At 43.4% G+C, this 141,147-nt stretch overlaps 6 protein-coding genes, 2 long non-coding RNA genes, 2 other non-coding genes and 1 pseudogene across 23 annotated transcripts in view; 9 read left to right on the top strand and 2 right to left on the bottom strand.

Moving 5' to 3' along the window:
* Nucleotides 1–4,786, top strand: part of LOC124967130 (zinc finger protein 805-like) — an 8,100-nt gene extending 3,314 nt beyond the window's left edge. The window contains exons 3-4 of the mRNA XM_047529178.1: nucleotides 165–260; nucleotides 2,415–4,786. Coding sequence (XP_047385134.1) covers nucleotides 165–260; nucleotides 2,415–4,042 — 1,724 coding nt within the window. The 3' untranslated portion in view covers nucleotides 4,043–4,786. The remainder of the gene's footprint in view (nucleotides 1–164; nucleotides 261–2,414) is intronic.
* Nucleotides 4,787–13,870: 9,084 nt separating this feature from the next.
* On the top strand, nucleotides 13,871–19,406 carry LOC124967133 (uncharacterized). Its single transcript, XR_007105463.1, has 3 exons — nucleotides 13,871–14,115; nucleotides 16,330–16,455; nucleotides 19,147–19,406. It is a non-coding gene; the product is annotated as an uncharacterized LOC124967133 (long non-coding RNA).
* A 2,346-nt stretch (nucleotides 19,407–21,752) lies between these two features.
* On the top strand, nucleotides 21,753–23,456 carry LOC124966255 (zinc finger protein 543-like; annotated as a pseudogene).
* Nucleotides 23,457–36,200: 12,744 nt separating this feature from the next.
* On the top strand, nucleotides 36,201–47,376 carry Znf304 (zinc finger protein 304). 3 transcript variants are annotated; one of them, XM_047529180.1, is made up of 3 exons: nucleotides 36,201–36,456; nucleotides 38,321–38,447; nucleotides 43,554–47,376. In XM_047529180.1, the coding sequence occupies exons 1-3, from the start codon at nucleotides 36,442–36,444 to the stop codon at nucleotides 45,260–45,262; spliced, it is 1,851 nt and encodes a 616-aa protein (XP_047385136.1). In that variant the 5' UTR covers nucleotides 36,201–36,441; the 3' UTR covers nucleotides 45,263–47,376. The 3 variants fall into 3 exon arrangements, with proteins under 3 accessions (XP_047385136.1, XP_047385138.1, XP_047385137.1); XM_047529181.1 differs by lacking the exon at nucleotides 36,201–36,456 and adding an exon at nucleotides 42,334–42,445 and having other exon boundaries at nucleotides 37,473–38,447; nucleotides 43,554–47,375; XM_047529182.1 differs by lacking the exon at nucleotides 38,321–38,447 and having other exon boundaries at nucleotides 43,554–47,373.
* A 3,945-nt stretch (nucleotides 47,377–51,321) lies between these two features.
* Nucleotides 51,322–62,774, top strand: LOC124966683 (zinc finger protein 548-like). Of its 5 annotated transcripts, XM_047528237.1 has the most exons (5): nucleotides 51,322–51,582; nucleotides 54,391–54,426; nucleotides 55,805–55,942; nucleotides 56,406–56,532; nucleotides 57,877–62,774. In XM_047528237.1, the coding sequence occupies exons 4-5, from the start codon at nucleotides 56,499–56,501 to the stop codon at nucleotides 59,331–59,333; spliced, it is 1,491 nt and encodes a 496-aa protein (XP_047384193.1). In that variant the 5' UTR covers nucleotides 51,322–51,582; nucleotides 54,391–54,426; nucleotides 55,805–55,942; nucleotides 56,406–56,498; the 3' UTR covers nucleotides 59,334–62,774. The 5 variants fall into 5 exon arrangements, with proteins under 5 accessions (XP_047384193.1, XP_047384190.1, XP_047384191.1 ...); XM_047528234.1 differs by lacking the exon at nucleotides 55,805–55,942; XM_047528232.1 differs by lacking the exons at nucleotides 51,322–51,582; nucleotides 55,805–55,942 and adding an exon at nucleotides 51,601–51,866.
* A 1,203-nt stretch (nucleotides 62,775–63,977) lies between these two features.
* Nucleotides 63,978–75,763, top strand: LOC124966688 (uncharacterized). 3 transcript variants are annotated; one of them, XR_007105392.1, is made up of 5 exons: nucleotides 63,978–64,424; nucleotides 64,857–64,993; nucleotides 65,617–65,719; nucleotides 73,902–74,018; nucleotides 74,996–75,763. It is a non-coding gene; the product is annotated as an uncharacterized LOC124966688 (long non-coding RNA). The 3 variants fall into 3 exon arrangements; XR_007105393.1 differs by having other exon boundaries at nucleotides 73,905–74,018; XR_007105391.1 differs by lacking the exons at nucleotides 73,902–74,018; nucleotides 74,996–75,763 and adding an exon at nucleotides 68,411–70,451 and having other exon boundaries at nucleotides 63,987–64,424.
* Nucleotides 75,042–75,146, top strand: LOC124967666 (U6 spliceosomal RNA). Its single transcript, XR_007105587.1, has one exon. It is a non-coding gene; the product is annotated as a U6 spliceosomal RNA (small nuclear RNA).
* Nucleotides 75,764–76,702: 939 nt separating the features above from the next.
* Nucleotides 76,703–85,402, top strand: LOC124966256 (zinc finger protein 28 homolog). Its single transcript, XM_047527288.1, has 5 exons — nucleotides 76,703–76,852; nucleotides 77,143–77,589; nucleotides 82,105–82,143; nucleotides 83,954–84,080; nucleotides 84,208–85,402. Exons 1-5 carry the CDS (start codon nucleotides 76,703–76,705, stop codon nucleotides 84,273–84,275), a joined length of 831 nt encoding a protein of 276 aa, XP_047383244.1. The 3' UTR covers nucleotides 84,276–85,402.
* A 4,755-nt stretch (nucleotides 85,403–90,157) lies between these two features.
* Nucleotides 90,158–90,229, bottom strand: Trnaa-ggc (transfer RNA alanine (anticodon GGC)). Its single transcript has one exon. It is a non-coding gene; the product is annotated as a tRNA-Ala (tRNA).
* A 27,976-nt stretch (nucleotides 90,230–118,205) lies between these two features.
* Nucleotides 118,206–124,965, bottom strand: Znf772 (zinc finger protein 772). 2 transcript variants are annotated; one of them, XM_047528245.1, is made up of 4 exons: nucleotides 124,793–124,965; nucleotides 124,000–124,084; nucleotides 123,436–123,543; nucleotides 118,206–122,805 (listed from the first exon to the last, which is right to left on the bottom strand). In XM_047528245.1, the coding sequence occupies exons 1-4, from the start codon at nucleotides 124,823–124,825 to the stop codon at nucleotides 121,658–121,660; spliced, it is 1,374 nt and encodes a 457-aa protein (XP_047384201.1). In that variant the 5' UTR covers nucleotides 124,826–124,965; the 3' UTR covers nucleotides 118,206–121,657. The 2 variants fall into 2 exon arrangements, with proteins under 2 accessions (XP_047384201.1, XP_047384200.1); XM_047528244.1 differs by having other exon boundaries at nucleotides 118,208–122,805; nucleotides 124,000–124,126.
* A 4,370-nt stretch (nucleotides 124,966–129,335) lies between these two features.
* Nucleotides 129,336–136,799, top strand: LOC124966684 (zinc finger protein 773-like). 5 transcript variants are annotated; one of them, XM_047528240.1, is made up of 5 exons: nucleotides 129,336–129,485; nucleotides 133,005–133,043; nucleotides 133,779–133,905; nucleotides 134,389–134,526; nucleotides 135,115–136,799. In XM_047528240.1, the coding sequence occupies exons 1-5, from the start codon at nucleotides 129,453–129,455 to the stop codon at nucleotides 136,263–136,265; spliced, it is 1,488 nt and encodes a 495-aa protein (XP_047384196.1). In that variant the 5' UTR covers nucleotides 129,336–129,452; the 3' UTR covers nucleotides 136,266–136,799. The 5 variants fall into 5 exon arrangements, with proteins under 5 accessions (XP_047384196.1, XP_047384194.1, XP_047384195.1 ...); XM_047528238.1 differs by having other exon boundaries at nucleotides 129,344–129,655; XM_047528239.1 differs by having other exon boundaries at nucleotides 129,344–129,655; nucleotides 134,389–134,487.
* Nucleotides 136,800–141,147: the final 4,348 nt, after the last annotated feature.

A 141,147-nucleotide genomic window follows, 5' to 3' on the forward strand; every position in this document is an offset into this window, starting at 1 on the left:
GATGGCCAGCCTTGGTTCCAGGTCCCGAGTCAGCTGTTTGTTCTGCTGGGAGAGGCTTCATCCCAAGGACTGGCCCCCATCCTCTAGGCCTGGAGGAGCCAGAGGGTGTTTACTGCTTTTCACAAAATCTGTGTCCTCTGTTCCTTTTTTTTGTCCCCGAACAGGGTATCCTATTCCAAACCCTGAGCTGATCTTCCAGCTGGAGCACGGACAGCAGCTATGGACGGTGATGATAGACCTCTCCCAGAGCACCTGTCCAGGTAGGAGCCATGACCTTGGCCAGTGGGAGCCCTGCAGGCTTGAGACAGGGAAGACGCTGACCCTGGAATCTCTTGGGGAGCATCCTACTGTGACCTCTGGATTTTGGAGCCATGGTGCCCTTTGACCTGTACTCCTCTGGTCAGCCAAACCCATCATCTTGTTCCAGGTCCTGGGAAAGAGTGAGGATGGTGAGCTAAGACCTGTCCCAGGGCTCCACGAAACTGGGGTTGGCCATCACCAGCTCTGAGGCCCTAGTGAGGTTGAAGGCTCCCTTGCTTTTTAAAAGGGTGGCTGAGTCAGTACCAGCTGTCGCACCTGTCTCTCAAGACCAGCAGCTCTGCGTGTGTTAGTTGTGATTCTCACTGTCCCCAGGCCTGTGAGGGGCATGGGGAGCTCCTCCAGGTTCCTTGTTATCTGATGGTCTTCCCACCATTCTCCAGGTAGGGCCATCACCCCCACTTCCAGAGACCCCAGTCTCCTCGCATCCCACCCAAGGGAACTAGGCATTTGACCACGCTCTTGGGTCCCTGTGCTGGGAGAAGTGGCTAAGCTGTGTGTCCAAGGAGAACAGATGGCGTGTTGAGCATCCCAGTCCACACCCCTGAGGTAGTCATGCTCCTTTCAGACTAAGAACACATGTTAAAAGAGGCATGAAGTGTGGGTCAGAAGGTTGTCCAAACACGAAACTTCCATGTCCTCAGGGAGTTAACCATCTGGTTTGTACATGTGACAGTATGTCGATGGAATGTTGCTGACCTGGGAAGGTCATTGGCATATTGATAGACAGTTCTGTTGGTTTTCATTATATACACACTGTTCATTAAGTTATTACCCATGTAACTTGGTCTTTCACTCTGTCCCCTTTCAAGAGCTATAGTACTCAGGATTGATCCCAGGGGTACTTTACCTCTGAGCAACATCCCCAGATCTTTTTACATTTTATTTTGAGATTAGTCTTGCTAAGTTGCTTTGGGTCTCACTAAGTTGCTGAGGCTGACCTCCAACTTGGAATCTTCCTGCCTTGGCTCCCTGGCTGCTGGGATTATGGTGTGGGCCACTGCACCAGGCTTTCGTTGGTATGTTGTCGCTTAATACCCTCATGCTCTTCTTACTCATTTTGCCAGATCTTAGCCTAACTCATTTTTTTAGAATACACTATTTAGGGGCTCATAATGAGATACCTTTTTGTAAATATTAAATATGGAATTGAGATGATATCTCCCCCTGAAGACCCTCTGTCCCCTCACCCAACCTCTCCATTTGGAATGACTTTCAAGGAGTCAATAATCAAGCAGTGCCTGAATGTGAAGCTGTGCCCTATATCCCAGCTACTCAGAATGGTGATTTAAGAGGATCACAAATTCAAGGCTAATCTCGGCAACATAGCCAGACCCCATCTCAAAATGAAAAATAAAAAGGACTGGGGATGTAGCTCAGTGGTACAGGGTCCCCAGGTTCAATCTCCAGTACCACCAAAAAGACAAATACATAGATAAATTAAAAAACTGATAAAGAAGGAAAAAAATTAATTGCAAACCTGGGGTTTAACCTTTACAAAGGCCCAGATTAGATGTTGTTGCTCCAGCCCTGAACTGATCACATGTTTTGTCTTTCTTGCATGGACCAGTCTTCTCCTGAGTTATCCTTTCAAGATAAACTGTCTAGGCATCCATAGTGATCCTGGGAGCCCACCATGTGTGAGACAGGAATTCGAGAAATACCTCATGTTCGAGGCTTCACATTGATCAAACGCCAGACATGACTTCCGCTGTGATCTCTCATCACACTTCCTGTCTTCCATGTGGGCCTCGTTCATTGCGCTTTCCTGGTGACCTTGGAGCAACATGGGATGGTGTCACGTAGGGATACTCACCCCAGACAGGGTCAGTGTTGCTCTGTCCAGCCTCGTGCAGGCTGCAGTTGTGGAGGTTACTCCATTGCAGACCCTCGCATGCTGACCTGGCCTCTCCCCTGGTCTCCCTTTCAAGGTGTTTGGGGTCCAAGGGCCACCAGGAAAGATGTTGCACTCCTCAGGTTCAGAGGTAACAAAGTGGACAGAGAGGCTGTTTTCAGTTCCATGTTTTCATTGATGTGATGATCTTGTTCTTCTGTGATTACTAACAGGCCCTGTTGTGTGTTGAATTTTCTTCCAGGTGACAGTGGAAAACCTAAAGCCACCAAACCTACTACTTGTGAGCCAGCCTTGTCTGAGGGTGCCCCGCTCCAGGGACTGTTAACAAAAGGGGCCGCAGGGTGCTCCCAGCTGGTGGAAGCCAGGGATCAGGACAGGCCATGCGCAGTGCAGGAGGGACTCTTGAGACCAGGCATAGAACTGCAGGAGAAGCTTCCTAGGACAGTTACCCCTGGACATGGTGGTCTAGGGGCAGCTGAGGACCCAGGTTCAAGGATTGTACAGGATCCTGTCTGTCCAGGAGATGCTGTACATGGCTGTGACCCCCAGGTCACAGGTAAAGATCCTACAAGTCAGGAGAATGAAAACATCTTCAAATGCAACGAATGTGGGAAAGTATTTAACAAGAAACGCCTTCTTGCCCGACATGAGAGGATTCACTCTGGAGTGAAGCCCTATGAGTGCACGGAGTGTGGGAAGACCTTCAGCAAGAGCACATACCTCCTTCAACATCACATGGTCCACACTGGGGAGAAGCCCTATAAATGTATGGAGTGTGGTAAAGCCTTCAACCGCAAATCACACCTTACCCAGCACCAGCGCATCCACAGTGGGGAAAAGCCTTATAAGTGTGGTGAATGTGGAAAGGCCTTCACCCACCGCTCCACTTTTGTCTTGCATAACAGGAGCCACACTGGAGAAAAACCTTTTGTGTGCAAAGAATGTGGCAAAGCCTTCCGCGATAGGCCGGGTTTCATTCGACACTACATCATCCATAGTGGGGAGAATCCCTATGAGTGTTTTGAGTGTGGCAAGGTCTTCAAGCACAGGTCGTATCTCATGTGGCACCAGCAGACTCACACTGGGGAGAAGCCCTACGAGTGCAGTGAGTGTGGGAAGGCCTTTTGTGAGAGTGCGGCCCTGATCCACCACTACGTCATCCACACTGGGGAGAAGCCCTTCGAGTGCCTTGAGTGCGGGAAGGCCTTCAACCACAGGTCCTACCTCAAGAGGCACCAGCGCATCCACACCGGAGAGAAGCCTTATGTGTGCGGTGAATGTGGGAAGGCCTTCACCCACTGCTCCACTTATATCTTGCATAAAAGGGCCCACACTGGAGAAAAGCCCTTCGAGTGCAAAGAATGTGGGAAAGCCTTTAGTAACAGGGCAGACCTTATTCGCCACTTTAGCATCCACACTGGAGAGAAGCCCTATGAGTGCATGGAGTGTGGGAAGGCCTTCAATCGCAGGTCAGGCCTCACAAGGCACCAGCGGATTCACAGTGGGGAGAAGCCCTATGAGTGCATCGAGTGTGGGAAGACCTTCTGCTGGAGCACAAACCTCATCCGACACTCCATCATCCACACTGGAGAGAAGCCCTATGAGTGCAGTGAGTGTGGAAAGGCCTTCAGCCGCAGCTCCTCCCTCACTCACCATCAAAGGATGCACACTGGGAGGAACCCCGTCAGCGTGGCAGAGGAGGGGCCCCCTTTCACAAGTGCTCACACCTCTGTTGACATTCAGGAGCTTCTATTGGGGGATGACTTTTTGAATGTAACAGCTGAGGAAAACCTTTTAGAAGAGGAAGCATCCTACATGGCATCTGATCATTCATACCAAAGAGAAACCCCACAAGTGTCTTCACTATAAGAGAACCTTATTTGTTATATGAAGCCTCGTTAGAAATTGGCCCAGCTTACATTATTCTCCATCTGAGAATTCATCCAGGAGAAAGACACAGAAGTTGTTTTGCACTTAGAACTACTTTCAGCATCTCATTTACAGTGCAATGTTATCTCAGGAATGTTCATAAAAAGGAGGTGACATAAAGTCAAACACAGGCACTGCAGCTTTCACACACCCTCTCAGTCTACAGGACTTGTTCATGGACTTCTTAGTTTATTTGGGTGGAGAGGGTTCTGGTTTAGGAGGCAAAGGACCTTGACTATTTGTCTTGTATATGCATTTAGTGCTGTCCAGTGTCGAGAGTTAGAAAGTTGAGGGCAAGTCTAGAAACTTTCTTGTTCTACAACATTGTCTCTGTTCTGTGGAGCATACATTTTTTAAGATAAATAGGGTGTGAGTATGAAATACTTTTATATTTAAGGGAATGAGGAAACATGTTTTTGTGTTTGTATGTGTAGTGCTGGGAATTGAACCCAGGTCCTGGAGCATGCTAAGCATGCAGTATACCACTGAGTACACCCAGCCCCAGGCTATACAAATGAATGGACACTTTCTTATCGCACCACATAAGACTGGCAAACTCTCTTTAATGTGGTTCCAAACACCATTCAGAATTTTTTAAAAATTTATTTATTTAATTAATTTTTTATTTGTTCTAATTAGTTATACATGATAGTGCATTTATGCATTTTGATAAATCATACAGAAATGGAGTATAATTTCTCATTTTTCTGATTGTACATGTTTTAGGATCACATCAGTCATGCAATCATATATGTACATGAGGTAGTAATGTCTGTTTTACTCTACTATCCTTCCTGTCCCCATACCCTTCGCTTCCCTTCACTCTACTTAATCTAAAGTAATTCTCTTCTTCCCTAGCACACCCACCACCCTTTATTGTGAATTAGCATCCACATATCAGAGAAAACATTCAGCCTTTGTTTTTTTTGGGTAAGCCAAGACAAACCGAAAAACCAAAGGCTGAATGTTTTCTCAGAATTTTTTTTCTTGATCCACTCTTAGGTTTACTTGATTGGTGAAGCTGTGTAGTAAGTCTTAAAATTGGGTAAAATGATTCCTTTTCTTTTATTAAGTTGATTTAGTACTCCTATTTTTTGACTTTCCATATACACTTTAGGATTAGTTTTCTGATGTTGTAATATCAGATTCTTTATGAAAATGGAGTTAAATCTAGATCAGTTTCTTGAGAATTGTATCTTTATCGTGTTGAGTCATCCAGTTCATGAACATGGTTTTGTGAACATGGTATATCATTTAAGTATTCCTTGACTTATTCCTTTACTCTTTTATAATTTACAGCATATAGCTCCTATAATATTTTTCATAAGATATATACCCTTTTTTAGCAGTTATAAATAACATTGATATTTAAACTTTTAATTTCCACATGATGTTTGGCAGTATGCAAAATGTAGTTATTTTTTGGATATTGTCTTACTATCCTTCAAGTTTGCTGAAGTATATCTAGCCGTTTTTATATTTGTGAGAGAATCCTTTGAATTTTAAACAAAGAAATGTCCTCTGCAAATAGAATCTTTTATTTCTTCCTTCTCGTCTGTATACCTTTTCTTTCCCTTCTTTGTTTTATTGCACTTGCTAGGATTTTCCGTATGATGTTGAATAGGATTAGTGAGAACTCATCCATACTTGCTTTCTGATAGTAGGGAAGAAATGTTCAGTTTATCATAAATAATGATGTTGGATATAAGATTTTTTTTTAGCCAAATGTAGAAAATTTTCTTCTGAATTTGCTAAGATTCTTTTTTTTTTTTTTTACTTAATTACAGATTGTTGGAATTTGTCAAATGTTTTTTCTCAGTCATTTGATATGATCATGATATGTTGCTCCTATATTCTCTTGATACAATATGTCATATTTATTTGGGCTTTGAATATTTACACAGACTCGCGTCCTTGGAATAATCTCCACTTGGTCATGGCATATAATTTTGTCTTACATTACTCCATTTGTTAGGGTTTTGTTGAGGAAGTTTTCCCTGGTTTCATTAATGATAAGGAAGCTGTAGTTGTCTTCACTGCTTTTGGATTGTCTTGTCTGGTGTCAGGGTGGTGCTCGTCTCCCAACCTGAATGGGGAGCCATTCTTCCCTTTTCAGGTATTTGGAAGGTAATTTGTACAATTGGTGAAATTCTTGTAATGCTTGGTGAAGCACTTGGCCCTGGAGGTTTTTTTAAAAGATGCTTATTGTGCTCACTTTGGCAGCACATATACTAAAAGATGCTTAATTATATATTTATTTTATTTTATATGTATAGAACTATTAAGAGTATTTCAAATTGGATAAATTATGATTCTTTTCAAGGAATTGTTTCATTTCATGCAAATTGTTTAATTTGTTTGAACTATTTCCTATTATCCGTTGATTGCAGCAGAATGTGTAATTACCTGCCCTGTTTTACTTCTGATATTGGAAATAATCCATTTTCTCCACCTCTTTTTTGTTACAGTACTGTGGATGGAACCCCAGGGTGCTCTTCTGTGCTCCATCCCCAGCCTTTTTTTGCTCTGAGGCAGGGTCTTCCCTAAGTTGCCCAGGCTGGTCTTGAACTTGTGATCCTCCTGCCTCAGCCTCTGTAGTAACTGGGAGTAATCTATTATAGCCATTCTCTTTTGGCCTTTGTAATCTTTTTAGGCTCTATCAGTTTTCTTGGTTATTTAAAATTTATCAGAACTTTGTATCAATGATTACTATGTGTTCTTAATTTGACCCATTTCTTTGATCTGTATTATATCTTCTACCTGACTTACTTATATTTGGCTCTTACTAATTTCTTGAGGTGGGTGTTTATTGATTTGAAGCCTTTTCTAATGTAAGCATGAAGTTCTTTGAATCACCGCACTGTTAGCTTCATCTTACTAGTTTTAATGTTTTAATTGTATTTCAACCAATTCTGAAATTGTTGGTTTGAGGCTTCCTTTCTAATGTATGAATTTCTTAGATTTTTGACTTTTTCCTTTTGTCTCCTTGTTGTTGATTTCTAATTTGTTCCACATTTTTCCCTGTTTAAATTTGTTAAGTCTTTCATGACCTGGTTTTGTATGGTTGCTTGCAAAGAAATGTGTGTTCTGCTGCCATTGGGTGGAATTTCTGTAAAGATCCATATGAACTATATGAATGGAATTATCTGTTCCTCCTTTTAAGTTCTATCAATTTTTCTTTCACATACTCACAGCTCTATGTTTGGTATGTACACACATGTAGGTGCTAAAACTTCTTGGTGTATTGACCTTTTGATAATTGTTTTTTTGGGCGATGCATACCAGGGAGTGAACTCAGGGGCACTCAACCACTGAGCCTCATTCCCAGCCCATTTTTATATTTTATTTAGAGACAGGGTCTCACCGAGTTGCTTAGTTCCTTGCCATTGCTGAGACTGGCTTTGACTCAATCCTCCTGTGTCAGCCTCCTGAGCCCCTGGGATTACAGGCATGCACTACCACTCCCGGCTTTTATCATTTGTTAATATCCTGTTTTTGCCCCTGTAAGTACTCTTAGCTCTGTAGTATACTTTATCTGATATTCATATAGCCACTCTTTTTTTTTTTTTTTTTTTTTTGGGGGGCTAGTACTCATATACTTTATATATATATTTTATTTTATTTCAGACCTTTATCATCATATTTGAAATATGTTTCTCATGAATAGCATATACACTGGTTCTTCTTTTATATTCTTTTAATATATTTGTCTTTTAATTGGTATATTTAGGCCATTTAAAGTAACTGTTGATATGCTGGCATTCTCAACTGCATTTTATGATTTGGATTTAGTTTGTTCCTGCTAATTGTTCTCTCATTTTTGTTGTTTTCTTCCCATGGGTTACTTCACCATTTTTTAGAATTCCATTTGATGTATCTGTAGTGTTGTATATCTCTGTATATTATTTATAGTGTTACTGTAGTTAGTACAATTTACATATATAACTTACCATAGGTTAATAACAGCTTAGCACCTTGATGTGTAGAACCTTATTTCCATTAGGTTCCTTTACCAACTACAGTAATCATCTTAGATAATTCCTCTTCATACACTGAGCACCACTTTGTAAGATTTAATTTTTGTTTCAAAAGTATTTTACAAAACTGTCAACAGAAGTCATAGGACATCTTTTACCTCGTGTAGCCATTCCACTGTTTATTCTCTTCTTGAATTTGCACACCTGTTAACATCTTTCTGGTGGGTGAACTTCCTCTAGCCTTCCTTTTAGGAAAGTCATCTGGACATATGCTCATTGTTTCTTTCATCTGAAGATGTCCTTGTGTTCTCTTCGTCTCCAGAGAATATTTCTGTGGGATATAGGATTCAGAGTTGGCAGTCCTTTTTTTTTTTTTTTTTTGAGGGGGCGGGTTCTGGGGATTGAACTCAGGGGCACTCTACCACTGAGGCACATTCCCGGCCCTATTTTGTATTTTATTTAGATACAGGGTCTCATGGAGTTGCCTAGTGTCTCGCTTTTGCTAAGGCTGGATTTGGACTCAAGATCCTCTTGCCTCAGCCTCCCGAGCTGCTGGAATTACAGGCATGCGTCACTACACCCAGTTTAGGGTTGGCAGTTCTTTTCTTTTAATACTAATAATGTCCATTTCTTCTGCACACCATGGTGTCTGCTGAGAAGCCTGCTATTTGATCCACTGTTCTTAGTTTATAATGTGTGGTTCCTATCAAGCTGTTACATTCAAAATGTTTTTTTTAGTAACCTTCAAAGAAAATGTTCAGTTGTTTATGGTGTAACATGGAAGTTTTTAAGTTTATTTTGTTTGGTGTTTATTTGGCTTTCTCATCTATAGGTTTATGTTCTTTATCAAATTTGGGAGGTTTTTAGCCATAATTTCTCCAAATGTCTTTTTTATCCCCACTCTTTCTTTCTGGAACTCCATAACATTAATGATGCATCTTATGTCACTTCCCAGGGGTCTCCCAGTTCTCATTTCACCCCCTTCATCTATTTTCTCTTTTCTTCATATTGATTAATTTCTACTGAACTTTCTTTGAACTCACCGATTCTTTCCTTTGAAATATTTAATCTGCTACTGAGCTTTCCCAGTGGGTTTTCCATTTTTATTTTTTTATATTTTTCAATGATTTAAATTCCATTGATTGCCTTTAATATCTTACATTTTTTTGCAAAGTTTTTAATGCTAAAGAAGGACTCTTCAGAATACACATAAAACTGTGTATCCCAAAGTCATGGTCTTCTGGTATATTTCATGGTCTTCTCTTGATATTTGAATAGAATCCTAAATTCTGTTGGAGGAATGGAAGTTCTATAATGTTTTGTATTGAACTTAACAAATATTTCTGTGAGTTGATCTTGTAATTGAGAGTGCTCTGCAGAGTACTCCAGTCGTGTTCTCCAGGGTAGGTTTGTATATAAAATTCTCTAGCTCTAATCCTTATGTCTTCTAAGCAAAGTGAACTCTTCTGTACGAGGCTCACTCTTGCCCTTTGTTTGACACATACCTCCACTTGACCTGTTCATCCTTTCAGACTCCCCTTGTTTAACTCTTTAACTTCTCATTTGCCATCTCTTTCCCTATAATTTGCAGCTGGGTTCAAGTCTTAAGTCTGGTTCATTGCCTCTTTATACCCTGCTTACCCACCCGGCTCGTCCCATCCTTTCCCTTTCTCTCACAGACATACTCTGTGTAACTGTTCCCCTTCCCACAACTCACATTCCTTTCACTCCTCTGACACTACAGAATTACTTCCATCAGTGTGAATTCTCACAGAGGTCCTTTTAGACCCCTCAGCTCCCCTTTTGGACCTATATACTGCTAACCACCTCTCTGAATTGCTGTTGTCTTCCATTGCAGGGACTATGTCTTCTATCCAATAAGCAGTTTTACTTCTCAGGATCCATCATGACCTTTTTTTTTTTTTTTTTTTTTTTTTTTTTTTTCTTACTTTTCTTGTTCCCCACAAATGAGTGAATTCCCCCTCAAGGCATTTTACTGTCAGTGGTCTATAGAACTTCCCAAAATCATGTTTCCCAGTTGAACATTTCTCATATCTTTTACCCACAGGTCATCTGGCATCTTTACTGTATTCATGCACAGTGATCCCAGTATGCATGCATCAACCATGTGGCTACAGATAAGCAACATAAAAACCAAGCAAACATGGTATTGCTGTGTATTAGAGATTGTTTAGGATGTTTTACATGTATCAACTATTTTAACCTTTATAACATCATTATCTCTTAGTTACTTCACCCATTTTATAGAAAGATGAGGGAATATGCCAAAGGTCACACATTTCTGAAACTTGAACTTAGGGTCTGGAGTTCATACGGTTAATTCCAGAATCCATCTTTAACTTGATTGGCTGTCATAGGATGGATCTTTGTTCTGCTGGTCATCATTCATTTTTAATAGAATGGATGAAACAGGCTCATTTATCTGAAACTTTTTTTTTTTTTTTTTTTTTTGCACAGTGCTGGGTATTGGGGTTTGAACCCAGGGCCTTGTGCTTGCAAGGCAAGCATTCTACAAATTGAGTTATCTTCCCAGCCCTATTCTTAATTATTTAAGAATACAATCTTGGCTGTCCCTTCAAGCAAGTGAGATTAACCATACTCTTAAATGACTGTGTAGTTGTTGTAACTGTAGAAAATATAGAGAATGCCCGAGTATGAGAAAAGCAGGGAGACAGGGAAATAGGAGCAGAAAAGGGCCAAGGCATGCATTTGTCTTTAGGTATTGTGCTTGATGTGCCTGAAAAGCACCTCTGAATCCCCCTAGTTTTGCCCTGTTGCCTACCCCATGTACACTGCAGCCCTCTCTCCCCTTCCTTTTATCATATTGAGCCTCTGCCCCATTCTGTGCATTCTACCTTTTGTTCCCTAGTCGACACTTAACTATATGTTAAGTGATCAGCCACATAGAGCAGGGTGCTTTTATTATCATTTTTGAGTCCTCCAGTGTTCCCCATAAAGCTGTATATAGGGTGAGCACCATATACAACATGATGACCTCAAAGAGAATCTACATGGACTTTTATGGACAGATGTGCAATATTTTAGAAGTGTAATGAGTGATTATGTTGGAGTCCTGAAGACAACCTCCAGGTTTGATGATTTTTCTAGGAAATCTCTAACTCAGATGTTGTCATATTCAATGGTTATGATCTAACAGAGCCAAAGGATATAAAACACTAAAGGGAAGAGACTCATATCATAGACTGAGAAAGCCAGGCACTATATCCTTGAGCCTGTCTCAGTGAAGTCACATGGGATGTGTTTAATTTAAGCTTCATCTGGAACTTAATGACCACATATGTCTCTTAGGGACTCTTGATGCTCATTGCAGAGTTTGCACTGTACATGCTTTCCCGGACATACTACGATTCTAGACCTCCAAAAGGATAGCAGGTGTTCCTAGACCTCCAAAAGGATAGCAGGTGTTCCACATAAGCCATGTTGTTGATGTGAACAATTAGGGCACTTGGAGCTGGCCACTCTTTTCTGGGAATAATGTGCAATCTAAAAATATTTTTTTAGAAATAAAGTCCCAAACTCCAGTCAAGTGTGAAACATGGAAAGTCAAAGAATAAGCTACTGTGTTGTATCTCCCAGTGGCATAAAAGGGACTCAACTGCTAAATTCAAATTTCTTTGTCATTAAGCAAATGCTATTTTCTATAAAATAGTTGTAGCTTTCAGATGACGCCTTCTACCTGTAAACCATTTTTTAAAAATCAGTGGCAATTCTTAAACTAGGATTTAATTTAGTGAAGCTAGCATAGCTGTCTTTATAGGCTGCACTGTGGGGCAACTTGGGAGACTGAGGCAGGAGGATTGCAAGTTCAAAGCCAGCCTCAGCAACTTAGCTAGGCCCTGACTCAAAATTAAAAAGCTGGGAATGGGATACAGTGGTTAAGCACCCCTGGGTTCAATCACTGGTCAAATGAAAAAAAGAGGTAGTCTGGTAAGACCCCTTTTCTCTGCCTAATATCTACACATAGATAGGTCTTCAAGTGGTCTGACTTGCAAATATTCTGTATGTAGCCTTCCTTTCTGTAAAGATGTAATGCCCAGATAAATGCTGTGTGTTTCTATAGCAGATATCAGTAATATCTCATCTAACCCGTATTCCTGCTATTGAATGTTATAACCTCTGAGTACAGCAAAGAATATGGAGTTCATAAATACTTCCTGCATCATTAATTTGAGATTAAAGAACATCTTGTTGCAGACTTGGTCATTTATGGATCTGCGAGTCTCTTTTGGAGGGAGTGGGAGCAGTTGGTTCCATCTAAGAGAGCCTTCTACAGAGACGAGGCAGGAAAGAGAAATGAGGTCTCTTACTGTATGTACAGCTTACTTTTCATGCACACTGGGCCACACATGGCCTTTCCTCTGTAGTGATTAGCAATGTTTCCTCTGCAGTGCTCAATGATATGCTTCAGTTTTGAGGCTCAAAGACAATATTTGCTCACAATTTTTTTTTTTTATTTTGGTCATAAGCAGTAATCTGTTTATGTTAGGCATTTCACAACAAATGGTCTTTGCTAAATTGTTACAGTTTATTTTGCCTCCTTTGGAGTAATGTCAAGAGCACGGACCTGGCAGTCAGACTATACTTTTTTCCCTTGCACTTACCTACTCGCTAACTTTATGGAAATTCTTACTATTCTGCCTGTTTATCAAAGTCTGGCAAATGAAGCCACCAACTCCCTGCCATTACTATCCCAGGGCCAGATGACAAGGAAGTAGGATGGTCTTTACCGACTAGCCAACCCTACACCTTAGCTGCCTATTCCTTGCTGGAAAAGCACAGCAAAGGCTCTTGCCCTTGCTTCCCCTCACTTGTGACCAATTCTGGTGCTTTTCCACCTGGCTCCACGGGTTGTGGTGTGCGCCATTCCTCTTGGGGGACCTCAACAAAGGACCAAGGCGTGTCTTGGCAATTGTACCGACGTCATTTGGCTCACCACTCCTGAGTAATGTCTAGCAAAGCAAATAAGCTTTTTCCGTGCAACTGCATCAAACAAGACAAGATCAAGAACTATGGATGGAAGCGGGTCCATACCCAGGAGGAGCTGTCCAAGTAGGAACCCGACACCCAGGCTCAGGATTCCAGGGGTCTGGGTTGTGGGCCTTTAGGGAGTCGGCTTTAGCGTGACTGTTGCTGCTTGAAACTTCTGCGGAGGGTCCAACGCGCCTTCGGATGCACTCCCGGCTCTGCGGGTTGGAGGAAGCGCCTCTGCGTGCGCGGTCTCCCGGTCCTGTGCGCCACCGGGTGCACGGAAGCCCCGGGATCCTCAGGGCCCCGCGGCGCCCGCCTCTCGTGCCCGCACTCGCGCGCTCGGCGCGCTCTCCGGCAGCGACCGCCCGCTCCGCGGTTACGCCCCGGCTCTGACTCCGCCGTGGGGTCATCTGAACACCGCCCACCCCTTTCGTCGGCTTGACCGTCCCCTTCTCTCCCTCCGCAGACGCCCGGCATCGTCTCTGCCGCCGCACGGGGGCCGCACGGGGCCTCCCGAGACTCGGCCCGGCTGGGCGGATAACCAACGGTCTGGACCCCGGCTCAAGTCCACGGTTTTTCTTTGTTTTTCGTTTTTAAGCAGCGCCAGAGGCGGACCAGCACCCGAGGGGTTGGGGGGGGGGGTGGAAAGGCGCGCTACCCAGGAGGCCCTGCGGCGGGCTACCCAGGAGGCCCTGCGGCGGGCTACCCAGGAGGCCCTGCGGCGCGCTACCCAGGAGGCCCTGCGGCGGGCTACCCAGGAGGCCCTGCGGCGCGCTCTGGGCCATTGAGGGCCCGGGACAGGCCGCTTCCGGCGGCAGCGCTGCGACATCTCCCGGCGCCCGGCCCACAGAGACCGTGGCGCGGGTCCCCCGCTTTTGGGGCCCGGCACGCTGAGTCCCGCCGGGTGTCCAGGGAGCCCGCCCGCTGAGCTCGGGGAGACTGAGGCTCGGGGTGCGGCGGGCAGGCGGGCAGGTCGGCAGGTCGTCCCTGCCTAGGGCGGCGGCGGCGCTGCGGGACCCCGTGCAGGTGAGCGGCGGTGGCTCTGGCCTTGCCGCTCTTCTGCCGGCGGGGAGGTTCGGAAGCCGAGGAGGCCCCCGGTGTCCCTTTGCTGTTGCCTTTGACTGACGACGAGCGGCCGTGGCTTGTCCTCCAGCACCGCGGGCCTCTGACAGTGCTTGAGGGTGAATGAGGCTTCCTTCCGAGGGCTCCTGCCACGCCTTCAACCTCTCACTGAGGCCACAGGTCCTACCAACCCGCCCTGGACACCACCCCGACCCGGTCTCCTTCCGTTTTCGGTGCTCTTGATACTCGCAAACCCTCCGCCTGCCCCACCCCACTTGTCCTTGCGTGTGTCTTGCCTGGGACACTGCCCCTGTCTTTGCAGGGCTTCTTTCTAATATTCTGTGGTCTCTGCTCAAACTTAACTTGTTTGGAGAGACCTTTTCTTAAGGTCAGGCTAAAGTGACCTTTCCAGGTCCTTTCGCTTTCTGGAATTTTTGTGTAGGGATTTTGGTAAAATTAAAGAAGCTTGCTGGGTTAGTTTGTCCAGAATGTTGTGGGAGCAAAGAGGAAATAAGTAGTTGTAGAAGAGCCATAGTACCAGACCTGAATTGATTCTTAGCTGAGGACTGATAGAAATTATGTAAAGCTTCATTTAATTATCAGCATCTTAAAGCTAGGTTCTTTCATCATCACTGTTTTATATAAGAGGAACTTGAGGTTTACAGAGGTTGTTATCTGCCCCAGAGAATGAGAGTTTTTATCATATTGTAAACCAGCAGCTACTAACAGTGCCTGTGTTTGTACCTTGTTCTCTACCCAGAGGGACTAGGAGGCTGGGGTAGACATCTAAAATAAATTTTGCCGGGGGGAAGCATGCTTCCTTCTCAAATGTAATACTGAGCGCAGTGGGGACATGGCATTTCAGGCAGGTGGAACTGTATGGGGACACAAGAAAGCTGTATTGGTTTAAAAGGACTCCACAGAGGACCTGTGTGGTTCCCTGCCCCCACCTGATGACACATTCCAGGAGAGAGGGCTGGCGTGACCTTTTGATGGCCTTTCCATCCCGCATATCAAGGCCAAACATCATGTCTAGTTAAGGGCCTATGTTCTCCACCACCACCTGCTATGTCTTCTTTGACTAATGTACACTATTCCTTTAGTGTCCTGGCCTCAGCAATGAGTGCTGGCAAAATTCATGGAGGAAAAGGAAGTGATGACTCCTTATCTATTCTCCCTGGACATCTTTGAAAACCAGAAGGAATATAGGAGGTCAAGGGAGCTGGTCCCAGGCCCTGCCACTTCCCAGGCAAGAGCCACAATGGAAGATGATTCATCTTTGAGGTGGTTGGTGGTGATTCCTCTTCTCTGCTCTTCTACCTATGTCTGTGGAACTATTTTCAGAGGTGGCGGAAATGAACGTGACAGTGAAATTTATCTGGAGTTCTTTACATCCTTATCAACCCAGGATTAACTTTACTAACAGATGAGTGTGATGGTTGCATGATTAGACTGTAGACTAGAGGAACCTGGGTCCAGATTCTGCCTCTGCATGTAAACTTGGGGTGAGCTCATAGGGCTTTCTGGACCTCAGGTCTTTGGGTTTGAAGTGGAGATGATGATGATGTTGACCTCATGGGCTGTGGCCTGTTATGTGTTTCTTTCAAAATATTTTTAATTTGTATGACTTTTCACAGTGATGTAGAAAATACTGTTGTATTTATCTGGGAATAGAGGCTCAGACAGATGAAATAAGGCCTCCACAGTTACACAAGGAGCAAGTGATGATTTCCAGAGCTTGTTTTTAACTGTAAGAATCTGGCTTCTGAGCGGGGGACTTCAGTTACTTTATCATATAAAGTTCCCAATACAAAGCAGGCCACAGTGGGGACCAGTAAGACTCGGGTGCTGTTTCTCTTCTGACATGGTTTTTTAACTTATTTTCTCCATTCCTCTGATAATCCTGAGCACTAACTTTCTGTGCCTCACGGTGTATAAAGCATTGTCCTATCCCTGTCTCGAGCCCCAGTGTCTTTCTGCCTAGGAGACTTCTCTCTTCTTTGCTGCTGTAATGTGTCCAAGGCAATGTTACCTCTTTGAGCCCAGTATAGAATGGACCTTCTGGAGGCATTTGCTGATTGGGACTTTGGGTTTCCACTATTTTTGGAGTGCTCACGTGACAGGTACTAATCCTATCCAACAGGCCAACAGCAAATACTACTTCCTTTGACTTTCCAGGTGTCTGTGACGTTTAAGGATGTGACTGAGACCTTCACTCAGGAGGAGTGGAGGCAGCTAGACCTTACCCAGAGGACCTTATACTGGATGTGATGCTGGAGACCTGCAGGCTTCTGGTTTCTCTGGGTAAGGCCTCTCCCCTCTCTCATATGGGCCACCAGAAGCTTCCCTCCTCTGTCCTCTGACTCAAGGCCTGACTGGTCAAGAGGTCTCAGAAGCTGCCCTCCCTGCTCTCCACAATTTCAGCCTTTTTTTTTTTTTTTTTTTTTTTTTCTTGTTCCCACTTTATTTTGATCTCCTTCAAGTGTTGGGGGAAAAAACAGTCTGCCTCTGGTTGCAGTCAAAGGAGAGGGATGTGATGGAAGGAAACAGGGGTGTTTTGCAGAACCCAAAGGCAGCATTTCCAGCCAGGACCCATGGGGACTGTTATAGCACCTGGGAGGAAGCATGGCTGTGCTCTGGCTTCTGGGTCTTCTCTTTCCCTGTCTTTGCACAGTGGCTTTTTTTCTGTCACATGGATTGTCTCTGAGACCCACACGTTCCTTGCCTATCTTTCTATATGTTTATTGTTTATTATTATTGTTGTTTTTCTGTTCACATTTCTTTTTAAAATTCTTCTAGCATACCCATCCTTGGAAAGTATGGAAAACAAGGCCATTATAGTGAGTCCCTCCTATATTTTAATTCATTCACTTTAAGAGATAAACCTTTACTGTGAGATGCCATTCTTTGCATTATTTGATAGTAAAAGTGATTTCTGCTGTGTGATATTGATAATAGTAGATGATATTTCTGCAGATGTCTGTGTGTACCCAAATCACCATGTGGAATTCCCTCCCAATTTTTTATTTTTTTAGTAGTTCATGAAATATGGAAGTCTGGAGTCACCAACACTGCTCTTCACTGTCCCCTGTTCCTAAAGAATGAATTTTCCTAATGATGGCTGCTTCTCACCTCCACAGCTCACTTGGTATAAGGCTGTTGACTCCACATAGATGTGCTTGCTGGCCCATTAGTGTAGCACTGGGAGACCAGGATCAGGGTCCAGAGTCTAGGCCTAGCCATGCTGCTCTTGAGCTTTGTATTTCTGGGAAAGTTACCAAACACCTCTCCGTGCCTCAGTTATCTCATGGGTAGAATGGGCCAGTGTAGCATTGCACAAGCTCTCATGAATGTACGTGGCTCACAATAGTGCATGGTGAAACCAGCCTTGTGTTATCAGTTGTGACCCCTGCTGCTTTCACTGCCATTGCTGACATCATCAGCATCGTCATTCTTGTGATGATCCTCTTTACTGGCAAAGTCGGCGTTCTCAGGAATGAGGTTTGATGACTTTGTTGTCAGATTGCCCAGATGCTTGAGGCAACTTAGGTTTCCATCTTGGCCCAGCCAGACCTCCTTTCCCTGACTCTGGCAGTCACTATCTGCCTGAATCTTAGTTTCTTTATCTGTGCACGGTGCTGATCACAGTGTACACTTCAGGTGCATGCTGTGAGAAAGTCCCAGGATAAATTTTTTATGCAAGGCCCATAGGAAAGCAATATATTATTTTGCTTACCACCTAAAAAAGACTGAATCAATGAGGACATATACATTCTTTGTGAATGAAAAGACATAATACTTAAAATGTTACTTTTTTTCTTAATGCTTGTATTTTTAATTCAAAATTTACAAAATACAGTGGATTTAAATTGCTAGGCATAGTCCTCAGGGGTATATATGACTCTACCATGTAAATATCAGTTTTTTACTTACTATTAGGAGTGAAGACCTCAGACTCTTAAGTTTAAGGGTTAACTGGGAGTGGCAAGATATAGGTGCAACAGCATTTTGGTAGAAAGATTGGAAGGCTGTGAGGTGATGGGGAGTGTGATTGGAGAGCTCAAGGAAGGGCTGCTTGATCAGAGTCCAGTCTTAGTGATGACTGATGAGTTCTGAGCTGTAGGTCAGGATCTTCCTGGTGAGCATTTCTGTGGGTCTGTGCACCTCCAGAGTCCTGTGTCTTTAACCCCAGCCAATTTACAGATAAGTATTTAGCTGAAAGTGACAGAGCAGCACCTCAGTCCTTTAAGAAATGTATTATCTTACCTTGTAAGGCTCCTGGGTTAATAATATGGCTGACCTGATTATTTGGGGTTTTGTTGGTTGGTTTTTGCTTTTTTTTTTTTTTTTTTTTTTTTTTGTCCTTTTGCTCCCTCTGCTTGGTCCAGGGCACGTACCCTCACAGAAGTTTCAGGGTGCCACAGGCAACAGGAGTGGAAGACCCTGTCATTTAGCCCTTCTTGGAATATCAGCTTCCTCCTTCCTCAGTCCCTGATGTAGGTTAGCTGCCCACCTCAAACCACAGAGCATCAGGGAACGCTATGTGCCAAAGGGATATCAAGGCACTTGTATCTCTTTGCAGACCATGGTCAACCAGGAGTATTTAAGTCTGATGCCCAGGCTTACCCACAGAGATTTTGTTCCAGTTGATTTGAGGGGCAACTAGACATTCCTAGGTCTTACTAGTTCAAATAAGTCAAATACATGTGACTTTGAGTGGTTAGAAAATACCTCTAGGAAAACACATCTGACTGGACTGAGCTTCTGTAGGGTGGAGACCAGAATCGAGTCTGTCTGCACCTGTTTCTCCTGTCTGTGGTATTGGGTCCCAGCAGTGCTACCTTGCCTTTTGTTTCCAGAAGGCAGTTCAGCATCTTGCTCACTTTGATGGGAGCAACTTCATTTTACATTTTCACCCCTGTCCTGAAACTACAGGCTAGGCTGAGATTTTCTTCTCACTGGGGTCCCTGTGTCCTCCTTTGTTCTTGTGCACAGGCTGCCCTCTGTCCATATCAGAACTGATCTGCCAGATAGAGCACAGCCAGGAGTTACAGAAGGTGAAGAGGGAACTTTCCCAAGGCTCCTGTCCACATGGGTGCCAACAGGTGGAAGGCTGGGGTTGTGGCAGCTGGCGGACTTGGAGGTGACACTGCCTCTGAACTTCGAGGGAATCAGATTTGTGTGTGTGATTCGTCGTTTACCGGTGACGAGTTCTGCTTCCTCTAATGTTGAAGTTTGAACACTAGAGAAGCACACCAAGGCAAGCATATTAAGCATGTTTTACTTAAGGGTAATAATACAGACTTCTCCCGGGAGGGAGAAGGAGACATGACTGATGTTCTAAAGTCCCCAGAAATGAGCGCACCCTACATCTTTTATCGGTTAAGGTCTCTTTTGTTCTCCAGTTCTCTTCCCCCTTTATCTCTCCTTCCTGCCTAGTGACTAGGCCTGGTTTTGCATAAAGTGAGAAGCCATGGGCAGGGGGAGGGCCAAGGTGATTCAGGCAGGTAAGGGCCAGGGGGCATTAATTAGCAGCTCCATGCTTGCAGTCCTTGATAAAGGCAGGTAAATTTGGTAATCAGTGGGCTCCAGGGATCTTTGACATTCTATTCTCCCAGGGGCAGTCTCCAACTTCGAGGCAGATGACTTTCATGGCCTTTATGTCCTCGGTTTGACCCAATCCCCTATTTCTACACTAAATACCTGTCCCCATTCTGGCTTCGTTGTGTATGTATGTTTGTGTGGCCTCTCTGGGAATTTGGGCCTTTTAACCTGTGGTTTCCTCTGCCCCCTAGCCTCAGCCACTCTGCCACACAGCTCCTGGGGACTCAGCAGACACAGTCTGTAAGTCATTTGCTTGGCTCCAACTGCTTGGACTCAACAAGTAGCTTTGACAGACAGCCTTGTGAACTGGGGTTGTTGCAAGACCTCATTGTATCTTTGTGATTTCAGCTGTGCTAGATCTAGCTGCACTAGCAAGTGTACTCAGATCTCCCTGGTTCAGAATATAAAAACTATTTTTTCACCCCAGGGATTCTGTACTGCAGTTATTCATGGACCCAGGTACCTTCTGTTCACATCACAAGGAGTCAGTGTGTCCCTGGCATGCTCCATTTGGCAGAGGGGAGATGAGGAAGAGAAGATATCACACCCTCTTCCATGCACATGACTTTCCTCATATTTCACTGACAAGACATCTGGACACACTTGTGTGCATGGGACTGTGTCAGAAGGAAAGAACATGTGGTGTGCTGAGCATCTCAGGGCACCACCCTCGCTCCTAGGCAGTGATGGGAATGATGGTTTGTATGTCGTTGTGTTGAGGATGCGATCGATCCTGTGTGGAACACAGTGTGTCTGACTGCTGCAGTGAGTGGCAGTAAGAGTAAGCTATTAGCACTGCTTGCACGCTGCTAGTGCACATGAATATTGATTTTGTACACACAAGCACATGCATGCATACACATATATACTTTGGTAATATGGACTGAACCCAGGGGTATTTACCACTGAGCTGAGCCACACCCCCAGCCCTTTTTATTTTCTGAGGCAAGGTCTTGCCAAATTTCCCAGGCTGGCTTTGAACTTGCAATCCTCCTGCTTCAGCCTCCTGAATTGTGCATAGTGATAATATATGATGTTTCCTTCTGAACTTGAGGAAATGTCCTCTGCATTCCATCTTTCCCTGCCTCCACCCTCCCACCCTCCAAATATCACACTAGAAGGTTCCCTGCTCTTCTCATTCTTCCTGTTTGGTAGAGACTGAGGTGACATTTGGCATTTCTGCCCTACATCTGGACTGCTGAAGGCGCTGGGGCTGTTTTGTGGTGATTGGCTTCCCCACTGGGTCATGGCCACTTGCCCAGGCCCTTTGGCTGTGTCACCATTGCCCCTTCCCTCACACCCATCTTTGTTTGGTTATTTGTGGTGCAGGGGATGGAACCCAGGCTGCACACTTGCTAGGCATGCACTCTTCCACTGAGCCAAAGCCACAGTGTTCCCCCTGTCAACATGGATCAAGGGCCCCTGTTCTAGCCACTTCTGAGTTTTCCTTTAAAAGTTTCAAGACTCCTGTTCTGGGCTGTGTTGAACATTATTTCTTTGTAAATGAATGTTGTAGAAATGAAGATGTTGGTTGAAACAGTATTGACTTTCTTCATTACCAAAGCATTTCTTTTCTTTCTTTTTTCTTTTTTTTGGCAGCGCTGGGGATTGAATCCAGGGCTTTGTGCGACTGAGCTATATCCGCAGCTCCTGAGGCATTTCAAACTAGTATAATGTGACAAAGTAACAGGCGAGATTTTCTCATTTTCTAGCAAAAAATGGTGTGATGTTTTATGGAAAGTAAAAAAGTTTCAAGGATCCAGGGAACACAAAGAGACCTTGCAAATGTGGATTCCAGGGGTCTCCATACCAGGCACAGAGCCACCATTCCCATCTCCTTGTTCTTACTGAGTTGTTGATTTCTTTAATGTCACCATCACTAACAAGCCCTTTTGATCATTGTATTTCCTGCAGGTAGCAACACAAAACCTAAAACCACAGAGCCCATCCCTGCTTGCCTGGCCTGGCTGGAGTGAACCTTGCACAAGGAACAACTGATGCAGAGGGCCTTGGAGAACTACCAGTTGGGGCAGCTCAGGGGTCAGGTTAGGACATCTGAAATGCAGACAGGACTTCAGAGACCAGCGATAGAGAAGCTTCCTGAGCACATGATCTCTGGGCATGGTGGTGTAGGAATGGCTGATTTGTGTTCAAGAACTCTCCATGTCTCTCTAGATGATGCTGTGTATGTGACTCAGGTGAACCAGGTGCAGGTCCCTTGTTGCATACAGGGGAAAATCCCTACAAATGCAAGGAATGTGGGAAAGTGTTTAACAAGAATTTTCTCCTCATTCAACATGAGTGAATCCACTCTGGAGTGAAGCCCTATGAGTGCACAGAGTGTGGGAAGACCTTCAGCAAGACCGCTCATCTCCTCCAGCACCAGATGATCCACATGGGGGAGAGGCCCTATGAGTTCTTGGAGTGTGGGAAGGCCTTCAACCACAAGTCTCACCAAATATGGCACCAGCACATCCAGAGTGGGGAAAAGCCTTATAAGTGTGGTGAATGTGGAAAGATCTTCACCCACCGCTCCACTTTTGTCTTGCATAACAGGAGCCACACTGGAAAAACCTTTTGTGTGCAAAGACTGGCAAAGCCTTCTGCAATAGGCCAGGTTTCATTTGACCCTACATCATCCACACTGGGAGAAACCCTATGTGTGCACGGAATGTGGAAAGGCCTTCAGCCAAGTTGTACCTCAAGTGGCACCAGCAGACACACTGGAGTGCGACCCTTTGAGTGCAGTGAGTGTGGGAAGACCTGTGAAAGTGCTGACCTCATTCAGCACCACGTCGTCCACACTGGGGAAAAGCCCTACATGTGCACGGAGTGTGGGAAGGCCTTCAGCTGCAGGTCTCACCTCAAACAGCACCAGCGCATCCACAGTCGGGAGAAGCCTTACATGTGTAGTGATCATGGGAAGGCCTTCACCCACTACTCCACTTTCATCTTTCATAAAAGGGCCCACCCTGGAGAAAAACCCTATGGATGCAAAGAATGTGGGAAAACCTCTCATTCACCACTTCAGCGTCCACACTGGAGAGAAGCTGTATGAGTGCATAGAGTGTGGGAAGGCCTTTAACAGATGGTCACACCTTACAAGCCACCAGCAGATTCACAGTGGGAAGAAGCCCTATGAATGTATGGAGTGTGGGAAATCTTTATGTTGGAGTGCAGACCTCATCCAACACTCCATCATTCACACTGAGAGAAGCCCTATGAGTGCAGTGAGTGTGGAAAGGCCTTCAGCCACAGCTCATCTCTCACACAGCACCAAAGGATGCACACTGGGAGTAACCCTGTCAGCTTGGCAGAGGAGGGGCCGCCTATCAAGTGGGAAAGCTTAGTCAACATCTTAGGACTCATGTTAAGAAGACTTTTAAATGTAATCACTGAAGAAAATCAGTGGTCAAAGGCAACTTCTAACCCAGCCTCTGGCCATTCGTGCCAAGAGAAACTCTTTTAGTGCCATCTCTATGAAAAAAAAAAATTATAAATCATCATTTGCATCTGAAGAGTCGTGTTTAATATGGACCCAGCCTAGAGACTTCTACATCTGGGAATTCTTCCATGAGAGAGGAAGCTCTCATGTGCTCTTAGAAAAACCTTCAGCCACATCTTTCTTCTTTGTTTAAGTTAAAATGTTATCTCAGGTATATTCATCTTTTTTTTTTTTTTTTTGCGGTACTGGGGATCGAACTCAGGGCCTTGTGATTGCGAGGCAAGCACTCTACCAGCTGAGCTATCTCCCCAGGCCAAAATTATATCCATGCTTTTTTGTGTGTGGGTGTAGTGCTGGGGATTGAACCCAGGGCCTTCTGCATGCAAGGCAAGCACTCTACCAACTGAGCCATATGCCCAGCACTTCAGGTATATTTTTTAAAGGAGGAGGGTAGGGCTCAGGGTGTAACTCAGCTCTACATGTGCAAGGTCCTGTTGTTCAGTCCTCAGAGACAAAAACACAACCAGGAAGAGATAAAAGAGGAGGAAATGCAGGAACATCTTTGTTCACACTTTGACAAGCAGTTTGTCATTCTTTTATGATTATACTTGGGAAAAGGGGAGTTTTGTTTCAGAAATGAAAGAGCCCTATTCTGTGTGCACACTCACTGCTGTCCAGTGTCAGGACAATTAGACTGTGAGGGTGGAAGACCTGGAAAGCTGCCTTCATCCGCTAACATTGCCTCTGAGGAGCAGGAGCAGTCTGCTGGGAGACCAGAGGTGGTGTGGTGAAGGGCTCCTCTTTAAGGAGATGAGGCTGCACACACAACTGCACACCTTCACTGCACAAAGTTGATTCTTTTTAAACAACTATTTTCTTGTGCCTTCACTTACCCACTGTGATACTTTCCTGGTCCCAGTCTCTGTAGTCTCTATTTTTCTGTGGGAGGAGAAGATAGTGTTCCTAACACAGTAAACTCAGTTAGGTCCCAGTTAGGTCTTCCTCAGATTTAGTTTTCTCACTTCTCTCCCTTCCTTAGGCTTCTCCACGTACCCCTCAGCAATTTTCTAGAGGTCAAATTAACACCAAAACAAAAATGCAAAGCTAAACTAGGTTAAAGGAGCAGGATAAACTCTGAAGAAAAATAACACACAAAGTAGGAATCTCATTTTCAATGTTATAAAAGATTGAAGATTCACTGTGAAGTGTCTGTAATGTCAACAGATGAGTCTGCAGTTATGTGTGAGTTGCCTTTTTCATCAGGAGCTTAGTCCCTATTGGCTGCCTCCTCTCAGAGCCTAGTATTTTAGCTACTTGTAGTAGTATTACCTTACATTAAAAAGCATGTTGTACAGAAAGATAAAAATAATAGTGTGTTTACTTTGAACTCCCTGCCAAGCCTTTGAGGTGACCACATGTAACTTCACATTCACATTGTAGGGGGTATCATTTTGTGTTGTGTTAATCTGTGTCTTTATTGTGATGGTAGTTCTTTTGTCACTTTTACGTCTTATTTCAGAACTCGTCACCAAGTTGTAAGTCCTGCATACACTTCCTTTTCTTTTCCCTTCTCTTCCCTTTTTCCTTCCTTCCTTCCTTCCTCCCTCCATCCCGCCCACCCTCCCTTCCTCCTTCCCTCTCTCCCTCCTTCCTTCCCTCCTTTCTTCTCTCCCTCCCTCCTTCACTCCCCTTCCCTCCTTCCTTCCCCTCCCTCCCTCTTCCCATCCTCCCTTCCTCCCTTCCTTCCTCTCTCTCCCCCTCACTCCTTCTCTTCATTTCTTCCCTCCTTCCTTCCTCTCTCCCCCTCCCTCCTTCCCTCCCTTCCTTTCTTCCCCCCTTCCTCCCTCCTTCCCTCCCTCCCTTCCAGTGTCACTTTCCCACTGAGCTCCCTTTTTATTTTTTGAGACAGGGTCTCACTAAGTTACTTGGGGTCTCCTTAAGCTGTGAAGTTGGCTTTGTACTTGGAATCCTCCTGCCTCAGCTTCTGGAGTTGCTGGGATTATAGGCATGTGCTCCAGCACCTGGCTGTCATATTTTGTTTTAACATTTTTACTCTTTACCTTTTATGTTTGAATCTCTGGTCCATACTGTTGATTTTATACTAAGGTTTAGGTTGAGTTTTTGCTGCTGTTGCCTATGACTCTTCAGTGTTCCAGCACCATTTTTTCCCCTAAATACTATGCTACCTATATTGAATTGCTTTTGTGTCTTAGTCAAATAACATTTGGGTTTCTTCATGTTGGTCTCTTTCTGGGTTCTCTAGTTTATCAATCTAGTTCTCTGTTATTGGCAGAGGCTAAAACTTGCCACTATACTATCTTCTTTTACTATGTTGAGTCTTCTGGTTCCTGAATGTGATGTCTCTGTTTATGTAGATCTTCATTTATTTCATGTTTTGTAATTTTTGGCTTGTAAGTAATGGACATATTTTGTTATAGACTTTTTGCAGATTATTTTATTGGACCATTTTATGTGATATTGAAGATTTTATTTATTTGGTTTTGGGGTGCTGGAGATTGAATTCAAGGGCACTTTACCACTAAGCTATACCCTCAATCCATTTATTTTGACACAAGGTCTCACTAAGTTGCTGAGGCTGACCTTGAAGATACTCTTGCCTCAACTTTCTGGGTCACAGGGATTACAGGTGTGTGCCACTGTGTCCCATTGTGTGTCATTGTTTTGGTCTTTCTTTGTTGTCCCGACTGGCCTCAAACTCCTGAGATCAAGCAGTCCTTCCTCAACCTACAGTCTCTGCAGGTACTGACCACTCTAGACTTGAAATTGAGGTTGCACATGATCTTGGCTGTTAGAGGGAAATATAATTAATTTTTACATATTGACCTTGTAAGTTTTGACTTTGGTGATCTCACTTATTAAGTCTAACTGTATATTTTGATAGATTTCTCAGGATTTTATTAATAAAGTATAATGTTATTAACAAATAAATAACCAATTTCCTGATCTATATCCCTTCATTTCCTTTTCCTCTCTTCTTTACTACCTATATCTACTGTATGGTGTTGAATAAAATGGTAAAAAATAATATTTTTATATTTGGGGAAAACAATGTTGACCATTAAACAAACAGCTGTAGTTTTGTTTTCTTTTTGGTGTGTGTGTGTAGTGAGATGTGTACCTAGAGGTGTTTTACCACCTAGCTTTATACCCAACCTTTTTTTTTTTTTTTTTTCTTGAGACAGGGTCTACCAAGTTGCTTAAGGCCTTGTTGTGTTGCTGAGGCTGACCTTGAACTTGTGAGACTCCTGCCTTAGGAGTTGCTAGGATTACAGGCATATGCAACTGCACCCAGCTCATAGGTTTTTATTACATGTTCTTTATCGAATGTGGATAGTTTCTAACTTGCTTAGAGTTTATTATGCATATTATAATTATATGATTTTTCCTCCTGTAACCTGTTGATAATGATGAATTGCTTTGATTGAGTTTTCAATGTTGAACCTGCTCTGCATCCCTGCAATAAATGGCAGGTTTGGGGGAGAGAGAGAGAGAGAGAGAGAGAGAGAGAGAGAGCGAGCACGTGCATACATGTGCACCCACACATGCACGTGCATATGCACTAATTTCACATGCATGTGTGCAACCATTTGTTAGTATTTTGTTGAAAATTTTTGTATCTAAAGTCATGTGTATTGTTTTGCCAAACTAGCAGGAGGTGCACCAGAATGTGACAGGATTTCCCACAAGAGTTTCCCCCCAGCAAGTCCTGAGATTTGGCTGGTTAGGATTCCCAAGAATGAAGCAGAAAGCAGTAGGGTGATCGGTCCAAAGGATTTGTTAGGTGTACTTACAGTCAGAGAGGGCAGCACTTGTGGGCATACCCTTTAGATTTGAATGCTTTCATAAGCCTAAATATTTGTATGCAAAAGGTTTATAACAATAACACAAAAACTGGAAATAATTCAAATGACAGTTAACTGTAATATGCTTAATTGTGAGTCATTGAATGAGAACTGGTGCCTAAAACTGCTTTAATGCAACAAGATGAATTAATTTTACAGGAAAAAAGGAATTGAAACCTGTGTAGACCCCAACCTGTCTGTGGTTTGGGAATGCTATCTGACTCATATAACAAAATGGCAGTTTTGTCTTGTGAAAATGGTCATCATGTTCTCTGAAAAATCCTCCAACATGTTGGCTTTGGTATTTGCCAGTAAAAGTAGGGCTGGGTTGGAGGCTTCGTAGGTCTAGGGGTTCTGTTGAGGTCTGGAGTAATGACAGTGATTGTGACCCAAAAAATCCAGAGCAAGGCATCCAGAGCCTGGAATCATGGCAGGCATAGAACTGGGTTCCTTAGCAAAAAGGTAGAGTCCTAAAAAATCTGTAGTGATGTGTCAGACACAAAGTATATACAGTGAAACTTTCAATAAGGTCATCACTAAGTGGACCTCATACGCTGATAAAGTACAGAATGTTGATCATGTATGCAGTATGAACCGAGGGAAAGCAAGTGTGTGTCTGGAAAGCTATTGGGAATGTTCATTCTTTTGCATTGCCTGAGATTACATGGGAAATATGTAGGGAGTCATCAATCTGTATACTGAATATGTGTCCACTAATCTCATTGATAAACATGTATGAAAAGAAAAATAATTCTTGAACTCACACCTCTCCATTAAAAAGTGGAAAAAGATTTGCATGTCCCATATGAGCTCACTGGATTGGAAATTCCATCCAACAGTGAAAAGAATAGTGTCCTCCATAATTTACTTGTTTTCTTACTTATTCTTAGTTTGGTAACTTAAATGTGCACAAGTTATAGTAGCTACAGTGTTTGGTCTGCTTTGAAATTCTCATGAATAGTGCGATAGAGATGCTTTTTTTCTATTTCCAGGAAAAAGTACTGTATTATTTTCAGAAATATTTAAATGAATGTATACCTTTCTAATTATCAGGGTTCATTTACAGTAGGTACATGAAATGGTATTCCTTTAGACTTCCTTAATGGCACCTTATGAAAATGATGCAGATGATGTCATTTAGGGTTTATCCTATGCAGCCCTTCAAATTGAATCCCGTAATTTTAGAACAACAAAAATATATGTTGAGTAATAGAACTTGAGCACTTTCAGGGACCAGGGAGACCCCCTTCCGTGAAATGATACAGAAATGAAAGTGCAGAGAGGTCAGGTGACAAGTCCAGGAGCAGATCAAATATAAGGGTGGACCTCCCACTGCTCCTAATTTGTAAGAATACTACTTACAAAAGACCTATCAAATCGGCATTAGGGAAAGTATTATGTTGCAAAGAGAACATACCTCAACTCTCTTTGCTTCTTTTCTATATGGGTTATTTAATATTTTGTGGCTTAATTTTGAAACACACCTTAAAAAGCTTTTGGGGATTGTCTATTATTGATCTTGACCCAATACTGCAAAAGAAAACAAAACAAATTTCAGTACTTATTCCCATATTCATGTAATAGCCAATATATTTTTTCTTAAATGCCTCTTATTTTGTCCTTCATTTCAGTTCTGTTTCTTGCTACTGTCTTTTAAAATATGTTATTTATATATTCTTATTTTTCTTTTAGTTTGAAATATATTCACTAGTCTGTAAGCCAAAATTTATAATGCAAGGCTTTAACACATCAGAGCTCAGATTACTAATAACTTTGCCTTGCTCTTGGGCAATATAGAGGATTTTATTGAGAACTGGTATTGACACAGTAATTCTACTGAAGGAGTTACTGTTCCTGTTTTGTACAGATAATGAGGATTCTTGATCCTTAGATACACGCCTCTCTTGAATTCTCATTCCTTCTATCATTGCAAACCTTTCAACTGGGATCACCTCCCTTGGATTTCAACACAGACTTTAGGGTTAGTTCATTAAGTTTTTCATTTTTGATATCATATAGTCTTACTTCAAGCTTTTTCTTGAAAAAATACTAGAAATGTGTGCAGAAATACAGGTTGGCACTTATTTCATTGGCAACTTCATGATGCCCTTCTATGTCTCTGATCTAGTATATGTTGGATGTCAGTGGAGGTAATTTGTGGTGTTGTGCTGTTTAATAACCAAAGCCAGCTGCGTGCACAAGTAATAGTAGCTACAGTGTTTGGTCTGCTTCAAAATTCACATGAATAGTGCGATAGAGATGCTTTTTTTCTATGTCCAGGAAAAAGTATTTCTATTTCCAGGAATGAAAAAGTGTTTCATTCCTGTAATCCCAGCTACCCAAGAGTCTGAGGCAGGAGGACTGCAACTTTGAGGCCAGACAAAGCAATGTAGTGAGGCCTGTCTCAAAAAAATAATAAAAAAGGATAGGGGTGTAGCTCAATGATAGTGTACCCCTTGGTTCAAACCTCAGTACTGGAAGAAACAACAATAACAAAAATCAATTAGTATACATGTGTGCCTTTATGTAAAACTTCACTCAATATCTATGTGTAGTTCCCAAGTCAGGGAATTATTTTATTTAATATTTGCCAATAATCCTTGTAAAGAGGCATACCTACAGACTTCCTCAGAATATGTGTGGAAATATGTTAATGCTAATGAGAACAATAATAGTTTTTACTTATTGAGCAGTGTGTGAAGAGTATTTTTATGTAAATTCCATGAATATTTTAGTTCTATTTCTTATATCTAGTAATGAGAGTGTTTGTTAAGACTGAGTGCTGAATTCCAACCCAAAATTTTCTTTTCCTTTTCCCTTACTCCCTTCCTTTCTTCCTTCTTTCCTTCCTCCCAGCCTTTCTTCCTCCATCCTCCTCTTTCTTTTTCATGAAGATTGAACCCAGGGGTACTCTACCACAGAGCTACATTCCCAACCACCCCCTAAAATTTTTTTTTTGAGATAATATCTTGCTAACTTATTCAAGTTGGCCTTGAACTTGGGATCATCCTCCTTCAACTTCTTGAGAAGGTGCAAGTACAGGTGTGTGTCATGATTCCTTGTGGGGAGTCATCCATATTTAGCAGAATCAGGCTTGGCTGAGCCATGGGATACAGAGGACTAACTCCCAGGAATTGGCAGCCATGAGAGATTGTTTCAGACTGCTCAGGAGTAAGTGGCCTTGTATAGAAGGGGCTCACCTTCTGATATGCTAATTTCTTAAGCAAATGACTTCCCTAATTCCACCCCATCCTGTTCCTCACAGAGGAAGCCTCTCCTGGTCTGGGTCCCTCTGCCTATGTGACTATAAATAAAGGTGAAGGTGAGGTCCTCCATCTTGTTGGAGGCCAGATCTGATATGGCCCACTCTGTCACACCCCCTTCCTTTTGAAAAGAGTATTGGCTTTTGTGTATATTGAATAGACAATTTTATTAGTATTTAATTGACTGCTAGCACCATTTTCCTCTGACAAAAACTCTTCCCCTCATCCACACAAGACATGGAAGACTCCCCACATTTCCCATTTCACTCTGTGTCCCCTCCGGATGCCACAGGAGAAAAGGTGCCTCAGAAAGGTCTGAGGAGTTCCAGGAGAGAAGGAGAAACTTGACTAAGTACCAGTGTGACGGGTTGACATATTTGGCTCCATGGAAATGTTATAGACCAGGCTATATAGGCAGTGACCAAACAGACTTCACTTTACCTCAAGACTCCATGTCATGTAGGAAGTGCTTCTGTTGGAACACCCCACCTCTGAACCCATCAACAGTTGCTTAGCATGACATGTTTGGCAATGCAAAATGGCAAGTCTTGTATAATGAAAAATTGTTCCCTTTTTGATTCCTATTTTTCTTAGACAATGTACCATGTCAACAGTGGTTCTCTAGATTTTAGTAACCATTCTTTAACTTGTACCCAACTAAGGTCATTTTGATGTACTTCCCTTTTTGCCTATGATCTCATGATGTTAGTTTGTAATGTTGAATCATAGCAATAGACTTATGAATGGTGTACTGACTTATGGTATTAAAAAAACTCTGCAACCCTATGGTTAGTGCTGTTCTCCCAATAGCCATTTTTGGCATTGTGTGAGACAGTCAGCTGACTAATAAAGACTCTCAGATTGGAGTTCTCAGTGGTGATCAGTCTGTTTTTAAAATTGCGTCCCCCAACACCAGTGGGACCCTTGGCTTATATGATAGAAAAGAATTTCAGCACTCACCACTCAGAGACATGGACATTTATTTAGGAAAGTAGATTTATTCAAGGAAGAGTTCAGGCCATCTCAAGTACAGTTTTACAGTTTCTGGCTTTTTTAAAGGAAACTTGGTGAGGTGTGGGTATGCAGGAATGATATCTGATTATCTTAAGATTATCCTTAGGCTGGTATTGTCTTCATTATCTGATCAGTAGATAGCACTGGAGAGTTCTCTAAATTATAGGTTTCTCAATATAGCATCTCTCTCTTATTATTTATTTGGGAGTTAGTACAGTACACAGGTAGATTTACAGATTTCCCAGAAATATGATAGTAACAGACCTGGGAAAGAGACTAGCTTAAGGAGTGACAGGCCTGGAAAAGCACATAGAATGTAAATATTTTTTCCTTGACCTTAATTTATTTCCCCTTTCTACCTATTTCCTATTCCTTCTATCCTACTCCACAATAGGTAGAAGCTGGACTGTGAAACTTTCCCTTGCTTTTCCTATTGACCAAGAATAAAGCATCCTTCACTGATCAATCAGTGCTTCATCTTGTTATTGGTTCTACAATTTCAAACAGAAAGAAGAACGAGGTTTCGTGAAAAAAATTAGTGACACATCTACTGGGGGTCTTGGAACCTATTTCCACTGTATAAGGGGAGACTTTTGTACTTATTATCAAATGCATTCCTGTTATCATTATTATTCCTAATTATCACTAATTGACCCAAAACATTATGGTACAGTTCAGCAGATGCCCATCATGCATGAGGAAAGCTGCAGTCCTCAATGTTCTTTAGTTATGTGTGATGGTACCCACCTTTGGTGTTCTGTCCAGTGGAACCAGCGCAGAGAAAGGAGACACTACTACTCTTTTGTTTGACGAGATTTATTGCGTCCTCCCTGTTTCTCTGTCTCCTGCCTTCTGCTTATTATCTTCTTCCTTCTTCTCTCTCCCTCTCTCCTCCCCCAGACTCCTAGCTATCAGCCAATTATAGCAAAGTTTTCTCTCACACAGGAGAGCATGCATGGGAATGCCAGCATAACACTACATAAATCACGAGCTGTCCACATGCAGCATGATATTAGATAGCCAATCCTTGAGCCTGGCGTTAACATGTCATAAGTCTCCAAGGAACTAGTAACAGCAAACAGCCTTTTGGGGTACTTCCTCATTTTTGCAGCCAGCGCCCTTTGGCTCACTGCCAGGTGCCATCTTGTCCAAGACGGCCCTCAACATTTGGCAAATTAAACAAAGGCTGTGGATTTATTGGTGGAATATAGAAGTACTCATTGAAACAAGGGAAATGTCGATGAACTGGGTGGCAAGGAAGACAGAATTCCAGGTCAGTCCTGGACCTCAGTGTGGTGGGAACTAGAGCAGTGGAAATTAATTGTATTTTGTGGGTTGAAGTGAGGAAGAATGCCATATTTGCACAAAAGCACAAAAGCTGTGACATTTAAGTTGAGAACAAAGGACAAAAAAGCTGCTAACTGAAGATACTAGAGGAGTCTGTAGCAAATTTCCCTTGGGAGTAAATTTCAGAGAAAAAAAGGGATCTGGTTGGAGAATGAAGGAGGAAGCATAAAATGCAGGAGATGAGAGGCCAAGGAAAAGTCATGGAGGCCATGGCAAACTTTCTGACTGTTACAGAAAAGAAAGGTGAATTTAAATAAAGGACTGGCATGACTGGGTTTACTTGTTCAGATCTTCCTGACCAAAGACAGGAAAACTACTTGCAGTGGTTGCAACGGTGGGGGCAAGAAGACTAAGACAGCTGAACTGGTGAAAGGGACAGGGTAGGAGCTGGAACTCACAGTCCCATCCCCAGAGTTTCTGAGTTAGTAGGTCCCAATGGGTTAAAAAAAACCTGCATTTCTATCCAGTTTCCAAGTCTTGGGAGAGCTGTCTGGGTACTCCAATTTCCTTCTCTCTTTTAGTTTGTGTATTTTGAGAAGGATGTGTCACTAAATTGTCCAGAGGTGTCCTCCAATTCTTGAACTCAAGTGATTCTCCCGGCTCAGCCTCCCAAGGAGGCTAAAGGCCCTCCCCACTTTGCCCCGTACAGGAACCATGACTTTGTAAACAACAAATTAAAGAAATGTTTACTAGTGCTACTCCCAAGAGCAAAATGTTATTTTTTCATAATCTCTGTCCTCACTTCTCCGATATGTGAAGTAGCTTGCCCAGGGCAACACAGGTAGGAAGGCCAGGGAACGTGTCTTCTGTGCCGCTCCATGGCTACGGAAATTTAAACACTTCTTTTAGGAAGCAAAACTCTACCCCTGTAGTTGGAGCCCGGAAATTTTATTTCCTCATGAAATTTGTCACAGCAGTGCCACCTGGCCGTTGCTAAGGGGAACGCAACAGACGCATGCCTGTGGACGCCTAAAGCCCAGGAACTACTTTACTTCGAAACCCATTCCATTGTGCTTCCTCAAGCACCAAGCAAAGGGAGACAAGGGAAAGGGGCGTTTCCTGCAGGGACAGGGCTTACGGCTCCGCAGAGGGAGACTACACTGTTTCTTCACGTTGACTGGAGTGTGTTGCAGGGACTGCTTTCCTGAACAGAGCAAATGTAGTGGGTATGGAGTCGGGGAGCCCGCCTCAGTGTCGTTTGGAAGACTTCATCTCACTTAACTGCTCCGTCGTTGAGAGGGAGGTTCCGATTGTGGGACGCAAGACGTCAACCTTCTTGTTTGTCTGGACACGCATTCATAAGGGCTTGTACTTAGGGTTCCACACCTCCTTCGCTCCAGCTTCCAAAGGCAGCGCCCTGGGCCTTGTGAGTATTTTGCACCGTCCAAAGTTATGTGCGATTGAGTTAGATCCTTGACGGCAAGAACTCTGTGTAAGTTTCTTGCCAGCTGTTTCCATAGGTAGGTGAAAAAAAGACAACTGGCTAATTTACATAAGTAGGAAACAGCATCCAAGATGGAAATTGATCTTTTTGTAACTTATTTTTGGAAGCAGTATAATTTTTGCTATACATCTCATGGTTTCAGGGTCCACAGTTACACACATATTGCAAGTTTTAAATTCGGCATTATTTGAGCAGTGTGATGAAATCTTGAGCCATCCACCTGGCAAGTTAGAAGCCAGTCCCTGGAGTATCAACTGTAAAAGTGTGTGGCCCACACCCTTTTCTCCGCATGGAGAAGCTGGAAGGTAAGGGCTCCCTCCCATTTGCTAGTGATGCACCCCATCTGGTTTTTATGAGCATGGTTTTTAAGAGCATGTCTCAGATTTTCCATTTTAGATTTCCTTTATAGATAGTTGCCTGCTGTTTAGGTGTCTCTCGAGTCCTTATAGATTTCTTCTAGAGGGAATTTGATTCATATTTATTCAGTGTGATCTGAAGCTTTCTAATCAAGTCATATTGTTGATGTCTTTTCATTTAAGAATACTTGATGTTTGATTTTTAAAACTGAGCCCAAAACAGCTTTTATTCATGTCATTTTAAAATATCTATCACTCTCACATTTCTTGCTTCCGATATACTTCTTCCTTTATTATTTTCTCTAAAGCCTGATAGTGATCATGTAGCTATGCCATCTTCCCAGGTGTCTCCTAACAATTTCTTCTGATGAGTTTTTTTGTTTTTTAATTTTCCTTTTGTTTTTAAATCTCTTGAGGTCTTCTTCAAATCCTCAACATTTTTCCATGGCTATATTTTGGCTAAAACAAACACAGTAAAAGACATATTCAAATTCATTTATAATAAACTTTGAAAAACACACATGGAGAAGGTATTTTATTGTTTAGTTTTTTGAGATTGTTTTGTGTTGCTGTAAAGAAAATTGGTACCAGAGACATCAAGATGTGCAAAGGTATGGATGTGTGAGCCACCTTGGAACTTTTAAGAAACTTAAAGATCACTGTAGGGAGTTTAGGGTCTCAGTACTGTATTGGTCCAGCTGAGGGAATGGTTAGAAAGGCTTCACAGAGGAGGTGACTACTGAGTTGGGACAAGCTAAGAACACATAAATCCCAGTGGACTTGTTCCAGGAATGCCAAGTGGCTGGCACATCTTGAGGGGAAGTCAGACACCCCTGAGGTCAGTGGTGACTGGACCATGGTAGAGGAAAAGACCTAGGTCTGGTGTGCATGCATTAATATAGCCAATAGTAGGCATTCTGTGGATGTCACTAATATAACATTCTTTAGCCCCGCACTGAAGATGTGTCCATGTTACTGACAAGGTGAAAGTAGGCCAGGCCTGGTGGTGCACCCCGAAAGCCCACCTACTTGGGTGCCTGTGTGAGGCAGTAGGGTTGCACGTTCAAGGCAAGCCTCAGGATCTTAGTGAGAGACGGGTTAGAACGTGAGTTAAAATTAGAGTTAAAGGAAAATTCCGGTTCTGTAACATGAGGTTGGTCCCCAATCCCAAGGGAACATATAGATTGGGTCCCAGAAGTTGCATTTTTATGTCTGTAGCATGCATATGTGTGAAACATGGGACTCCAATTTGTGAATCAAAGAATTAGAAGGGCATTTAGTGTTGGTGCCTAGAGTCCCCACGAGGAAGGTGTATTCGTTTATAACAATGGAAGTCCAGTCTCCAAAAGCTGAGAGTTGGTCCTGCTAGAAGCAGTTGAGATTGTAGACTGCATCACCTGCTGGAGCCTTCTGAGGCCTGACACGTCCCATGTGGCGACGGAAACCCGAGTACGCCCCTGTAAAGGGAGCGCGACTGAGACACGGTTTCCTCCGTCTTCCTCCCCTACCTACCCTCGAGCCGTGATCCTGACGTTTGGGTGAATCCGAAGGTGCCCCGGGTCCCGCAGGCCTCAGGGTCGAACTGCATTACCCAGAAGTCTGCGCGGGGAGCACGCGACCGCGAAGGGCCAACACCCGCTGGGGGAGGGCGTTTCCTGCCGCCGCGGCGTGTGGGCGGGACTTCCGGCGTCGCTCTGTGACGCACCCGCGGGGCGTGTCGGTGCGCTGGGGCTGAGCGGGCTGGCGTCGCGGGCCGGGTCTCCTCGCAGCTCCGCGGCGGGGCGCGGCGGTGGGTGAGCGGGCTCGCCGTCGCCGTGCGAGGACCGGGACCCTGTCTCCATCTGTCCCGGGCAGGCTGAGGCGCGGCGGTTCCGCGGAGGCTGGGGCTTGGCGGGATCCGCCGCCTTCGCCCGCGTGTCGCCACCCGGTCCCGCCGGCGGCGGTGTCCGCGCGGATGGACGCGGCTCAGGTGAATAGAGCGCCGCGCGGGCCCTCGCTGACCCGGACGCCGGGGCTGGAGAGCGCCGGACGCTTCGGCCTCGTCTCCCGTGCCTCGAGCGTAGCATGGAACGGGCAGTGGGATGAGAGACAGGCGGTTTCCAGGCACGGGGGCCAGCGTGTGCAGATGCTGGGTCAGGAGGGCAAGGCTCGGGCCAGCAGCGAGAGCAGGGTCTCAGGGTCTGGCCGGGAGTGACAGCTCGCTTCTGAGGTGGCGGGGCCCTAGCGGGTCTGTAGACGCGGAGGCCGGTCTCAGCAGGATCCCTCTGGCTGCAGAGTGGAGAGTTGGGGGGCCTGGGCAGGAAGCGCAGGTCGGAGCGCATTGCAGTGTGTAGGTGAGTGTCGATGGCGGGGGGACCAGTGTGGTGGCGGTCGTGAGATGCCCGCGTGTTCTGCATGTTTTTCAAATACACTCGGTAGGTGTTCTGAGGGGCCCTCGATATCCTAGGACCCATCGGCCATCCTGCGTACACTGTAGTCTAAGGGCCCCGATGGGTGTCATTACTAGCTCAAGATCCTGACTCCAGACCGCGTATTCTAAGGAGAAGGTCACTCTCCTGGTAGTCAGTGGGAAGACGAATGGAAAGGCGAATGGGACCTAGCCAGTGGCATGTGCAAACGCTTGGACAGAAGATTGGATTGGGAGTGCTGGAGGAACCACAGCTCTAGTGTACCTATTGGGAGCAGAGCCTGGGCAGGGGTAAGACAAGAATATTAGATCGCAAACCGGGCTTCTCTTCTGAGTGTGCGGAAAGCCAGGGGAGATTTGGAGCAGAGGAGAGAGATGATGTGACTCAAATTTTCACAGGCTCCTGCCTTTCAGGTTGAGAACTGACTGTGGGCACGAGGGAGGAGTCTACTGGAATATTATTGATAGCATCTGACTGAGAGTTGTGGATGAAAGAAGTTGGCGAATTTCTTGTTTTTTTTTTTTTTTTTTTTTTTTTAAGTAGTGTGACAGGTCTTTTTTGATGTGAAGGGTGAAGGAGAGAAAGTTAATTGTGAATGACTCCAAGGTTTCTTTTGTTGTGCTTTATTTGGTAGAGTGTTGAATGTGGTGTCAGCTATGATAGAGAAGTTCTTGGAGTGTTTTTTGTGTTTATATTAGATATTTGGCCATGTCCATTTAAGGAGTCCTAGAGACTCCCTAGTGGAGTTAGCAAACTGGATATCCAGGTTTTTGGTTCTGGGGAGGGTTTCTGTTGAAGAAATTCCAAAGACAATAACCAATATGTGAAGCTGTGGGAATATCTTTAAGTCATGGTAGCAAGTCATAGTAAACAAGTAAGAAAGATGAAACTGAGGATGAAGGATGGAGAGCTGTGTCTGTTTAGCTGCCCAGGTGGCAGTGGTGCATGTTTTTGTTGACTTGGGAGGAATGCCATGGAGATGGTATGGGCCAGGAGTTGTGGTGCTTGGGTGTCCCAGAGTCAGCCAGGTTGGTTGAGGCTGATGTGCATGTTGGAAGGAATGTGGATTAACAGCCTTACAGCTCTCGTATTGGTGGCTCCTGGCAGAAGGCTGAGTGGAGTTTAGGTCGTATCTGGCAACCATGGTATGGACAAAACAATATTGGTCGTCAGTTGAGTGGGGCACTCCATGCCAGGCTCATAGTTTAGGCAGCATCTTCACACTTGCCTGGTTAAGGCCAGGTCTGGACACAATGATGAAAAAGATATGAGGAGGAGCAGGCACTAGGGGCGCCAAGGCCTGGTGTCTCCTGAATTGGGAGACTGGCCAGGAGAGGGACCAAGTGCTGCCTATTATGTGAGTGGATAAACTGGGGGACTGGGGAGAGATGTTGCCTGAGGGCTCAACTGTCCCCATCATGCTAGGGCTGTGTGACCTTCGAGGATGTGTTTGTATACTTCTCCTGGGAGGAGTGGGAACTCCTTGAAGAGGCTCAGAAATTCCTGTATCGTGATGTGATGTTGGAAAACTTTGCACTGGTGGCCACACTTGGTAAGTCCCTGTTTTAGTTATCTATTGCTACATGGCAAATCACTCTAAATTTTAAAGACTTACCACAACGAGAACTATTATCTCTTAGTTTCAGTGCCTTAGATATCTTGGTCACTGCACATGTGGGTGTTTTTGGCTCAGAGTCTCTTAATGAGGTTTCAGTGAAGTCAGCCAGACTGAGGTGTCCTCTGAAGGCCTGCTTGGGAAGAGTCTACTTACACTCTCCCTTTTTTTTGGAGGGATGGGTACTGAGGATTGAACATAGGGCCTTATGCATGCAAGGAAGGCACTGTACCATTGAACTAAACCCCTAGCCCAACTTTGTCCCTTCTTGAACTGAGAGCATGAGTTCCTTGCTCAAGCCCTCTCAGTGTACCTCATATCATGGAGGTTGACTTCTGTTTGAGCAAGTGAGCAAGAGATAGTGCCTAGGATGGAAACCCAGTATTGTAACTTCATCTTAAAAGTGACATTCTATTTCCTTCCCCATATTCTCTTTTATAAATAAGTTAGTCAGTGCACCTTATAATAAAGGGAAGAGACTTACATGCGGGTCAGAGTACCAGTAAGTAGGAATCACTTTGGCCATCTTTGAGGATTCCATCCATAGACAGTTATACTTATCTCGGTGTCCTTGAATTCTTTGCCAGGTGTAGCTTTTGTGCACTGTCACATCAGTGAGTCTTCCACACACCCCTACCACATTTTTTATTTTATCTTATTTTATTTTTATTTTTATTATTTTATTTTATTTTTTATTTTTGCATTAGCAGTGATCAAACCCAAGGCCTTTTGCCTGTACTAGGGAAGTGTTCTTCCAGTGAGCTATACTTGTAGCCCACCCTCCTTTCTTGAGTTACCAGAGTGGATGCTATGGATTTCCTCAACAGTCCTCACACCACTTTACACAGCCTTGAAGAGAGGTTTGGGGTTTCAGGGTGTTTTAGTCTTCAAAGGATTTGACACACCTTGAACACTCACTGTCCTATTGCCACTCACTGTCCCTGTTTGCCCTCCACTCTCTACCTGTGTTTCACAGGTTCTGTTTCATCCTCTAGCTATCATTTTCTGAGGCATGGATATGTGTAGGGATTTAGCTTCACCTAGCTGCAGCCACCTTGAGTCTTAACCATATTGACTGCCACTGCTGTATTTGTGCACATAGTTTCCTTTTCCTCACACTATAAATGAACAAAACCATTAGAGTGGTATGTGGCTTTATGACCTGACCCGGCATTGTCAGCACCAGGAATTTGACTCTTGTCTTTTTAGCTGGAGATAAATCAGTATACATTTATCTTAAATGAAGTCATTTCTGTCCTGATCTCTTTATAAGCCCTCTTCCTCTATTTAAGTTGCAGATATCTCTTGCTACTGTCCTTGGCTACACTGCTGTAATTAAGTCCCCCATAAATTGAACTTTGTCCATTTCTGGATTCATTTACCTTTTCTTTTTTCTTTTCTTTTTCTCTTGGTTTCACAGCACTTTGCAGATTGTTCTCATATGCTGGGATTGGATTTTCCCAGAGCTGTTTGCATGCCAGCCTGGAGACCAAGAAAATGGGGAAGAGGAAAGAAGCTCTTGGGGGGAAATCTCATATTGGCCATGTATCCATATGTGGGAGGGGTGACCCATTGTTAGATGTTTATGGGCCACTGTTTGTACACAGGAATGACCCAGAAATGCTGCTGGGTGTGGCACAGTTATTTGTTGAATGCTATTTACCCTGCTGTAGTAGGGGAAGATTGTATTTCTGCTGTAGCACATTGGCCATTGCTGTGGGCTTTTCAGTTGACCACTGATGTCCAGCTGACTGTGAAAGGAAGAGCAAAGAAATTGCAAGATCTACAGCTTGAAAGAGATACACATCTACCTCTTTTTTAGCCTATTACTTGACTGAGAAAGTGGAAGACCAGATTACCAATCTAAAAACCCCAGCCTGATGATTTCTGCAGCTTGGGGCAGATTACTGAGAGGAAAATCATGTGTGAGCTGTTGTCTCAGGACCAGAGTGGGATGCAAGAAATTGGAATCCCTGAGAGGAAGGGAGTGGGGAAGGATCTGAGGGATAGGGAATATGGACCCCCTTGCTGCCTGTGAGTCCTGCTTTTCTGCTCAACTGTTAATGCAATGAAATGTAGAGGATAGCATATTCAGTTGCAAGAGGGGGCTCCTCCAGTTCAAGGAACTATGGCTGTTTGGGAATAGGCTGACAGAATTGCCAGATATTGCAAAAACTCTTTTAAACAACTGCCCTATGAGTGTCTCACTGCCTGGGTGATGAGATTCTGGGATATGGGAGGAGATGATATTTCTCTGGTGAGACTGAAACTGAGAAAGGAAGCAATATTGTCACTCATTGGTCCCTTTGGCAGCACCTGCATAATGCCTGCCAAATCCACAGAGTAATTCCCACATAGGTGATATTATCTTGGGCACGAGAAGAGGCATGGCCCAATGAGACAGACTTTTTAGGACAGATATTCTGTGGAAAAACAAAGGAAGCCAAGGGTATTCTGCAGAAATTGGGCGTGCAACAAGCAACTTATGCCTGTGTTTCAAGGAGCCAGTAAAGCCATATTTTATAGCTGGAATGAAAAGCAAACTGTTACAAAATTGTTCTTCAGAATGGCATAGCCTTGTTTTCTCCCTGCTTAGCTGGATTGTTGACAAGATGTGTATTATGCAGGCAAGGCTGTTTTTGACCTGGGAGAGAGAGAATGTAGTCAGGACAGGGTGTACCTTGTCACAAAATCTGATAAGAAAAAGGGACAAAGAAAAGGGCAGGGTAAAGTTTTAGGGAGCCTATTAAAATAACTAGAAAAAAAGTGGAACAACTACATGCTCCTCTGTGCATGAGGGGATGAGCTGTCAATTCCAACAAGATTTAGGGTCCCAAACCTTCTGAAGTTCCCAGGTATGGGTCTGGTGGTCTGGGTAATATTTGTTTGATTCTAGGCACAGTGTGAGATAAAGTGCATACCTTCCCAATCCTTTTATGGTAAAGGATGTACAAGCTTCTGTGGGGCTTCTGGGTTTTTGGTGGGCTTTCTCTTTTTCTCTGGCTCAAGCCTATTCCCACTGCATTGATTGGTTAAGAAAGGAACTATGAGGAGCTAGAATATTCCCCAACAGGGAGCATTTGAAAAAGCAGAGGCTTTGATAACCCCAGGTGCAGGTGCTGGGCACCTTCTACTAGCTGTGCCAATGCAGTTAGACATCACCTATACAGCATATGGCATGAATTCTCTAGAAAAAAATATCAAGGATGAAAGCTAGTTACCTGTAAAATAGCCTTACCATCCAAAATGGTCACTCCAGTACCCACATTTCAAAGTGCAAGCAGAGGCAGCCTCATACCTGAAAACAGGGGAGCCCAAGTGTCTGGGCTTACCATTGACACCTTACCATTTTCTTAGGAATCACTCATGGACCCCATCTTGTTGATCAGCGTATGTGCTGTGTTCCAAAACAATAGCCCTCATGCTGCTGCTGATGCCGTGTTGTGTGACAGTTGATGCACGAGTGTCTTTTTGGATGGTGTAGATTTACCTTTACAAGTTTCATCTAAGCACTTTTTTTGGTCCATAGTTTCAGTATTTTGTTTTTTTCCTCTTTACCTTGGAAACAGTGCTATTATCAAGTCTGAATTAATGTCTTCTCTGAGCCTGTCTCTTCTGTAGGTGATGTATGAGGTGACATGTTACCTTCTGTATGTGACATACATTACAGAAGAGAGAAGCATGTGAGATTATATAATTCAGTTCTGATGGGTTAAAAGGGATTCAGCTCAACTTGACTGAATCTTGAATTCAGTCATCTTGAATCATAACTGTCATGATCACCTGAGTAACCATAATCTGATTTTCCCGTGTGGTTTTCTAGCATGCTATAAACAAAACCATTAGAGTGGTATGTGGAGCTCTCTGACTGGAACCTGATGCTGTTACAGCAGGAATGTGGCTGATGTTCTTGATATTAGCTTCAGATAAACCAGGTACATTCTGGGTGGATGGAGTCACTTCTACCTAACAAGTATATTAGCTGTCTGTCTCTGACCCATAGCCCAGAGATTCACTGGTCTGGACTGACACCTTTGACCATGCTTCTGTCACCAATAAATTGCACTCCCCGCAATTCTGATCTGCTTCCCACTTCAGAATCATAGCACCTGTGGCCAGTTCTCCTGCACTGGGACTAGTTTTTTCCTGGAATTCTGTTCCCATAATAAGAGGTACTAAGTGGTCACAGAACTGTTCTGGCAAATTCACCTTGTGTTTCAGGGTTGGTTTATCTCATATTTTGTTTAGTTTCCTATAGGGTGGGCTGACCTGAGCTAGTCACTTTCTCTTTGTTTCCTGAAAACTTTCCTCTTCCAGATCCCATGTAATGCCCAGTTGCATAGGGACAGAAAGCCCTGGGTGTCTGGTTGGGCCAACACTGCTTCAGTTATAGTAAGAGAGAATTGGTGAAGACCTGGCTCCCCCTAAAAGGGAGCTGGGGAAGAGTCATATTAGGGTTAGACTCAGATCCACCTTGAATTATGTTCTGGTCCCTGTTGAGCCTGTTTTGTTGCCAAGTTTCATTCCTACTCTTCTTTATCCTTGGCACTTTGTCCACATGCCATTTCTTTTCTGTTAACCGTCTTTTGACTATTTCTTCTCCTTTGTGGTCTCCATGTGTCACTCACTCTCCTTTGCTCCCTCTGAAATGTTCTATGACACTGGTCTGTCTTAACATGTCTTAAGTTGTGCACATTAAATAGTCCTTGAGAACCATTAGTATTGGAGTCAGATTTTCCTTGTCCCAGACACACCTGTCTATGCAGAGCTTATTTGACACTAGCATCCAGGGCCCTGCTGAAACCTTTTGCAGAGGCGTGAATTAGGTGCCTTCCACTGACTCCCTATCTTATATGCCATTATTAGGTCTTTGCCTATCATTAAGGCTCCTCTAGTCTGTGACCTGTGAAGTCAAGTGACCCTTCCTCACCCTGATCCTGGCTCCCTGGTTCCTCCTATAAGCCAGTTGACTGTTTCTTCTAATGACACTACTGCTTTCTACCCAAGTCAACATTGTCTTCACCAGCATTTCTTTATTTTCAGGTTGTTGGTGTGATGCAGATAATGAGAAGGCACTTTCTGAGCAGAGAACTTCAGCAGAAAGACAATTGGAGATAAGACCTCCTGAGTCAGGTCTCTTCATCCAGAATGCCTATCCATGTGAGATGTGTGGCCCACTCTTGAAAGACATTTTACACCTGGATGAACACCAGGGATCATGCCCTGTGGAGAAACTGCATACGTATGGGCCACATGGGAGAGGATTCTTCTTTAGTGCCAAAGTTTACCAGCACAAGAAGCCACAGTCTAGAGAGAATCCCTTCAGAGGGGATGATGGAGGGACCTCGTTTATGAAGACCTTGACAGTCTGCACATCAGGGACATCATTTTCATGCAGGGATGAAGAGATAAACTTGCCAGACAGCTTTGACTTCTTCCAGCACCAGCCCAAGCACAGTGGATTGTGTCCCTACAAAAGGCCTGAGTGCGTAAAGCCTCTGTCACAGAGCTCCAGTCTCAGGAAACACCAAGGAGACCATGATGGACAGATGGTTTACAGTTGGGGAGATAATCAAAAAACCTTCCTGAACACCTTCACTTTTTTTAACAAACAGATAACTCATACTGAGGTGAGATCTTTGAGATGCGTACCATGTGCAAATGTATTCAAGGAGAAATCAGTTCTTTTTAATCACAGAAAAATTCACAGCGGAGAAATATCTCATGTGTGTAAGGAGTGTGGAAAGACCTTTATTCACTTGTCTCACCTAAAAATGCACCAGAAATTTCACACCGGAAAGCAACATTACACATGCAGTGAATGTGGGAAAACCTTTAGCCGTAAAGACACACTTGTTCAGCATCAGAGAGTCCACACTGGAGAAAGACCTTTTAAGTGCAGTGAATGTGGGAAAGCCTTCAGTCGTAAGGACACACTTGTTCAGCACCAGAGATTTCATACTGGAGAAAGACCTTATGAGTGTAGTGAATGTGGAAAATTCTTTAGTCAAAGCTCTCACCTTATTGAGCACTGGAGAATTCATACTGGGGCAAGGCCATATGAGTGTACTGAATGTGGGAAATTCTTTAGTCATAAATCCAGCCTCATTAAACATCAGAGAGTCCACACAGGAGCAAGGTCTTATGTGTGTAGCAAATGTGGGAAAGCCTTCAGCTGCAAAGATACACTTATTCAGCACCAGATAATTCACACTGGAGCAAGGCCTTATGAGTGTAGTCAATGTGGGAAGGCCTTCAGCCGTAAAGACACACTTGTGAAGCATCAGAAAATCCACACTGGTGAAAGACCTTATGAGTGTGGAGAATGTGGGAAATTCTTTAGACATAGCTCCAATCTCATTGTACACCAGAGGGTGCACACTGGAGCAAAGCCTTATGAGTGCAGTGAATGTGGGAAATGCTTTAGCCACAATTCCAGCCTCATTCTACACCAAAGAGTTCATACTGGAGCAAGGCCTTATGTGTGTAGTGAATGTGGGAAGGCCTACATTAGTAGCTCTCACCTTGTTCAACACAAGAAAGTTCACACTGGAGCAAGACCTTATGAGTGCAGTGAATGTGGGAAATTTTTTAGCCGCAACTCTAGCCTTATTCTCCACCAGAGAGTTCACACTGGAGAAAAGCCTTATGTCTGCAATGAATGTGGGAAAGCCTATAGCAGAAGCTCCCATCTTGTAAGGCACCAGAAAGTTCATATTGGGGAAAGGCCTTGTGTTCAACAGTTTTGGTGACTGTTTAGCTGCATTTCTTAAATTTGTTTAGTGGCAAAAATGTCACACTAGAAAAAGATCTTATGAATACAGAAAATTTGCTATTTCCTTTTTCAAGTAATCGTGCTCACATCAGAGAAAATCTCTGTACTTTTTGTGAGAGAACCATCAGCCTACAAGTAAACCTTGTACATTCTTACAGCTACTTTGGGGAGATTTCCAGTAAGACAGATATGTGTGATGTTTTCCTGAGGTGTATTGGAGCTTCTGAACTATTCATGACTCCAGGTTAACATCACTGCCAGCACCTGTGGCAGAAGCCATCTTATTACTACCAAGCATGTGGGCCAATCCCACCATTTTGTCGAAGGAAGGCAGTCTCTTCTTGTTCTCCTATTTGAGTGTTCTAGGCCATTGAGGGTCCTCATTTCTCCCCTCGTTAAGATCTGAACTAGGGTCTGCTGAGGATTTTGAGACAAATTTTCCCTTGATCAACAATGTTGGCTGTGAACATAATAGCCGTGACTTATTTTTCCTAGTGCTAAGTCACAAAATGTTGCAACTACCTGTTCCATTCTGCTGTTTATACAATTATAAAGGCACTTTATGTCATTATTTATGTTGCTATGTTTACTTTGTAGAGTGAATTGTGAAAAAAAAGTATTGGTTTCTGCCAACATAAAGGGAGAAACACTTTTTGTGGGTACAACCTATATTTGCCTCAGAGGGGACCACAGGAGTGCAGACAACCGTTCTAGGTCTAGTTTACTTAATGTGCCCTGTTGACATTCGCCTGCTAGGAAAGACGGAAAAGTTCTATGTGCCTGGTTCTTGCTCTGAATACAAGGATTTCTTGTGATCCCAGTGTTCATTCTGAGGAAGGCATAATTTATGAACATGTCACATGCTCGTAACAGTAACCTGAGTAGGGTTCCCTGAATGTCACATCCCCCAGCACTGTTGGGGGATTGCCATCTCCTGGACCTGTGCAGGGGCCAGTATCTGATATCCAGCAAATCATAGGCAAGTGCCCTTGACTGTTAAGACCTACAGGGCAAGCCAGGAATAATAATTGGTACGTAAAACACTGAAATGTTGGGAGTGGGTGTGACTGGCAATCTAAAGATTTGTACATTCTGACAGGTTGCCCACAAATACCCAAGAGTATGGCTGTGTGGAATGAGGATTATGGAAATTCTGAGTCTTTAGATACTGATATTTCCTGTGTCCAGGTCTACCATAAGAGTAAATAAAGGTTTGTGTATTTCTGTACACCACCCCTCCAGTTATTGACTTTATAGCCATCACTGCACAGATGGGGATCACAGAACTGATAGTAGGGATAGGGTTTCTCTGATCCCACCAGCACTCTAAGTGACCGACATGGGCACCAACATTTTTCTCAGTTTTTTGCTAACATTGAGTCAGGCATTATTCTCCTAAATTGGGAAATGAGTATGAACAGCCAAAATAATTAGCAGATTCTACTTTCCATGAAGAATGGTTGCTAGAGGTTTCTATGAGGGAATGTATTGTTCTTAATGACTTTACTAAGGTATGATTAACAAGCAATACACTGCAAAAATGTAAAGTATAAAATGTGTGCTGTTACAGCATGCATCAACTGAAACAATCATGATCCAGTTACCAAATGTATCTGACACACAAATACTTTTTGTCTCTGTAATCCTATTACTTTTTCTTAATTCTTCCATATTTAAAACAGCAAGCATTTTGTAGGATTTCATAAATGGTAATTTATTTTGAGAGTGGGGGCTTGGTTTTTTTCACTAACTATAACTATTTTGAGATTAATCCATCTTGTTGCATGCATCAGTAATTTGTATTGCTAAGTAGCATTACAGTACATGCCACATTTTCAAAATCCATTGTGTTGTTAATGAATGTTTGGGTTGTTTCCAGTTTGGAGCTGTTACAAATAAAGCTGCTATGTAGATTTGTGTTCAAGTTATGAGATAATACTCCATTGTATGGGTGGGCCAGTTTATCCATTCAGCTTTTGAAAGAAATATTTGTTGCTTTCAAGATTTGACAATTATGAATAAATCTGCTACAAAATTGCATATATAATTTATGTGTGAATGTAAGTTTTCAACTCATTTAGGTATATGCCAAGGAGCACAATTTGTTGGATTACATATTAAGAGCACATTTAGTTTGTAAACTGCCAACTTGAATTTTAGCCATTCAGATAGGTGTGCAGTGCTATTGCTTAGTTTGTAATCTCCTAATGACAAGTCAAGGACATATTTTCATATTCTTTTTTAATCGTGTCTTTGGTGAAGATGTTTTTAGTCAAGTCCGACTTACCCAGTTTTTTCATGGATTTTTATTTCTGTTTGCATTAGTCAGCTTTGTGTCATTATAACAAAATGCCTGACATGGTACTATGAAATATAGAGAGGTCTGGAGGTTCAAGCTTAAGATTGGACATTCCTGTTGATAGTCTCTGGCAAGGGTGGAAACTCATGTCAGGAGTGCATGTTAGAGTAAATACATCTGGAGCCAAGAAAAGGGCTGGGGAAAGAATGGCCTTACACTGTTAAGTTCCCAAGTCCAGTATTGTAAGGAAAGAACTGAACAAAGGAAAAATGGAGGAATGTAGGAGAGGTGACTCAACAGTAACAGGTTTATTTGGGACAAACCTGCAGCAGGGGGTCCCTGTGTAGCTTGGAGCTTATCTTTCATTTATAGCTTAGGAGAGTTAAGGGATGGGAAAAATTTTTCAGTGTGGCCATTGCTATGGAATTGTTAGGGAAGGGATCTTACGTTTGTTACCGTCATTCTTTTTGGTTATCACTGTTCCATTTTGAACGGTATTTCTCAAGATTTCAGTACCAGATAACAATTCTCATTGTAGGATATTGTCTGGGGTTTAGTCTGGGTCAGGGTGGCCCTGGGGTGACAGTTGTTCTAGGATGGATATATTCCAAAATGGTATTGCCTAAGTTGAGTTTTCCCTAATAGGTATCAGTTTAAGGCTAATGACTAAATTGAGACTTCTATATTAATTCAAAAAGGGGAATTTTAAAAGGTAATGGAATGCTTAAGGAAATGTACTTTTTACAATGTCACCTGTAACAAAGTTGTTAGTTGGTATTCTATTCACTTACCTGAGCGAAATCATAGAAATAAAATGGAAGGATCACAGATATGGTCAACACTTAAATGTTTTAATATATTTGGGGGGCATTGTTGAATTTGCTGAAATCTTCAGCAGAAAATACAAAGTCCTATATTCTGCCTGTCCATTATTGCCCTAACCCACAATTTTTCTTTTTTTAGTACCTGGTGTTAGTGTTTCAAGTTGGCATCTTTCAAATTGAAAGATCTGAAAGATCACTAATCAGAATATACAACATACAAAGTTTCTATTACTTACAGATAGATAATAAAATAGAGGGGAACCTTCAGCAATCACACATATGGAGTCAGGGAGCCCAGGAAAGGAGTTGGTGTGTGTACAAAGAGAGGGAGACAAGAGAATAAAGTAATGGGGACTATGATTTTTGTGTAAAGTACAAGGAATAATTAGGTGAGGGATATCCTCATTGGACAGGAAGGGAATATGCACGTTGGGATTTTGGAGTTTCTCCACTTGCACTGGTAGGTGGGGTCTGCATAAGCTGCACACTTCTGCAGCTGAGAAAGCCTGTTGTCATGTTACAGCTAATCAAGGCAGGGAATGCCTGCCAGCATCCGTTCTGAGGGTCACATCTGGCAAAGCCCAATTCTTCACTGCCATTGAGTGGGGTGTTGTAGTTCTTAATGGCAGGCTGTGATCTTCTGTGTTGCAGTAGACTCCAGAAACTCGCTGCCAATTTCTTCTTTCTAGGTTCTTGCAAATTTGAAGAATGAAATCCACAGATAAGGAAGAATAAATGTAAAATAATAGGATTTATCCATGTGAGAAGAAAAGAGAAAGAATTCTTGCAGAATGAGAGAGGACCCGATAGGGGTTGCCACATATGCTGGTCTAGAGGTTTATTAACTTGGGTCAATGGCTATTGGTCCTAATTTATACTAGTCAGGGTTTGAAAAAGGACTTGTTAGTCCTCCAATCTCCATTCAGCTATACCCAACTCCATTATCCTGCTGCTCATCAGGAAGTCAGAGTTTGAGGTTGGTGGTACATGCTGTGTGGAGCAGGTGTACGCACTGGCCCCAGGCTGGCCCACAGTGGTGTGACAGGCTGGTGCACCCCAGCTTGTTTGGGCCTTGGCTCACATGCCTCAGGCCTGTGCCAGCATGGCAGGCCTCACAGGAAGGCACAGCCCATGCTTGCCACCTGCCCTCCACCTGACCCTAGCCAGTGCTAGACTGCTTTACCATTTCTTCTCCAACAATGGCTGTGGCAGCTCTGTGACCAGGAAGCCAGGTCAGTTGGGGGGTTGTAATATAAGTTTTGTGCACACAAAAAAGCAACATGCAAGAAAGAGTAAAAAATGCTAGTTTTGCCCTGTGATTAATGGTTATCAAGTAGACAAACGCTGAATCTAAGAAAACACAAAACAGCTCTAAATACAGAGCAGTGGAAACCCTATTCCGTGTGTCCCATCTACTATTGTGCCTGAGACATTATATGCTACATTTGATAAAGCAGTAAGTACTCATCACTGCGCTGTTTCCCTATTAAATTTTTTTTACCCTTGTGACAAGTCTACTACTTCCACCAGGCAGTTAAACAAAGTTCTCAAGAATGAAAAAAGAGCCAGGCATGGTGGTGCATGCCTATAATCCCAGTGACCTTGGAGGCTGAAGCATTGCAAGTTCAAGGCCAGCCTCAGCAACCTAGCAAGACCCTGATTCAAAAGAACTGGGGATATAGCTAGGTGGTAAAGTGGCCCTGAGTCCAATTCCCAGTATGGGGGTGGGGAGAAGGAAGAGGAGGACAAGAAAAGAACAAGAATCACATTAAAACATGAGTGTGGCAAATGGTTCAGTGCAGTAACAGGCTCAGCTTAATTCACTGACTTCTTGGACTTAGTTCTCTCTCAAACTTTACTGAGCTGGTCTTTTTTTTTCACATGCCCTAGGTATGATTCTCTAGAACTGGTTTTCAATAACTACACAATCATAAAAAATGGCTCTGGATAACTTCCATTTCACAAGTGATTTCCAGATTTCAACTCTGTGCAGCTAGTGTTGCAATCACAAATGAAATAATAAATCACTTTTCAGCGAGATGAAATCATGGAATCTCACACCTTTTCTTGGGGATAAAATTCATGCTTTGCACATACACTTCTACAAAAACGGCACACATTGTTTTGGCAGGAAATAGCATGTGATCAGTTGCTCTCACTTTCATTTTGAGATTATTAAAGTAACTGGAAAATATTTTAGATATGAAATAATTAAGCATTATTTGAATAAAATTGTTGTTCTCTATGTAGGAAAACAATTACTGATTGAACAGCCAGGTAAGATGTTTTCTCTTGGAATCAAACGCACTTTCACCCTTTCAATTCACATCAGTACATCCTATCATCCCTCCTCCACATTCCCGCCGGGAGTCTGTCTTTCTTCTCCTGGACCAAACATTGAAGATCATTGTTACTGTTATTGCTTTTATATTGGTGTTGAGGACTGAACCCACAGGCCCACACTTGCTAAGTACATGCATCACAACTGAGCTATATATGCACTCTTTCCCCTTGAGGACTATGAAATAACTCCAAAACTTCTCTCTATATGTATTTGAAAAGCAACAAGGCCGACAAAAACTTTAGGGGACGTGGAGCCCTTTATGGCATAGTGTATCCCTTTAGATAAGTAGTCATTTAATATCTTGTGCTTCACAGAATCTGAAATAATGGGTGTCTCCAAGAGAAGTGGCTATGCCGCCTTTAAAAGAAAGCTTCCTATTTCTGGAGCACTAAAATTCCATTCGCCAGCGTCCCACCGGCCGCCGGGCCTTTACAAACAAGGAGTGACCAAACCAGAGAAGTCGGGCAGCTCTGTGAAAACTCCATCACCCACAAGTCCTCTGGGCGGCCGCCAATCAAAGCTTAGGCAGGGTCGCTGATGTGCGCGCGCACCTCCGGGCGGGACTTCCGGGCGGGACTTCCGGCGTCCTCCCGCGGCAGCCATTTGGCTGCTCCGTGGCTTCTCCCTCCGCTCGGGCCTATGGAGTACTTCGTTGTCACCTCGGGGACAGCGGGAAAGCGCTAGAAGCGGTCTGGTGCCCCGCACCCGGCGTCGGGGACGAGGCGGGGCTGATCCCGGCTGGCGACGGCGCTGTCTTGTGCTACCCTAGGCCCGCGTCGCGCCCGCTCCCGGCTCGGTGGGCGGAGGCCGCGCCCATGAGCCCGACTCAGGTGGGTGGCCGGCCGGCCGGACCGCCTCCGAGGCCGCAGCCGGGAGGGAGGGAGGTGCTGCGCCCTCGGCGGCGCGCCGGCGCCCAGAGCCGGCGCCTCTGTGCGGCCTGGCTTCGGCCCCCGGCCCAGCCGGCGTCCGTGCCCGCGGGGCAGGGCGAGGTGGAGGCGCCGGGGGGCGCCCGAGGCGGAACCAGGGGAGGGAGTCCGGGCGGGGCTTACGGAGAAGCAAGATGGGCCGTTGGGCCGAGGCCGCGAGGTCACTGAAGCGGGCCAGGAGTGTCGGGGTAGGTGCCGGACGGGAGTGGAGGCAGCGGGGGACAGGGTGGGGACACTTCGGACAGATCCGAAGGAGAGTGGAGGCAGCGTGGGGACAGGGTGGTGACACTTCGGACAGATCTGAAGGAGAGTGGAGGCAGCGGGGGACAGCGTGGTGACACTTCGGACAGATCCGAAGGAGAGTGGAGGCAGCGGGGGACAGGGTGGTGACACTTCAGACAGATCCGAAGGAGAGTGGAGGCAGCGTGGGGACAGGGTGGTGACACTTCGGACAGATCCCAAGGAGAGTGGAGGCAGCGGGGGACAGGGTGGTGACACTTCGGACAGATCCGAAGGAGAGTGGAGGCAGCGTGGGGACAGGGTGGTGACACTTCGGACAGATCCGAAGGAGAGTGGAGGCAGCGTGGGGACAGGGTGGTGACACTTCGGACAGATCCGAAGGAGAGTGGAGGCAGCGTGGGGACAGGGTGGTGACACTTCGGACCGATCCGAAGGAGAGTGGAGGCAGCGTGGGGACAGGGTGGTGACACTTCGGACATATCCGAAGGAGAGTGGAGGCAGCGGGGGACAGGGTGGTGACACTTCGGACAGATCCGAAGGAGAGTGGAGGCAGCGTGGGGACAGGGTGGTGACACTTCGGACAGATCCGAAGGAGAGTGGAGGCAGCGGGGGACAGGGTGGGGACACTTCAGACAGATCCGAAGGAGAGTGGAGGCAGCGTGGGGACAGGGTGGGGACACTTCAGACAGATCCGAAGGAGCCTGGAGGGTTTCCTGCCGCATCAGATACCCGTGAGGATAGGCGGTGAGCACTGTCCCAGGAGTGTCCCAACGCCTGAAGTAATGGTGCTGGGGCGTCAGCAGGTGGCCGGGCTTCAGGGAGGAGACGGTGGGCTGCTGGCCTTCGTTCTTCCCACGTGTCTCCTGATGGCGTCAGCACCCAGGTGGTGGGCCCAAAGGCCCGGAGTGAGGAGGAGGGCGGGGCGGGGACCAGGGTGACCAGAGTGACCAGAGAGCCCAGTTGGGTAGGGAAGTCTTAAGGTTTTAAGACTGTGGGGCTCTGTGGGGATGACTGGGACACGAAGCAGACCGCGTCCCTGATCCTTCAGAAAGAGTGAACCTGGCTTAGGAGGAATTCTGGACGATGTTTGGGAAAAAGGGAGATCTGGCGGGGCATGTGGTGCACTCCTATGATCCCAGCAACCAGCGGGGCTGGGGCAGGAGGAATCAATTTTGAGGTCAGCCTTGGCAACTTGGTGAGACCCTGTCTCAAAATATAAAATAAAGAGGAGCTGGAACAGACAGTATTACCCTATGTATTACATGTATGATTACATGAATGGTGTCAGTCTACATTGTGTACAACTTTAGAAATGAAACGTTGTACCCCTTTTGTGTACAATGAATCAAAATGCAGTCTGTAAAAATTTTTTAAAAATTAAATTAAAAAAATTTTTAATAAAAGAGGGGCTGGGGATGTAGCTCGGTGGTTAAGTACCCCGGGTTGGGTTCAATTCCTAGTACTGGAGGGTTAAAAAAAAAAAAAAAAAAAAGCCTAAGTAGGGTCTGTTGGCTTGTTCAGATTCTCCACCTGCAGGCTTGGCTGACCTTTAAGGTCACTGTAGAGCAACAGAAAACTGGTCTAGGCTGGTATAACAGACCCCGAGCATGGCGCTACTGCTTTCCCTCTTCCACATTTTAAGGCAAGAGGGATCATTTGCTGTTGAACTCAATAGACCCCAACAAATTCCCTTCCCTGTTATGTAGCAGTCCTGGTTACAGAAAGGACAAGTACCTTGACCAGCCTGTTCAGCCTCTCCCTACAGCTCATTAACCTAAGACTGTACAAAATACTTTTTGATTTAAATACTAATTAACCAGTATCCTTCTAAATTTGTACATGTAGATAGGCAATTAGAAATAAAATCATTTAACTGGGCACCAAACAGCATGCCTGTAATACCAGTGGCTTGGGAGGCTAAGGCAGGAGAACCACAAGTTCAAAGCCAGCCTAAGCAACTTAAGACCATGTCTCAAAAAAAAAAAAGTGAAGTTATTCAGTAAGTTCAGTTTCTGAAAACAGTTCATGATTAGTTTGACATTCATTTATCTCTAAATATTTGCTTATTCTGGAAATTTTTATACCAAATTCTCTATCAAAAAAAAAGTTGAAAGTTTACGCCCAATTTCAAAGTCCTACTACTTCAATTGTACTGAAAACTTATAAAACCATTAATCCTATGGATAGCAAAATCATATATGTAGTATGTGCTTCAAATGTTTGATACCTATTTGAGCCCTGTGAGTAGGGAGCTTCTTATATTCTAGTTAGAGATGAAGAAGCCTCAGGAGGTTTAGTTCCTTCCCAGAGTCACAGATCTGCTAAGTTTCTCTGAGCACTGAGGTCTGAGAAAATGAGTTAATAAAATCAGCTTGAGGTCAGTTTGCTCCAAGGCCAGGCAGAGAGACAGTGGTCTAACTCAGCCTGTAGGATTCTACTATGTCATTTCTCTTGACTTCCCTCTTCCCTCAGGGTCCCCTGGCAATGGCAGAAACGAACCATGCACAGGTGAGTATAGAGGGTTTCCTGAGACTATATTCCTGCCCTTCTCCCCTCTTTACATGTATGAAGATTTTGTGGTTCCACTAGGCCCAATGTCCTATATCTGGTCCTGGAGTAGTTCCTGTTTTTCACGGTTGATGGGGTAAGGTGTAAGGCACAAGAAGGAGGATATAAGGGCTTGGAGGTGAGACAGCTGGTATTTTCAGGGAACTTCACATCTCTGTTGTGTGTGGCAGGAGTGGGGTGCGGTGAGAGGATGTCGAAAGGCACAGACACCAGGCCTGGAATGACAGCCTAGGGTCATGGTCCGCTCATCTGAGGTGGGCGAGATCTAGGAAGATTTGAAGCAGAAGAGGGCAGTGTTATGACTCAGACTTAAGGGCTCCCTCTGGCTTCAGTGTGTGTTTTATCCTGGAGCTGCCCATAGTTCACAATGCAGAAAGTGGTATGTTGTGGTGACTACTGGTGGAGTTCATGTTGGAGACATCCACAGCATGGTGTCTGGTGTGTGCTGGGCATGAAGCTGTGGGTCAGAATTAGGAGGGGACATTTGTAGGTTCTTGTGGTAATGCTATTTAGGGACAAGGAATGAAGTCAGGGGGACAGAACTGCAACTCAGTGGGGCGCTCAGATGGCAGTGGTGGGAGTTACAAAGCACAGAGAGTGAGAGGATGTGTGTGAGATAGTGGGGTGGAGGAATGAAAGACTGAGGAGAGAACATGATATGGGGAAGGGGATCAGTTAACCTTGCTAAGCCTTGATTGGGGTGTGGTGAGGGTGGGGTTGAAGGTTTGAAGGTCAGTGCAGCTGGGTTTTGAGTGAAGGTTTGGTGGAGAGCAGATAGTTATGACTGCTTATGGGACAAGAAATGCAGTGCAGAAGCTGGAGATGGCCAGCAGTGTGTGAGGTTCCTGCCTGGGCTCGGGTGGCTGAGTGAGGTTGAAAGGGCTAGGTGGGGAGACCTTCACAGGGCTCGGATCTACCCCTGGTGCTGAGTCTGGTGTTCTGTACAAGGACTGGGACTGAACTGACCTTGGATGTATTTGCTATGTGCCACCTTGTTTCTATGTGCAGAGTAATGGAAATACCTGTGGTGTGGGCTGGGAGGGGTCTGTGAAACTGTACTAGTGGAGGAGCCAAAGCTGTGATCAAATGCAGTTCAAAGAGCGGTGTGTAGGTTGGAGCGATGTGTAAGTCTAGGTCGTGGGACTGGGCACATGAGGGAGAAAGGCAAGTCTGAGTTTGGATGTCTGGGAAGCAAGATCTGGGGGACCCAGGGAAACTGGCTGTCTTGCGGGGATAGAGTTCTGTACACCAGACCCACAGCCTAGATGGTGCTTATTTACTCCTTCCCCCACCTGTTTTTTCTGTGTGTTAATCACAGGTGTCTCTTCCACTTTGGGAAGTGTGGAGGAGATTGAGCAGTGAGTGATTGTAGGGAAGACCTGGAAACCTGGACAGAAGTGTAGCAGTGATTGTACCCATGGGGCTTTACTTTATGGATATGAATGAGTGATGAGAGGTATATGCAATGACATTCAAAGAAGGAATTTTTTCTTACATTTTCCCAAGAAGGGCACATACTACATGTTGCAGGACCATGTAGAAAAGAACTGATTGGGTCAGAAGGCATAGGTCAGAATGAAAGGGGAAGTTTAGGCTATAGCCTTTATTGGGGTTCCCAAGGGAAAGACAAGCAGGGCAGGATGACCAGCTTAAATTTGGCTGTGTAAATAATTCCAACATTCCTGGGGCACAAGGGTTTGGCCCTGGTTTGACTTAGGATAAGGATACTACAGGCTTAATCTCTGAGAGTTAGATGAGGAGGTCACTCAGAATATGAACTTAGCATGGCATGGGAGATGTAAACAAACGTATTAGTTTAGCCCTGTAATTAATGGGTGCCACTTAGATCAATGTAAAGTCTAAGACAACACAGTTTGAAAAGAAGGCACTCATCTACTGAACTTTCGCCACTGTGGCAGGGTCGTGTGGTCTTTGAGGATGTGGCCATATATTTCTCCCAGGAGGAGTGGAGGCACCTTGATGAGGCTCAGAGATTCCTGTACTGTGAGGTGATGCTGGAGAATTTGACACTTTTGTCCTCACTAGGTAAGGCTCTCACATCTACACAGTATCTTTGGTTGGGCTCTTTCCCTGTTACCCAAGGGCACCTCTGTTTTCCTGTAGCATGATCATGAGTGCTGCTTCCTTCCCTGATTTCCACACAGATATGTTGTAGGAGCCAGGCCTGAGCTCTGCCCATTGAAGAGTTTCTACCCATGCAGCCCCATCCCATAGTGTTCTGAGGGCTTGCAAGAAAAGACTCAAGACAGAAATGTCAAGTTTGTCTAAGAGATTCCACTGACCTTGTCTATTCTTGGCCAGGTTATGCATGGTACCTTCTGTGCCATACATTTGGACAGAATGACCTGACCAAGAACAGGAGTTTCTGGCACCGTAATGACCACTAATGTGGGGGCCATTGAGTTGATTCTGCAGGACTTTTCTCTGACATTATTCTGGTTATGGAATGTGGTATGTCATGGGGTGGATCTCTGGGTCCAGTTTTCCTCTTCCCCCTGGGACCAACCTTTTTCAAGTCCCATGCACTTTGTCACATTGAGTGATAGGGAGAGTCCTGGTACTGAGAGAGTGGATATTACTTCAGCAATTGTGATAGAGACTTAAAGGGGTTTGGCCCTGTTGACTGGGAGTTCCCAAGGGTGATGTCAGAGCTGGGTTCAGATCACACTGGGAACCTTCCCTGTGCTCACCATTGTTTGATGCCAGGGCCAGAAGCCACAATTTATACCTTTTCTGCCTCATTGTCATATCTACTCTGATTTCCTACCCCTGTCTACCACTGTCCCACACATCCCCTCCCCACCTTTGGTGGCTTCCACCTCTCACCCATTCCCCTCAATGTTCCCTTTGCAGGGCCCTGCAACATTTGAGCTTTACTTAGGTATTGTGAATTCTACATGCATCTCTCAATAGTCTTTGAACACCTGATGCTATTACCATTAGATATCCCCAGGTCCAGATATAGCCTCTACACACTGTTCACCAGTCACCAACAGCCATACCTCCTACACACTGTTCACCAGTCACCAACAGCCATACCTCCTACACACTGTTCACCAGTCACCAACAGCCATACCTTGTATACACTGTTCACCAGTCACCAACAGTTATGACCCATTGAAATCATTTGCAGAGGAAATCCTGCCTCTTTCCCCTATACCACAGCCCTCTTTTGTGTCCTTATCCATTGCCAGAGCTTTCCACTATGGGAGCTTGCTAGGCCCAGCTCTGCACTGCCGGCCTTCCTCTCACTGGCTTTGTATCCACCTCCTGTCAGCAATCCCAGGGACTTACTCATGGATGTCTGACACACCTTTGTGATGGGACTCCCCCTCTCACTTGCATCTCATCATCTTTCTGTTCTTACAGGTTGCTGGCATGGAGCTGAGGCTGAGGAGTCGCCTTCTGAGCAAGGTGTTTCTGTAGGAGCATCAGAGGTCAGGACTTCAAAGCCAGGTTCATTCACCCAGAATGCCCAGCCTAGTGAGACATGTGACCCACTCTTGAAAGACATTCAGCGCCTGGCTGAACAAAATAGAACACAAACTGAACAAAAGATACATATTTGTGGGACAGACCTTTACCAGCCCCAAAAGCAGATTGGAAAGAATCTTTCCAGGAGGGACAGTTGGAAACTTTCATTTTTGAAGAACCACAGAGTTCACATGGCAGAGAAGGCCCTCACATGCAGGAAAGATTGGAAGGAATTGCCAGACACCTCAGGCCTTCTCCGGCACCAAGTCTCTCACTGTGGGTGGAAGCCAGACCAGGAAACTGAGGGCAAGGAAGCCCTTCAAACTGGACATAATGATTTCATATGCAGTGAATGTGGGAAAGCCTTCAGATGCAAACATTCAATGGTTGAGCACCACAAAAGCCACACAGGAGAAAGGCCTTATGAGTGCAGTAAATGTGGGAAATTCTTTAGATATAATGCCAACTTTGTGAAACATCAAAGGATTCACAGTGGAGACCGGACTTATGAATGTAGAGAGTGTGGAAAATCCTTTATGTACAACTATAGACTCATGAGACATAAGAGAGTTCACACTGGAGAAAGGCCTTATGAGTGTGAAATTTGTGGGAAATTCTTTAGGTACAGTTCCACATTCTTTAGACACCAAAGAGTTCACACTGGAGAAAGGCCTTATGAATGCAGTGAATGTGGGAAATTTTTTATGGACAGCTCCACACTCATTAAACATCAGAGAGTTCACACTGGAGAAAGGCCTTATAAGTGCAGTGAATGTGGGAAATTCTTTAGGTATAACTCCACACTCATTAGACATCAGAGACTTCATACTGGAGAAAGGCCTTATGAATGTAGCATATGTGGGGAATTCTTTAGGTACAACTCCAACCTCATTAAACATTGGAGAAGTCACACTGGAGAAAGGCCTTATAAGTGCAGTGAATGTGGGAAATCCTTTAGATACCACTGCAGACTCATTAGACATCAGAGAGTTCACACTGGAGAAAGGCCTTATGAGTGCAGTCAATGTGGAAAATTCTTTAGGTACAACTCCAACCTTATTAAACATTGGAGAAATCATACTGGAGAAAGACCTTATGAATGCAGTGAATGTGGGAAAGCCTTTAGCCACAAACATATACTTGTTGAACACCAGAAAATCCACACTGGAGAAAGACCTTATGAATGCAGTGAGTGCCGGAAGGCCTTCATTAGGAAATCCCATCTGGTTCATCACCAGAAAATCCACAGTGAAGAGAGGCTTGTCTGTCCCTTAGATGTGGGGAATTCTTTAAGTTCAGCCTCAGCTTCATTAAACATTAGAGATTTCACAATGAAGAAAATTTACCACTGACCATTTTAAATCGACAGTTTAATGTTATGTAAATTCATATTTCAAACCTTCAGAAACCTTTTTATCTTGCAGAAGTGATACCCTATTCTCCTTAAATAATTCCTCTTTCCTGGTGCCCCGACTAGTACTCTTCTACACTCTGCTGTATGGATTTGATACCTGTTAGCATCCAATATAAGTAGAGTTGTTCAACATTTGTCTTGTTGTGAAAGGCTTGTTTCACTTAGGATAATGTTCTTAAGGTTCACCTATTTGTAGCATGTGTCAGAAATCCTTCCCCCTGCCCTTTATTTTCAGTGAAATAATATTCCATTGTATGTATATACCACATTTCCTTATCTATTCATTGGTTAATGAACACTTGGGTTACTTCTACCTTTTGACTACTAATGAAAATGCCATTATGAACATAAACGTACAAGTAACTTTTTGAAACCCCACTTCCAGTTCTATTTGGGTATATGCTCACAAGGGGAAATGTTGGATCATGAAGTATTTTTAGGAACTGTTTTCCATACTACCTGCACCAATTACATTTTCACAACAGTACACAAGGTTTTCACTTTCTGTATTTTAGCAATACTTCAGTTTTCTCTTTCTGTTTTCTTTTTTGTTTGTTTGTTTTGTAAGAGAGAGTTTTCCTTAGTAGTTATCCTGTTTGGTGTGAGGTAGAACACTGCATTTTTCACTTTTGCTAATGATTAATGATGGGGAACATCTTTTCTTGTGCTTGTTCAAATTTGTATATCTGGAAAAATATCTTTTCAAGTCTTTCCTCCATTTTTTAATGGACCTATTTGAATTTTGTTATAGACCATAGAAATTTTAAAAACATTTGGGATTTTAACTCCCTACTAAATATTCTTTTCAAATATTTCTCCTATCCATAGGTTACCTTTTTGTTCTATTGATTGTGTCCTTTGATAGCATTTTGATTATTATATAGTCTAGTTAAAATTTTACCCATGCATTTGATGTTATAACCAAGAAATCACTGTCAAATCCAATGTCATGAAGCATTTTCCCTAAGGCCTTATGTTTATGTCTTTGATCTTCTTTTGAGAAAGGGTCTTGCTATGTTGTCCAGCCTGAACACTTGGGCACAAGTGATCTTCCATTGAACCTCCCAAGTAGCTGGAACTACAGGTGTATGTCACTGTGTGTATGGCTAAGGTTTACTTTTGTACAGAATATTAGGCAAAACTCCATGCTTTGTCATGTGGATATCTAGCTTTCTAACCACCATTTATTGAAAAGATTTTTCTTTCCCCCTATTAAATAGTCTTGGAACACTTTTCAAAATCATTTGACCATATATGCCAGGGTTTATTTATGAATCTGTTCAATTGGTCTATATATCTTTATGAGAGTACAGTTACACACTTTTAAATTTTATAAGTAAATATTATGTTGAATCCATTTAGAGGCCTGGGCTAGAGGTAGATCAGCTCCTCTGTTGGAGCAGCTAATTATATCTATACCCCCCAACTACTTACCTTATTGGGCTCTTACACTCTGGATCACTCTACACAGCCTAAATTATTCAAATTAGCCAATTCACAGGGATTCTGGGAAACAGCTGATTCAATCCAGTAGTCTGATAAAAGCTATCCCCTGCAACTTCAGGTTGCCGTGGCTGCCCTGGAGCAACTCCCTGTGGGGCCCTGCTTGAGTTCTTCTCTCCTTCTTAGCTGTAAGTAATAAATACTTTTGCCTTTAATATACATTAAAATAACATTATGCTATTTCTTGGCATGAACTTTGTTTCAAAAAATTATCCATACCAAGAAAGCTATTTAAATTGCAGTGGGCAGTGGGATGTAGCTCAGTTGTGCAACCTACCAGGCCCTGGGTTCAATCCTCAGCAACACACACAGATGCAGTAGATGTTGGAAAATTCTTTAGCCATTTTTCTGACCTCATTCAACACCAGGAAATTCACACTGGAGAAAGGCCTTAGGAGTACAGGCAGTGTGTTCTTTCCTTGTTCAACATAATTCATTAGAGCAAAGCTCTGGGAATTAGCTCTATAAGGAGATAGACAGCAATTGATCTGCTAATGTCCACACTAGGATTATTTGCTGTAGTGCCACATCTGTGGAAAACCTTGTGAACTGTGTGGCACTTTCGAGTTTGCCTGGCACCTATGTCAGAGTAATTTTATTGTAACAGAAGTCATCTTCCATCTAGCAATGTGCAGAGAAACACATGTGGTGTAAAAACGTTGTCATGTTAACATGCTCAATGCTCGGGTATGACATCATGCTGTGCCCTCATCTCACCTGGAGGATTCACCAGGTATTTGACACCTTTGGGGGTCTCATTCCTTCCTTCATGATTGGTTGGGGATGTCAGCTCTGGACAGAGGACGTGGGCTAGCACTGATGGGCAGCTTGCAGAAGTTTTCCTTCAGGGCATTATTAGTCATCCTCTGACTCCCAGGATGGATTTTTCCAAGTTCCAAGTCAACCATACCACGAACTCCTCCCCTTTCTCCAATTTTCATATTATTTAAGCTACCATATCTGTTTACTGTATGCTATGAGTTTAGACAGAATTGGTCTCTGCTAGAATAAAAGAATGAACAGTTTTTCTGGGCCCTCTGAGGGAAGAGCAGAGATAAAGACTTGCCAGATTTGGACTAATTTGCATGTTGTGTTAGGCCTCGTAGAGAAATTGGAAGGATTTCTGTACCAAATCTCATGCTTTGAATACAAGAATTATTTCAATTTTCCAAAAGGCAGGGTAGTTGCCTTTATAATTGGCATTTGGCAGCAATGTGAGTTGGATGTAAACAGGATTTCCCACGTTCCTCTATATTGCTGAGGGACAGCTGTCTTTCATGACCTGCCTAAGAGCTATGAGTTCAGAAATCATGTCGCTGACTGTAGACACTTAGAGTCAGGCAAGGAAATAGTAGTTGGATTTAAAGGAAGTGGACAAGAGGATAGTATGATGAATTAGCACCCCCAAAAGAGTACAAATGTCCCATGAACTGTGGAAGCATGGGATGAGGCAGTACACATTTCAAAGACCTAAAACCTGTGTATCTCCTGTAACCAGGGTTGTTGTCAGTAATAACTCCAAAGGTGTATGGGTTCTTTCAGCCTCCCTGGGCCATTATTTTCAGCCATCGTGGCATCAGCAGGGAATTTATGACAAAGAAGGGAGATGTTATAGTCCTAGGGTCTCTGTGACCAAAACTCATTCCTTGTGACTCAGGATTGACCTTCATTGCTCTTTTAACTGCCACTAAGAATCAACACACATAAGACATAGAATGAATGGAGTAAGTACAGCCTTTGCCATAGGACATTTGTACAGGAAAGACAGATCCCAATGTTACATGGAATCTGTAGACACCAAATCTGAGGTTTAATGACATTAAACTACATCTGTTAAAAGTAATATCAATTTTTGTATATGTATGTAGAGTGAAACCATTATCAAAATCTTAATAATGAAGTTAACTATTTCCCTGTTAGTTTTCTTTGGACTTTTTGTATTTTCTCTCTCCCAGCCCAACTTGCCAATCACAGGTTGCCACTAAATTTTCTTTTTCCCTTTTGGTACCAGACATTGAACCCAGGGATGCTTTACCACTGAGCCACAGCCACAGTCTTTTTTAATTTTTTAGTTTGAGACAGGGCCTTGCTGAATTGCTTAGGGCCTTGCTAAGTTGCTGAGGCTGGTTTTGAATTCTTGATCCTCCTGCCTCTGCCTTTGCCTCTCGACCTACTGGGATTACAGGCCTGTACCACTATGTTTGGCCACCAGTAATTTCATTTATGAGTTATAGTTTGGATTTTATAATGTATGTAAATGGGATCCTACAGTTACTTTTTTTTTTTTCTTTTTTGGTACTGGGGATTGAACTCGGGCAGTCAACCACTGAGCCACATCCCCAGCCCTGTTTTGTGTTTTATTTAGAGACAGGGTCTTACTGAGTTGCTTAGTGCCTCGCTTCTGCTGACTTTGAACTTGGGATCCTCCTGCATCAGGGCCCCTGAACCACTTGGGATTACAGGCCTGCTCCACCGCACTCAGCCTGCAGTTACTCTGTTTGTTTGAAATTCTTTTTAGTTGTTGATGGACCTTTATTTTATTTATTTTTATGTGGTGCTGAAAATTGAACCCAGTGCCTCAGACATGCTAGGCACACGCTCTAGCACTGAGTCAACAACCCCAGACCTACAGTTACTCTTGTTGGGTGCTGATATGGAATGTAAAAATATTTATCCATGTTGTGTGTGCAAAAACCAGCATCTAGTTTTTTTAAGATGAAGCAAGGGGCCGTATTATGTATTATGGCCGCATTGGGTATAAATAGCAATATGCCTTGATGTTTTGATAATCGCTGTGAGCAAAAGAATTCATTTTCATAGGAAAATGAAGTTTAACTAACTTCAATTTAGATTCAGTTACATATGAAGTGATTGTCAAAATCTGTAAACAACTTGGGTGGTGGTGCACCCCGTAATCCCAGTGGCTCCAATGGCAAGCAGGATCACAAAAAAGTTCGAAATCAGCCTCAGCAATATAGCAAGACCTCGTCTCCGTGAAAAATGAAAGGGACTGGGGATGCAGCTCAGTGGGAAATCGCCCCGGGCTCAATTCCCAGCATCTCACACCGCCCCGCACATCCCCCCCAAAACAAAACAAAACAAAAACCTGGGCACTGGCCGTCTATGGGCTAGCGAAGCACCGCCTCCTCCCTGCAGCCCGGAACTCCGACTCCCGGCGGAAAGCTCCGGCCGGACCTGCGCTCCGAGGCGGGACGGACAGGGGTGTGGGACAACATTTACCCAGAAGACCTGCGGCGCGAAGAGGCACGGAGCCAATGGGAACCCCGCAAAGGGACGTCGACGGGCGCGTGCTACGCGTGAGGGCGGGACTTCCTGCCGGGGCGACGCTGCTGTGTTCATTGGCTTAAGGATCCCGGAGCGTCGGGTCACGAAGCGGGAGGACGGGGTTGTGCCAGCTGCCCAGAGACGGCAGCCACAGAGCCGGGCTTGGGCCTCCTTGGCCCGACCCCCGTCGCGCCCGCTCCCGGCTCGGTGGGCGGAGGCCGCGCCCATGAGTCCGACTCAGGTGGGTGGCAGGCCCAGCCCGACCGCCTCCGAGGCCGCAGCCCGGAGGGAGGGAGGTGCTGCGCCCTCGGAAGCGCGCTGGCCTCCAGAGCCCGGCGCCTCCGAGCGGCCTGGCTTCAGCCCCCTGCCGAGCCGGCGCCTGTGCCCGTGGGGCAGAGCGAGGTGGAGGCGCCGGGAGGGCGCCCGAGGTGGAACCAGGGGAGGGGCGAGTCCAGGGCGGGGGGGGGGGGGTTAAAGTTGGGGTGGGACGGACTAGGGAAGGAGGGCAGGGACACTTAGTAGGGCCCTGCGAAGACCCTAGTCCACTTGTGCCGGAAGAGGGCACATGCGAAGGATTTCCTACTACATCCATGTGCCTAAGGACGAGTAGGGAGTAAAGGTCCATCTCATGGTTTTTTTTCCCTTTCATTGTTTTGACTTGAAAATCTGAAAGAATGGAGTTGGGAGCAGCTTTCAGAGTGGTCCTGATACCGCCGTTTCCCGGTGTCGGGTTCTGCTCCTTCTAATGTTGAAGATTGAACACTAGAGAAGCACGCCAAGGCAAGCATACTAAGCAGGTTTTATTTAAAGGTAATAATGCAGACTTCTCCTAGCAGGAAGAAGGGGGCCATGGCTGATGTTCTAAAGTCCCCAGAAGTGAGCGCACCCTACCTCTTTTATAGGTTAAATTCTCTCTTGTTCTCCAGTTCTCTCCCCCCTTATCTCTCCTTCCTGCCTAGTGACTAGGCCTGGTTTTGCATAAAGTGAGAAGCCATGGGCAGGGGGAGGGCCAAGGTGATTCAGGCAAGTAAGGGCCCAGGGCGCATTAATTAGCAGCTCCTTGCTTGCAGACCTTGATAAAGGCAGGTAAATTTGGTAATCAATGGGCTCTGGAGATCCTTGACATTCCATTCTTCCAGGAACACTCTCCAACTTCCAGAGGCAAATGACTTCATGGCTTCATTTCCTCCATTTGACCCGATTCCCCTGTTTCTACACTACCTGTCCTTAATTCTGGCTTCAGTCCTAGGCTGGATTTTGGATATGGTGATTCAGAGATATTACAGGTGAACACATCCCATGGGATTGGACATAAGTTCCAAAAGTCAGGGAAGGTATCAGGTCTGGAGCTTTCATAGGATTAGAAGGTGTGAACAGGACCAGGGCCTGGCCTGTGGACCAGATTGAAAAGGAAGAATCTTATTTTATTTCAGATGCGCTCTTTAGTGAGGAAGGTGAGTGCTCAGACTTGGAAGGTACACTATGGGGGATGTAGGAGGATATCCTTGACCTCCCTTCAAAAAGAGCAGATCTGAGGTAAGTGTTCTATTTGTACAGAAGGAGGCCTGGAATGGAGAAGTAAGTTGTTAAACCAGTAGGCTCTGTAGACCCTTAGAACCACTCTGTGAAACAAGGGAGATAGCAATTGGGATAGTGGAACATTGGTCCAGATGTGCTTTCTCATACCATGGACTCCAGGAAACATCCTTCCAAACAATGTAACACGCAGGCCTGGTTGCTGAAGGGAACAATGACTGAGCTGCCTGCTTGGCCTCTTCCAACAATTTAAGAATTTATAAAATACTTATTACCCTAATTAACCCATATCCTACTTGTGTATACATAGCTAGGCAGTTCGAAGTTAATGCAATCAACAGATTATATTTAAGCACTTCATAATTGTCGGAATGTTCATTTACCTTTAAGTATTTGCTTACAAAGAAAATTTGTATATATTACATGTTTTTTTTTTTTTTTTGTAAACCTTAAGAAGTGGGGGAAATACCCAAAATTTCAAAATTCTTCCACTTCTTTTGCATTGAAAACATAAAACTTTGATTCTGTAGACTGTAATTGCCAATGCAGCATGTTCTACTTATCTTTATGCCAACATGAACCTTATTGTGTGGGAATCATTTTTTGTCTTCATTTTACAGATACAATCACTGAGGCTTAGGGGAGGTTCTGTCCTTGTCCAGAGTCACAGAGGTGCTAAGCTTAGCCTCAGGTCACTTTGCTCCAGGGCAGGGAAGAGCCACTGGTGTTCATTTTCTGTGGTCTGATTCTTTCCCTATAGACTCACCTGGTTTACTACAGAGTGTAGTTGGACTCTGTGCACTGTACCCACCTCTACCTGAGTAGCCCCCTCCTCTACTACTGTAGCTTTAAATGTTCAGGCATCGAAATGTTTGTTTAAGTGAACTCGACAACCTTGCCTGTTCCTGGTCAGGTTAGTCTTCAGGTGTATGAAAACTGCCTTCCCTCCTTTCACGTTGCTGGCATTCTTAGGACCTGCCCATGCCAGAAGATCATTTTGAGGGAAAGTGGGATCAGCCATAAGTGTGGCTAGGCCTAAAGTGGGAATGTGGAGGTGAGTGCAGCTGATCTTTGATTACAGATAGGTGGAGAGTGAAGGTCATATTGTTCATGAGACATCACGTGCAGTGCAGAATCAGTGGACAGTCAAATCAGCAGTTCAGTACTGGTGTGTGAGAACTGCAATGTTCTTATGTAGCTTTGGTAGTTGATTTAAAGCAAGAAGCAGGGCTAGATGGGAGACCTTCAGAGTAGGACCTGGGGGCTGCTCCAGGCATTTGAGAAGCTTGGCATTTGGTCATTACAGGGCAGTTAGGATTCTTCTTGCCTATGTCACGCACTGCCTTGATTACATGTATAGTAGTATGTTGGGAAGTCACAGAAATGTTTGTGGTGCAGACTGGAAGGGGATGGCATGGGCTGAGGGACTGGAGATGTGAGGGAGGTGCCATCCAGAGTGATGTGCAGGCAGGATTGGGACTGTATGGCCCTACAGGCACTTAAGGGAGAGAAGTGAACCTGCATTTGATTCTCTGGAAGGCAAGAATTGGGGATCCCAGGGAGATTGGCTGATATAAGAGGAGTAGGACTCCATTCACCAGGCTGTGATGATGCTTTTCTTCCCTCACACCCCTTCATTCTACTTTTATTCTGTTATAGACTCAGTAATTGGTGGAAATGAGGGAAGAGCAGGCCCCAGGACCACCAGGACTGCTTATTTCTTCCACATTGGAGTGGGCTAGAGGCTCAGTAAGGAATGGATGTGTGGGTTGGGAAGAGGAAAGACTGAAGATCCTGGAGAGGAAGGACATCATTTTTTTCACGCATAAGCTTCTAATTTTGTGAATGTAGGGCCTACCCATGCCAGGAATCTCAGGCATTCACCTGGTCACTGCGTGTGAGGATCAGAGTCATTTCTGCAGGAAATTCTTATGATTTTAGATGGATGATATCTGGGTCATATTGCTCTAGGTATGTGCTGGCTTTTCCCTTTCCTTCTTTCACCTAGAACGGCCAAGGCCTGGCTTAAATAGTTACTCACCTTAAGCCAGAGACAGTCCCCTGAGTTTTGGACAGGGTAGATGCCAGGAGTTATAGCTCTGGTGTAGGAGCTGGGAAGGAGACTGATGGGAACTGGATGCAAATCACACTGCAGGCCTGTTCAGTGACCATATCTCATTTCTGCCTTTTCTTCCCCATTTCATTCCCCTCTTACTTTTGACCTTTAGCTCTTCACATTTCTGGCTTCACCTCTTGTAGGTCTCTTCTGTTTAGCCTTTTCTGGTACTCTTGGCTTTTGACTCAGGGTGTTTTGAGGTCCTTCAGTAGTCCTTGTACACCATCCACTCTTATAGTCATATAGCTCTGGTTCTGGGCACAACTTTCTATACACTGCTTACCATTTATCAGCATCCATAACCCAATTGAAGACCATTTGCAGAGCAGTGAGTTGAAGACTGACCCTCCTGTCTACTCTTCCCATCCCTTGCATTTCTACCTATTGTAGGGCTCTCTGGTGGTGAGAATGTTCCAGGCCCTGCTCTGCCCAGCAGGTCTTTGTCTCACTGATTAGTATCTAATTCTTGTCAGCAATCCCATGGATCAATTTGTGTGTGTGTCAGACATTTGCTGTGGTGCTGCCTGTTTCAGCTAAAGTGATCTTGCATATTATTAGCATATCTATTCTTACAGGTTGTTGGCATGGAGCTGTAGTTGAGGAACTTCCTTCTGAGCAAGGTGTGTCTGGGAACATCCACTCAGAAGTCCTATGAAACACACAGCTCACTTTTGGAAGACATTCTTCATCTGACTGAGCACAGTGGAACACCTCCTGAGCATGAGCTGCACAAGTGTTGGCAGGGCTTTACCAGCACCCACAATAGCTGCTTAGAGCAGATCACTCCAGAAGCAAGCAGAGGCCTTTATTTCTGAAGAGCCGTGGAGTTCACATAGTGGAGAGGACCTTAACATGCAGGGAGGACGGGAAGGACTTCAGTGCCAACTCATATCTTTTTCAGCAAAGCCCCTCGCAGTGGTTGGAAACCACCTGAGGACATCCAGGACAAGGAAGACTTTAAAGTGGACAAAATGATTATGTCTGCAGATTATGTGGGAGAGACTTTTGCCACCAACATATGCTGTATGAGCACCAAAAAATCCACACTAGGGAAAGGCCTTATGAATGTAGTGAATGTGGGGATCATATTTAAGTACAACTCCCACCTTATTAAGCATCAGCAAAATCACACTGGAGAAAAGCCATACAAATGTAGTGAATGTGGGAAAGCCTTCAGTCTCAAATACGATGTTGTTGTACACCAGAAAATTCACACTAGAGAAAGGCCCTATGAATGCACTGAATGTGGGAAACCCTTCATTAGAAAGCCCCACCTTATTCAGCACCAGAAAATCCACATTGAAAGATTCTTTATGAAAAGCTCTGATCTCATGGAGCACCAGAGAATTTCCAGGCCAAGGTCTTTTGAATGTACTCAGTGTGGGAAAGCTTTCATTACACAGTCCTTCCTTATTAGTCACCAGAAAAATCTGTACTGGAGAAAGGCCTTACGAGTGCAGTCAATGCAGGAAATTCTTTGTGTTACATGCTAAACTTATCAGACATCAGAAAGTTCACACTGGAGAACAACCTTACTGTTGTGAATGTGTGAAATTCTTTATGTACAGCTCCAGATTTAGTATTTGTCAGAGAATACACAGTGGAGAAAGACTTTATGAATGCAGCCAGTGTGAAAAATTGTTTAGATACCGCTCCACCCTGATTAGACATCAGAAAGTTCATACTGGAGAAAGGCCTTCTTTTTAGACAGCTCCACATTTCTTATTCATCAGAGTTCACACTGGTGAAAAACCTTACAAGTGCAGCAAGTGTGGGAAATTCTTTAGCTATCACTCCATACGTGATACACATCAGAGAGTTCACAGTGGGGAAAGGCCTTATGAGTGTAGTGAATGTGGGAAATTCTTTTACCACAACTCAAATCAAATTAGACACTGGAGAAATCACATTGGAGAAAAGCCTTATGACTGCAACAAATTTGGGAAAGGTTTTAGCCAAAATTCCCACCTCATTCAGCACCCAAAAGTTCACACTAAAGAAAAATATGAGTGCAATGTGGCAAAATCTTTATGAACAGTTCAACACCCATTAGTTTTCAGGGAGTTTACCCTGGAGAAAAACCTTATGAGTGCTATGAATATGGGAAAGTCTTTAGATACAATTTGAGCCTCATTAAACATAGGAGAATTCACATGGGAGGAAGGCCTTAGGGCAGTATGTGGGAAGGACTTTGACCAAAACTCTCACCTCATTCAGCACCAAAAGTTCACACCAGATAAACTTAAAAGTAAATGTGGAAAGACTTCAGACAAATATGCTCTGATTTACCATTGAGAACTAGTTTTTTTTTTTTATTTCTAAAATGCCAATAACAAAATGTATCATCATTACAATGTTAAAGTGTACAGCTCAGTAATTGTTCACATTGTGCAATGAATATCCAGAAGTCTTTTCGCCATACAAGATGAAAACTCTATATCCTTTTAACCACTCATTTTCCATTACACCCAACCTCTAACAACCACCTCTCTGAACTTCATTAGTACTCTCTATAAGGAAATTGTTTTTCTATTATTTTGTGTCTTATGTTTTCAGAATGATTCAAATTTTCTTTTTTAAGGCTGAATAAAATCCCATTATAGGTATATAACACTTTATCTGTACATAATGGGCATTTGATTTAAATTCATTTCTTTGCTATCGTGGATGACTCCTGAGTATACAGATAAATTTTTGAGGATTTGCTTTTAAAAAAAATTACATATTTGTGGGGGGCAGCTACTGCTAGGGATCAAACCTAGGGCCTCACAGGTGCCTAGACAGACATTCTTCCACTGATCCCAGCCCCTCTGCTATAAATTCTTTTTGGGTATGTAGGCAGCAGTAGAATTGCCATATCATAGGATATGTAGAATGGTTTTCATAGCAGGTATTCCATTTTGAAGTCTCACCAATACTGCAGGTGCTTGTTTCTCATGTGCTCCACAATGCTTTCTCTTTTTAAATGGTTATTTGAATGGATGTGAGATATTTCATTTTGATTTGCATTTCCCTAATGATTACTGATGAACATTTTTTCATTTTTCTCTTGCTCAGTGTTTTTGGAAAAATGTTTATTCAATTCTTTTGATGCCCTTTTTCTTCTCTCCCTTTCTCGCTGTTGGGGACCAAATCCAGAGCCTCACACATGCTAGACAAGCACTTAGCCACAGAGCTACACCATCCAGCCCCTTGAACTCATTTTTGTATGAGGTACAAGTTCATTTTCATTCTTCCGCATGAGTATCCAGCTTTTTGAACACTTTCTTCAAAAGATTCCTTTCCCAAATCTTTCTACACTGTCATCACATGTCTGTGCCTAAGTATGTTTTTTAAAAAATTTCATTGCTGTGTCAACTTCTCATTACTATAATAAATAACAGTAAAATCAACTTAGGAAGTTTTCCAGGCAGGGTGGCACATTCCTGTAATCCCAGCAACTTGGGAGGCTGAGGAAGGAGGATCACAAGTTCAAAGTCATCCTCAGTAATTTAGCAAAACCCTAAGCATCTTAGATCCTTTTTATAAAATATAAAAATGGGTGGGGATGTGATTCAGTAGTTAAGCACCCCTGAGTTCAATCCCCAGAACAACAACAACAACAAAAAGTTATAATTTTGGAGATTTCAGTTCACATTCACTTGGCCATTGCTTTTGGGCTTGTGGCAAGTATGTCATGATGGGAGTATGTAGCAGAAACCACCTCATGGCAGCCTGGAAGCAAGAAAGGGACAGGCTGCAAGATTCAAAAGCTCCTTTGAGGGAACATCCACATGACCTAACTTCCCACTAATTTCTAGACTAGTCATCCTCTAGTAGAGGCCACAAACTGATAACCAAGCACATAACACATGGACCTTTGGGGGACATAACCACAGCACTGGATAGTCAATTAACCATCCCAAAGTAATTCTGAAGAAAATGATAGCTGTACTAGAAAAAGGTGTTTATCAGGAAATCAGTAAAAATGTACCCCTGTCAATTTCTTTATACAGAATTGAAAACTCGGGACTTAATGGGTTATGAGTAAGTGGAGCCCTGTGCCCTCTTTGGATTCCCAAAATTTTATTTCCTGGAGCCCTTTCCTGGGCATTGGGCCTACACTCACCAGATAACTACTCAACAAGTCTCAGAAGTTTGAGGTAGAGGCTGGAAACTTATCCAGAAGACAAAACAGGAGGGAGCGCTGACGCGCATGGGAGTCAGAAAGCGGGACTTCCTGCACCTGGCGGCAGTCCCTTTAGGTTTTCTCTGTTGCTTTGAACCTGTTCAGAAACTTTGGCTTAGACTGAGGTGAAGAAGGGAGAAAGTGAAAGAAGAGGCTGTTGTCCCCTGCCCAGAGTCAAGAGATAATGCAATTGAGCCAGGCTAGGGATTCCAATGCCCTTGTCCCTGTCCTGGCCATTTGCCCCACCTGACTCTTCCCTGGCTCAGTTGGTGAAGGTCCCTCTCATGAGGTGACATGAAGGAGGTATGGTTTCCCAGGTACTCCCATGGCCCAAAACCCACTATGCAAAGCTAAAGCCTGGGTGGAGGGGTGCCTGCTAAGTTCAATGCAGATCTGAGCCTGTGTCCAGAAGAGAGGCAGGGAGATCTTTGAGAAGGCCACAGCAAAACTCCCATGGGAATTCTGGTGGAGGTGGAACTGGGGAAGTGGAAAGAAAGGGGACATCATAAGATTTCAGATTGATCATAAAACTAGAGCCTAAAGGATTTCCTGATACATCAACTATGTCTGATAAGAGTGGGGAGTGAAGGTTCAGCCCATATTTTTTGCCTTAACATCAGAGAATAGAGATTAGTAGGACAACGAAGGGAGCATGATTTGTTGGACTGAGTTTTGGGCATGGTGCTTCTCTGACATTTCAAGGTATAGATATTAGAGCATAGATAGGTGGTCATCAAGGTCTGGAGCAGAAGTGGACTGGGCTGGAGCTTTCAAAAGGTGGAGAATGGGGAACACACCGGAGGGGATTGCCATAGATACCAGATTTAGGAGGGAGGGATTCAAAAGTTGTTATTTCACATAGGCCCTGTGGTGAAAAAAAGGGAGAGCTGAGACTGGACAGCAGAGATAAGGAGGTCAGGGTCTAATGATCCCTCCCTCTAAAAAGGAGGAGACCTGACGTGGGAGGGGCCCTGTCCTCTGTCTATACAAAGGGAGACCTGGGTGGGGTAAAGAGCTGGTGGGATACCAGCTGAGATGTGAAGTGGTAAATGAGTCTCCAACAAGTAAATTCAGCAACCCCTCAGGGCACTCCTTAAGGACATGGAGAACCTTTTGCACAGAGCAGCTGCAGACTCTACAGATTGTAACTATTGGGTCACTTTCAACCCACATCCTATCTTGGGTTTTTAACAGTAGTGTGATCTTGCATGAAGCTATTCCTTAGTAAGTCTAAACTAAATTTTAAGGAATTAAAGACACAAAATGGAGCAATTCATTTTCTGTGGTCCCACTGCCCTACTAGCAAGTTAGATTCTTTTCAATGGTATTATCAATACTCACAATTTATGCTCTAAATATTTCCTTCTTGATAAGTCCCTACTGTGACATGTGATTTTCCATGACTTTTTCTGTTAATGGGTTCTAGTGCAACAAATAGATTTATTTAGGAAAAAAAAAAAAAAAAACAGGTAGTGATTATGTGACTCTGATAGCTACACAAATCTATATATCTTGCGATATGGGAAATTTACTGGGGCTGGCCCTTTGGCTATTCTTTTGTCATAATGAAAGCATCTAATTTGAATCTGCATCTGCAGATTTCAGTCAATCCTAAGTGAAGATATTCAGAGAAATGTAAATGAATACTGAACATGTACAGCTTTTTTCCCTTGCATTCTTCCTTGAACAATGCCGCATTAACACTACAGAGAATTCACATATTTGTTAGGTCCTTAGGCCAAAGTAACTTCAGTTTGAAAATCAGCACTTGCCCACCCCAAGAGTCCCTAACTACCAAAACCACAGCAAAGACATCAAATAACAGTCACAGGGCCAGACAAGTTATTTTTTTAACCACTCCACTGTACATGACTATGTAGTTATGGTGTTTTTTCCAGCAGGTTGCTGCTCCTTGCAGAGGGACAGTCTGGCAGACTGTTAGTAAACCTTTACTTGAACTCAGAGATGTGTCTCTCTTGGACATTTGTGCCAGCTACCCTAACAATATTCAGTATGTAAGTAATCTAGAGATTATTTAATGTATACTGAAGGATGTGCATAAGTTATATACAAATACTATAACATTTCATGTATGAGACTTTAGCATACTCAGATTTTGATATCTAGGGGTAGAAACTGGAAACAATCCCCCATGGATATCAAGGGATAACTATATACCTGGAACATTTTTAATCTCAACACAGGGAAAGGGTGAAATCACTAGAATGATACACACTTTGGTGCACATTAAAACAAAGGGGCTCTTTGTACTGAATACAGATATTTTCAAGTGTGAAGCTGTCCTTCAGCAAGTTTGCTTTTTCTCCCTCAAAACTGATATTCGATCTGATGGGAAATTCAGTTGCATACTTCATTCAGATGTATCAAGAGTGTGAACACTTGGTCACCACTACAGTTGCCACCTGGCCAGACCCACCCTCTCAACCGGATCACGTCTCCTGAGTTGACTTCTTGCTCTGTAAGCCAGAAAGGCAGCATGGATAAAGAGCAATACAGTCTAGTACAATGCCTTTTCTGCTCAGATCCTTGCCATTTCTCCCAACGTATTAATTGTGAACTGAAAAATTCCCAAATTACCTGTCCTCTCACATCTGGCCTGGCCCCTGTCCACTCTCACTCATAAGTATTAGTATTAGTCCCTTCACTTTCTCTGGAAGAGGTAATTCTGTCCAATTTGTTTATCTGCTTTCAAGTAGGTATTGGCGATTGAACCCAGGGGTGCTTACCACTCAGTAATATCCCAGTCCTTTATTTTTTAAAAAAAAATTTGAGACGGTCTTGCCAATTTGCTTAGGGCCTTGCTAAGTTGCTAAAGTTTGCCTCAAACTTGCAATCCCCCAGCTTCAGTCTCCCAAGTCACTGATATTATTAGTACCATTCTACTAAGTAGTCTCACATTTCTCAATTCTTAACACAAGTCATGATTCATTAGTAACAGTCTGCTTCTGTTTTTTTTTTTTTTTTTTAATAGTTCCCCAATTCACGTAGAGTGAAATCTTCAAAATGGCTTGCCCTATGCTCACTCTGGCAGAACATATACTAAAATTGGAATGATACAGAGAAGATTTGCCTGGACCCTGTGAAAGGATGACATGCAAATCTGTGAAGTGTCTGGAATTTGTACAGTTCTTATAAGGTTATTTGATGAGTCTATATTTTCAAGAAAATAGACTCTAGGTACAATGGGTAATATCTGGTATTGAAATTGTTACTTTCATATAAAAACATTAATGTAATTGAAATGAAAACAGGGGGAGTCACACTTGAAATGTTGTGTGCAAATATGTTGTTAGTATGTATTTTGGGTGTGAGAAAATGTCAATGTGCTTCTCCTCTTTATTTTACTTAGAAAAAAATAACAGCCTGCCTGCTGCATGTGTCTCTCTTCCAGCACATTGCTCAGTGTATCCCTACTCTTCTTGGGCTCACTCACTTGGTTATCTTTGTTCCAGGACCCTTATTCTTTCTGGAAGGGATCAAACATGATCTGACATTAGTCTCTGTTCTGACTCTTCTGCACCTGGAACTAATTCCTGTAGATATCCAATAAATTCCACTTCATCTCCTTTAGTATTTACTTAAATGTCCTCCTACTAGTTGAGATTTTTTTTTAATCTATGGGGGAAAAAATTTAATCATGAGAATATAACGCCTCTCCTTAGCACACATAACTTTTTCTTATAATTATGTGTCACATAAAAACAGTACACAATCGTCTATGTTGTCATTGATAGTTACTCTCCATCAGTTCTGATTAGAATTGGAGCTTCATGAGTGGGGTGTTTATCCTTCGAATCTTCATGTGCTCAGTTCACTCCCACTAGTCCCTGGACTACAGTAGAGACTTTATGGGTATTTGATTAGGAGTGAATAAATATGACACTTCAGATTTTCTAGCAATTTTTACTATTCCTGAAAAGCTGTCTGAATGCTTTGCTTACATCTCCCTTCAAGCTGGTATCACTCAGTGTATTTATGAATCATAAAACAACATAAGATAAATCACAATTTAGAAAGCAGTAGCTTCATAGAAGACAAGTTTCTTATGTAACGACATGCTCAAATTCATACCCTCACTTTTTAGACCTTAGGATCCTTCAAACTAAACTGAGACAAATCTTTCTCACATGTCTAAGATACGGTTTCCCAGAGTTATTTTGGCTACTAAATTTAGATAACCAGATAATCATTAATTTCACTAATATTTTCCTACATTATCTCAACTCTCCATGCATTGTCACTGTAATTGCAGTTTCATGTAATCCTGTCTCACTAAATGATTAAGGAGGCCATTAATTTAAGGATATCTCTTTAATGAGATTGCCTTTGCTGTTACATAAGCAAACCTGAACTTAACCTGAAAATATTTCTTGTAACTAACTTAAAGTGAACATACTGTCAGGCGTGGTCGCTTTGAGTCTGAGGCAAAAGGATCACAAGTTCAAAGCCAGCCTCAGCAACAGCATGGCCCTAAGCAACTTCAGTGAGACCCTGTCTCTAAATAAAAAGCAAAACAAAACAGACAAACAACAAAAAAGCTAAAATGAGCATCAGCCTGTCCCAGCAGTCAGCCAGCCCAGTGGTTTTACAACTAAGGACCTCCTTCGCACGACACTCCAACAGGGCAGGGCCTAGCCACCGCGATTCCATGAGGCCTGCGCTTGCCCCGTCTGCTGACATGGACGTGGAGCAGTGCGCGCTCAACCTCTTTCAATTTCGAGTGCTGCCCAACTCATACATCCTTCTTTGTGCAGACAGACTGAACTTCCTTTTAGTACCGGGGAGTGAGCCCAGGCGGCTTCCAGCTCTGCTCAGGCTTTACTTTGAGGTAGGGCCTCGGCCGTGGGCACGGCTGGCCTGCGCCGCCCCCAGGGCCCTTCCCCCAGGCGCTCTGCTCGCGCAGCGGCCCTGCAGAGAGCGACGGTGGCACCTGCGGCTTCTTTTCAGACAGGCCTAGATCCTAAGCAACCGGCTCGGTGCGGACGGAGGGAGGCTCTTCGGCGGGGCCCGCGGCTCCTCAGGACACGATGCCTAGCGGGGCTGCTTTCTGCCACTACAAACCCCTCCTCGTTTCCCGCCAGGGACCTTCGGGTTTACTCTCCGGCTTCTAACCGACAGGAAACCCGGCGCGCTCCCCAGGCTCCTGCCGGGCGCCGGGTACGGAGGCTGGGGTCTGGCGCGGGACCGGCCAGGGTCCGCGGCGCCGCGAGAGCCTCCTACCCAGACGCCACTGCGCGGCGGCGTTCGTGGGGCCAGGCCTATAGGCACCCAGGAGAGGCGCGCTTCCGGCGGGAGGAGCGCGCTGGGCGGCACTTCCGGCGGAGGAGCGCGCTGGCGGCACTTCCGGCGGGAGGAGCGCCCTGGGCGGCACTTCCGGCGTCCCCTCGAGCGGTGTTTCGCACGCTCGCGCGAGTCCGAGACCTGAACTCCGGCCCTCCCGCCGCTGGCTCGGCTCGAGGGAGCGGCCGGAAGGCGGTCCTTCCGCTGGCAGGCTGGACGGCGCCGCTGTGGCCGGGATGGCCGCAGAGTCCGATGGCGGCGGCCGCGCCGCGGGACCCGGCCCGGGTAAGGCGGTCCTCGGGCGGCGGCCGGGTCTCGTTTTCCGGGAAAGCGCGCGGCGCGTGGTGCGCACCCTGCGCTGCGGCTTTGCCCTCCGGCCTCGCGTCCGCGCGTCTCCTTCCTCTCGGTCGCTTCCTCGGCGGCGGGAAAGCCCTTCACGTGCTGCCGACGGCCTGGCCGTACTCCGGTGTCCACGTTGCCAGCGCTGCCCTGCGGCCGCGCCCGGGTGGCCAGGCCGACTGCGTCGGGCCCAAGGAAGGTGCGAGGGCCGCGGCAGCAGGTCCCCGGAATGTCCCGGAAGGCCCCGGGTCCGGCACCCCTGGTACCTTGTGGGCCTTGTCATTTCTTCAGCTTTACGGACCTTGGGCAGCGTCAGTCCCTGGCAGATTTTGCCAGTCTGATGAATATTTTTTAAAAGACGCTACGTTTTGCTGATTACCATTAAGATAGAATTAGCTTGTTAAAAAAGGCCGTTCTGAAATCCTAGCGTGTGCGCACGTCTTGCGCTTTTTTTGGGTCGATGTCTTTCTCGCACCGTTTGGCAGGAGTATTTGCTGAGCTGAAGCCTCGGTTTAGACGTTGGTACTTGGGTGTTTTCCAGGCTGTGGATGCTGTTCCGTGTCGCGATGAGGTGTGACAGTGACGACCTCCACTTTGATGTGGTTGGGCCTGATTCGTCTTTATCGCGTGTCTTTTATCTTGGGCCTGAGAAATCGCTGCACGTATTAGAAATGTCTTCTCTTTTGTTGACTTTTAAGAGAGGATTTTTATCTTCCCAGTTAAGTTTTGTCTAGCCGGAATTACTTTTTGTGTGTTATGTAGGACAAGTACCACTTTATATTTTGGATAGTCCATTGTCATAGAACAGTGTGCTTAAAAACTGCCTTTTAAAGTTCTGCAGCAACACTGTGGCCATAGACCAAGATCAACGTGTGCTTCTGTGTGAGCTCTGGATTCTGTCCCATTTGTTGCTTGACCTAAGTTTTATGTCACAGTGTCAACATCACACTTTTTTTTTTCTTACAGTATCTTTGTAGTATTATTGTATCTTTTGAGAAATCACTAATTTTGTGTGTTAAAATGAGTTTTGTCTGTTCTTTACCTGTTACATTGTGACTTTTTAGAAATGGTTTCTTGAGTTCTAAAGCACTTGGAATTTTCCATTACTAGCTGCTCCTTAGAACTATTTAGCAGAATTTCATAGTTTTGTATTGCAGCATTTTCAGGCATAACAGACTAATAACTAACACCATCAGTGCATGGTCAATATTTTATTTTTTACATGATAATAAACCATGTATTTTGCACCTACTTTCCATACTTATTCCACACCTTTCTGGCTTGATACCTCTTTCTTTGAATATGTCCTCCAAGACATGCATCTTAGTATCCTTTTTATAGAACTGTTTTTATGGTATGCACCAAGGGTTTTACTTTATTCTGAATCTTTCAGCACTTTGTGTTGTCTATAATCTTGCATTCATTTTTGTGTAGAGAAGTCTTGAGAGGTATCTTTACAGACAGTAGGGCTTGCAGCCTCCGTTTCTTTGTCCTTCATGTTATTTGTTTTCAATAACATGTTTAGTTTTGTTTTTTTTCCATGTTTAAAGATGTTATTTTTGGCCTTTATTCTCATTAGATGTATGTTGTCCAGATTTATTTTTTTAATCTCTATATATTTAATTAACTCTGGTTTTTGTGGGGGCAGTGCTGGAAATCAAACATAGAGCTTTGCACATTCTACTCAAACACTCTACCACTGAGCTGTGTCCCACATTGAGGTGTGTTTATTGTATGGGTTTTATGGGGACAGATGTAGGTTTCTTTATAGTCTTCCCATATGATTTAATGGGTGTTCTTTATAGAAATTATTGTAGTTTAACAGTTCCACTTTTTGATTCTTGTTTTGTAACATGTTACTAATCTCATCTTTTTGACTCCTTGAATGGGACTATTATTTTGGGGGTGCTCATTCTTCAAAATTATTTTTCAACACATTTATATATTACATAAATTTAGTTTTAGTGTATGCATACTCAATAGAGTTTCCATTTTTTAAGTGTTATCCTTCTAACATTTTACTCTTAAATCATCTGTGTCATGACAAATCAAGATATTTTGCTAACATACTTGCTTTTAAAGTGCAGAAATTAAATCGTTGTAAGGACATAAAGTAATAAAGTTTCAAACCCCAATAGAATGCTTAGAACTGAGAAGATTTCTGCTTTCTCATAGCAGGGTTTTTATTTTTTAAAATTTTTTATCTTTTTGTATACCAAGGATCAAACTGAGATCAGGTCCTAGCTTCCTTTAAGTTTAAACCCTGAACTGTTAGAGGCTACATACATTTCCTTTGGCTCTGACAACAACTCCTTTAATAAAAATTAGGTTTGACAATAATAAATAATGAAGAGGATGGGGGGAAAGAAATATTTGTATATTTCTGGTGGGATTTTAAGTTAGTACAACCACTGTAGAAATCAGTATGGAGGTTTCTCAAAAGTTAAGGAATGGAATCACCTTATAACCCAGATATATAACCCTTAACATTTATCGTAAAGAATTAAAAGTCATCATGCTATAGTGGTACGTGCATACTCATGTGTACAGCAACACAATTCACAATAGCCAAATTATGGAAGCTTACATGTCTATCATTGAATAATGTGTGTGTGCATGTGTACGTGAGTGTGTATATACATATTCATACATACATACATACAATGGAGTTTTATTCAGCCATAAAGAAGAATGAAATTAATGTCATTTGCAGGTAAATAGATGGAACTTGAGAGCATTCTGTTAAGTGAAGCTAACCTAACTCAGAAAGTCAAGAGTTGTAGGTTTTCTTTCTCATGTGAAAGCTGGAGAGAATAAATGAAAAGAAGGGTGGATGGCATGATCCCATGATGATGAAAGGGAAACCAGTAGAGTAGAGGAAAGGGATGGGGGTCAGGGATAAGGCAGGAAAGGAAATACTGGCAAATGTTGACTCTTGAGTCAGTTTTTTTTTTTTTTTTGTGATTAAATATATGACAAGGACAACTTAGAGGAGGAAATTTATTTTGGCTCACAGTTTCAGAGGTTTGGTCCATGATGGGCTGACTCCATTGCTCTGTTCCCAAGGTGAGGCAAAACAGAATGGTGGAAAAGAATGGCAGAGGGGAGCTGCTCTGCCTGTGGTAGCCAGGAAGCAGAGTAGAAGGGGATTCACAGAAGATGAACATTTCCAGGGCATGTACCCATTGACCTACCCTTCCAGCCATACCCCACCTGCTTACAATTATCAGCCAGTCCTCTGAAAGTAGAATGGACTTATTAGGGTCCAGTTCTCATAATCTAATCATTTCACCTCCTACACTAACAGCTTTTGGATGGCACCTCATATCCAGACCATAACATTGACCAAATCACATTGTTAAATTGTGTGTATATATGAGTATGTAACAGTAAATCTCACCATTACATATAATTATAATGCACCAGTAAAAAATATGGGAAAAGAATTGGTGTAATTGCATTTGGTAAATGATTCAGAGCTACCACAGTAGGGAAGACTGTCTACAGAATTAAAGGTGTAAAGTTTCATCCACAAAAACAAAGAATGCACGTTAAAATCTCTCCAAATATTTTTGGAAAAATATGAATATCAAAAATATGAATAGAAGCTGGGCACAGTGGCACATGCCTGTAATCTCAGTGAATCAAGGATCTCAAGGTCAAGACCAACTTAATGAGACTATCTCAAAATAAGTTAAAAGGGCTGGGGATGTAGCTCAGTGGTGAAGTGCTCACAGGGTTAGATTCCCCAGTACCAAAAACATATATGAATAGGTATTAAAAGTATATTTTTGAATTCTCTCATTTAATTCTATACTATTTCAAATTTATCAGAATTTATTTAGCCAAATTTATGATTTGATCTATGAACTAAGTGGAATTTTCATTAATTATGCTAATTTTTATATAAAACAATATTTGATAAAACCAAAGTAAAGTATGAAGTGGAAGTACACTGAGTCACATAACTGCCTACCTATAAATGCTGACTATTGACTGTAAGTTAAAGGAGGAGGAGAATATATTGTTGACACAGGAAGAGACTGGGAATACGATAAGATGTCAAATAGACCTGGACATTTAAGAATACTTTGTTAGATGTAGACTTAAAACTGTTGTTTTAAGTGTGGAATGATATGCCACAACTCTTCCTTTTCCAACAGCCTCCCTTGCTCTTCTCTTCTGGCTTATTGGACTCCAGCCACAAGGGTGTTGTGGGTACCTCTCAAACACAACCCCAAGAGTAGGACTTTGCACTTGTTTTTGCCACCACCGAATGCGTTTCCTCAGGATACCCACATGACATGTGGCATAAATCCATGTCATCTCCCCTCTTGTACATACTTTATCTTCCCCTTCAGCATTTGTCTTCACATAAAATATTAAATATTATATTGTTATCTCCTTCATTGTCTCTACCCCTTATGTATTTAAAGTAACATGGCCTTGGTCTTCCCACAGGTTCTTCTTGCTGCGGAGGCATGTATGGTCCCTGTACTGGTGAGTGACAATATCCTGGAACTCTGTGTTGTCATTCTTCCTGCCCCTGGTATCTGGAAATCCTAGAGAAACCTTAAGCCTAGGATTCTGAGGCTTAAGGTTAGCGGTTGTATGGAAAGACTTGCATTGTGGGCAATCACTGGAGTGAAAGGTTGTTTTAGGTGCAGGGATCAGCAGGTACAAGTGCTTGGAGATGACTGAGATAGGAGTGTTTTTGGACTTGTAGATGGGAACAGAAGGCAGGGGTCAGAATTGGACCTGGAATGGTAGCCTATAAAATTGGGTGCCTGTCCTGAGATTGATAGCAGCCACAGAATTTTTGGAGTAGAGATCTGATTCAGGTCCTTATATGCTTCCATTGTGTAGAGTACAGAATGGACTCAGGGAGAGGAACAAAAAGAGACCATTAAGGATACCACTTACATTGTCCAGATCCATACTGGTATGGTAGACCAGAGTGGTAGATGTGGAGGTGGAAGAAATTTTTGGCTTCTGGATTTGTTTTTTATGGGGCTGACCCTATTTCACAATGGGGAGTGTGACAGGCTGATGAGTCATGGAGTTCTGTAAGAATGGAACTGTTCTCAACTGAAATGGGAAAGCCAGTGCGTGGTCTTCAGTGAGAATATTAGGAGTTAGGTTTGGGCCATGTTGAATCCCAGATAGGGATAACGAGTGGATTCCTGGATGTGTCTTGAGTGCTAGGGATGGCTTCAAAATAGATTGATCCAGTGTATGATGTTTGGGGTGTGGACCAAATTGGAACTCTAGGTCCATTATAGGAGGGGTGTATTTTTTCAGGGTTTTGTGGTATTGCTATTAGGGGACAGTGAAAAAGAGGATGGGGCTATTGAGACTCTTGCTTGGGCAACACATGGAAGAGTAGTGGTCATCAGCAGGGAAGTATGGGAAGGGCAAGGTCCAGCAGGTGGTCAACATTTTCACAGGCAAGTGGATATGAGGTGGATGAGGATGCAAAGCTAGTCAGGGTAAGTAGTGAAGTTGACCTGGTGCTTATTCATGCTTCCATGTACTCACCAAGCTTTTTTGGTGCTTCTCGGTGGGACTTGACATCACAGTGACAGATTAGCTCACCTAAGGTGTGGTGTCAGTGGGTGTAAGTATTCAGTTAGTGCTTGTGGACAGGCATTGTGCCTGGTGAAAGGACATGATATATAAGAGAAAAGTTAAGCCTGGCAGGGACATTTTGATCTGCCTGTGATTTTGAATGACTAAGGTTGAAGCCAAGAATGGGGAAGCCTTCCATGTAGGATTGGAGGCTGCAATTGGAGTTCTGGGACTTAGTGGGATCCTATTACATTTGCCAAGCACTTTCTGGATGTTGTATGCCTAGAGAGCAGATGAAGAGTCCAGAGAGAAATGCCAGTTCTATGATTCAGGTGGCAGTAGTGGAGATAGGATCTAATGAGTGATGTACTCAGTGGATGAGTGTGAACTAATTTCCTCAAGGCTCTGGGAGTAGAATCTTAACAGAGAAGAATGAGGCCAAGTGTGGTATTGTCTGTGAGGTTTGATCCTGGGTACTGTCAGGTTATTGTTTGGCAGGAGAGGGATGGAGGCTCTGCATACCAGGCCCAGAACTTAGATTGCAAGTGTTTGCCCACTTGTATTTTGCTCAGGGTTGGATCCAGTGATCAATGAAACATGAAGTGAAAATGGGCCTAGTGCCCTCTAGTTGGGAGCTGATGAAGATACAAGCAGGGATTTATTGTGGGCCAGGGTGGGTGCATGTTTATGGGATTCCAGGGAGATAGTCTGCTTCTAGACACAACTCTTTCCATCATTACAGGGCTCTGTGACCTTTGAGGATGTGGTTGTATACTTTTCCCAGGAGGAATGGAAGTTCCTTGATGAGGCTCAGAGAATACTATACCGTGATGTGATGCTGGAGGTCTTTGCACTTGTTGCCTCTCTGGGTAAGGCCCTTATATCCACCTTCAGTGCTGTGAGCTGGTTTTGCCTTTCTTCTTCTTCCAGAGGTGGCTCTGTTCTTCTCATAGATAGACAATGGACACGGCTTCAATTCCTTTTTCCCTTTTGTAGGTGCTACAGGTGACAAGGCTGGGTATACTATTTCCTTTCACAAGTATCCCGAACATCAGCTGTCCTGATGCCTTTTCAGTGAAGATTTGTGGATCAGGAGACTTGGATTTAGTCCGGTGGATCCCATCTGTCTTAGCCATTTCCTGCTAGGATGACACTGTACACCAATTCCACCTCTGTGCTTTGGATTCTCCCCACTTCTAATTGATATTTTCTGGGGTCTGATTGTACAAGGAATTGTAGAGACCCAACATAGTCACATTAGTATGAACCACTTGGCTTTTTCTGTAGAAGGCTTCTCAGAAATTTATTATGTAATACTAATTTTCTTTCCTGAGATTGTTCTGCAATGGTTGCCCTCAACCAGTGCTGAACTTTTGCCTGAACTTCTCCTTAGGACTTGCATCATCTGGGTCCCATGCCATTGTCACACTGGAGCTGGGAGGAGATTCCTGGGTACATGACAAATTGGACATGACTCCATGCATAGCAAGAGGGTCTCAAAGCAGGCCTTGCCCTGGTGATTGGCATCAGGGGAAGAATGTGATATCAATAGCTGTGTTCAGATCATTACAGGAACATGTTTTGTGCCAGATACTGTTTTGGTGTCAAGGCCAGGGACTGTGTACCTCATTTCTGGCTCTTCTCATTCCTGATATTTTGTCTACCTGTCATTTCTACTCTTGACTTTTGACCAGGATTATCTCTCACATCTCTCTCTTCTGCTGCCTAGACTTCTGTCTCTCCTCTCTTTTCTCTTCCTGTCTGTTGCTTCCTGTGCTATGCTGTCCAGTATTGGTCTACTCTTACTGGGTCATGAGGTTTACACATATCCTTAAAATAGTCTTGAATACCACCTCCTCAGTTACAGTAGGATTTTCCTGGGCCTGAACATACTCTTCCACAAAGCATGCATGTATCACCAGCCATCCACTACCCTGGTGAAAACTGTTTACAGAGGAGTAAGGTGTAGATTTTGCCTCTTCTTCCTGCACTACAACCCATCCTTGTGTTCCTACTCTGTGACATTTACAGGCCCAGTACTGTATACCAGCCCCATTACTCAGCCTGGACCCATCTCCCTCATTCTGAAAACAGTCCCACAGCTTTGTTCCTTGGAATGTTGAACACACATTTGAGATGGTGCTGCCTCTTCTTACCAATGTTAATGTGTATTTCACTAGGATTTCTCTGTTTTTAGGTTATTGGCATGGAGCTGGGAATGAGGAGGCATCCTTTGAACAAGGTGTTTCTTTAGAAGTGTCACAAATAAATACTTCAAAGGCAGATCTGTCCACCCAGAAGCCCCTTCCCTGGGAGATATGTGACCCAGACTCAGAAGGTGATGTGCATGTGGCTGAGTACCTAGGGACAAACTCTGGGCAGAAACCCTGTGGGGCACATGGGAAATGTCACCCACACCAGAAGGACAGTGAAGAGAAACTCTTCAGAAGGGAGGAGAACAGGGTCTCCAGTGTGAGGAATTTCAGTATCCATGAGTCAAAGTCTTTTATTTCCTCAGAGACCAAAAAGGACTCCTCAGACATCTTGAACCATCTCCAGCTCCAGATCACTCACAACAGAGGGAAGCAAAAAAAGAATATTGTGTACGTGGAAGCCTTTCACAATGGACAAAAATGCTATAAGTGCAGTGAATGTGGGAAAGCCTTCTGCCAAAAATATAGACTTACCCAGCACCAGAGAGTCCACACTGGAGAAAGGCCTTATGAATGCCAGGAATGTGGGAAGGCCTTCAGCTACAAGCACATACTTGTTCAGCACCAGAGAATTCACACTGGAGAAAGACCTTACAAGTGCAATAAATGTGGGAAAGCCTTCAGCAACAAACCAACACTTGTTCGGCACCAGCGAATTCATACTGGAGAAAGGCCTTATGAATGTAGTGAATGTGGGAAATTTTTTAGCCAAAGCTCCAGTCTTAGTGAACATCAGAGAATCCATACTGGGTCAAGGCCTTATAAATGCAGTGAATGTGGAAAATTCTTTACCTCCAATTCCAATCTAATTAAACACCAGAGAGTTCACACAGGAACAAGGCCTTATGAGTGCAATGAATGTGGGAAAGTCTTTAACCAAAGCCCCAGCCTCATTAAACATCAGAGAGTTCACACTGGTGAAAGGCCATATGAGTGTAATGAATGTGGGAAATTCTTTAGCCAAAGCTCTACCCTCATTAAACATCAAAGAGTTCACACTGGATCAAGACCTTATAAGTGCATTGAATGTGGGAAATGTTTTAGTCAAAGCTTTGGCCTAACACAACACCAGAGAGTTCACAGGGGAGAAAGACCATATGAGTGCAGTGAACGTGGAGAATTCTTCAGCCAAAGCAGCCAACTTACTTGGCGTCAAAAAGTTCACAACCAAGAAATGCATCATGAGTGTAGTAAATGTGGAATAGTCTTTAGTCAATGGTGTGAGAGTCCTTGTGAGTGCAGTGACTGTGGGAAGGGCCAAAGATCTAACCTTATTCAATGCCAGAAAGTTCATCCTAAAGAAAGGCCTTATGATGAGATGGAGATAGGGAATGTGCTCTCTGCACATTTAATGCCTCAACACATTGGAAAGCCTCAGTAAAGGAGTCTTCGTTGGGAAGGTAAACACCATGCATCTGAACATTCATGGTGTGGAGATTTCTTATGAGTACCAGACTCGGGTAGCTTTTAAGCAGCTATATTGTCTTTTCTGAGTACTTTCACACTGAGTTTCTATAGTAGAAGCTATCATCTCAATTGGTGTTCACCAGTCACCTCAGTCAGTGTGCTCAGACTTCTGTGCTCTCCCCCTCTCTAGAGGAATCACAAGTAGCCCAAGCCTTCGTTGGTTGTCATTCTGCATAACTAGGATATGGACCTAACCAGCTTTGACCAACAACACCCATTTTTTCTTCTGCTGATGCCAAGTTCTTCCCCCTTCAGCCACATTATGAGACACCTGTGATCTTCATTATGGATTTTTCTAGCTTTCAGGTCATCAGTCTGGCAACTGCATGCATGTGTAATAATAAAGACTTAATGTTTAAGCCACATTACATTCTTTCTCTCTCCTTCCTTCTCTTTTAAAAAAAATTTTTCAGTACTGGGAATTGAACCCAGAAACCCTCTACCACTGAGCTATATCCCCAGTCCTTTTTATTTTATTTTGAGATGGGATCTTGCCAGGTTGCCGAGGCTGGCTTTGAACAAGGGATCCTCCTGCTTCAGCCCAGTCACAGGGTTACAGGCATGTACCACTATGCTTGCCTAAGCCATATTTCATCTCAAGGTTTTTGTTCACCAGTCAGGGTGGCTTGAGAACAGAATTGGGCTTTGCCAGCATGAGGGATGAGCATTTGTGTGGGTGTCCCAAACTTTGTTTACCCCAATGGGGATAATATGGGAGAGAATCATTTTAACTCCATTTTTGGCCTCATTTGCTGTGTTGTCAGGCCTCCAGATATAGACCGTAGACTCTTATGTGACTAACTTGTGATCTAATTGTCAGGACTTTTTGAAGGTCTGGAAGTTAGCAGGGGCAGGGAGTTATAAGGACCACTGGTCCCTTGTGGAGCTGTATAAATTGGTTCTTTTTTCTCGTAGGAGATCACACAATGCCCATCACTGATGAGTAAAACTTCTCTGTGGCCTGGAAAAGAATCGTGTTGTAGTGGCCAGAATTGGGAGATTGGTGTTGCTGATTTTTATACTACAAGAGTTAGATTAGAACCATGTTTTGTTACAGAAATATTGGTTGTGAGAAATAGTAAACTGGAGTTGATGTGCCCATTCGAATGTTGTGTCTGGAAATATTCTGGGGACTATGGCAACTTAGGATGAAGGGTTTGCAAAAATCTTACAGCCTATACAGCAGTTGATCTCTTGTGGCAAATCACCTCCAAGATCTTGAAATGTTCTGCTTGAGAAGAGTGTTTTTGTTCACAGAGGGCCTTGAGCCATTTAAGATAGTGATTTATGGTAGGGCCTTAGACTTCCTAATACAAATTTGACCTCTGAGGAGTGAACTAATTAAGGGGAGCTGCTCAAGTGTCCCTTGTCTAGGTGACAAAAAACAACAAAAATGTGTAGACCACCAGGCATGGTGGTGCATACCTATAATCCCAGTGGCTCAGGAGACTGAGGCAGGAGGATTGCAAATTCAAAATTAACTTCAGCAAATTAACAATACCCTAAGCAATTTAGACCCTTCTCAAAATAAAATATTTTTTTAAAGGGCTGGGGATGAGGCTCAGTTGTTAAATGACCCCAAGTTCAATCCCTGGTGTCCCCTACACCCCCCCAAAAAAGTGTGAACCAAAGCTTGAGTGAGCTTCCTTGGTCGGCAGTACTTATGTGTGCTGTCATACATTATTGCTGGAGACTTAAGCACTATATGACTTCACTGGAAGGGAAAATTGGGTGCTTGTCCTTGCTGTCTGGATTCTGCCCTGTGCGCCTCTTGTTTCTTTTCCTTTAATTTTGAGTGCCAGGTGTGGAGCCCCAAACCTCATGCGTGCCAAGGATGTGCTCTACAAATGAGCTAACCCTCCAGCTCCTTGCTGATTTAATCTCTGTCTTTTTTTTTTTAATATATTTTTTAGTTGTAGGTGACACAATACCTTCATTTTGTTTTTATGTGGCGCTGAGGATTGAACCCAGTTCCTCACCCTGCTAGGTGAGTGCTCTACCACTGAGCTACAATCCCAGCCCCTAATCTCTGTCTTTTCTTTGTATTTACTAACAGCTTTACTGAGTTCCATGAATCGCTCTATTGAATTATTGAACTTGAGGTGGCCTTGGGGATTCACCAACACATTTACATGTATCTTTTTTAAGTTTATTTAAGAAACATAGACAACTGCACTTATTTAAGCAAAAGCTGATAAATTTTGATTCATACTTACATTTCTGAAACCTAAGCCCTCATGCCATTTGCAATCTATTCCTCTGAACTGTTCTTTCCTTTGTAAGGGATATTTTCAAATATGTACAAAAAAGGAAGTACCCTCTTTGAAGCCCCATAAGTCCATCTTGTCTCTAATCTTTCATCTTTAATGGTCATATGGAAATATGAAAAAGGCAAGGATGGATAAGAGTCAGCTTACATCTTCAAACTTTGACCATTGTCATGTTTAATACATGTAACATTGAATAAGATTGAAAAAAAATTATGTTCTCTACCTATGTTGTCTGTCATGTATTTAGTCAGTTTTTGAGATGAGGTCTTACCTTTAACATATGTGTTGATCTTAAATCTCTGGAGTTACTATTTCCTAAAAGATTGGTTTAAATGACTTGTGCAATGGAATTCCCTTCCAATTGAATTAATTTCCCCTGATAATAAACCTAGGACTTCTGGAGCATCTAGGATTTCTAATTTGACAAGTTTTGGGATTATCTTAGATGTGCCTGCAATCAACATTTCCTTTCATGAGCCTTTCCTTTTTTATTAAGAAATGGCATATAGATAATAAAGTTAACATGTATTATCTATGGCTTTGGGTGTTAACTGGGGATCTCACAGCATACCCCTTGGATAAGGGAGGACAAAGGCTACTGCATTTAATTACTAATGTTCAGCACAAGATAGCTAGTAAAATATTAAATGAAACCATTAAAATATTAGCAGAAGTTTTACAAAGTACTAGGATCTACTTCTCCAGAAAATTGAACATGATTATGGTTGCTTTAAAAATTCTCATTTTATCTTTTTTCAGAAATCCAAGTATTTATATAAGTTTTCATTTATCTACATAAATCTCCATTAACTATCTTGAAATGCCAATAATATTACTTTTGTACTGAGCTCAGGCCTTAAATCTTGCTCCATTCCAAACTATAGCATTTTATTCCTGGCTTTCAAAGTTTTGTGTCCATCTCACAATGTAATGTGTATTTAGAACACCCCAAAGTCTTCACTGTCTTTGTGATCTTTTTTTTTTTTTTTTTTTTTTTTGGCACTGGGGATTGAACCCAGGGCCTTGTGCTTGCCAGGCAAGCACTCTACCAACTGAGCTATATCCCCAGCTGTGATCCATTTTTGATGTTGCATTTTGTTTATTAGGTGAGGTCATGGTTCTTTTTTTCATCTTGGCATGTGATGACATTTGTACATTAAAGATTAAGTTTTTATTCCAGTCTGTGTCCGTCCTTCCAGAAGTTTGAAGTGGGGTGTTTAATTATGTTCTTTGAGCCTGTGGTTTCAGAATTACATGGTGCCCCAATTCTAGGTTTGCCACAAATCCAAGCTTCTTGTGGTGTCTTATAGAGTATGCCAAGCATAAGTTGTCACACCTGTTAGTGATTCAGGATGAGTGGGGGTATGCCTAAAGCAGTTCGCATATCTGTGCTGCAAGTGCAGATCCATGCCTAGGACTAAGGTAGGTCCAAATGCCTCATCAACAGTCACTGACCTGTGGTCCAGCACTAGGATTCTGCCCAGTTCTGCATCTGTAGTGGATTTGGCTCTAGAACCTTAATATTTTGCGCCTCCCTCTCCCCACCAAGTGAACACTAAAAAAAAAAAAAAAAAAAAAAAAATTATATATATTGTCCTCCCCCTGGTCCCTTCCATTGCTTATTGACCAACTTAGAAAGCAACTGTTTCTTCTTCAGTTTTCCATGGTGGCAACTTTTGTGTTAGATGTAAGGATACATTTCAATAGCCACGATGAGGATGTGAGGGCAACATGGCTATGATGTCTGTCACCCCATTGATTGCTAGGGTTGATTTGGCTGATCTGACTGGCTAGGCAGATGTCCCCTATCTCCCTCACTGCTCCATGTGTGTCCTTCCCAAAGCTGCATACTAAGTCCAAGAGCAACCTCCAATAGAGGAGGACTGTTCATTGGTCAAGGGTGTATAAGTAGCTGAGCTCCCCTGCTAGAACCTCCAAAAACAAGCTCTGAGTAGCCACATGCTATTCATTTTACCACTATTTGCATTGCAGAATTTGTTTCTTAATTGCAAAACTTTAATTTTTTTTTTTAATTGTCTTCTATGGTACTGGGGATAGGACCCACAGTTACTCTGCTACTAGGTCACACCTCAACCCTTTTTATTTATTTATTTTGAGATAGAGTACTGCTGAGCTGTGGAGGCTGGCCTCAAACTTGTGATCCTCCTTCCTCAAATGCCAAGTCTCTGGAATTATAGGCCTGCACCATCAGTTTCTGATTAAGTACTTTTTTGGTTTTTGTTTTTGGTAGTGGGGACTGATCCCAAGGGTGTTCTACTGAGCTGCATCCCCAGACCTTTGTTTGTTTGTTGAGACAGGGTCTTGCTGAAATGCTGAGACAAGCCTTGAACTTGTTAGTCTCCTGGCTATCCACGATTATAGGTGTGGACTGCCATACTTGGCTGGGCTTTGGTACTTTTTAGACATGACTTTCTATCAAAATATTCTTGGTACTGTAACAGATTCTTATTTGAACAGTCTTATTCCAGAAAGCATTATTGGACTTGAAAATATTTTACCTCCAACTTTGACATGAGACTGAGAAGTTGATAAGCATGCACATATCAAATGTGAGTTTGGGACCCCATGGCAGCACCAATATATATAGACACCAGGGATTGATTCCAGGGCTGCTTATCCACTGAGCTACATCACCATCCATTTTTATATTTTATTTTGAGACAGAGTCTTGATTAATTGCTGAGACTGGCCTCCAACTTGTGATCCTCCTGCCTCAACCTCCTGAGCTGCTGGAATTACAGGTGTGTTCCACCCTATAAGGCCAAAGCATGATATGTCTCTTATTCAGAGTATTGATAAGGCTCTATCTTTAAACATACTAATCTCCTGCAAGAAAATATTTCCCTGTTGCTTATTTCTTTCCCAAATCAACCATCTGTCTTTTCGAGAAAAAACAAACAAACAAGAACAACAACAACAAAAAAGACTACTTCATGTTCTACAGATGGAGAAAATGGGCAAATGTGACTTACCCTGAAGCATTGTGTCATTGTTTGAACACATTAACAGAAACATATTTGTAACATTTTTCTTTTCCTGTTATAAAATGCAATTCCTAGCTGGGCATAGTGGCACAAGTCTGTGATCCTAGCAACTCAGGCAGCTGAGGCAGGAGGATCAAGTTTGAGGCTAGCCTCAGCAACTTAGACCTTTTCTCAAAAAGGTCTGCAGTGTACCTCAGTGGTAGAATAACACTGGGATAAACCCCAAATACTGCAAAAACTATAAATCCTGGATGCTGCTACAGTACAAAGGGTATTTAGATACAAACACATATCTACAAAGGTGTTAAGCAAAACAGTCATACCATGTACTAACAGACTCTTCTTATTTTTAAAAAGAGGAAAAACTGGGCCACTCCAAGGGTCCCACAGTCAGACTATAATTCGATGATTGGATATTGTAAGTACACTTGTTCTTCCTCACAACAGAAGATACTTTCCTGTTTAATAAAAAGGAATACAGATGTCCATCCTGCCCAAACTAAAGCATTTCCTCAAATGTCATTGTCACTGTGAATCCAACCATGGGTATCCAGCATGCTGTTTCAACCCAGTTCCCTTGACTTTTCTTCATCTATGTTGTGATTATTTTTTCTGTTTGCAGTAGGGTTTTGTAAAATACTATGCTATATAATCCTGTAGGTGATTTTCTGATTGTCTGCTTCCATCAGTCACAATGTAAGTTCCACATAGGGAAATTTCTTTTACACTGTGATTACTGACACATCCTTCATATCTTGAAATGTGTCTGGAGCTCATAACATATATCTAACAAATATTTTATTGAAATACTAAATAAATAGGATCACCCAGTTTCCATTTGCAACACTCTGAATTCTATTTCAAATTCTGCTAACTTTCTGTCTCTTCCTCTAATCACTACTTTTAGTGCTGTTGCTAGACAAACACTTCAAATTCACTACAAATTCTGGTTGGGCCTGTGCTTCGTTTTCTATCACTTACTTGATCTCTTGACCTCTGCCAAATTCTACATGGGAATTTTGCTTGTTTATGTTCGTAGCTGGTTTTCCCCACCTGTTACCACCACTCCTGTTGGGCATCTGTATTATTCACTTTGTTATTTTTAGATATACATGACAGTGTATTATTCATGTTTAATCAGTTCCAGAAACTTGCTTCATCACATGTTCTCGGAATCACTTCCCAGCAAGGAATGGGGTCATGGTGTTTCCAAACTTTACCTCAGGTCCAGATTCCCCCTTGGACATTGGCACCCACCATGGGACAAACTCAGACTTGGTAAGCAGCTTCTCTTTTTCAGATATCCCTCAGATACTTGAAATTTATTTGGGAATTCAAGAATAATTTTATATCAACCTTCTGAAGTTGGAATTAAAACTGTTTGTAGATGATAACTAGTTAGCTGGCTGTCATCTAGCTGATAGGGAGAAACAAATACACTGCCCAGGAACAATGACCAGGGGGTGTCTGTAGGCTGCCAACCCTAGTGTCCATGTGCTTCCCCAGGGCCTGGTGCCCCCTCACTCCAGCTACCTTCTTTCTGGGACATCCTCACTGCCTAGTACTGAATGGGGCTCCCTTGAAGCACTCCTGCTGAAGGGGTCAGGACTGAGCTGTGGGAGGTGGTGAGACAACAGAAGTGTGCTGCTTTTACCACTGAGGACAGACTCGATGCCGGCGTACCAGTCTCAGGGTGTGGATAGGCCTTGGGCTCTCTTGTTTTGGGAAAGGGAACGCAGTATGAAATACGGTCCATAACAACAGGTCCCTGAATTTCTGTCACCAGTGAAAGGCTCTTATATCTCAGTCCAACGAGAGGCAACTTGGTCTCTCACAGAAACTGTACAAATGAACCTGGCACACAGGCTGTGAGATGCATACTAGCCCAGGGCCTTAATACTCACAAAATGCAAATATTTTTCCAAACTGTAACAGAGTTCTGTGGGTGACTTTGTAGTGTTATTCTTACCCTAGGTCAACACTCTCCTTTCCAAGGGCCAGGCTGCCCTCTGGACACACTCTGATATAAATAGGTTTATAATCAGATAATCTGCCCATCTAATCCATCCCTGTACCTAAGCAACCTGTGTACTATTTCAGCTTTAGTGTTGCTTTACCCCCACACAGACCCCAATTTGTGAGATAGTCCTCCTTCAAAGGAAATATTCCTGAGCAGATGCCCTGCTTGGCAGGCATTTCTACTTTTCTGTGCTCAGGAATAGGAGCACTGAGCTCAGTACCTCCCCAGGTTTTCACAGAAGTTTGAGATCCGGAACCTGGAGTCGCTCACTGCACAGCAGGGTGGCCTCTCAGGCTCTGATTTATGCTGAGGCTTAGACTTCCACAAACCATCTGTGGAAAAAGTGTTTCCTATTTGAATTCATGTGTAATTCATCTTCCAGATGGTTCCTGATTCCGTATCACCTTATTTTATTTAAAAAAAAAAATTTTATTTGTTCTCATTTGTTGTACATGAAAGTAGAATGCATTTACACATGTAGATAGATCACACATAAATGGAGTATAATCTCTCATTTTTCTGATTATACATATTGCAGGATCACATTGGTCATGCAGTATACATGTACATGGGGTTTCACTCTACTATTATTCCTTCCCCAGTACCTCTTCCCTTCCCTTCATTCCCCTCTACCTAATATAAAGTAACTTTATTCTTCTCTATTTCACCCCACCCACTTATTGTGACTTAGCTTCTGCATATCAGAGAAAACATTCAGCTTTTGGTTTTGTGGGTTTGTCTTATTTCACTTAGCATGATAATCTCTAACTCTATCCAATTACCAGTAAATGCCAGAATTTCATTCTCCTTTAAAGTTAAGTAAAATTCTAATATATACACACACACACACACACACACACACACACACACACACATATATATATATATATATATATATATATATATATATATATATAACTTTTTTTATCCATACATCTGTTGAAGGACACTTAGGTTGGTTCCATAGTTTAGCTATTGTGAATTGAGCTGCTATAAACTGAGGTGGCTGTGTCACTGTATTGTGGTGATTCTAAGTCCTTTGGGTATAAACCAAGGAGTGGGATAGCTGGGTCAAATGGTGGTTCCATTCCAAGTTTTCTTAGGAATACTCATACTGCTTTCCATAATGGTTCCATAATGGTTGCACCAATTTGCAGTCCCACCAGCAATTTATGTGTGTACCTTTTTCCCCACACCCTCACCAACATTTATTGTTACATGTATTCTTGATAATTGCCATTCTGATTGGGGTGAACTGAAATATTAGAGTGGTTTTGATTTGCATATCTTTAATTGCTAAAGATGTTGAACATTTTTTCATATATTTATTGATCAATTGTATATCTTCTATGAAGTGTTTGTTCAATTTCTTAGCCCATTTGTTGATTGGGATATTTGTTTGGTGTTAAGTTTTGTGTGTTCTTTATATAGAGATTAATGCTTTATCTGAGGTGCCTGTGGTAAAAGATTTTCTTCTAATTTATAGGCTCTCTCTTCACATTTTTTACATTATTGATTGTTTCTTTGGCTGAGAAGAAGCTTTTTAGTTTGAGTCCATCCCATTTATTGATTATTTTACTTCTTGCACTTTCAGGGTCTTGTTAAAGGAGTCAAGTCCCAGGTCAACATGGTGAACATTTGGAACTACTTTTTCTTCTAGTAGTTGCAGTGTCTCTGTGCTAGTGCCTAAGTCTTTGATCCACAGTGGGTTGAATTTCACAGTGGGTGAGAAATAGGATTTAATTCCATTTTGCTACATGTGGCTTTCCAGTTTTCCCAGCACCATTTGTTGAATAAGCTATCTTTTCTCCAGTGAATGTTCTTGGCACCTTTGTCTAATATGAGATACTTGCATTTATGTGGGCTTGTCTCTGTGTCTTTTATTCTGTACCATTGGTCTACATGTCTGTTTTGGTGCCAATATTATGCTGTTTTTATTACTACAGGTCTGTAGTATAGTTTGAGGGCTAGTATTGTGATGCCTCCTGCTTCACTTTTCTTCCTAAGTATGATTGCCCACCGCCCGCGGGGACAATCACAACGGGTGTGCTCTTCTTGATCACAGGAACCAAAAGGAGTTTATTCTGCAAGTCTCAGACTTATATGGAGAACATCAGCCTATCAGAGAGTAGACTACCAGGAAAGTCAGCCTATCAAGGAACAGTCTCCAGGCAGATACCAGGATCGCCTCATGTACAACAGCCAACCAGAGTTACTTCCTAAAACTTGTTTATGAGTGCAGCTATGTCTGGCAAGCTGCCAGGCGCCACCTTAGAGATCAGGCTAGGGTGAGGCTCTGGGGCCCTCAGAGCCTGCCCCTGACATCTCCCCCTTATTCTTTAAATAAAGAAAAGATGACTTGGGACCATGCCTGTCTTAGGTTGTCCATGGCAAATTACATCCTTACCCATCATTGGAACTCTGACCTCCAGGCGTCAGAACCCTGTCTTAGGTTGGTATACATTTCCACGGATCTTACCCATCTTTGACTACTGGTTCAGCATGCTTAGCCATACTTGGGGGGATGTGCCTGTCTCAATGGCTGTCAAAGCCTGTACTATAGCCCATTGATGATGTCGGGCATCTTGGCGAGCTCTGATTTGGCTGCGTATAACATAGGCTATCCCTAAGCAGATAATAATCAGAACAGCTACTGTTCCAGCCCACTGTTTTGTCAATCCCAGGGCTTTAGATAACAAAGAGAACATCTCGGATACCGATGCAACTTCAACCCTGGTGGCATTGACTCTGAGTATTTCAGCTCGTAGCCAACTGGTTAAATTATCAAACATAGATGACCAATTGCCAGTAAGGTAGACAGAGAGATTTTTAGATAACATAGCCGCAGAGCTAAGGTTATTATAAGCAATAGGGGTGACACACACTGCTCTTAAAGGATAAACACATCCCAGTCCCAAAAGTTCTTGCAAGATGTGCACTTGTCCTTGTAGTAAGTCTACTCTTTGATTTACAAGGAGTATGCCTGCTCTAAGATGTTGGTTTAGGGTCTCTTGAGTCTGTAAGGCTGCAGCTATATTTTCGGCCAAGTGATTGACTGTTGTTGCTGTCTGTATGGTCATCATCAATGCTGTGGTTGTGGCTGCCACTGCAGAGACTGCTACCGTGGCAACCACGGCCGCTGTGATGCCAAAATCTCTCCTGTTTCTTGATAGTAACACTGGCAATTCCACATCTGTAACAGAGACTGGGACTGGTAGGAAGGTAGGAACACACATTAAGACTGCCAGGGGGAACCTAGAAACATTCCAACATTGAGAGAGATAGCACAAATCTGAAGTACAATTGAGAGAAGCAGTTGTTTCGTCAGCAGAAACATAAAAGGGGGAAACACACAAACTGGCGTAGGTGGAAACGTAATATTTCTGGTACAGTGGGCGCTTGATGCAGCACCAGAGAAGCCAGAGCTGTTCTTCCATACAGAGGAATTCCAAGTACATAGCCTAAATGCTCCTCCTAAGAGGGCAAAAAAAGGTTGTAAGTTAGTATATCCTGAAGTTGAAGTGAACAGTAGCCAGCTGTCAAAAGGGTTGACGCGTTTCATGCCTAACTTAACATTATTAGTAGTAAAGTTATCATTAACAGTGAAAGAAGTGAAATTGGGAGTGAGAAAGAAAGAAAAAAAATCCATTTTGTACAGGAGTCGCTGGTCCTGCATGTTGACAACCTGTCCATATAGGAGGTGTACTGTGTTTAGGATTACAAGGAGGGAAGATTCTAGGGGTTTTGAAAGTAGTTCCTGTAGCATTATGTCTGCAAGGTACCCATCCTGAAAGTAAAACAGCATCTCCTGTTAAGTTTTTTATGTATTCTTGAAATGTAGAACCATTTTCACCTGGGCGAAAAGAAAGCGTGGCTAAGGGGTGAAAGACTGTCAACAGCATGATCGTCAGGAGTGTCTTTGGCGTCTTCATTTTGTTGATCCGAATTACTTGTTGGTAGCATTGCCACTGGTCGAGTCAGCCATTCAGGAACCCAGATAGGCGATGTTTTATCCTGTGGAAACGCACAAACCGAGCCGCGGCTCCAGTAAAGCACCGGGTCCAGGCCATTCCACTGTCCAGTAAGAACATCCTTCCATTTTACCGTCGCTCTATCATGTTGTTTATGATTGCCATGTCTCTCAGTGGCAGAGAGACCCTCATTATCCAGAGTTAAAAAATTTAAAATAAAGAGACAAAGAGAAAGTTTATCTTTAGGGGACCTGAAGGTCTCCCCTATTCCCCCTTTTTGTTTATAAAGAGTATTTTTGAGGGTGAGATGTGCATGTTCAACAATACCTTGTCCTTGTGGGTTATAAGGTATACCTGTGGTTAGAGTTATTTCAAATTTAGTGAGAAACTGGTTAAAGGAGGTTGAAGTATAAGCAGGGCCATTGTCCGTTTTAAGTTGTTTAGGAAGTCCCCAGGCTGCGAAAGCCTGGAGACAGTGGGAAATGACATCTTTGACTTTTTCTCTGCTGTGTAGCGACGCAAAGATGATACCTGAACATGTGTCTACAGATACATGTACATATTTAAGGTTACCAAATTCAAGAATGTGAGTAACATCCATTTGCCATAGATGATTAGGTAACAGTCCTTTAGGATTAACTCCTATAGAAGGTGGATGATGGAGGACTGTACACTGGCCACAAGATTTAACAATAGCATGTGCAGTTTCTTTAGTAATGGGAAATTTCAGTTTTAGTGTTGTAGAATTAACATGGAATTGTTGATGATAATTTTTTGCTGCCTCAAACACAGAAAAAATGTGGGGATCCTTAGTTGCTATGTCTGCTACATTATTCCCTAGAGCTAAAGGTCCAGGTAAATTGGTATGAGCTCTGATATGTCCAATAAAGAAAGGATTATAATGATCCCAAGTCATTTGTTGTAAAGTCCGTAAAGGATGAAAAATAGTAGAGTTTGAGGCAATAAGCCATGCACATTCTAAGTTACTGAGAGCTTGAACTACATATAAACTATCTGAGTAAACATTGAAAGGAATATTAGGGAACATTTTAAAAACTTCAAGAACTGTTAAGAGTTCTGTTTGTTGAGCAGAAGAGTTAGGGAAAAGGAATGTTTGGACTTTATCTTGATAACAAATAGCTCCAGTACCTGTTTTAGATCCATCAGTGAAAATCACAGGAGCCTTAGGGAGAGGTTGTTGTTTGGTGAGTCTTGGGAAAACTACAGGATTGTTGAGACAAAACTGTATATAAGGATGTTTAGGATAGTGAGTATCAAAATTAGCTTGAGTGGACCATTTAACAATAGTCCAGGAATCTATGGAATTATATAACCAAGAAAGTTGAGACTTATCATAGGGAACAATAATAGTAGCTGGATGAATTCCAAATACTGTAATAGATGATTTGAGTGCCTCTAAAATTATTTGAGCTACTGCTTCAGGGTAAGGTAAGAGGGTTTTATTTGGTGAACAAGCCAGATGGACCCAAAACAATGGTCCATCCTGCCAAAAGACTCCAGTAGGTAATTTTTTGTTAGGAATAACAATGAATTGTAATGGCTGAGAGAGGTCAATACGATCTACCTGGGCCTCATCTAATCTTTTTTGTATAATATTCAAAACCAGACGTGCTTCAGGAGTGAGCTCTCTGGGAGATGTGGGATGGGGATCCCCTTGTAAGATATTAAAAAGAGGAAGTAGTTCTCCTGTGGAAAGCCTCAAATACAGACAAATCCAATTTATATCCCCTAGTAGCTTTTGAAAATCATTTAATGTTTTTAGATGATCTACCCTGATGACAGTTTTTAGTGACTTTACTATAGCCCTGTTTAATTGGGCTTCTAAGAATTCTTGTGTAGTACCAACTTGAACCTTTTCAGGGGCTATAATGAGTCCCCATAATTTGAGTTGTTCTATTAATTCAGAGTAAATATCCTTTAAAATATCTTCCTCAGAGTGGCATAATAATATATCATCCATATAATGATAGATAATAACTTTGGAGTTTTTTTGTCGAATTGGCTTTAACGCCTGATCAACATAAATTTGACACATAGTGGGGCTATTGGCCATACGTTGTGGCAAAATAACCCATTCATATCATTGATCAGGTTGTTGCTAGAGATGGGAGGGTGAAAGCGAACCTCTCACAATTGCGAGGATGTAATGGAATAGAGAAAAAACAATCTTTTATGTCTATAATCATTGTAGGCCAATCTTTTGGTAAAGCAGTAAGGACTAGAAGCCCTAACTGAGTTGGCCCCATAGATTGCATAGTAGCATTAATAGCTCTTAAGTCATGAAGAAGCCTCCATTTTCCTGATTTCTTTTTAATGATAAAAATAGGGGTATTCCAAGGAGAAGTTGAAGGTCTAATATGATTTGCTTCTAATTGTTGTTGTACTAGTTCTTGGGCCACTTTAAGTTTTTCTAATGTCAGGGGCCACTGAGAGACCCACACTTGTGCATTGGATTTCCAAGTTATTTTTACATACTTTTGTTCAGTGGCCCCTAGGAAAAACCCAAGCCTTGGCGACCTTGATTGCCCTTAACACTAATTGGCTGGGTATTTCCCTGGCCATAGCAGCCAAGCCCCTTGTCCCATTTATGACCTTGTTTTACCATTAGATTTTGAGCCTTTTGGCTATAGTGGTCTTCTGTAGTGAGTACTAAATCCATTTGTATGAGAATATCTCTGCCCCATAAATTAACAGGTAAATGGTCTAAGACATAAGGTTGAAATGTTCCCTGTTGGCCCTCATCATTTTTCCATGTCAATACAGAACTACTCCTTTGTGGGCTAGTAGCTACACCCAATCCCCTCAGGGTTTGTTCCACTACTTGTAAAGGCCATTCTTTTGGCTAATCTTTTAGGGTAATAATGCTAGTATCAGCTCCTGTATCTAGGAGTCCTGAAAATTCTCTATTTTTAATCTTTATTTTAAGCATTGGCCTATTTTTTAAGTCCATGGTAAGACAGGCAAAATCAACTCCAGAAAGATCCCAAACCTGCAGTTCCCCTGGTTGCTGTGGTTGATGGAAAATTATTATGAAGGCTGGGAATAATCAAAAGCTGAGCTATGCAGTCCCCAAGTGATATGGAGATAATTCCTTGAGGAGAATGTGCAAGAACCTTAATTTCTTCTGTAAAATCAGAGTCAATAACTCCAGGGATAACTTTAAGTCCCCTGAGTGCACTAGAACTCCTACCTAATAAAATTCCAACAGTATCAGGAGGTAAAGGACCTTTTAGATCTGTAGGGATAGGTTGGACTCCCATTTCTGAAGTTAGTATTGCTCTGGCGGTGGCACAGTGGTCCAATCCTGTGCTCCCTGTTGTGTCTCTCCTTGACTTGTCAATGGTTGGTGAGTCCTGTGTACTTGTTGAACCACCCCATACACTTTTGAGGGGCCCCGGGGAGATGGGCCCCAACTCCCATTTTTTGTCTGTCCATGAGGGGGCAGAGGAGCTCCATCTATATCTATCATAGATCTACATTCAGATGCCCAATGATTACCTTTTCTACATCTAGGACAATGTTGAGGCTTAGGTCTTCTAGGGGGTCGATTAGGGTCCCTTAATTGTGGACAGTCCTTTTTGAAATGTCCAGGTTGTTTACAATAAAAACAAGTTCCTTGAGGTCCTCCTTTTTTTATAGGACCTTGTAATCCTTGTGCAATGGCTGCTGCCATAACTTCTCCTTGAATCACAGTCTCATTGATATCTCTACACCCTTTGATATATGTACTTGAATCCTTATTTTTCCAGGGACGAATGGCATCCTTACACCATTTATTAGCGTGTTCATAAGCTAACTGTTTTACCAAGGGCATGGCTTGGTCCACATCCTCAAAGATGCAGCCTGCTGTTTGCATCAGCCTCGCTACAAAATCAGCATATGGTTCGTTTGATCCCTGAATAACTTTTGACAGTTGACCTTGCAAGTCCCCACTCCCTTGTATACTTTTCCATGCTTTTACAGCAGCTGCAGAAACCTGCATGTACACTGCAGAATTATAGCCAATTTGAGCCTGTTTTCCTGTAAATACTCCCATTCCCATAAGCATCTCTAAATTCCACTGAGGATTTCCTGCTGCAGCATTGCAGCGTGCAGTATCATTGGAATGCTCCTGCCCTGCCGTTTTCCAGACCAGATATTGTCCACCTGACAACGTGGCTCATGCCATGTTACCCCAATCATCAGGAGTAAGATTCATTCCCCCTATGGATTCTACAAATGATAAAGTAAAGGCTGCTTGGGGGCCATAGGTCATGACAGCCTCTTTTAATTGTTTTACTAATTTAAAATCTAAGGATTGATGGAATCTCTGATTATTTTGATCTTCAATCACCTGAAAGGCTATTGTGCCTTGTTGTAGGAAGTCCCATCCTAATGATTCAGAATGGCTACAACAACATTTTTGTTTCCCCACATAGTCACCATTATATGGTGGGGGAGTGGACGGTGTAAGTCCTTGAGCTTTATTTTTGACTGTCACCTGTGATCTGGGTGAGCCTTTAATAGCAAGATTTTTTAGCCCTACACACTAATTCCATTTCCTCTTCAGAGCTATCCTCACAACTGGTTTCATTTTCCCTGTCTGCCTCTTATCTTATTGACATCCTTTCTGATGCTTTAGACCTTTCCTCTTTTATTTCCTCTAAAACCTCTTCCCCTTGTTTTATGGCCTCTCTGCATTTGGACTTAGGAGTATCTAAACACCCTCTAACTAACATCCATATGGCCATGGTTCCCAGAGGTAATGGTTGTACTCTCTCTGTTACTCTCAAATCCTCCTCTAGATGCTCCCATTGAGGGATATTCAGTAATTCCTCGTCTAAAAGCCATGGCACAATATCTTCCACTGTGCGTGGAAAGTTCCGAGCTGCTTTAGTTTCAAGAGGAGTTCCATTTGCTTGGAGCAAATCTTTTAAGGGAGCTTCCATACGCACTCGTAACATTTCCGTACCCATCTTTTACCACCAAACTATCTAGAAAGTAAATTACTGTATCTATTAATGCAAAAGCAAAAGCACAGACAAACACTTACTCTCCGTCGCTATCCGTGAATTGATTTTACCTGATTAGTTTCTTCTTGGTGTACTCGTTTCCCGGGTTTCAGCACCACTTATGATCACCCACCGCCCGCGGGGACAATCACAACGCGTGTGCTCTTCTTGATCACAGGAACCAAAAGGAGTTTATTCCGCAAGTCTCAGACTTATATGGAGAACATCAGCCTATCAGAGAGTAGACTACCAGGAAAGTCAGTCTATCAAGGAACAGTCTCCAGGCAGATACCAGGATCGCCTCATGTACAACAGCCAACCAGAGTTACTTCCTAAAACTTGTTTATGAGTGCAGTTATGTCTGGCAAGCTGCCAGGCGCCATCTTAGAGATCAGGCCACGGTGCGGCTCTGGGGCCCTCAGAGCCCGCCCCTGACACGAAGGATTGCTTTGGCTGTTCTGGGTCTCTTCTTGTTCCAAATGAATTTCATGTCTGCTTTTTCTAGTTCTATGAAGAATGTCATTGGAATTTTAAGAGGAATTGCATTAAATTTGTATAATGCTTTTGGTATTATATTCATTTTGACAATATTAATTCTGCCAATCCAGAAGCATTGGAGGTCTTTACATCTTCTGAGATCTTCTTTAATTTCTTTCTTTAGTGTTCTATAGTTTTCATTGTAGAGGTCTTTTACCTCTTTTGCTAGACTGATTCCCAAGTATTTTATTTTTTTGAGGTGAATGGGGTAGTGTTCTTTATTTCTCTTTCAGTGGATTCATTACTGATATATAGGAATGCATTAGATATATGGGCATTGATTTTATATCCTGCTACTTTGCTGAATTCATTTATTAGTTCTAGAATATTTTTGGTGGAATTTTTTGGATCTTCCAAATATAGAATCATATCACTGACAAATAGTGATACTTTGAGTTCTTCTTTATCTCTTTGTGTACTTTTAATATCTTTCTTCTGTCTAATTGTTCTGGCTAGAGTTTCAAGGACAATGGTGAATAAAAGGGATGAAAGAAGGCATCCTTGTCTTGTTCCAGTTTTTAGAGGGAATGCTTTCCGTTTTTCTCCACTTAGAATTATGTTGGCCTTGGGTTTAGTGTATATGGCTTTTATGATGTTGAGGTGTGTTTCTACTATCTCTAGTTTTTCTATTGTTTTGAACAGGAAAGAGTACTGTATTGTGTCAAAGCTTTTTCTGCATCTATTGAGATGATCATAAGATTCTTGTTTTTAAGTCTATTGATATGATCAACTACATTTATTGTTTATTGGTTTATATTGAACCAACCCTGTATCCCTGGGGTGAACCCCACTTAATTGTCATGTGCAGTGTTTTTAATATGTTTTTGTATGCAAGTTGTCAGAATTTTATTGAGAGTTTTTACATCTATTTTTATCAGGGATATTGGCCTGAAGTTTTCTTTCCTTGATGTGTCTTTGCTTTTAGTATCAGGGTGGTATTAGCCTCATAGAATGAGTTTGGAAGGGTTCCCTCCTGTTCTATTTCATGGAATAATTTGAGGAGTATTGGTGTTAATTTTTATTTGAAGGTCATATAGAACTCTGCTGAGAATCTGTCTGGTCCTGGGATTTTATTAATTGATAGGCTTTTAGTGGCCTTTTCTATTTTTTTTTTTTTTTTTTTTTTGTAGTGCTGGGGATTGAACCCAGGGCCTTGTGCACACAAGGTAAGCACTCTACCAACTGAGCTATATCCCCAGCCTGGTGTTTTCTATTTCATTGTTTGAAATTGTTCTGTTTTAATTGTGTGTGAACTCCTGATTCAGTTTAGATAGGTCATATGTCTCTAGAAATTTGTCATGTCTTCAATATTTTCTATTTTATTGGAGTATAAATTTTCATAATAGTTCTAATTATCTTCTGTATATCAGTTGTGTTCATTGTGATATTTCCTTTTTCATCATGTATTTTGATAATTTTCTCTTTTTCTCCTTGTTAGTATGGTTAGGGGTTTATCAATTTTATTTATTTTTTCAAAGAACCAACTTTTTGAATTGTTTCTTTTGTTTCAGTTTCATTGATTTTAGCTCTAATTTTAATTATTTCCTGTCTTCTACTGTTTTTGGTGTTGATTTGTTCTTCTTTTTCTAAAGCTTTGAGATGTAATGTTAGGTCATTTACTTTGACTTTTTATTATCTTAATAAATGAGCTCAATGCAATGAACTTTCCTCTTAGTACTGCCTTCATAGTGTCCCAGAGATTTTGGTATGTTGTATTGGTATTCTCATTCACCTCTAAGTATTTTCTCATTTCATCCTTGATTTCTTGTACTATTCATTCATCATTCAATAGTGTATTATTTAGTCTGCATGTGTTAGTAGCTTCTATTTTTTATTTTATTGTTGATTCTAATTTCAGTTCATTATGATCTGATAGAATGCAGGGTATTATCTCCATTTTTTTTTTGTATTTACTAAGAATTGCTTTGTGGCATAAGAGATGGTCTGTTTTAGAGAAGGATCCATGTACTTCCAAGAAAAAAATTATTCACTTGTTGATGGATGAAATATTCTATGAATGTTAAGTCTAATCTATTGATTGTGTTATTTAGTTCTATAGTTTCTTTATTTAGTTTTTGTTTAGAAGATCTGTCTAGTAGTGAGGGAGGTGTGTTAAAGTCACTCAGTATTATTGTACCTTATTTTTATTCACTGTTTTTGTTTTGTTGTTTATTTCCATTATGCTGGTGGATTCCTTGTTTCTCCATTTCAAACTTGGGAATAAGTTTTACTGAGTGTGTTTCAATGAATCCACATGCATACAAAACAACATTCACTGGGACACACATTCATGTGGTCCTTCTCTTTTTCAGTCCCAGAAAGGACAGTGTTAGCGATTTGTGGAATTTCTGCAGAGAAGTGTTTTCCGCCAGTGGCACACACAGATGTTTATTTAGGAAAGTAGATACACTTTCAAGGGAGAGTGGTGTGTGTGTGTGGGCAATCTCAAAAGAGAAGTGCCCTTGGGGTAAAGTAAGGAGTACCCCCTTAAGAGGAAATGCAGTTACTTCCAGAGGGAGGGGCGGCCGTGCAAGCTGGTGCTGGGCTGAGCCAGTGGTTGGGGCAGGGTGCCGCTGCACAACTCTGCACTAGTTCCTCCTTTGCCTACACATTTCCCCATTTTACCTGGCCAGGAGCCAAGGGCAGGGCCACTCATGGTCCCCAGCTGTGCTTTCTGCACCCCCTGGGTTCATGGATGTTTCCTTTAAGATTCAGTCTCTCTCTCTGTATCCCAAATCCCCATCTCATCCCTGTCCCCAGACTTTGATCCCTTAGTCTTAAGGTGTTATAGTCTATGACTGCTTCAGGCTGGCATGGGCCCATGACCCTGCCTCCTCGGAGAGAAAGTTCACATGTGTGTATGTGAGAAATTTGTTTCATGGACTTCTTTTTGTGCACCATTGTCTTCATCTTTTACTTTCTTTATGCAAGCTTATTCTTTTTCCTAAGGAGAGTTTGTATACTTTTCTAACATTCATTTTATATTGTGTTCATCTGATTAGTATTATTGCTGAGTCAATAATTTCCACTTTTTTATTTGTTTAATATAATTTCTACTGACATTACTATGAATTTACTTTGAAATAATATGCTTATTACCTTGAGGCTTGAATAATAATGTCTCTTTAATCCCAATTATGAAAAATATTATCTAATGTATTTACCTAGGTGATTTGTCCTTTATATTTTTGCTTCAGTGTGTTATGCTTTACTAGGTGCAGACAAAATTTACCATTAAAGAACTAACTACCCATGTCTTTTTTTGTAGGGGGGAAGTCCCGGGGATTGAACTAAGGGACACTGATTCACTGAGTCACATCCCCAGCCCTGTTTTGTGTTTTATTTAGAGACAGGGTCTTATGGAGTTGCTTAGTGCCTCACTATTGCTGAGGTTGGCTTTGAACTCACGATCCTCCTGTCTCAGTCTCCCAAGCCACTGGGATTACAGGCATGTGCCACCATGCCCAGCTCCCAAGTTTTTTAATAACAAATTCTAAACTGTTTCTCCATGAATTGATTATTGATATTTCTCAAACTATATGTTTGTATGAAATTTATTCTATTGACTTCTTTTTCTCTGTCATTAACTTTGACTTTTTTCAATTCAGAATGTCATTATGTTTAATTTTGATTTATTGAAAAAAATGTGTTTCCTAAATACTAGTTTAGATACAGTGCCATTTTACTTGGATTTTTGTTCAATAAATTAGTTGAAAAACAAAATTAAATATTAGAGTTTTATCTTGGGTATCAGTGTGTCTCTGCTGTTACTTATTTGTGATCTTAATATTTCAGTAGGGTTTTATTATCTTTCTATATTTCCTCAAAAATTTCCTGTTTGTGTTTTTGCCAAAACTTAATTATCTGGTCTGGGGTTGTGGCTCAGTGGTAGAGCACTTGCCTAGCATGTGTGAGGCACTGGGTTTGATCCTCAGCACCACATATAAATAAATAAAATAAAGGTATTGTGTCCATCTACAACTAAAAAATATATTTTAAAAAATCTTAATTATCCTGCATTGATTTGTATTACTTTATTACTCAAAGATATGATTTTCAATGTGCAGACAATCTGCTGCTTTCTGGTAATTCATCTAGCATATCCTTACATCCTGAATTATTTGTTAGCCCTTACAATAACTTTGTGAGTCTGTGGTGTCTTTTAAGCATGTGCCAATCTTATTAAAGTATCAATGATATATTACTTTGTATGCTTGACTTTCCTCACACATGCATCTCATATATCTTGTTTCTGTTCCACTGACTGAGCTGAGCCATACAAGCTCAATAATAGTAACCCCACATGCTGTGCCAACACAATTGTCTTCTTTCTTTTTTTGTTGGAGTTCTGGGAATTGAGCACAGGAGCACTAGGTCACTGAGTCGCATCCCCAGTCCTTTTTTTTTTTTTTTTTATTTAGAGACAGAGTCTCACCGAATTGTTTAGTACCTCAAAGTTGCTGAGGCTGGCTTTGGACTCATGATCCTCCTGCCTCAGCCTCCTGAGCCACTGGGATTACAGGTGTGCACCACCATACCTGGCACAGTTGTCTTCTTTCTGAGATAACATCAGGAAACATCTCAAAAAATAAAATTATGCATTAAAAGAAAGACTTTTAAATTTACTATAATAGAAACTAAGAAATATACAATAAATAAAAATGTGTAATAGAGACTATGGATGCATCAGCTGCTTCCATAAATAATTATCAGCACACTTGTTGCATTGTGCCGTATCCCATGGCCAAATACATGGAAAGCCCAAAATACATCTTCACACTCACCAGTAAATGAGGACATCTGTCTCAAAGTGGACACCCTTCACCAGGAGGAACTCAATGTCCTCATTACAGCCACACAGATGAATTCCACCAAAAATACCATCAATGTCACATTCATGTGCAAACTTTCCTAATCATGGCAAATTTTGAAAAAAAAGCAGTTCATTTTAATAAGTATCAAAACATTTTATGCCTACCATTGCTTTATTTTCTTGAAGCTTATTTTTTTTAACTAACAGACCTCCCTTTCTCCTTTCTTCTTTTTTAATTTTCATGAAGAAGATAATAAAAGGATCACTGCTTTAGAATAGTATCCAGTGTTCTGTTTCATGGTTCCACTCCACTGAAGACAGTGGATGTGGTCCCATTTACATAATCACATGTTGAATCACCAATAGAAACTTGATGGATTCTAGATTCAGGGCACTTCCACTGACACATCATGCTTCCTTGCAAGGTATGTGGACCAGTGGGTGCCTTTGTTACTAATAGATTCCCTCCAGTAAATTCCCACCATTGTTCCTGCAATTGCCAATAATTCTCTTGCTCTATTTCTTTGATAGAGGATACCACCTTTTGCTGTTATAATCAATTATCACTGTGTTTTACTTCATCTTGGGGAAATGTGATGTAAAACTCTCTTATCCATCCAATTTGGTTAACGAACTAGTGGATATAGAGAAAGCAGAGAAATGATTGATGTTTTCATCTTTATTAATTGGTTTTAGGAAAAAACTAGCTCACGTAACTTTAATTGTTTTCCTATGGCAATTTTGAATGTATATATAACATAATTTAGTACAATTAAAATCCCATAATTGGGACTGGGTTGTGGCTCACTGGTAAAGCACTTGCCTATCAGATGTGAGGCACTGGGTTTGATCCTCAGCACCACATAAAAATATATAAATAAAATCAAAGTATTGTATCCATCTACAACTAAATAATTTTTTTAAAAAGCCCATCATGAATATGGGGATTCACATAAATGGCACTTTAACATACATGTTGAGCTTTAAGTCTTTGGAGTCATTATTTCCTGGATGATTGCCACATATGACTATTTTGCACCTGAATTCCCTTCTGTTGAATTGTTTCCCTTGAATGATGAGAGTTCCTGTTTGAGAAGTTTTGGGATTCTCTTAGGCATATCTGTGATCAGCATTTACTTTCAGGGGCTTTTCCTTTTTCTAGTAAGAAATGACATTGCAGTAACAATCTGATCATGATCAATACTATGGAGTCAATTGATGGTGTCTACATTTTTTCAGTAGAAAATAATATAAAATATATATGCTTAAATATTGCATGAATTATTATTCCAAAAATTACAGGGTTTTTTGAGGCAGTTTCTTGCTGTATGTCATGCTGTCCTAGAACTGGCAATCATCCCACCTCAGCCTCCCAAGTAGCTGAGATTACAGGTGTGCACCACCATGCCCAGCTTTAAAGCTGTTTGTGGGTGTATGTGTGGCGTTAGTATTCGTACTTCCTTTGACCAATACCGAAAGCCTTGATTACCAATTATACTATCAATTAGTATTATTTATTTCAATGCATCCATACCAGAGGTGCTTACCAAAATATGATTATGGGCAAGGTTTATGATGTCTTATTTTGGCCTTACATATTCCCAAGGATTTTGATTGAAATTTTATTGAGATATTATGGATTCACATGCAATGATAAGAAATAATGCAGAGATAAAGACTTTGTACACACAACCCAGTTTGTAGTTGCAGTGCAATATGACAATGATATTGACTTAGATATATCCAGTTTTTTTTTGTATTTACCTATACTTTGTGTGTGTGTGTGTGTGTGTGTGTGTGTGTGTGTATGTGTGTGTGTTAAACCCAATTTTCCTTGCATGGATAGGTCAATACATTGACACACAATTAGGTTCACTTTTTCTTTATTTTAAATTTGATTTTATGGAGTTTGTAATTTCATTCTGACTTAATCTTCTTTAGTAATTATGTAAAATGTTTCCATTTGCATAAAGCCAAAACTGTAACATCAGAAACTTCCATAAAACCTCTCATTTCTGTCGCTCACCGTATGAACTCTCCTTTATATATTTGTCTCTATTTGATTAAAATAATGTAGCATGGGGCTGGGGAGATAGCTCAGTTGGTAGAGGGCTTGCCTCACAAGCACAAGTCCCTGAGTTTGATCCCCAGTACCGCAAAAAAAAAAAAAAAAAAAAAAAAAAATGTAGCATGTTTGGACATTGTTCTGGCTCGTGTTCCTTATCACTTCAGAATGAACCCTGGGGAAGATACTGTATTCTTTGTGCTGTGATGCCAGGGAGTGCTAAGCCATATAAGTTAGTAGTGAGGAACACCACAGGAATAAATCAGACTCACAAAGATGTTAACTAGAAAAGCAAGAGGGTGAACTAATCAATAAACATCTTAGCAGAACTTTACAAAAGTAAACTGGCTAAGAAGTACAAAAATGTTATAATAATTGTGCACTTTTATTTTAAAAAGCTTTGAAACTTCCTTGTGGAAGTGAATTTCAGAAAGGTTGCAGCTGATAAGTTATTTGAAGTGGTGGAAGAAGAGCTGTATAAAATGAGGAAGAACGCCGTAACTGCAGATGTGGATGGGTGTGCTTCATAGCAGGGTAGACTCAGGCTCCTGGTGGATGAGTATGCCCATTGTACCCAGTAGATCCAGGTTGGTTTCATCTAGACTTCATTGTGGATGGTATCATGCATAGGATTAGGTAACGTTCTCTTCATATTTTTGGTGTTCCTTAATATATCAATCACACTGGAACAAATTCACATCTTCAAAGCTATCAAGATTTCAAAACTCACTGGATTCACAAAGAGACCTCTGTCATTCATCTCTAAGTTGTAGAGATCTATTGTATGTTATGCCCTCATTCATTCACATGCTCCCCTGCAGATAAACACACATGCTGCTTCTGTGTGTTGCCATTACCAAATAAACACAATGTCTTCATTCTTGTTTCCAGGTAGAAACTATGGTTAAGATAAACAGGGAAAACTTTCTCAAGCAACAGCAAGACATTCTTTTTTTTTTTTTTTTCTTTTTCTACAGATTATTCTAACTTCAACTGAAATCACCTTCCCTAGATACTGGGAATGACTTTTGGAAAATTGGAAATGGAGATGATCTTCCTCACTCAGATTGGAGTTGGAATACTGGGGTATTCCATTCTCCTTTGTCTGTATAACTTCACCTTACTCACTGGACACAAGGTGATGCCCACAGACTTGATTCTCAACCAACTGTCCTTGGCCAATTCCTTGGTTCTTTGCTTTAAAAAGATACTTCAGACTGTCAGTTTTTGAAGTGAGATCCTTCCTGGGTGATTTTGGATGTAAACGTATCTTTAATAACTAGAGTGGCCACAGGTGGTTCCTTCAGCACTGTCTCTCCTCCACAGATTCTAGGTCATTGAAGGTGGATGCTAGTTTGTGCAGGTGGATGGCAGTCAAGTTTAGATCACTAAAGTCAGTCAACCTTTGTTGTTTCCTCTGCAGGATCCCACACAGTTTATTAAATTCATGCAGTCTTATAATCATGAATGATCCCCTGAATAGCAAAAAGCATAGTGTGAAAAGAAGTTGACAAATGACAGGGGATTTTTAATTCATACATAGTTCTGTATTTATGGGTTTCATGGTTTGGGTCAGTGGCTCTGTGGTCTCTATGTTGCAGACACAAGCAGCAAGTCCAACACATTCATGGGTGCAGACTCTCTCCTGGGCCTTCCCACGAGGCCAGAGCCACATGCACCATCACTATCCCAGTGAGTTCGTTTTTGTTTTCTAGTCGGTCTACACTATCTTGGCTATTTGGACAGCTCTGTTTGCAAATGGAGGCCAGCGGACAGTGAACTGCTCTGTGACTGTATCCTCATGTTACCAGTGTTCGGCCCCAGATGTGTCTTAAATTCTGTAATTATAAGTTTTGCCTTGAAATGCTAATAATGCTTATTTTATACAGGATTTATCAGGTGTCATCAGTGACACCCTTGCCTTTTGACACCTTTGCCTGCAGACTGAGGAAGAACTCACTGACGGCCTATGGTAAATATGGCACAGTTTTTCAAAATGTCTTCAGATTTCCTTGTGCAAGTGAATGTCCGAAGGTTTAGAGCTGATGAGTTAAAACCGGTTTTCTTCATCTGGTTGCCATATCTGTTGTATTCATGGAATTCAACATTTGCTAAAATTCAGAAGCTATTAATATATGATGCTAAGAGAAGTATGGGCAGTGATGTGCTTGACCACATGGATCTCAGAGTAGGGTTAAAAACAAACACTATATGTACTTTACACAAAGGACACTCCATCTGTGTTATGTTCATCTCAGAAGTCCAGGAAATTTTAAGATAGTTTAATGGAGGGAAATTTTGAGCTTAGCGATGTAAGGAAAAATTCTTAACATTGAATTATGAAGAATCGTGGAAGGTCTTATGAATATTTTGGACATGAAATTTGGTTCTGGTGTTTCTTACATAGGACAAATCCCTTTGAGGGAACTTAAATAAGAAATACCTGTGTAACCTCGTGGGACTAAGGGACATCCAAGACATATGGAGAGAATGGAAGAATGTGAAGCTGGAGAGGAATGTCAGAATTCTGGCTGATCTCCTAAGACAGGGCCAAAGAATCTGAATTTCTGTTTATGAAAAATTACACACATGGATCAATCAGTGGATAAAAATGTCTGTGCTCCCTATAAAAATGATTTGTAAAATATCTGATCAGAACATTGCATGTATTTTAATTAAGATGTCAAATCATATCTATGATGGATTAAGTTAAAATTAATATATTAATCTTCAAAGAACACAAATTACAAATTACCAATGGCCAACATGAAGTATCTAAATTATTTACAAAATATCTTTGTTAGCTAATTTCACCTAGCTTAAAAGTGTGGATATGATTTAAATACTAGAGAATGAGTAGTTTCTAAAGATCTACTTCTCTCTAGAAAATCAAGTAGATTCATTGTTGTTTTGAGTATCCTCATCTTATCCTTTACCTGAGAGAATCACAAGGATTAATGTAAGTACTTTTTATTTACATACATGAATTCTGTAATTATAAGTTTTGTCTTGAAATGCCAATTAGGTTTATTTTATACAGATATTATGAGATTTTAAATTTTGCTACATTTCCAAACTATCACATTTACTTTTATCTCTTTTGATTTTTTTCTAGTAAAATGTCACATACCCCATGCAAATTTACTATCAAAACTGTATATTAAGTAAAAATTCTATTATTAAATATAAATGATGGATTTATTTGATATCAAAGTTCTAAGTATAAATAAAAAGATACTAAACATCAATTTAGTGTAAAATTGAAATGCACTTATCTTTTGGTGTTGACCTATTTTAAATGCAACTTTATGAGCCTTGGTTATAAGTGCAAAAGTGATTTCAGCTCTCTGTGTCTATTGTCTTGCAGAAACAACCCCTAACAATTTGTTAGGTTTACAACTTTCTTTTGAACCTTTGAAGAGCTACATTAAATGTCTCATGACAGCGATGTTACTTTACCCACCTTTTCATGAATTTATACAGTCACCAAAAAAAGCTGAAGGATTCATACCCACATTGACCTGCGTATGGCTACTAATACTGGACTCTGCCACACATCATCCCCTATATTTTATTGACACACTCTAGCTGAATATAAATAACACCTTCGATCCTGAAGTTACATACTGGGAAGGTAATTCCATATACTAAAGTGTATGTCCCACCAGGCATTTCTGTGCTGCTTGGGTTGCTGGACTCCTGGTTGTTCTACAGCTCCAGAAGCTCCTTTCCCAGAGGCTCCAGAGGAGGTGGTGATAAGTCCAGGATAGTCACTGTGTCTGCCCACTCTGTCTTGCACTACATTTCCTGACAGTAGCAAAAGTTAAAATGTTTTCCTACCAGTCCCAAACTTCAAATCACAGCAGATTCCAAGACTGCATTCAGTATTTCAGGTTACTCTGAATTGACATGACAGTTCACTGAGGGTCTCAGCCACAGTCTGGCACATAGAAGATAGACATGTGAGGGTGGGATCTGGTGCATTTAGGATGGTTCAATCCAAGATGCACCTGGGCTTTACCTGGTAGGAATTCACAAATAAAATCTCACCTCTTTTCTTATATGATCAGATAGCTATCACATGGTTAACTTTATAGAAAGTGCCAAATCATATTTTAAAAAGTGGTCTCTTGCAGCAGTGTTCTTTTCCTATTAAGAAAGTGTCTTGAAGGTAGTTTGAGCATTTTGCATTCCCATGGGTATCATAGTCCCAGTTGTCCTATGACTTTTAGGACAGTTGGAATTTATCCATTCAAGAGAGTGTGTGCTGGTTTCTCAGTGCTGTTTACTTTGTATTGCCCCAATGACTACCACCGTTGAACATATCTTCACGTGCTTACTTTTCTTCCATCTTTCTTTGATGAAATATGCAGTGAAAATTTCACCCTTTGCTTATTAAATTGGGCTGTTTCTTATTGTTGTAAAGATTATTTAAAAATCAAGATATCAGTTATTTACCACATATTGCACTTGACCACTGAGTCACATCCCCAGCCCTATTTTGTATTTTATTTAAAGACAGAGTCTCACAAAGTTGCTCATTACCTCAATTTTGCTGATCTACTGGGATTACAGGCATGCACCACTACCTCCGGTTCAAGTTTTTAATTTTGATAAAGTCCTAGTTATTTTAATTTTTATATTCTTTGTGTAGAAAAGTCTTTGTTTAGCCCACATTCAGAGTATTCCTCCTATGTCATTTCCTATGAGGTGGATATTTTTAATCTTTGGCATTTAAAATTCATCTTGTTAATTAATAAATAATTCAAATGTTGAGGAATCTTGTTAACTTTACTTTTTGTGTGGATGTTGTAATTTTTTTGAAGGGGGTACTGGAGATTGAACCCCAGGGGGAGTTGACCACTGAGCCACATCCCCAGCCTCTTTTTTATTTTGAAGACAGGGTCTCACTGAGTTGCAAAGGGCCTTGCTAAGTTGCTGAGGCTGGCTTTGAGCTTGTGCTCCTGCCTCGGCCTCCCAAGCCACTGGGATTAATGGTGTGCACCACTGCGCCTGGCAGATGTTGTGATTTTTCAGAGCAATTTATTGAAAACTTTATATTTTGAGTTTGGAACTACGATTTTGTTGAAAATAAACTGACAATATATGTGTAGGGCTATTTCTGAACTCTCCTTTGCTGTCTCTAGCCTTTCATCAATACTATGCTTTTGATTAGTATGACACTATAAACTTTTCCCTTAAAAATCAGACAAAAATCTTTCAAATTTGTTGTTCTCTCCAAACTTTGTTAAGGATTTTTTAGGTCCTTTAAATTTCCATATGAATTTTGGAATTCATATGGTTTTGATTGATTTCTAAAAATCGGTTTGTTGACTTCTAAAAAACACAAACAACCCCAACAAAACTTAAGTCACAGGGTTCACATGTACTGTTGGTGTAAGCCAATAGAAAATCAGGGAGAAATGGTAAATCATGGCATTCTGACACACTAAGGCCAGAGGATTAATGGCTCCATCCCCAGAAGACTGCCCTCATTTCAGAAGTCAGCTGTAAGTCTCTGGGTCCACCTGTACTTCTGGACAACCAGGTATAGTTTGAGAGATTTCCATGACCCCTTTAAATTTGACAAAATGCTAGAATGACTTACAGAACTCACTAAAAGTGCTATTATATATTTATGATTCCAGTTTTGTTTTAAAGGGTAAAACTCAGGAATAGCCAAATGGAAAAGACATATAGGACAAGGTCGGGAAGGTTCCAGAAGTGGGGACCCCATGGCCTCTCCCCATGGATTCAGGGTATGGTTTATCAATATGCTCAGCACTGAGGATGTACAACCAAGCATCCATGTCTAGAGAGTTGACCAGGGTCTCATTAATAGTCAAGATTGGTTAAAAGATAACCACACAACTGACCTCAGTCTTGAGGCCCTCTTCCTTCCCCAAAGATCAGTCTGGTACAGTTTCAATCCTCTAATCCCATGGCTGGCTTTTCTGGTGAACAGACTCCATTCTTGTTTTATGGGAGCCCCATAGATCACCTCATTAGCATAAAAAAGAAAAACCTTTGGAAGAGTTCTAAAACTTTTGAAGTCCTGTGCCAGGAACCTAAGAATCAGATATATTCCTTATCACACTTTACTTTATTTAACATATATTAAGATTTCCAGTTGTTAAACCAACCTTGCATTTTGCATGTGTACACACATGTATCAATTTAATTTGCTGAAAATCCTTTAAGAATTCTGTTGCCTTTTTTTTTTTTTTTTTTTTTGCATCTGCTTTCTTGCAGACCTTTAGTTTTCTTTCAATATCATTAAATGGTTTTGTTATCCAGGTAATAATTACTTCACAACATGGTTGGAATGTATTCTATCCTTATTTTATTTCTTGATAGAGTTTAATAGAATACAAATTATTTCCTCATGAAGTACTTGGTAGAATTCATTAGTGAAGTCATCTCCATGTGAAGTTTTTGATGGGGAGAGTTACATTTACACACAGATTAGCTTTGCCAATTGTCTGGAAATACCAATTAAATATCTTTAGCAGAGGATTTTTCAGATTATCTATTTTTGAGTGAACCTGGTCAGTTGGTATTTTTTCAATCAATTTAAAAACATTTTTTGTAGTTGTAGATGGACAGCATGCCTTTATTTTATTTGTTCATTTTTGTATGTAGTGCTAAGGATCAAACCCAGTGCCTCACTCTGCCACTGAGCCACAGTTCCAGCTCTTTAATCAATTTTTGTTCTCCTATTTTCAGCTTATGGAGAAAGGGCTGTTTAAAATAATCACACATCATCCATTATGTTTCAAAGGTATCTTAGCATTATACCACCTTTTCTTGCTCATATTTATAAGTTCTCTCTCTCTGGTATGGCAGGAAGTGTGTCAATTTTGCTGTTATATCCAAGGTATCTGCTTTGGAGATTAATAGAATTTCTTGAAAATGAAAAGCTGAATAAAATGACAAAGTATATGAACTGATTCTTAATACACTGCACATCAGGCAAAACAGAGATCTGTGAGGGAGGGCAAAAAAATGGTGTGGGACCAATGACTGTCCCAGGTTACTGTTTTTTCCTTTGTTGTTGTTGTTATTGTTTTCTTCTTAGTACCAGGGATTGAACTCAGGGGTGCTTAACCACTGAGCTACATACCCAGCCCTTTTTATTTTCTATTTTGAGAAAGGGTCTCACTGAGTTAGGGCCTCACTAAGTTGCTGGGGCTGGCTTTGAACTTGTGATCCTTCTCCTCAGCCCTGAGTCACTGGGATTACAGGCACACACCACCACACTGGCTGTCCCAGTTTACTGTGAAAATTAATTCCTAGGCTCTAGAGCAAGGATGGAAAGCCCAGGCAGAGCCAAAAACTCCCTATAGTTAAGGAGTCAGAGGTTGGCACCTGGGTTTGCAGAGGTGGTTGGAGTCCATAGAGCAAACACAGGACAGGAAACTTCAGAGCTGCACACAGGTCATTCCCAAATATTCAGCTAATCTGAATATGCATGCAGTAAACCACAAAGGACAGTCAAAGAGATAACAGAAAGGATTAGATGGGGAAACTCAAGGTTTGGAGCCCAGAAGAGCTCCTGTTCCAAGCAGCTTGAATGGAAAATCTCTTTATTTATGGAGTGCTCAGGAGGTAGAATGGTTGCCTTATTGGGTGGGGAATGAAAGTGCACAGATCAAGGTCTTCAAAGATCATATTGTTTCCAAGTAACTTAAGGTAATAGAAAGAAAATGAAGAGTATCTACAGAGATACAAAGATTTTCAATACCCACAGAGGTGAAATTGAGTGTCCAATCAAAATTATACCATGTTAATTGTATCATATCACACAAGGTAGATTTTAGAGCAAAGAATTCTGCTGTAGATAAGGAGGATCATAATGATAAGGAAGGTAACTCATTAAGTGGACATAACAATAGGAAATGTTTATTCACCAAGTAAAACAGCTTGGAAATATATGAAGAAAAAACTGATAGAACTGCACAGAGAAATAGGTAAATCTACTTTTATATTTAAAGATGTAAACAATTATATTCAAATAATTGCTATAAACAATTCCCAAACACAGAAAATAAGTGAGGTTACAAAAAACTTAGACAATATTATTAGCCATCCTGACCTTTGACACTTATAGAACCTTTTACCTAACAATAGTACAATATACAGTCATGTCAGGTGAACCTGCAACTCTTACAGATAGCCCATATTCTGGGAAATACAAATGATTCAAGTCATAAGGTATGTACTCTGAAATGGAGTTAAATTATAAATTAACAGAAAAAAAAAATAAAGAAAATCCTGAAATACTTGGAAACTAACACACTTCTAAAGAGAGACATGTTAAGAGATTTATAAAGAAATTTTAAAGATTTTAAACTTAATTAAAATGAAAACACAATATGTCAAGTTTCATGGGAGGGAACTAAAAGTCCTTATGGGACAATGCTACCATGATGTACCTATATTAGTAAAAACATAAAAACCCCAAAGGTGTCAAATGAAGGACACCTTTTATATGAAAAAGTAGCAAAAGAGAAATGAAATCTAATAAAAGCTGAAGGTATTAGTAAAGGTCAGACTGAAAGAGAAAAAAAGAAACAAAGTGGAGAAATTAATGAACCAGATGCTGTAAGATCATAACATTTATTATAAATCTCTATCAAAATTGATCAAGAATTAAAAATTCTGTATAGATACCACCAGTATCAGAATAAGAGAAATAGCATGACTACAGATTCTAGATACTACTAGTAATAAGGGAATTTTGAACATTTTGACTACTTAAATAAAATTAACAAGTTACTCCTTGCAAGACATAATCCATTAAAACTTGTTCTAGACAGAGAAAGAGAGGAGGAGGAACATGGAAATTAATCTTGTGGTTAAAAACTTTCATACAAAACAAATTCTAGACCCAGATAGCTTCGCTGGTGAATTCTACCAAACACTTAAGGAAGAAATACCAATTTCACAAACTCTTTCGGATAATTCAGTAGTAAGGAATATCTACCAAATTATTCTGTAAAGTCAACATTATGCTGGAACCAAAGCCAAACCCAGGCATTAAAAGAAAGTTAGAAACTAACATCCCTCATGAATGTAGACTAAAAAAAAAATTTAAAACACCTAAACAAATCCACCAATACATAAAATAATAAAATGTTTTTTCCTAGAAATGCAAGGTTGGCATGACATTGGAAAAGCAGTCAATTTAATTCACCATTAAAGGACTAAAAAAGTAAAATGAAAACAAAGCACATGACTGAAGTCACCAATATCCCAGGAACACTCTCCCCACCCCTAAATCCCTACCTCCTTGTATTTACTTGGTCACATAGCTCCCTCCCACCTTTACCAGGACTAGTCAGTGTACCTACACACTGTACCTCACCTCAAGGTTGATTATAATAGACACTGCAGTTTGGTTTCTGGGCGAGTGTCTCCAGATGACTTGCTTTGGAAATATTTCTCCGAAATGGAATATGCTCAGTGACAGTACAAAAGAATAGAAATAAACTACCAACACACAAGACAACCTGGATGAACACAAATAATCAGAGTAAAAGAAGCTAGATACCTCAGGATGTATTGCATTAGTTCACACATACAAAATCCAGGCAATAAAAACAAACCTGCAGTAACAGTAGATCAGCGATCACCTGAGGACAGGAAAGGGATAAATTATAAAGGGAATCAAGAAACTTTTGGCTGCACAGGTGCAAATATGTATCAAAACTTGAGACTGTACACTATAGTTATGTCCCATCTGTTGCAGAAAATATTTAGAATGACATCTGTCAGTGACCTTAGCCATGAGAGACAAAGGTATGGGAGTCTTGAGAATTTCTGCAAATCCCCCTAAAGCCAGAGTGATGGAAACATTTGTGGAGAAACTTTTTTTGAGATGGGGGTCTCATTATGTGGCCCAGGCTGTCTTGAACTCCTGAGCTCAACTGATCGTCCTGCCTCAGCCTTCTGGGTAGCTGGGGCTACAGGTATGGCACCACACCTGGTTACTATGGATATACTTTCCATCCCTATAGTCTGCTGCACTCTCTTAACTCCCTGTTAATCAGGGTCCTGTACTATGGTTCCCACCTGGTCCTTCTTTGGGACACCAGAGGTATCTGCCTACCAAATGACATATTTCAGGTCCTAAGGGTCAAGTTATCCTCAAAAGGACTGGAAAATATGAAATATCCTCTGAGAATAAGAGACCCAATTTAAAATGTTCCCAGACACACTACAGGATTGTCAAACTCCCACTGCTTAGGGTAACTTTGGTCATATAAATACTACTGGTATACAGACCCAAGATCGGACCTGCAAAGGTGAGTATTCTTTCCTAGGAGAGAGCAAGCACCAATGCAAGAGAGGCTGACGCTAGAATGAGGGCTATTCTTTGCCATCCTACAAGCATCATCAAGACACAAACACTAGAGCTCTCACAAAAGCTCTTCATCCCTTCATGGCAGTGAATTCTGCTCCCAGACCAACCAACAAAGTTAACGGAATCCCCCAGACTAAAAGTAATATAGAAATTAAGGCATCTGAGCCAAACCAGAACAGTCTAAGGCAGGCAGTTTCAGGTTAGATGTCTGAGAAACTGGGCCAATCCACCACAGGTGCCACCTGAGACCAACAATGTCCATGCAGAAAGAAAACCTGTGCTGGCAGCTGGCAGAATTCTACAGGCCAAAACCTGGCCAAGTTCAGGTTAATCTAGCCAGGGGAGAGGCGGGAGAGGCGGGAGAGAACGAGGGTGCTCCACGGCCTTGGGCTACTGATGACTCAGCTGAGGGGCACAGAGGTGTGGCGCTCACTGCGCACTGGAGTGCACCATAGGACTCAAGTGCTAGAACAGTGCCTCCTCAGAGGCGATGCCAGTGACAGGATTCTAGCAAGGGTCCGTGCAGGTCAAAATCACAGCAAAGTCCCGGAGAGCTTCCCACACAGCTGGCATTCAGGAATTCCCCAGGGCAGATGTGTGATTGCCTGAGGCTCAACCTGTGACCGAGGGCTACACAACAAAGACTGCTTTTTGATCTGTTCTCAGGTACCAGTCATGCTGAACAAGGGCATGGCTGCACCTGCAAACTAAGGCCTTGCTCCAGTGTGGACTTTCCAGTGGCGGATGAGGGAAGCCCTTTGCCTGAAGGCCTTCCCACACTCACTGCATTTATATGGCCTTTCTCCAGTGTGAATCCTATGGTGCTGAACAAGTACATGTTTGTGGCTAAAGGCTTTTCCACATTCACTGCACACATATGGCTTTTCACCATTGTGAACCCTCTGGTGTGCAATAAGATCAGAGCTTTGGCTAAAGAACTTCCCACATGCAATGCATTCGTAAGGCCTTGCACCAGTGTGAACACTCCAATGTTTAATGAGCCTGTACTTGTGACCAAAGTATTTTCCACATTCGCTGCACTCATAAGGCCTTTCTCCAGTGTGAACGCTCTCATGCTGAACAAGTGTGGACTTGTGGCTATAGGCTTTCCCACATTCACTGCACTTATAAGGCCTCGCTCCAGTGTGGACTCTCTGGTGTACAATAAGGTTAGAGCTATGATTGAAAACCTTCCCGCATATGCCACATTCGTATGGCATTTCTCCAGTGTGGATTCTCTGATGCTGAGCAAGTATGGGTTTTCGGCTGAAGGTTTTCCCACATTCACCACATGCATAAGGCCTTTCTCCAGTGTGGACTCTCTGGTGTTGAACAAGTGAGTCTTTGCGGCTGAAGGCTTTCCCACATTCACTGCATCTGTAATGTCTCTGTCCACTGGGAAAGGTCTCCTCATACTTGGTGTCACCAGGTGGATCCCACTCACTGTGAGGGTGACGCTGCGGGAAAATGCTTGAGCTGCTTGGGGAGTCTTTACAACCCTTTCTTGTCATAAAAGGCATCTCTGAGGGTTGGACAGGACAGTGGTTCCCAAGAAAGGTACTGCCCTTGTCTCTTCTATTGGGTTTCTCTTCACTGGGCTGCTTCTGGAGCTGGTGAGGGGTCTCACTGAACCAGTACTGCTTCCCACATGCCACACACAAGTACAGTTTCTGCCCAGGGTGTGTTTCCTGGTGCTTGGCCAAGTGTGAAATGTCTTTCAAGAGCTGACCACACCTCGCACAGGGGTAGGAGTCCTGGGTAGAAGAGCCTCCCTTGGGAGTCCTGGTTTGTGAAACTCCCTCTATAAAAATGCTCTGCTTAGGTGCCTCCTCATCCTGCACTCCACGCCAACAGCCTGAAAGCAGAGAAATGCCGGTGAAGTACAAACTGACAGGTATCAGGGGGAACCCCCATTGCAAATGTGCATCAACCACAACCAAGATCATAAATCACAGGAGGCCACCATGAGGGGCCTGAGGTCAGGTTCCGCAGAGGTCTGCTGTGCAGTAGTTGGCATCTGTGAGGTCTAGATGGGGAGAGATACAAATGTGAGGTACAGCACAGGGAGATGAGGCGGGTTCCCTAATGAAGTCTTTCACAATCAAAAGTTCCTTGGCTTTTGGGACAGGTGAATGTTGTATAGAAGGACCATGTTCATGTTCAAGACCAAGTGCTACCAGGTAGCTGCTGTTTAAGGACTGTGCAGGGCAGGTGCACTGAGGGCAGGCTAATGCTGGGCAACATTGTGGAGGAAGCAACAGAGAGAAACAGCTGAGATGCAGCAGCAAGAGAGGTGGAATAGCAGGAGGCCAAAGATCAGAGAATAAGACATGTGTAAATAGGACAGTAGACAGAACAGAGCTACAGTCAGTGGCCCTGGCACTAAAACAAAACTGTGGGCACAGAGAGGTTTTGGAATGTTTTGAACTCAGCCCTGACCTCATAGCTAAGATTCCCAGCTTCCCCTCCCCAGGGCCACACCTACCTAGAGTCTCTCTGGCAATGGCTGGAGTATTGTCCACCCAATCAGGTTCCCAGGGCTCACTGCCCAGCTCCAATGAAGCAGCTCTATGACACAGGGAAGATGCACGTCCTAAGGAGAAGATAGGACAGATAAATGGCCAGAAGTGGTCTAGGTGACCCACCCTACAAAAAGTAAATATAAAAATAATTTCACAGGGTCAACCCAGTGGTCCCAGCAAGTAATGACCAAACTCGTCACTGTGATTCCAGGCACAGGCAAGCCACAGGAAATGTCAGCTAGAGAAAGGGGCAAAATCTGAACACAAGATGAACATATTCCACTCGCTGACTGCAGGACACATGGCTCCCGGCTTTATCCCTGCAGTACTTAGGGATGGCAGGTTCTGGGACTCAAAGCAGGAGGCAGAAATGCACACAACCCAGGCCCAGCGTCCACAGCACCAACTCCGGAAACTGGGAAAGTGGTAGTGCCCATGGCTGCAATTTAAGGAGGACATGGCTGCCCTGGGGAACAGGAAAAGGGAAGAGTCCAGTTCAGGCCACGGAGGTGGGTACCAGACCTTACCCAGGGAGGCCATAAGGGCAAAGTTCTCCAGCATCACGTCGCGGTACAGGAGCCGCTGAGCCGCATCAAGGAGCGCCCACTCTGCCTGGGAGAAGTGCACGAACACATCTTCAAAGTCCACCCGCTCCTGCCACACGGGGAGAGCCAAGTCACCGCTGCCCCTCTCCCGAGGGCCCCGCCCGGCTTTCTTTCCACGACCCCACTAGTGGTCATGGCTGCCCACAGCAGCAGCAGTCGGACAGACACTCCCCGAGCCCGGGGCTTCCGTACGGGGGTCGCCCTCTGCCAGCGGATTCTCCTGGGGCCACTAAGGTCATGCTGGCCACACAACTAAGGCTGGGCTCGCCTTTCTCCGCCGGACCTGGTCCCAGTGTCCCGAATGGCCCCGCAGCCTGGAGCCCGCTGGGAGGGCGCGGCCAGACTCCCGCCAGCGTAGGCCCGCCGCTCCCAGTTCACAGGAACCTGGGCAGAGGGCGACCGTGGACGGCAGGCGGTCCCGAGAGCCCCGGCCTGGCCTCTGCCTGCTGCTGCCCGGCGACGAGGCGGCCCCGGCGTCCGCTCCGCAGCCGCAGGGCTCGCTCGCTCCCTGCGGAGCGGCGGGCGCCTCTCCGAGCTCGGCCGTCCCTCCTCCGGCAAGAGCCCCGCAGGCTGCGCTGACCTCGGGACGGAGCCCCGCTCCCGCGTGCGCCATCCCTGCTGGCTGTGGGCGTCTGCGGGGCGGCAGCCGAAAGGCCCGTCCCCGGGGCTTCAGGCTTCAGAGGCGGCAGCGGGTAGGACCCGCGGGAGCACCCACCTGCGCGCGGTCCAGCGGCACGGCCGCCGCCATCGGGCCGGGGACTGGCAGGCGACGCGGGCAAGCCCGCGCCCCCGCGGGCCGCGGCCCGCACCGCTTAGGGAGACGCTGCCTCCCCCGTCTTCCCCTGCCTGTCACTGACGGTGCGATCCTGAGACTGACCCGCTAATGGAAAAGCAAACAAGATGGCTGCCGTGGAGGGAGTCGGAAGTTCCGCCTAGCGACTTCCGCTAGAGCAGAAACGCCCCTTCCCTGGGCCTTGATTGGCTGGGAGCCACTGAGGCTTCTGGGTAGTGTAGTTCTCATGCGTCTGCAGTGGCTAGTGGCCCCTGTGCCAGAGTCATGGCCCTACTGTGCCACTAGTGGCGCCTGGATTGGCCTCAAGCGTCTGTGTACTATGCTGAGCTTCGTTTTTTACGAAGAGCTGTATCCATTATTTCTGATGAGTGTAGGTTGTAAGTAATCACAGAAATATTTAGAGATATACCATTTCAGACTTTCTCAGGCAGTGAGTTCTCATCGAAAAAATATAAAAATGAACATACTCGGTTTTAGTCAGCTTTTTTGCTGCTGTGACTAAAGGACCCAAGTAGAACAACTATAGAGGAGGAAAAGTTTATTTGAAGGCTCAGGGTTTCAGAGCTCTCAATCCACAAACAGCAGGTTCCATTCTTTGGGGCTGGAGGTGAGGCAGGACATCGTGGCAGAAGAATGTGGCAGAGGGGAGCAGCTCACACGCTGATCAGGAAGCAGAGTCCACTCTCCAGATACTAATATATACTGCAAGGCCACACCCCGATTCCCACCTCCTCCAGCCACACTCCACCCCTTCAGGTACCACTCAGTTAATACCAAACAGCGATTAACTCATTGATTAGGTTAATACTCTAACCCAATCATTTCTCCTCTGAACCTTCTTGCATTTCTCACACATGAGCTTTTGGGGGACACCTCACCTAACACTGTATCTGTACTAGTATCATTCACACTTCTGCAGATGGAAGCTAATAAATGTTATAGTGTTTTTGAATATATTTACCCTGAAGCTCTAAGCCTAGTTTTCAAAACTTCAGCATTTTGGACTAGGCACAAGACAGAAAAGACTCCAGATAGGAATGTTTGGTGACCCTGGAGCATGTGGCTAATTCTTGTGTCTCTTGTTACCTCAGAAAATATGTCTTTTGGGCTGAGGATGTAGCTCAGTGGTAGCATGCAAGAAGCCTTGCATTCGATTCCCTTATTCTAGATCCTCATTCTTTCTGTTATTGCATACTTTTCTCAATTTCATACTTTCCTGAGTGACTGATTTATTAGCTTCCAGTTGTAGCAGTCTGGGTGACATAAATTCCTGGGCTGAGGATGTAGCTCAGCATCACAAACACGAAATATATTCCTCTTGTACATACCCAGCAACTGAATCAAACTCAGTGAGCACACACTTTTAAAATATATTTTATACTCCATGTATAGAGAGCTATTTAATTGCTTTGAGTATTCAACAAGTATCTAAAAAGATGGGCAATTTATCAAATGTCATTTGACAATGAAAAGAGCAACATGAACAATTTATGTGCAGAAGAAATAACCACCAAATCAAATTTCTATACATAGCAAATGTTTTTCATGAAAATATGGTATAAGACTATTTGAGGCAAAAAAAATAAATGTAAGAGAAATATATTTACAAAGAAAATACATTTCTGAATGTAATATGAAATGCCAAAGAATGTACAGTGGAGCAAGAAAATTCAGGTAATTCTCAAAGTTGGAGTATTTGTGGGAATGAGGAGTAAGGAATAGCAGCATGGTTGGTGGTTGGTGATCTTTAATTATTGGGTCCTACTGGAGCATTGGAATAGCCTATTGTCACCAAGACAACATCTTTATGGGTTTATGTCTTTGGTTTTAAGATTCTGGGAAACACTGAATTATAGGATTGCTTACCTGTTACAGAGTAAAACTGGCCCTCTGAAATCTCAGATCCCTCCCTTCCTTGTGATACAATTCTAGTTCTGTATGTTGTGGTATCATCTCCCTGTCCACTTCTTCTAAGGACAGTTCTGATGGAATGATCCTTGGGTCTTTAGCTGAAGGGTTCTTACTTCAAGTGTCTAAGGGTCAGATGGTCACCTCTAGTAGAAACCTAGGATTTCCAGAAGTTCTCTCTCCACTCAGAATGGCAACTATCAAGAACACAAGCAATAAAGAGTGTTGGCGAGGATGTGGGGAAAAGGTACACTCACACATGGTAGGTGGGACTGCAGATTGGCACAAACACTCTGGAAAGCAGTGTGGAGATTCCTAAGAAAACTTGGAATGGAACCACCATTTGACCCAGCTATCCCACTCCTTGGTTTATACCCAAAGGACTTAAAATCAGCATAGTACAGTGACACAGTCACATCAATGTTGATAGCAGTTCAACTCACAATAGCTAAGCTATGGAACCAACCTAGGTGCGCTCAACTGCTGAATGGATAAAGATGTGGCATAAATACTCTGTAAGCTTTGGGGCACAGCCAGTGGCCAAATAAAATTGAACAGAAAGCTGCCAAAGCAAGCTTTATTGGAATTTGGCTCTGGGTGAAATTCCTAGCTCCCCAGGGTACAGGTCAGGGTAGGGAGCCGGAGAAAATCGCACATGGCTCTGGCTGCCCAGGGTCTTTATAGGCCAGAATAGGTGTGGGGAAGGGGTCCTGCTGAGTGGAGGTAAGGTGGAGGTAAGGGTCAGTGTTTTTCTGCCCCTGTTTGATTGATTGCCAAGTGGTGCACTGCCCTTTTCCTCAGTGGCTCCGCTCTCCCTTATATAGTCGCTCAAATTCCGACCTAACATACTCAATGGAATATTACTCAGCCTTAAAGAAGAATGAAATTATGGCATTTGCAGGTAAATGGCTGGAACTAGAGAATATCATTCTAAGTGAAATAAGTCAATTCCAAAAAACCAAAAGCCAACTGTTTTCTCTAAGTGGATGCTGATCCACAGTGGGGGGGCAGGGGAAGAATGAAGGAACTTTGGATTATGCAGAGGGGAGTAAAGGGCGGGGTGGAGCGGTGGGAGTAGGAAGGACAGTAGAATGAGACAGACATTATTACCCTATATACATGTATGGGGGGAAAAAAAAGAATTTCCAGAAGGGCTGGGTGGTAGCTCATTCCATTAATCTTTAACCTCAGGAAGGCCAGGAAATATTCTATGTAACCTGTTTGGTTGGTTGCAACAATCACCTCTTCCTCTTTTCCTACATAAGTTCACATGTAGAGGGTAGTCCTGTGACCAGGTCTTAAGGAGTTTTCGATTTTTTTTGCCCTCTTGGGTGAGTTAGACTTCTCAAACACTGAGGACTGTGGTCTCCGGCCCAAGGATCTCTGCTTGAAGACAGGGTTTGAGAATCGAACTTTGATGTTCTTATTCATGACAGACATGAAAATATTTCTAAAAGCTGAAAGCAGAAATGGATCCCAGAGGTCATACAGACCCAGAAAATGTTTTCGTTTTCCTTTTAAGATACCTGCATAGAATTTATTTTGTGATTTCAATGAGACAGGTGAATATACCACTAGGCAATCATTTTTCCTAAACTAAATTACTAAGTAGTCTGCTCTTTCCTCACTGATCATGTTATTTGCAATTCTAAACATATATCCACCTCTTTACGTCTGTTGAGGACATCCATTTTTCTATTCCTGTGGCAAATGTTTTAAAACTCTTACACAGTCGGTGGAATGTTCCTAACAGGTATAGAAATCATCTTTTAAATTTGAAGCCACGTTTGTGACCACCACCCATAAGTCTCCTGTGTGCCCCTTGTTCTGTGCTCTCCTCAGGTGCCCAGACTCCCTAGAGCCTGAGCGACCTGTCAGTCTGACAGCGATTGCACTGATGTCGGTGTAACTTTACACACACCCAGATTTTCGCAGAAGACGTGCTGTTGATCGCTGCCAAGTTTTGAGTTTTCTGCGGGTAGAATCACATTGCATGAATTTCGTTAAGACTAGGTTTGTAGTGCGGTCGCTCGTCTACACTGGTTGGCTTATGGTTTGAGTTCTGTTGCCCTGACTTAACAAGAACCTGCTTGGTGCTTGAAATGGGAGCGCAGGCAGATCGCGTGGACTGGAGGCGGAAACGCTTCGCATCGCGTCCGCTGGCGTCTGCGTGCAGCACGCAGAGGCCTTTCCCGTGCTCGACGTCCCGCACACGGAGCCTCTCCTCCGCAAGGAGAGTCTGGGGTGTGCACGTGCTTCGGCCCGAGGGAACCGTTTTACTTTGGGTTGAAGATCCTCTTCAAGTCCTTGAGAAAGCAAGACTGAACGACCAGCTTTCCAGGGCACCTGACCCTGGCTTCTGCAACACCACCACCACTGGACCGTCAGGAAATCTTCCCGAGGTCTCCTTTCCTTCACAGACCTGACCCGGCCTCCTTCCCGCTCAACGCTGGGGAACTACATTACCCAGAAGGCGACGCGCCGAGTTCTCGGTCCAGGAAAAGGGGCGTTCCCGTCGGGGCGGGACTTCCGGCGTCGCTTCGGGCCTCGTTTCCGGCCCTCTGAACCTGGCGCTGGGAGAGCGCAGAGCTGGCTGTGCGGAGTGGCCGGGGCTGGAGGCCAGGGCGGGAGGCGCGGCGAGGCCGCGGGAACGAGCCCGCCGGGAGAGCCGCCGATGTTGGCGGGCGCGCCGCGGGGCCCTGGCCGGGTGAGCAGCCCCTGCTCGGCCGGCGGGTGTACGCGGGCGCGGGGCGACGCGGACGCAGAGCGGCAAATCGGAGGAAAGAGCCGCTGGCCATGGCAGGGGGCGCGGCGGCCTCGGGGCTGTGTCGGCAAGTGGCGCTGGGCAGGCGGGATTGGAGCCCCGCGGCTTTAAAGGTCGGGCGCGGGATTCCCAGTGGGTCCGAGGTAGATAGAGGAGGAGATGAGGACCGTCTTCCCCGTGGTCAAGGTCTGATAGACTAGGAGGAGAGGACCGTCTTCCCGACGGGTCAATGTCTGATAGAGTAGGAGGAGAGGACCGTCTTCCCGGTGGTCAGGGTCTGATAGAGCAGGAGGAGAGGACCGTCTTCCCCGTGGTCAAGGTCTGATAGAGCAGGAGGAGAGGACCGTGTTCCTGGTGGGTCAAGGTCTGATAGAGGAGGAGGCACGGACTGTGTTTCTGATGGAGTAGCAGGAGAGGACCGTCTTCCCGACAGGTCAAGGTCTGATAGAGTAGGAGGAGAGGACCGTCTTCCCGGTGGGTCAAGGTCTGATAGACTAGGAGACGAGGACCGTATTCCCTGTTGTCAAGGTTTGATAGAGTAGGAGACAATGACCGTCTTCCCGGTGGGTCAAGGTCTGATAGAGCAGGAGGAGAGGACCATATTCCCGGTGGTCAAGGTCTGATAGAGTAGGAGGAGAGGACCATGTACCCGGTGGGTCAAGGTCTGATAGATTAGGAGGAGAGGACCGTCTTCCCGGTGGTCAAGGTCTGATAGAGCAGGAGAAGAGGACCGTATTTCCCGTGGTCAAGGTCTGATAGAGTAGGAGATGAGGACAGTATTCCCCGTGGTCAAGGTCTGATAGAGCAGGAGGAGAGGACGGTATTTCCCGTGGTCAAGGTCTGATATAGTAGGAGGAGAGGACCGTTTTCCCTGTGGGTCAAGGTCTGATAGAGCAGGAGGCGAGGACCATCTTCCCGGTGGTCAAGGTCTGATAGAGTAGGAGGAGAAGACTGTCTTCCCGGTGGGTCAAGGTCTGATAGAGCAGGAGGCGAGGACCATCTTCCCGGTGGTCAAGGTCTGATAGAGTAGGAGGAGAAGACCGTCTTCCCGGCGGGTCAAGGTCTGATAGAGTAGGAGGAGAGGACCGTGTTCCCAGTGGGTCAAGGTGTGATAGAGTAGGAGGAGAAGACCGTCTTCCCGGTGGGTCAAGGTGTGATAGAGCAGGAGGAAATGACCGTCTTCCCGGTGGGTCAAGGTGTGATAGAGCAGGAGGAGAGGACTGTCTTCATGGCGGGTCACGTTCTGATATAGTAGGAGGACCATCTTACCGGCAGGTCAAGGTCTGATAGTGCAGGAGGAGAGAACCGTCTTTCCGGTGGGTCAAGGTCTGATAGAGAAGGAGGCGAGGACCCTCTTCCCGGTGAGTGAAGGTTGATAGAGTACCAGGAGAGGACCGTCTTCCCAGTGGTCAAGGTCTGATAGAGTAGGAGGAGAGAACCATATTCCTGGGGGTGAAGGTCTGATAGTGTAGGAGGCGAGGACCGTCTTCTCGGTGGTCCCAGGTCTGATATAATAGGAGGACAGGACCGTCTTCCCGGTGGGTCAAGGTCTGATAGAGTAGGAGTAGAGGACCGTCTTCACGGTGGGTCCCGGGTCTGATAGTGTAAGAGGAGAGGACCGTTTTCTTGGTCGTGAAGGTCTGATAGAGTAGGAGAAGAGGACCATATTCCTGGTGGGTCATGGGTCTTATAGAGAAGGAGGAGAGGTCCATTTTCCTGGTGGGTAATGGGACTGAGAGTGTGGAGGTGAGGACCCTTTTCCTGGTGGGCTACCGGTTGATAGGTTAGGAGGAGAGGATCATGTTCCCAATTGGTCTCAGGTCTGATAGAGTAGGAAGAGAGCACCCTCTTCCTGGTGGTTCCCTGGCCAATATATTAGGGAAGGAACATCTTTCTGTTTGTTCCTGGGTGTGAGAGAGTAGGAGGAGAGGACCTTCCTCCATTTGGGTCCAGGGTGATAGAATAGGAAGAGCACCATCTCCATTTTTGCTTGTTTGTATTTATTTGTTTTTCTTAGTAGTCTGGAAGATGGAGATAGGAGAGCTTTTGCAGGGAGCAGGCTTCAAGGTGGTCAGGAGTCAGGCTTCGGCTCGGTGGTCCTCGGCCAGCCCAGGACCAGGAGTGCCTCACAGGGCAGCTTGCTCATTCAGCTCTGGAGTTCTGGAGGGATCTGTGTGACCCACAGCTAAGGGCTGTTCAGTGGGGGCCTGAACCAGAGCTTGGCCTGGGCTTATGTTAAGGAGAGAAGATCTTCAGGTTTTTATTTCACATTCCCCTGACAGGAAGGAGGGCAGAGATGGGCCTGGTGAGTGAGCCACCCTCAGAGTGTGGAGTCTTGGAGTCGGAAGTGAGTCTGACTGGCCTCCATAAGAGCAGAAGAGTGTGGAGTGTAGATGAGGCTCCAGGTAGAGAGCAAGGTGCTGGGCAGCACTGGCTGGTCACTCCAGGCTCAGTGTGTCTTTACTGTCTGCTCCCCATGGAGAAGAGAAAGGCTTGCGAGGCTCATGGAGTAGCTCTTTGGTGCCTAAATTCCCCCAACCTTAAGGTCTGAAGGGTTGATCGACCACCTGCCCCAGTGGAAGCACACCCGCCCCATAGCAGAATTGCTACTGGTGGAGTTTATAACAGGCAGCAAGGTTGCCAAACCCACCCACTTGGTTTCCTCAGGCTCAGGTCCTATATTTATTGACTTTTAAATTTATGAAGTGGGCACTAATTGATCAAGATTAATACTTACACGTGGGGGAGTTAAAACAGGACGGATTGTAAGCACTTAATACTTGGTTGAAATTTTAATACGTTGTTTAGCATTTGACTAATCAAATGTCTTGCTGGGAATGGTGGCACACATCTGTGATCTCAGTTATTCCAGAGGCTGAGGCAGGAGTATCCCAAGTTCAAGGTTATCTTTGGTAACCTAGACCCTGTCTTAAAAAAAAAAAAAAAAAGAAAGAAAACGAAAAGGACAGGGGATGTAGCTCAGTGGTAGAGCACCCTCTGGGTTCAATCTCCAGTACCAAAAAAATACAAATAAAATATAAAACAATGTGTACAGGAACAACTAATGTCTTAAATATCAAATTCTTATCTCAAAGGTATATTTAAAAAACACCCTACATTACCAAAACCTGCTACTTTATCAAAGCTTTCCAGTTTATTTGCACTGAAACTATTGACAGATTATGTACTCAGTAAAGTTAGTACTTGACACATAGGAACGAGTTTGATAAAAATAACACTCCTATTGGATGGGCACCATCTTATCACTGTTACCTATGGCAGCACTGATGCTTAGGAAGTTTGGATACTTGTCAAGGGCACATACCTGGTAAGAAATCACAGACTCAGGCCCAGATGGTAGGTGATTAGGTATATCTGACTCCAGGATGTGTGAGGAAATTTAGAAAGTTCCTTGAAATGCCAGTATTATTACCTGCTTCTCACATCCTTGTTTTTCCATAGGTTCCTATGGCTGTAGAATCACTGAGAGATGATGAGGAGGTAAGTGTAGGGTGCCCAGGCCTCACCCTCCTTAGTTCCCACCTACATGGTCTCTGGGATTGTATAGTCCTGGGACCCCTTACTCATCTAACCTATCTGCATTCCTTGGAAGGTGGTCATGTGGTGTCAGGGCCCTGATCAGGGATTATATGGAGAGGTTCCCATTCCTGGAAGCCATTGACATGAGATTCAGAAAGTATTGAAGTTGTAGTGAACGACGTTAGGAAATGCTTTGAGGTGACGTTTTGCTGGGAATGCTCAGGCATTGTTAGGTTTCCATTATGTTTGGTGGAATGATCAGAGGCAGGAACTGGGCCTCTGTTCTGAGATGGAAAGGAGGTGTAGTACAAAGAGTGATTTGTATGCCTGGAAAGTGTATATGAATGGTCCCAAGACCCTTGTACTGAGGGTATAAGGGACAGGTGACCCCAAATCTGGCTATATCTGAGAAGCATGATCTGGAGGACTCCAGTGAATTGCCTGGGAGGACAAGGGCAGAGCTCTGCCCATTCAGCCCCAGAGATTGGATGGACTCTGTCCACCTGCTTATTATTGCCCTGTGCCAAAGGCAGTGGTCAGTGGAAACTTGAGAGATTGGGTATCTGTGGCTCCAGAGCCTATTATCTCCCCTGAAGTAGGGGGTAGGAAAGAGGATGAGTAGAAGTGGATTTGGGGGGATGCTGAGAGTCCCAGGATAGGAGGCTATATATGAACTCAGTCCTTCCCCCATGACAGGGTCATGTGACCTTTGAGGATGTGGCTGTCTACTTCTCACGGGAGGAGTGGAGACGGCTTGATGATGCTCAGAGGCTCCTGTACTGTGATGTGATGATGGAGAACTTTGCACTTGTGACCTCTCTGGGTAAGGTGGTCCTCTTCATCACAGCATCCTGGGTGAGGCTTTCCTAGAGGCAGAGGTATCCTTCCCAAAGCTAGGCCATGGACACTGCTGCTTTCCCCAGTGACCTGAAGTAGGTATTGTAGGTAATAGGCTTGGGCTGTGTACATTACCACTTTTCTCTATGAACTACCCCAAAGCCATGCAGGCAAGGACTTGAGGATCAGGAGTTTTGCAGTCAACCTAATGAATCTCACCCTGTTGGCTTCTCAATGGCTCAATGATGCTGTGTAAATCCATAGCAGTTCTGTGTCCCAGATTCTGCCCTCTTCCTTTAGGTCTGTCTGTGCCAGGAATTGAGGTCATGATGTGGTCACAAGTCTACTGGGTTGTTTGTAAGACACTCTTCCAAAATTCTTTTTGTATTAGTTTTCTTTCCTGTGGTCAGTTGTGAAGTGGGTGCAATGGTCCAATGTTGGTCACTTACCTGTCCTATCTTTTCCTTAGAGCTCGTATATTCTAGGACCCATGAAATTACTCAGCTGCAGTCATGGGGAGAGCCCTTTACTCCTGCTCAGGGAGTTGTGACGCCAGCCCTGCTGCAAGGTACTTGGAGGGTAGAGCTGGGGGAGATGTTGAGCTCAGGTGGGTTCCTATCAGTACTCTTCTAGTGGTTCTGATGTTCTGGGGGTGAGGCATGGATGACTTCCGTCTTATCCTCCCCATATGCCTGCTTATCATTTCTGTTATTTTGACCCAGGGCTATTCTTCACCTCTATCTTTCATGTTTTATCCATTCTTTTGTAGCACTTGCCAGCAGTGGTTTTTGCTGAATGTGTTGGGAGGTGACCAATTATCTCTGAGTAGCCTGTGGACACAGGCTATTCAAGTGCAGTCAGTTTTGGGGAACCTGGACATGCCCTTATGGACTGTGTGCCATGTCCGCAGCAGTTGAGGCATTGAAGAAAACTGTTTGCAGGCAAGTGTGCTGAGAACCCTGCTCATCCTTCCTGTGCTGTACCCTATTCTGTGTCATTGCTGCTCATGAGGCCTCCTCAGTGTGTGAGCTTGCAAGGTTCAGCAGTTCATGGTGAACCCTTTCCCACCTGACCTGGCTCCCTCATTCTGCCAGAAATGTCAGGGACTCTTTACTGGGAGTATCTGACACACAGTTATGAGTGTATGCTGCTCATACTAGAGCCATACTCTTCATCAGCATCTCTCTGCCTTCAGGTTGTTGGCATAGAGCAGTGGCTATGGAGGCTCCAGAACAGAGTGTCTCCACAGAAGTGAAAAGTGAAAACCTTCACCAACATCAGAAGCTGTGCTATGGAGAGAAACCCTTAAAAAGAGAAGAGGATAAGGTCTCAGTTTTGAGGAGCTGCAGAATCCATCTATCACAGAAGTCTTTGCAAATCAGAGAGGGTGGGAAAGATTTTACAACCAGCTCCAGTCTTCTCAAGTACCAGGTGACTCACCATGAAGTGGAGCCCCCCAGGAGCACTGAGAGTGCAGAGGCCTTTAATACTGGAAAAAGGCACTACAGGTGCAGTGAATGTGGGAAAGCTTTTGGTCAGAAATACTTGCTTGTTCAGCACCAGAGACTACACACTGGGGAAAAGCCTTATGAGTGCAATGAATGCGGGAAGCTGTTTAGCCATAAATCCAACCTTTTTATACACCAAATAGTTCACACCGGAGAAAGACCCTATGGGTGCAGTGAATGTGGAAAGTCCTTTAGCCGAAATGCTGACCTCATTCAACACCGAAGAGTTCACACTGGAGAAAAACCTTTTACATGCAGTGAATGTGGAAAGGCTTTCAGGCATAATTCCACACTTGTTCAGCATCACAGAGTCCACACTGGAGTAAGGCCTTATGAATGTGGTCAATGTGGAAAGTTGTTTAGTTTCAACTCTAGCCTCATGAAGCATCAGAGAGTTCACACTGGAGAAAGACCTTATAAGTGCAGTGAATGTGGAAAATTCTATAGCCACAAGTCCAGCCTAATCAATCACTGGCGAGTTCACACTGGAGAAAGACCTTATGAGTGCAGTGAATGTGGGAAGTTTTTTAGCCAAAGCTCAAGCCTCATGCAACATCGAAAAGTTCATACTGGAGAAAAGCCTTTTAAATGCAATGACTGTGGGAGATTCTTCAGTGAGAATTCCAGCCTTGTTAAACATCAGAGAGTTCACACTGGAGCAAAGCCTTATGAGTGTAGAGAATGCGGGAAATTTTTTCGCCACAGCTCCAGCCTTGTTAAACATCGGCGGATTCACACTGGAGAAATGCCTTATGAATGCAATGATTGCAGGAAATCATTTAGCCAGCGTTTCAACCTCATTCAACACCAAAAAGTTCACATTAGAGAAAAGTCTTGATGCTTTGAATGTGGGTGAACTTTTAGCCACACCTCCAACCTCTTCACAACACTGGAGAGGATGCAAGCTAAAAGGAAGCATGAATGCAGTTAGTGTGGAAATGACTTTAACAAAAGTTCTGTTCTGACTCAGTGGCATAAATATCACAGCCCGAATAAGCCTTATGAACACAGTGAATGTGGAGAAAGGCTTAAGCCAGGGGTGTAACCTTATTCCACACTAGGAAGTTCAAACTGGAAAAAGGCCTTAGGAGTAACTTAACAGAGAGGTTCTGAGAGTTGACTTTGTGGAGGAGCCAGGGAGTGGACATCACTTATCCAGACATGCACACTGAGAGCAGGATGAGAACTGCTACCACCATGCTCCTCCCAAGAAGATGGTCCTCTGCCTGGAGGCTCCAAGGAGAAGGGGAGCTTGTATCCTTGGCTACGCCAATTGGAGTTCATCTAACCGAGCAAGGAGGCATGGAATGGTTTTGGTTCAAATAAGCCTGACTCTTGCTTTCCATACTGAATAAACATTTCTTTTGCTGTATACCATGAGGACCATTTTCAGAAAACTCTCAATTGTATTTTTCATATTTCACCAGTTTTCCTGGGAACAGACTGCAAAACTCCTCATATTCTCATGTTAGAAGTTGATCCAAGGGTTTAAGTTTTTAAGAACCTGCCAAATGGTTATGTGTTTTCTTTCACCTTTCCTCCTGGAATATGTCACATTACCAGTTATTCATATCCTTCCTGAAACTTTTGTGATTCATGGGTCACTCATTTTATCCATTCTAGTAGGTATGCAGTTTCACTGTGGTTTAAATTTGTATTTCCCAAATGGGTCAGTGCTGAGCATTTTTTTCATGTATGTCATTTATATACCTTGAGTGAAATGTCACTATATATATATATATATATATATACTTTTTTTTTTGCCTATTTAAAAAATTACTTGGTTTCTTGATTGTTTTGAAATTTTATTTATATTTTTGGATGCAAGTATTGCCAGTATTTTCTCACAATTGATGGCTTTCATTTTTCCATGCTGGGCAAGTGCTCTACCACTGAGCTACAAACCCAGCTTCTTATTTTTCATTTTGAGATAGGGTCTCACTAGTTGCTTAGGGCCTTGCTTAGTTGCTGAGGCTAGCTTTCAACTTTTGGTCCTCCTGCCTCCGTCCACCAAGCCACAGGGATTGCAGGAGTGTAACACCATCACTTTGTTACTCGAACTCGAACTTCATCATCTGTTTACTTTAATATAGTTTCACATTTATATTCAAAAGGCAAGTTGGAAAAAAACCTATAAAAATGGAGTATTGCACTTCAACAATGGTAAAATGTTCATAATCTAAGGGCTGAAGGTGTAGTTCAGTCACAGAAAACTTGCCTAGCATGTGTGGGGCCCTAGGTTTAAGTCCCATCACCACACCAAAAAGGTTCATAATATTACATAGTTTAAAAATCATAGAACCAATAAATGTAGTTGTAATGAGTATAAATATATGCTTTTAACATTTAATGGCATTCTTCAACTGGTTGTGATTTGCTTTTTAAAAATCTGCATACTAACCTGTATTTTCAAAGTTTACTAGAGTAAACAATATTATACCCTTTTTTTTTTTTTTTTTTTTTTTAAAGCCAGGCTGGACTCAAACTCTAAGATCTTTCTGTCATAGTCTCCAGACTAGCTTGGATTACAAAATGTATGCCACCTCATGGGGCTTAAAATAAATGTTAAATGTGTAGTAGGTAATTAATCACAAATGCTTAAACCAGTTTTTATAAAGATTTTAAAAACTGGTAACCTAGTTAAGACTGACAGAAATGAATAAAACAACTAATTAAAAGGAAAGATGAAGAGACACTAGATTAGTAAGAATGTTAAGCAATTTTATGCTAATGGTTTTAGCAGTTTATGTGAAATGCACATATTTCTTCAAAAATAACTTCAGGAAAAAAATCTTGAATAGCCTCATATATATTTAAGAAATTAATTGCAAACATTTTCCCCCAGAAATAACTAAAGGCCTAAATACTTACAGAGGTGAATTCTACTATGCATCTTAAAAAATAACAGCACAATAATTTATTCTTTGAGAAAACAGATAGATGACCTTCCAACTCATTTTAAGAGGTCAAGGTAACCCTGACTGACTACCGAGGGGGTGAGGGAGTAGGTCGGTGGGAGAGCAGGTGTCTAGCATGCAGGATGATCTGGGTCCACCATAAAATCAACATTAACGAATCTAATGAGTACAAGTAAAAAGTGATTACGTAACTGTACTGCTAATTAATACAGGTGAAAACCTAAAACTCCCTTAACTAAATGTTGCAAATCAGATTCAGACAAAAATACAAGCAATGAAATATGGACCATTAGACTTTTATCAGAGAAAAATGTGGCTGTTTGACCGCTGAACCGTCAGCCTTTCCCCGCCATTTATCCTCCTGCAGCCACAGGGAGCCTGTTAAGAACGGGGCCGCGGCGCCTCCCTACCCTCAACCTCGGCTCAGCCCCTCGCCCTGCCATTCCAGGTGAGCGCCTGCCCGCCTGCTCGCCAAGCACAGGACGACGCCTGGACCCCCACGAACGCGGCCTGGCGCTCCGCCCGGACCCTCCCTCGCCCGGGCGTGCCCCCACACTCCGGGGCGAGGTCAGATCGCCCGCTTCCGGGTATCAAGGTCAGGGAGAGGGGGGCGGAGAATCCCGGGCACGGCCGCCCTCTGCGGGGGCGCAGAGACCGGAGTGCGAGTCCGGCCGGAGGCCGCGTGGTGGCCCGCCCACCTGGCAACCCCAGTCCTGCGGCTGGACCGGCGGGGCTGCCGCAGACCGCGGCCGGGCAGGCGGCGAGGCAGGCCGGGCGCCGCCTGCAGGGGCTGGAGGAGGGTGGCAGGTGCAGGCCGCAGGCAGGTGCCGCGTAATTCCTCCTCGAGGCTCCTCGGCGCAGAGGAGCTTTGTCCAAGGAGGCCCAGGAGTCTGGCCTGCTTTTGGATCCCAAAGACATCGTCTCCCCGGGGCCTCCCGCAGCCCAGGGAGAACCGCCGGCCCGCTCTGGCAGGACGGGTGCACAACCCCTTACCCGGAAGGCAGTGCCTGTGCGCGGCGGGCTCCACCAATGACCACCCAGGAGGCGGTGCTTCCGGGTTCCCGGGGCGGGACTTCCGGCGGCCGGGTCGCGACTGCGGAAGGCCTGCGCTCCCCGTGGAGACCTGGACGCTGGGCGGCGGTCCCTTCCTGGGCGCCTGTTGGGGACAGATGTGGGTAGGAGGATCCGATCCACGTTTGCACAGGTCGTGGTCATCGCGTGCGTGCTGTCCGGGCCTCCGCACCAGCTCTGTCTACAGGTCCCTGGAGGCGGCGTCCTGGGCCTTCTGCACCACCTCGGCAGGGACGCCTAGGGCGGTGGTGACGCGCCAACCACCGCCGAGATCCAGAACTGGGTCCTCTTCTGCTCACATCACACAAGTGCCCTCTCCAGTACCCTCAGGGCGGGGAAGGAAGTACTACTGTTTAGGTTCTAAACCCCCCAAAATGAATGACCATGGTAGTGATGGACTCGCTCAAGGTCGCAGCACTGGGAGGGGCACAGCCAGAAGTCTCGGGTCAGCTGCCAACTTCCAAGGATCGATCCATGCACACAGTGTGGACATGAGGCTTCTAAGAAGTTCCGTTTCTCTTGAACTCAAAGTGCTCACAGGACAAGACCAGGGCAGAGTCCTCCTTGGACTCTAGAATTCACATTAACAAATGTCTACAACCATCATTACCCTATTCCCTGGGTGTGCTGCAGTGCATTCAGTGCTTTTCATTCAAGTCATCAAAGTCAGCTCTTGACAGGACCCCACTGAGAAAGCACAGTGATCAATGCTTCTCATCAAATTCATCAAAGTCAGCTCTTGACAGGACCCCACTGAGAAAGCACAGTGATCAATGCTTCTCATCAAATTCATCAAAGTCAGCTCTTGACAGGACCCCACTGAGAAAGCACAGTGATCAACCTCATTTTATAATGGAGGAAACTGAAGACTAACAGTCTGGATTCAGCACACTAGCTCACCGCCAGACATTGGTAAAGCCTGAAGGTGAACCCAAGAAGCAGGCTCCAGAACTAGCAATGCCCACCTTTGAAAAGCACTGAAGGTCGTATGAGAACCAGAGGATGCCAAATACTGCTCAGGGCGAGCACAGAGCTTCCTCACTGCCATCCCTGTTTCTCACTCCCAGGGCCTCTTCCCTCTATACCAGAGGGGTTTTAAGACCTATTTCAGGACTGGGGGCATAGTTTGTGGGAAGCCCTGAGTTCCTTCAAGCTTGCCTCCACCTGGGAGGCCTGAGTTCAATCTCTAGGCACCTGAGCATGATCCCTCGCCTCCTTGCATGGACTGGGCCATTTCGCTGTGCCTTCTGCCCACAGGAATTCCTACAGAATTCTGCTGCAAAAGCAGAATTCAGAACTTCGAGGACGACTGTGCCTATGATGCCATAGGAAGTAGTGGCTGGGGTGCCCATTCCGTGCCTTCACTGGCCAATTGGGTGGTAGAATTTCCACTCTCCACTTGCCCCGAAAGGGGTGCCATGTCAGGGGCGGGCTCTGAGGGCCCCAGAGCCACACCGTGGCCTGATCTCTAAGATGGCGCCTGGCAGCTTGCCAGACATAGCTGCACTCATAAACAAGTTTTAGGAAGTAACTCTGGTTGGCTGTTGTACATGAGGCGATCCTGGTATCTGCCTGGAGACTGTTCCTTGATAGGCTGACTTTCCTGGTAGTCTACTCTCTGATAGGCTGATGTTCTCAATATAAGTCGGAGACTTGTGGAATAAAGCCTTTTTGGTTCCTGTGATCAAGAAAAGCGTACGTGTTGTGATTGCCCACCGCCTGCGGGCGGTG

This window comes from Sciurus carolinensis, chromosome 16, assembly GCF_902686445.1.
Source record: "Sciurus carolinensis chromosome 16, mSciCar1.2, whole genome shotgun sequence".
NCBI classification, from domain to species: Eukaryota; Metazoa; Chordata; class Mammalia; order Rodentia; family Sciuridae; genus Sciurus; species Sciurus carolinensis.

What these genes read in the sequence shown, in the direction of transcription:
- Znf304 (XM_047529180.1), top strand. An exon ending in TGCACTGGTGGCCACACTTG is followed by an intron (nt 38,448 to 43,553) that starts GTAAGTCCCTGT and finishes CTTTATTTTCAG; the next exon opens with GTTGTTGGTGTGATGCAGAT.
- LOC124966684 (XM_047528238.1), top strand. Translation starts at nt 129,575, where the DNA reads ATGGCAGGGGGCGCGGCGGCCTCGGGGCTGTGTCGGCAAGTGGCGCTG. An exon ending in CACTGAGAGATGATGAGGAG is followed by an intron (nt 133,044 to 133,778) that starts GTAAGTGTAGGG and finishes CCCCCATGACAG; the next exon opens with GGTCATGTGACCTTTGAGGA. An exon ending in GGGGGAGATGTTGAGCTCAG is followed by an intron (nt 134,527 to 135,114) that starts GTGGGTTCCTAT and finishes CTCTGCCTTCAG; the next exon opens with GTTGTTGGCATAGAGCAGTG.
- LOC124966683 (XM_047528232.1), top strand. Translation starts at nt 51,813, where the DNA reads ATGGGCCGTTGGGCCGAGGCCGCGAGGTCACTGAAGCGGGCCAGGAGT. An exon ending in AGCGGGCCAGGAGTGTCGGG is followed by an intron (nt 51,867 to 54,390) that starts GTAGGTGCCGGA and finishes CTCTTCCCTCAG; the next exon opens with GGTCCCCTGGCAATGGCAGA. An exon ending in CAGAAACGAACCATGCACAG is followed by an intron (nt 54,427 to 56,405) that starts GTGAGTATAGAG and finishes CCACTGTGGCAG; the next exon opens with GGTCGTGTGGTCTTTGAGGA.
- Znf772 (XM_047528244.1), bottom strand. Translation starts at nt 124,825, where the DNA reads ATGGCGGCGGCCGTGCCGCTGGACCGCGCGCAG. An exon ending in TGCCGCTGGACCGCGCGCAG is followed by an intron (nt 124,127 to 124,792) that starts GTGGGTGCTCCC and finishes CCCGTGTGGCAG; the next exon opens with GAGCGGGTGGACTTTGAAGA. An exon ending in CATTGCCAGAGAGACTCTAG is followed by an intron (nt 122,806 to 123,435) that starts GTAGGTGTGGCC and finishes CTCTGCTTTCAG; the next exon opens with GCTGTTGGCGTGGAGTGCAG.
- LOC124966256 (XM_047527288.1), top strand. Translation starts at nt 76,703, where the DNA reads ATGGACGTGGAGCAGTGCGCGCTCAACCTCTTTCAATTTCGAGTGCTG. An exon ending in CATGTATGGTCCCTGTACTG is followed by an intron (nt 82,144 to 83,953) that starts GTGAGTGACAAT and finishes CCATCATTACAG; the next exon opens with GGCTCTGTGACCTTTGAGGA. An exon ending in TGCACTTGTTGCCTCTCTGG is followed by an intron (nt 84,081 to 84,207) that starts GTAAGGCCCTTA and finishes TCCCTTTTGTAG; the next exon opens with GTGCTACAGGTGACAAGGCT.